Source organism: Camponotus floridanus, unplaced genomic scaffold (assembly GCF_003227725.1).
Source record: "Camponotus floridanus strain SB8 unplaced genomic scaffold, Cflo_v7.5 scaffold20, whole genome shotgun sequence".
NCBI classification, from domain to species: domain Eukaryota; kingdom Metazoa; phylum Arthropoda; class Insecta; order Hymenoptera; family Formicidae; genus Camponotus; species Camponotus floridanus.
In genome coordinates this window covers 206,511-338,766 of record NW_020229326.1, presented here as the reverse complement: position 1 = coordinate 338,766, position 132,256 = coordinate 206,511, and the positions used below count along the sequence as shown (strand labels likewise).

General features: G+C 33.5%; 13 protein-coding genes and 1 pseudogene across 24 annotated transcripts; 11 read left to right on the top strand and 3 right to left on the bottom strand.

Moving 5' to 3' along the window:
• The first annotated feature begins 1,432 nt into the window (after positions 1-1,432).
• Positions 1,433-3,204, top strand: LOC105250580 (hypothetical protein). The gene is made up of 3 exons (XM_011256745.3): positions 1,433-1,742; positions 2,536-2,850; positions 2,980-3,204. The coding sequence occupies exons 1-3, from the start codon at positions 1,455-1,457 to the stop codon at positions 3,184-3,186; spliced, it is 810 nt and encodes a 269-aa protein (XP_011255047.1). The 5' UTR covers positions 1,433-1,454; the 3' UTR covers positions 3,187-3,204.
• Positions 3,205-3,377: 173 nt separating this feature from the next.
• LOC105250581 (nuclear pore complex protein DDB_G0274915) lies at positions 3,378-9,157 on the bottom strand. Its single transcript, XM_011256746.3, has 5 exons — positions 8,903-9,157; positions 5,526-6,377; positions 4,907-5,024; positions 4,148-4,289; positions 3,378-4,041 (listed from the first exon to the last, which is right to left on the bottom strand). The coding sequence occupies exons 1-5, from the start codon at positions 9,000-9,002 to the stop codon at positions 3,853-3,855; spliced, it is 1,401 nt and encodes a 466-aa protein (XP_011255048.1). The 5' UTR covers positions 9,003-9,157; the 3' UTR covers positions 3,378-3,852.
• A 3,819-nt stretch (positions 9,158-12,976) lies between these two features.
• On the top strand, positions 12,977-16,752 carry LOC105250582 (hypothetical protein). Of its 2 annotated transcripts, none has more exons than XM_025408316.1 (7): positions 12,977-13,107; positions 14,703-14,834; positions 14,931-15,137; positions 15,237-15,458; positions 15,550-15,753; positions 15,854-16,069; positions 16,171-16,752. In XM_025408316.1, the coding sequence occupies exons 1-7, from the start codon at positions 13,050-13,052 to the stop codon at positions 16,638-16,640; spliced, it is 1,509 nt and encodes a 502-aa protein (XP_025264101.1). In that variant the 5' UTR covers positions 12,977-13,049; the 3' UTR covers positions 16,641-16,752. The 2 variants fall into 2 exon arrangements, with proteins under 2 accessions (XP_025264101.1, XP_011255049.1); XM_011256747.3 differs by having other exon boundaries at positions 14,928-15,137; positions 16,171-16,748.
• A 571-nt stretch (positions 16,753-17,323) lies between these two features.
• Positions 17,324-20,383, top strand: LOC105250583. 2 transcript variants are annotated; one of them, XM_011256748.3, is made up of 5 exons: positions 17,324-17,540; positions 18,709-18,946; positions 19,154-19,470; positions 19,710-19,924; positions 20,024-20,383. In XM_011256748.3, the coding sequence occupies exons 1-5, from the start codon at positions 17,480-17,482 to the stop codon at positions 20,132-20,134; spliced, it is 942 nt and encodes a 313-aa protein (XP_011255050.2). In that variant the 5' UTR covers positions 17,324-17,479; the 3' UTR covers positions 20,135-20,383. The 2 variants fall into 2 exon arrangements, with proteins under 2 accessions (XP_011255050.2, XP_019882898.1); XM_020027339.2 differs by having other exon boundaries at positions 17,332-17,540; positions 20,083-20,379.
• Positions 20,384-26,169: 5,786 nt separating this feature from the next.
• Positions 26,170-29,589, top strand: LOC105250584 (keratin, type II cytoskeletal 1). 4 transcript variants are annotated; one of them, XM_011256753.3, is made up of 6 exons: positions 26,170-26,336; positions 27,155-27,340; positions 27,539-27,862; positions 28,892-28,982; positions 29,178-29,252; positions 29,350-29,589. In XM_011256753.3, exons 1-6 carry the CDS (start codon positions 26,225-26,227, stop codon positions 29,357-29,359), a joined length of 798 nt encoding a protein of 265 aa, XP_011255055.2. In that variant the 5' UTR covers positions 26,170-26,224; the 3' UTR covers positions 29,360-29,589. The 4 variants fall into 4 exon arrangements, with proteins under 4 accessions (XP_011255055.2, XP_011255053.2, XP_011255054.2 ...); XM_011256751.3 differs by having other exon boundaries at positions 28,838-28,982; XM_011256752.3 differs by having other exon boundaries at positions 27,539-27,904.
• An 8,523-nt stretch (positions 29,590-38,112) lies between these two features.
• Positions 38,113-41,918, top strand: LOC105250586. Its single transcript, XM_011256754.3, has 4 exons — positions 38,113-38,284; positions 39,500-39,633; positions 39,808-40,089; positions 41,022-41,918. The coding sequence occupies exons 1-4, from the start codon at positions 38,206-38,208 to the stop codon at positions 41,688-41,690; spliced, it is 1,164 nt and encodes a 387-aa protein (XP_011255056.2). The 5' UTR covers positions 38,113-38,205; the 3' UTR covers positions 41,691-41,918.
• A 3,090-nt stretch (positions 41,919-45,008) lies between these two features.
• Positions 45,009-47,166, top strand: LOC105250588 (mediator of RNA polymerase II transcription subunit 30). Of its 2 annotated transcripts, none has more exons than XM_011256761.3 (5): positions 45,009-45,211; positions 45,474-45,599; positions 46,131-46,538; positions 46,647-46,903; positions 46,984-47,166. In XM_011256761.3, exons 2-5 carry the CDS (start codon positions 45,482-45,484, stop codon positions 47,080-47,082), a joined length of 882 nt encoding a protein of 293 aa, XP_011255063.1. In that variant the 5' UTR covers positions 45,009-45,211; positions 45,474-45,481; the 3' UTR covers positions 47,083-47,166. The 2 variants fall into 2 exon arrangements, with proteins under 2 accessions (XP_011255063.1, XP_011255061.1); XM_011256759.3 differs by having other exon boundaries at positions 45,420-45,599.
• On the bottom strand, positions 45,431-48,156 carry LOC105250587 (gem-associated protein 7). 2 transcript variants are annotated; one of them, XM_011256758.3, is made up of 3 exons: positions 47,877-48,156; positions 47,226-47,418; positions 45,431-45,616 (listed from the first exon to the last, which is right to left on the bottom strand). In XM_011256758.3, the coding sequence occupies exons 1-2, from the start codon at positions 47,998-48,000 to the stop codon at positions 47,231-47,233; spliced, it is 312 nt and encodes a 103-aa protein (XP_011255060.1). In that variant the 5' UTR covers positions 48,001-48,156; the 3' UTR covers positions 45,431-45,616; positions 47,226-47,230. The 2 variants fall into 2 exon arrangements, with proteins under 2 accessions (XP_011255060.1, XP_011255059.1); XM_011256757.3 differs by lacking the exon at positions 45,431-45,616 and having other exon boundaries at positions 47,154-47,418.
• Positions 48,157-48,901: 745 nt separating this feature from the next.
• On the top strand, positions 48,902-51,392 carry LOC105250603. The gene is made up of 3 exons (XM_011256790.3): positions 48,902-49,204; positions 49,304-49,893; positions 50,745-51,392. Exons 1-3 carry the CDS (start codon positions 49,117-49,119, stop codon positions 51,300-51,302), a joined length of 1,236 nt encoding a protein of 411 aa, XP_011255092.1. The 5' UTR covers positions 48,902-49,116; the 3' UTR covers positions 51,303-51,392.
• Positions 51,393-54,941: 3,549 nt separating this feature from the next.
• Positions 54,942-57,216, top strand: LOC112637795 (annotated as a pseudogene).
• LOC105250589 (RNA-binding protein 24) lies at positions 57,110-87,587 on the top strand. 3 transcript variants are annotated; one of them, XM_011256763.3, is made up of 6 exons: positions 57,110-57,450; positions 64,854-65,250; positions 65,496-65,622; positions 68,151-68,211; positions 84,006-84,403; positions 85,861-87,587. In XM_011256763.3, the coding sequence occupies exons 2-6, from the start codon at positions 64,981-64,983 to the stop codon at positions 86,019-86,021; spliced, it is 1,017 nt and encodes a 338-aa protein (XP_011255065.1). In that variant the 5' UTR covers positions 57,110-57,450; positions 64,854-64,980; the 3' UTR covers positions 86,022-87,587. The 3 variants fall into 3 exon arrangements, with proteins under 3 accessions (XP_011255065.1, XP_011255064.1, XP_011255066.1); XM_011256762.3 differs by having other exon boundaries at positions 57,111-57,450; positions 64,849-65,250; positions 85,861-87,586; XM_011256764.3 differs by having other exon boundaries at positions 57,117-57,450; positions 64,849-65,250; positions 84,006-84,223; positions 85,861-87,584.
• A 3,483-nt stretch (positions 87,588-91,070) lies between these two features.
• On the top strand, positions 91,071-101,718 carry LOC105250590 (solute carrier organic anion transporter family member 4C1). Its single transcript, XM_011256765.3, has 8 exons — positions 91,071-91,253; positions 94,827-95,019; positions 96,584-97,009; positions 98,729-98,964; positions 99,408-99,684; positions 100,044-100,239; positions 100,335-100,948; positions 101,137-101,718. Exons 2-8 carry the CDS (start codon positions 94,839-94,841, stop codon positions 101,325-101,327), a joined length of 2,121 nt encoding a protein of 706 aa, XP_011255067.2. The 5' UTR covers positions 91,071-91,253; positions 94,827-94,838; the 3' UTR covers positions 101,328-101,718.
• A 4,541-nt stretch (positions 101,719-106,259) lies between these two features.
• LOC105250591 (solute carrier organic anion transporter family member 2A1) lies at positions 106,260-112,341 on the top strand. 3 transcript variants are annotated; one of them, XM_011256769.3, is made up of 9 exons: positions 106,260-106,607; positions 106,734-106,788; positions 107,141-107,881; positions 108,503-108,612; positions 109,117-109,556; positions 109,668-110,349; positions 110,622-111,015; positions 111,372-111,473; positions 111,546-112,341. In XM_011256769.3, the coding sequence occupies exons 3-9, from the start codon at positions 107,548-107,550 to the stop codon at positions 111,665-111,667; spliced, it is 2,184 nt and encodes a 727-aa protein (XP_011255071.1). In that variant the 5' UTR covers positions 106,260-106,607; positions 106,734-106,788; positions 107,141-107,547; the 3' UTR covers positions 111,668-112,341. The 3 variants fall into 3 exon arrangements, with proteins under 3 accessions (XP_011255071.1, XP_025264071.1, XP_025264070.1); XM_025408286.1 differs by having other exon boundaries at positions 106,734-106,792; XM_025408285.1 differs by lacking the exon at positions 106,260-106,607 and having other exon boundaries at positions 106,617-106,788.
• Positions 112,342-112,570: 229 nt separating this feature from the next.
• On the bottom strand, positions 112,571-118,184 carry LOC105250592 (solute carrier organic anion transporter family member 2A1). Its single transcript, XM_025408303.1, has 10 exons — positions 117,979-118,184; positions 117,294-117,575; positions 116,685-116,894; positions 116,247-116,505; positions 115,904-116,063; positions 115,450-115,717; positions 114,962-115,151; positions 114,549-114,807; positions 113,977-114,415; positions 112,571-113,901 (listed from the first exon to the last, which is right to left on the bottom strand). The coding sequence occupies exons 2-10, from the start codon at positions 117,553-117,555 to the stop codon at positions 112,964-112,966; spliced, it is 2,985 nt and encodes a 994-aa protein (XP_025264088.1). The 5' UTR covers positions 117,556-117,575; positions 117,979-118,184; the 3' UTR covers positions 112,571-112,963.
• Positions 118,185-132,256: the final 14,072 nt, after the last annotated feature.

Below are 132,256 nucleotides of genomic sequence, written 5' to 3'. Positions count from 1 at the left end.
TAAATATATATGACCGAACGAGAAACGATCTATCCGAGGGGGAGAGTTTAATCGCTCGAGAGTGACGGAAGTTCGCTTAAATGCGGTTTTACGATGGGTAAAATGTTATCGGCGACCGCTCTTTTGCGAGAAAACCCGAAAAATTGGAATACGGATTAATTGCCAGTGCGTTTTCGCGAGATAATTCTCTCCTGATATTCAAAGTAGGACGTATCTTAAAGAAGATTCCGCGTCATTGTGCGACCGTGATGATCCGCACCGATCTTACGAAAAGGTTTTACGTAACGCAATATCCTGCGGTCGCTTGACAATCCGTCACTGTATAATTGCATCTTTGGCACGAATGACTTAAGTGCACTCGCAATGTTCAGCGGCACGAACGGTTAACGCCGGTTGGCGTGGGTGAATCATTATATGAGGCATATGAAGAGAAGGGTGACACTGTTAAAATCGCTCGCGCAATTTATTCATCACTGACACTCTTTACATCGTCCTTAATAAATGTTTACACGAAATGATGGAGTAATCTTTTAACGTAATAATGAAGGAAACTTTAAGAATGATCAGGAAAAGAGGATCGTCATAGTTATATAGGGCTGAAAGGGGCAACAAGCCCCTTTTAATGAATTTCAATGAAGGCCCCTTTGTTTGCGCCCGAGATTTTAGCTAAACGTCGAGGGGTGACAGAATTCGAAATTGCTTTAGCCTTGATGTGCTGGCTGCAACGGTCCACAACGGGGTGCATTTTTAGAGCGAGCACTTCGCTCATCGTAATGGACGCGAGATAACGTCATTCATGAGTATTCATCGTAGCCTGTGTAAACCATTTACAATGAGCCATTATTACAGCGAAGCTTTGTTCGGCACGAAAGTAGCTGTACTTCACTCTTGGAGAAGTAGCGATAAGTAATTTACATTTATTAGTTCCCTTTATTGATTAAATGTTATGTAAAATCGCGCACTCTTTAAAATAAACGTATATTATTAAAATTCAAAATATCAAAATAAATATTGGACAACTCATAAATGTATAACTTGCTTTCTTCTAAGGAAATATAAATATTGCCAGAATAAAAAAATGTCTATTATGCTTCAATTTTATCTGTTAATAATAATCTTCTATTTCCATTATCCTTTATTTATATCTCTTATTTATATCTTTCGCAAGCATATCCGTGCGTCTTGTGATATCGATCTCAGGAAACAATTAAAATCACTGGTTCGAGGTTCTTTGAAAAAAATATAATATATTCGTTCTCCTCTTTTCTCAACATCCATCCTTGTTACGCTTTACGAGTCGGATTTACGGAGGTCGTTCAGCAATTTTCTTCTAATGATTGTCATTACTATATGTACATCCGGCTTGAGTATTTATCCCTTCCTTCGAAATATCTTATACAGCGATAGGAATATTTTTGAAAAATCAGTATCCCCCGTGTATTCGCGAGCGAACGATGAAGATGCGAGCGAGAACAATCCTTGTCGCTTGTTTCGCGATCTTGACGTTTAATAATATTGACACGGAGAGCGTAGAAGTTTCGTCGAAGGTCGATTTTGATTCTGACGAAAATAAAGAGACTTTAAGCAACGCGACTTTCGTTACGATCGTGAAACTGAATGATTCTGCTGATCTATCGAAATCAATTTCGCGTGCGTCAGAACCGTCGAGAGCTAGCTGGCGTCATAAAAGCGGGCTCGTAAAATCAAACGAACCAAGAAAAAGAAGAATTTGTTCTTCGCAGGTGAGTAATAGATGTTGCAAAGAAAAAAAATAATTTGACAAGTTAAATTAATATTTTGTTTTACATAAAAAATGAGATTGTTTCATTGTATTAATAAAAAAGTTATATAAAAACATATAATGTATAAAAATTACATAATATAGAATTGTCATTCTAGATATATGTATATTAAGTTTATAAGACGTAATATAAAACATATTTAATTATGATTAACATTAGAATTTTAACGGATAGATATGTGGCGAATGGAATTTATGTGGAATTTATAAAGATTAATAATATAATATAAATGAATTCGTTTGTCGTAAAAACATTTTTATTCGCAAGATAATGAAAATTTAATTATAATGCCAATGACACGAACATATCAATCAATGTTGGATTATTGATTTGATGGACGACCTCATAAACAGATCGTTGAATTTATAGAAAACTTCGCGTACGTCATGTCGTATATTTATCAATAAGTCAGAATTATTGCTTTCGAAACAGTTTAACAAAAGAAAAGTAGTTAAACTATTAAATTTACAAGTAATAGATTAATGAATGAATCACTAAATAATTATGTCAATAAACGTTCTGTGCATCTTTATTTTAACATTTTTTTGACACTTAAAGAAACAAATTTCATGTTCTATTAAGGATTTTTACAGAGATTCCATCAATAATTATGGAAACTATAATAATTATTTCATACAATTTCCAACAAGGAAAAAATAACAAGGAAAAAATTAATAATCATATTGATATTTTGAAATTATTATAGTCTTTTAAAAATTTAAATATTTTATAGGATGATTCAACTAAACAACCAAAGATTATCAATAACATTCAAATCGTTATAAACAGCAATGATAGTCTACCAAACGAAAATTCCTGTAAAGATTCTGGTATATGTGATGTATCCGTTTCTTCAAAACCAGACGGAAAAGGAAATATTGTAACTGAAGTGCATCTTAGCATTATCACAAATGCAAAGCCAAACGCTAAAATCGATGATATTCCAGTAATTGACAGTTTTCAAGGTATCAAAGATCACGAGGAAAAACCAATTTTTCATCCAATAAGCCGAAATCCATTATATTCACATCGCGATAACATTCCACAGGTAACGATATTTGTTTATTTTATTGTGTAAGAGATGCCGTATTTTAATTATAACGATTAATTTGAATAATGAAAGCTTCTTTTCTTTACAACATATAACAACAAGTAAAAATTGTACTCATATTTTTAGATTCAAACTAATTATCAAGGATATGGCGAGCCCCGGTATCATCATCGAACTTTTCAACGACCGCGTACATATTGGAGTTATCACCACTTTAGAAATGGTGATAATGTAGAATTTCGAGGTCGTAAAATACGGCCGCAAGATAAACCCATAGTGGATGATAAGATTGACCCACCACTTAGCAGAACCAAACTTAGTGACGATACATAATCAGGAAATGATTTATTAAATTCTAAAATTATTTTCTTTTTTCATATAAATAAATGTAAATCATATAAATGTCGTATAAAAATGATATATAATGGTTAATATCATATAATTAAATTCGATTTCACTGCCATATAATAAAATAAATAAAATCATTATATAAAAGCGTCATGAGTTTAATTTATGCATACATATAATCCAAAAAATATAATATTTATTTCCTTTAAGCGTGTGTAAATATAAATGCAGAATATACGCATATAGTCGTTAAATGTTGTTTATAAAATCGTTAATATGATTGCTCGATATTATTCGAGTATAACATCAATGTAAGAAAATTTATTAAAACTTGCAAATATTATATTACAAGCGATTCTTACTCGTGAGCAGGTAGTCAAAATCAAGCTGTCAACGTAATTAATAATCACAGAAAAATTTATAAAGATTTTCATAGAAAGGATCTATTATTTTTAATCTATTAGTTTTAATAAACTTGAGTATTTATGTAATAATTAGGAAAATATTTGAGTCTGAATCCTCGGATTAAGACTTTAAATCATAAAAATTTATCTCTATCATGGTAACTTCGTATAACACACACAAGATAGGCGATAATAAAGTAGTAGTTAAAGGTAAGATGTGTGGAAATACAATCAAAGGTGTAGTGTGTTAATCATGCACCGTACGGAAAGAAACCTTTCCGTTATCATTGACACCGGTAATGGATGACTTATGATTGATTTGCTTGCCATCCGGACCGGTTCTGCTGGAAGAACTGGAACTAGCGAACACTCCAAAGCTATTCCCAGATGGTGCAGGAAGCTCTTCAGCGAATCTGGACTCTAGTCCTGGTACACCCTATGAAAGATAATCGATAGAGGAAAAAATAATGACGATGCCTTACACGAAAATATTTCACGAAATTTCATTTATAATTTATCCGACAGAAATGAAAGGAACTTACGGGACTGATCAGACCTGTTTGGAAACCGCCACCTGGACCTAAACCAATGCTGGCACTCGAAATCTGTGGCACGCCGCCACCGTAACTTCCGCCACCATAACTAGCGGCTTCATTGGCCAAACGATTGTGGGCTTCCATGTTACTGTGTGTATATGTCATAACACAAATCCTTATTTACATCATGTTTAAAAAATTTAAACCATGAGTCACTACTCATAAAAATAATCGAAAATCAAGCAGCTCAATCATGACATTTCATTTTCATAAAAGAATTGCTTATCATCTCGCAGTATCTTTGTTGCAACTTCTTTTCATAACTTAATTGCAAGCCCCAAGAATTGACACGTACTCAAGTATATACATTACGTGATATTTGGAAAATCCATGAAGTTTGATTATCAATACCTAAGCCATGAAACGTGAGGTGACATCTCATATTATTCATATTTGGTTGAGCATAAGAATAAATGTAATGGTAAATGTGTTTAGTGTAAATAATTTTAGTGTAAATAATTTTGTAAAAAATTATTGATTACTTCTTCAATTACCATTTATTTATAAAGAAACATGACGATTAGTCAGATAATAGATTTATTAGATGATTTCGTTAATGAATGTTAAAACATTTATATAACGATAAATATAAATAATTTCATAAAATAGAATCAATTATTCATAAGAAGAATAAATTTTCAAATTGAGAGAGGCCATTTCGTTCAGAGAGAAATAATTGCGGATTTGTTTTATAGATAGACTTACGCTTGATGTTGTGCCTCGATCTGTGCCTGAATCTGTCTGATCATGTCAAAAGTAGGATCGTTGAAGCTAGGAAATTGTCCGGGGAAGAAAAATCCGGGTCCTGCGTTATACAAGGGATCTGCGAAAAACGAGGCACACAATGAAACTCAGACAACGATGTACAGTGTAAAAAAAAAATGCAATATACATGCGATTATATACTATAAATCATAAGATTTTATACAGAACCTAAGTATACATATGTGCCTAGATAAATAAATAAATTAATTAATTAATATATAAGTATGTGTAAAACACATCAACACATATGACTAAATAACTAAATAAATAAATATATAAATGTAAGTACAAATAAATAAATAAATAAATGTCAAAAATTATTGTCACGCGACATCAGTCACTTCGTATAAAAGAAAGTTTGTCTTCGATAAAGTATCATGCATCTTTAAAGGAACGTCGGCATGATTTCGTCAAACAGACGATCAAGATATATGTCTTCTCCGCCGTTCCAATCTTTTATCGAGAAATTTCCGCATGCAATCCCAAGAAGAATTCATTCATTATTCTCCAAAATCCTGAATCCGTCTTCGCCCTTGGACTTTGAGGTTCATGCTCGTACCTATTCCGTAATTCGGTGAATTATCCTGAAATCCTCCTCGATTATCGAAAGACGGTGATTCAGTAGTCATAGGTGGTTCTGCCCTCGGATATCCCGCTCCTGGATATAGTGCATTTGGATATCCCATTGTGGGATATCTCGCTCCCGAGAATCCAGGATATCCTCCCGCAAAGCTTCCAGCTGACGCGCCCGCGGATGAGTATCCTGGTCCGTTGTTTGTACCAGTCCACGCGTAATTCGGGCCGGCACCTGGTATAGAGTTGAATCCGGGATAACCACCAAAGTAGGGGTCGAAACCTGGACCAAAACCGGGTCCGGGAATGCCTGGACCAAACGGTCCAGGAGTTGGCGTTTTGTCGCCCTTGGACGGTGATCCAGGTTTCTTAGTCGAGGCTTCGGATTCATCGAAATTCGAGCGCGATTGAACATCGTTGTCTGTCGATTTCTTCGGCTTGGAGGATGATTTCGTGCTTTCTGGAGTTGTTGTGCTGGGTGTTGTCGGACTTGTAGATGGAGTAGTAGCGGAAGTGGTCGTGGGGGTGGTAACGGAAGTGGATGCCGAAGTGGTAGGAGACGTTGCCTCTGTGGTAGTATCAGTGGGTGTGGTGGTTGGACTGGTGGATGGAGTAGTCGTAGGTGATGTTGATGGTGTGGTCGATGATTGTGTGGTCGATGATGGTGTAGTTGATGACGATGATGTAGTCGATGATGGTGTAGTCGTAGGATTTGTTGTCGAAGGAGTCGTTGTAGTCGCTTGACTGGTGGTAGTCTCACCATTCGAATCACCAATTTCTCGCTTTGACCTGGATATCCCGTCGAAATTGACCGATGTTGGCCCGCGAAGTTGTCCATCTTTGACGGGAAACAAGAACAAAAGAGTAACTCTTTATCAATTGTTGCTATCGAGATAGCTTAGTATGGTTGATGATTCTTTTGTTGCTTGAAATGCCGTTGTTAGTCTCAACATGCGGGGCTACTTCTCGGAATTCCATCACCAGAAATCCGCGGAAACGTGCCAAAAATGTTACCAATCACAATAATTACATAAATAATTACATAATCACGATGTAACGCGGGTAATAATAGAGCCTTAATTGCTCAAATATATGATTTGAATATTAAATAATGTTTAACACACACATATAACAGATAATATATAACATTTAACAAGTGTTACTAAGCCAATATGGCACAAATAATACCTTTGTATTATAATAAACATATAATTTCTAAACATCATATAGTAGTTAACAATATGTAATGGCTAATTTTTTAATAAAACACTAACACATTTAGGGAATGATATTTAAGAATCATTAATATGAGAGATGCGCATAACAATTTAAAATTCGATAAAAGTGTAGAAAAATCAAATTTTAAATTGCTTACATAATTGTAATATTAATCATTCTTTTATAAAAAATTCGCCGATAAAATTGGCAAAGAAATATTATTTATTGCTTATCTTTTTAAAACGTGAATGTACACTTACGATAGTGTAGTTATACGATATGCGTATTAATCATGCGGTATTCTGTGACAACTGAAGCAGTCACGTTAATTTGATAAAACACGTACTTACAACATTCCTTTTTTGATGATACATGTGTTTAAAATCACGTACAGTAAATAAATTAACACATATATTATAATATACGTCACCAATTATTACAATTAAATACAGATCTTAAAATGCCCTTATCTTACCTTTTTTTAATGTAATAATTTTACTACTAAAGAGAGAATATAAAAATATTATTTAATATAATATAAAAAATGCACATTTATAATAATTCAATTAATGATACATATATTTTTCAACATAATGGAAATGATCAAGTCATGCATAAGAATGAAATTATAGAAAGGAAATAAAAAGAAAGTATCTCCTTCGTAGGTCAAGGTGAGGAACAAAATGAGGTCACGGTCTGCTAACGTCAAATTATATTCATTTGGTTAGTGGCCATGTGCAGTTACGCGTATACGAGCTGCAGGAAGCGCATGCATACGCGGATATGAATCTTTGTTAATCAATTGTGATTAATATCGCTCGCGCCTTTAACAATCGACGTAATTTAACGATGATTTAACATAATGATACGAAAATTTATTGCGTTTTGAGTAGCAAGTACGTTTTCATGGAGAAACCGATGCGGATAGTTTCATCAGTAATAAAAATACGATGAATAGAAATATGTAAATACAAGATATAAATAAATATTTAATAAATTAATATTATTTAATATTATTAAAAAATAATTGTGCAAGAATAAAATGATAAGATGATTTTAGTTTTATATTATTTCCTTCAACACTAATAAAGAAATTTTATATACAATTAATTTTAGAAAAAAGCGAAAGAAAATTAACGAGTAATTTTATTGTATCATGTAAATTAATATATTTATATAAAGATTATCATAAAATTTAATTTATTATAAATTGTTATAAACTAAAGTAATTATAAATTGTTATAAACTAATAAATCACAATAACAACCTTTTATAAACGACCGAATTAACGTAAATAGGTAATTGTCCGATTTCGCGCTATTAATGTCTCAAAGAACCTTTCCTAGGTAATTGCACAGTTTCTCAAGTCCATGTGCAAGAAAAAAATGCAACATCACCAGTCTAATAAGGGAGAGAGGGAAAGAGGGCATTTTCCTCTTACCGAGAGATAAAAATTGAAAATCGTAAAATTATTTACAGCGTATTATCGAATTCGTCGTAAGATTTTGCTTCATTAGTTAGTCTCGCAATTATCCTGAAATCCCCGCGCACCGTCAGTTATTTCTACTTAAACGCACAACATTGTCATTATGTAACTTATCGTGGATTTAATTTTTATGTATGCAGCCAATGTATATTTCCTTTTGGATTATGTATGTTTATGTTCAATTAACAAACACAGAATTGTAGAATTAACTCGTATCATAAATTCATTTACATATTATGTCATATCCGCGATTGCAGAAAAATTCGATAAAAATGTAAAAGAAAAAAAATATAATCATTATCGCGCACGAAACTTATGACCATTTTTAGCACTACTATATATAGTATATTGCTTGTTGATACACAATTCGTTTATGTTATTTATGTATCTTGTAAAGGTTAACAAGCAAATGGACATTGTAAAAATGATATTTATTAAAAAAAATAGAAGAAAAAAGCTCGCGATACACACAGAAATATATGTGGTTATTATAGTAAGAGATTATTATTTAATTTTAACTTTTAATTATACATGCTAAATGATTCAGATTTAAATATATTTGATGCTTAAATATTTATTATCACATTAACAAATGAACAGAAGATTATTAAATTTGATTCCAATAATAAAAAAAATTGATTCCTTCGACCATTACTCACTTCCATAAGGATAAGGATAACCGAAGTGGGTCGCTTGGGCCTCCATAAAGGTTCCAAGGACACCGACGAAAATAATCAGCGCGAAGATTTTAGTATCCATCTTTCTGATCGTCAAAGAAGAACTCAACGCGGAAAGATCGAAAGACAATTATTATGTATGTTATTACTTGTTATGTTTATATCACCACCGTACGCGTGAAGAGCGAAATGATTCTGATGTTGTCGCAGTCCGCGGGAGAATGACTGACTCAGCTGGTAGTGCGATCATCTTATATAGCATTCGCTTGTATCGGCACTTCATTACCTCTTCGTTACGACAGTACGTTCGCGAAAACTCCGAAAGAAATTCTACGTCATATCATCGATAAGAATCGCGTACGTAATCCATCCAGGATGTGTTTCCAAAAACTTAAGTATATTTTTTGTAGAAAAATTTATATTATGCTCTACAACTATACAACTTTATTATTATATCATTTTGGTGAAAGTTATTTTAATAATGTTTTAACATTAATATTATATTAAAAACTGGGAGTTAAATCAATTAAATGATTATGAAATTGATTTTAATAAGAGGTTACATATTTGTTAGACCATTGAATTTTCGCGATAATAAGTAATGTTGTAAAGCTTAAGCTCAAATTTCAGAAAATAAAAATAAAAATATTTTTATAATTTTTGTGACGTCAACAAATTTCTTATTATCATTTTAGGCAAATTATGTAACATTAACTTGTGACGACTGTACAAATTTCTAAATTGAATAAAAAACTTCGCTGTTCTTAAAAGATAAAAATATTTCTTTCATGTCAAGATTATAAATTACAAATGTATTTAATAGAGGAAGTCATAAATTACAAATATATTTACTAGGGGAAGAGCGACACCAATTTTAGCAGCATTTATATTTTTTTCTTTTTATAATTCTGCATCCGAACGTTTTAATCGGCCTTGTTTATTGTGTGAACTCTGCCTTTCCTTAGTAGAATGGAATCGCTCAGACCTTGGCAATGATTTGTTCCAAGTTGCTCTTATACAACACAATCCCAATTCTCGTTACATTATTTTTATTTGGAAAATCTACACTACATATTAGTTTCATCTAACTTGCGCCACGAAATGATAACCCTGCGAGATAATATAGCGACGCAAGTAAACGAACGCGGAAAGATTTTTCTCTTAATTATTGATCATATGCAATCGTAGGATTTATTTAGTAATCGAAATGATAGGACAAGATCATCACAAATTTTTTCGTACGAGGGGAAAACCAGAATAATAATTAGTTTTATTCACACGAGCTCTGACAACCGCTTACATTTATAAAAATCTATTTATCGTTTTCGTTGATGTTTAGAATTACAACAAATGAACATAATAAATAATCTCTCTGCAACATTCAGTTGCAGATATACATTTGTCTTATCATTATGTAGACTATTATGTATAAAATATACATTATGGATCATTTAATAAAGAGTTTTATTATAGGTTATATAGATATTTTATAGAGATATTTTATGGATTATATATTTAATAAAAAGAATATATTTATCATTTTTAACTTATTTTTTTAATACTTTTTTAATATGTGTGAAATCCGTTTTGACGACTTAATGAATAATAAATAATAAGTAATTCGTCACGTAATAATGAAATCAATCATATCTCAAATTCCATTAACATTACGACATTGAAATATAATTAATATGTTTTCTTCAATTTATCTGTTAATATCTGTAATTGATTGTGAGAGAAGAAATATAATAGAAATGCTTAGTATACAGATCTAGATAATAAAAGATAATATTGCTTTTTATAAGATATGTGATGTATTTTAATATGCAAATGATATTTCTCTTCCGCAATCTATCGCATTTTGTGTAACGTGGTTACAAGTAACTTTAATTTTTTCTTTAAACCTAATATCGAATATATATTTATCTTGATCGAATATCATTTTCAATGGTCGATATTCGCCTAGTATTATCATTAATTAGACAACCATGCGCGTAATTGTTTATGAATAATAATGATCTGTCGCGCGCGGGAAATAATCACGACCGGTTTCCACATCCTGTTAGACTGTTGATCGATCCAGGATAATCGCGATTATTCCGACATTCTATGGTCCCTTTAAAGCCGCGGGCTCGGAGCTTAAACGCGTATTTTCCAATCAATCGATCAGGCTAATTTTACTAACGATTGATTATTGGGTAGCAGCTTTATCAAATTAATACCTTCTTAGCTATATTCACAGAATTTCTACAATGTAACCGCGTCATTTAAACGAATTATAGCGAATAAAATGTTTTAACGCGATGAGCCGTCTTTTGTGTTATTATTCGTTTAGTCATGGCGCGACGTGACTCAGGCTCGTATGTTTTCTCAATAAATGATAAAAAATATTCTGTTCAAGTGAAAAATGGTGCAACAGAAATATTAAGGGAATCGACGTTAATGTCGCTCAATGAGCCGACGTGTTGTTCACGTTGCAGATACAAAAATTTGTATTTTTGTTTATACAGTTGTAGCGAGACGTATATTACCAGACGAATTTGTAAGCAATGGATTTATTTTCGGTTTTCATGAAGACACACGCGGCGATTATACATAATTTTCTTTCGATTTCCTCTCCGAGAATGAAAATAATATAAAAGAGTAATATAATATATTTTTATTACAAGTAATTTTCGTTACTCAACAATTTCGCGACCGGTTGGTAACATTCTACTTCAAAACAGATGCAAATGTCGATCTCTCTTAAAAGATCGTCGAACATGATTTGACTAATTACGACTTCCGATATAAATTTTAATTGTAATCGAAATGTCTGAAAATCGTTCACATAGCATCGATTATACTTATGGGCGAATATTTTTCTTTTTAAATGATCGACTGACGCGGGGCTTCGGGAAATACCCATCGACAAACTTGATTACCTTCTGCGCAATAATGCGATGGTCGTTTCTTCCTAACCGCTCCATTGTATTCTCGAAAGTAAAATGCCGCGCTTCGTCTTTAAGATTCAGCAAGCTTGATCACTGGTCGAATATGCATGCATTTTGTGGATGACTTTGATCTCTATGTTCAAAATCATAATTATTTATAACATATATGATATAGTATTTAGAGTATTAATAAATTTTTGTTTGTTTATATACAAAACAAATAGCATTAATTAAATGCAAATTAAAGAGAAATTATAAAAGAGAAGATTATATACTGATTTCTAGAGATGTAAATATTAAAAAATATAATAAAATAAATATTAAAATATATAATTATTAATAAGAAATATTCCAATTATATATATTGTGCTTTTTAATTTATTAATATCGTATAACCATAATAAATGTATAAGGTGAAAAATGCGAATATATCCGCAAATATTATATTTTGCTTTATGTCTGCGCGTCAGATTCAATGTCGAGACAAAATATGTTTGACTTTATTTAATCATTTGACTCAGCATATATTTCGTATAACCATTTAAATTTTATGACTCATTCATTATTGATGATTGGACGGCGTGACAATCTTCTTCCAAAGATTATTGAACTTAGTATATTTAACCGTTTGCGTGTGTAAAACATTAAAAGATTAGCTCGAATAATTAAAGTGCATCACGATTTCCTTTGCCGGATATCCGCCGCTGGCAACAGCGAGAGTTCACCACGAAAAGTGCGAGCTTTGTTACGCGAAATATTTCGTAACAGATTGATTGTGTATTGCTTCTCAGTATTATACACATAATTCACACGAGGCGCACCTATCTGCAGCAGGAAAAATAGAAATTATCGCACATTTTTTTCTACCTTTGTTTTCAAAAATCTTTCAAATATCTCCGGAAATTTCAAAAATAGCTTGTTTTTTTTCTTTTGAATCATTAGTAGGTGACACTTTGCTCTTTTTCCTTTTTTTACAAAAAACTGGAATGCATTAACGAACAGTAGTAAGGCTTAAAGTAACGAAGAGTGGACTATGATATGTAGACTTAATGGTTGGCGATAAGTTTTTTAACGCAAGACCTATTGCTCCGTGCCTTATATAAGTTGAACGCATCTCAGGAAGGTTCAGTAAGGGTCGGGTTGTCAGGTCCTAGTTTCCAGATTCTATCTTGCGACTCAAGAAATTTTCAAAAATCATGAAGTGGATTCTATTGTTGGCAATAATCGTTATTATACAATATGGAGAGGTGGCAGGTAAGAGAGCTATCATATTCCATAAGTTATTTTTGTTTTATTAGTTTTATAAGTCTATGCTAATCTTATATATTATAATAATAAAAATTCAATAATGTATAACAAATTTTGATATGTGATGAATTTTAATGAATTAAAACAATTGCAAGTTTAATTATTTGTGCAATTTTTGGTAATAATCAAGAAATTTTCGCAGCTGTTAATTGATATACGAGCAAAATATGTTTGAGTTTATAGAATAGTAAGAATATTATTGTGCCAAATAATGTATATATTGAATGTATATGATGAATGAATATTGCGACTCACGTAAAAGACAGCAAAAGTAAAACGCAAAACGTCAAACGCATTTTGCATTTTTATGCATTTTTTATAAACCATAGATGAATAGTCGATAGATAAATGATAAATTGCGTATATTGTATATGTAATTAGTTCCATATGATTTATATGACCATGTTTATTGATTAGAATAATAAATGTATTGCTGACTAATATTCCTCGAGAAATGTTTGTTACAAGCGGGAATACGAGATTGTTTTTCTTAATTACTTTTCAATTTTCTTCTTCGTTTTAAAAAATATGAATAATGCCTATTGTATTTGTGTGATAAGGTATAAATTTATAGAACTCAACAAATTAATCCTCGTGGAATAAAAAAATGAAAATATAAGAAATAAAGAAAAAAATCTTTACATAACGACAATTGATAAAGTATTTACAATTTTTCAATGTAAATAGAGATATATTTATTATGTAAATTAATAACATTAATACACAATTAACAACTTCTCTTTAACAGTTCAAAGATTCGCGAACTGCTCGAATCACGCTGTTGTTCTGGAATATATAAGAATATTCCAGATTAGTCGTTACAATTCCTTATCTACAATATTCGAGAGACTCTTGGAATGTTCTTTCTCCTGATATTTATGTCTCGGCATATTTCTTTCGGCATGTTTCTTCTATCAATCTCTTCAGTACATACGTGTCTCTCAAAGTAAATTCTCGGATTACTCGATTATTTTAGCGGTTCTCAGTATTTAAAGAATTCTGTTCAATTTCAAAGTTAAACTTTGAATTATTCGATAAAACTCAAATTATAATAATTATTCGAAACAAGGATTATAAAAATGTATAATTTATTGCAAAGAATGCAATAGTTTCTTCAAAGTAATTAAAAAGATCAACAGAGTTCTGGAAATGTATTTCAATTCTAACTGATTACTGATTTATATACGTATTCCATATGTAAACTGAGTTGCAATATTTAACTTATTTATCTGTTCCTATATTACGTAAATCATTTATTGATTTAATAATATATTAAGTATTAATAATATAATAAATATTAATTATATAATGCATTAAATATTAATTGTAATAACAGTGATATGAAATTAATAACTGTATGTGACATTTTAGAAGTTGCTTTATTTCGATTAGAAATTTTTTATGGACTATACATTTTTTAAACATTTTCATTCAATAAATATTTAATAGAAATATTGAAATTTTCGAATAACTTAATGCATATATATATTATTATATATATATATATATATATATATATATTATTATATATTATTATATAGGTTATCCTTCGAAAATGATATCTGAAAATCATCCTATTGAGCATACTCCTGCTGACAAGAATAAGAAAACTCCGGAAAGTATCTGCGAATACTGCCATCTTAGCGAGGAAATTATAAGGGCGGCCTACGAAGGTAAATTCCTGAGACACATAATATTCTAATGTATAAAACATATATTTATTTATTATAAACAAATATGTGATAATTAAACATTTTATTTACCAGAAGCTATGAAAAAAAAACAAACAGTTGATATATTCGGGTATCACAAGTCACCATTCGAAGATATATTTCTGCCCCGTTCAGCAAGATCGCCAGGAATGGCGCAATATTTAAGCAATTCGTTCGATGATAATCTTGCTAGGATCAAAGAAAAGTTGGACGTTTTAGAAAGACAGTATCAATTCTTTAACGAATTTTCACATAATGCCGAAGGTAAATTCTTGAGATGCATATATAATATTCTAACATATAAAATATATATTTATTTACTAAGAACAAATATATAATAATTAAACATTTTATTTATCACAGCAATTGGGGAAAAAAGACAACAAATAGATCAGATATCATTAACCACAGAATTAAGAAAATATATATTTTATTTCGATTTTCTTTCGAACCCATTGCTAGCGGAATCGGTATCGGACCAGTGGACCAAGAAATTTGATGATGATATAGATTATGTCAAGAACAATTTGGGATCGTTAAAAACTAACTACGAACTCGTTATTGATCATTTAAAAGAGATCAGAGGTAAATTCTTGAGACGCAATATATTATATTCTAATATATAAAACATAAATTTACTAAGAAATATGTGATTATTAAACATTTTATTTATCAGCAACAAAAGAACAACAAACAGGTCATATGTTCGTGCATCACGGGTCATTCTGGGGTGAACCAATCAAAGATATGATTCAGTCCCGTTCAACAAGATCGGCATATTTAACCGATTCGTTCAATGATCTTTTTCATTTTATCAGAACAACGTTGGAAAACTTAGAAAAATCCTACAAAGACATTAACAAACTTTTACAGGCCGAAGGTAAATTCTTGAGATGCATATATAATATTCTAATATATAAAACATATATTTATTTGTTAAGAACATATATGTAATAATTAAACGTTTTATTTTATCACAGTAAATGAGGAAAAAGGAGAACAAACAGATCCGATACCATCAAGTGTGAAATTAGATATAATGGGAACCCCATGGACATTAGAATCCCCGGAAGTATATATGATATTGTCACGTTTGAACAGGTTGTTCGATAGTGATATAGTTAATATCGAGGAGAATTTGGAAGTGTTAAAAATTAAATTCAGATTCGTTATCAATCAATTAAAAGAGATCGCAGGTAAATTCTTGAGATGCAATATATTATATTCTAATATTGTATATAAAACATATATTTATTTACTAAGAACAAATATGTAATAATTAAACATTTTTTTTCAGCAAACAGCCCGGAAAATAAAAAGGAGTATCCGTCTCCATCAGAGAGTATCGTTTCGAATAACAACACACAAGAAACTGTGACTCAAACAACCATCATTCCTACGCCGGATGAATCGACGAATACTCAAAAGCCTGTGCCAATTAAACATGACGATAAAAAGGATAAACTTGTTGATGAAAAAGATCCATTACATACACCTGAAATCGCACCAACCAACAAAACACCAGAAAATGTAATAATCCCAATTGAATCGACAATCTTTGAAAAACTTGAATTGACAACCATTAAAAATGAAGAAAAGCCTGAACAATTTGAACAAGAAGCTGAAAATATGTTTATATCAATAACAAATAACAATGAAACGTTTGAGGCACCGATTGCCCTTGATAAGAAAATAATAATTAATCCAGACAACCCAGAAGATTCAATTACATTCGGACAATTGGTAAGACTATTGAACACTACTTGAGAAATATAAGGAGACATTGGAACGTCAAATTTACAATCATAAATAAATCTACAAAATTAAAAAAAATATTGAAATGATAGTAAAAAGTTAAGAAATCAATAATATTATACGTTTTTATATCAAAGCATTTAAATTTTTAAATATAAGCATTTTATCTTCTTTAAATTTCAAATAATTCTTGTATCTTTGTTTCTTCAAAAATAAGTTGCTCCTAGGATTCTATTCGTTTCTTTTATGTATGATTATAAATATATTATGGGGGGAATATATATTATTTTATTGCGAATACATACAAGATAAACAAAATAATATTTTTAATTGAAAATAAAGATATTTTCTTAGGTTAAGAGTTCTTATAGATTTTACATGATTTTATACACATTTATACATTACATGATTTTATAAATATTAAATTGAAATATATAAGTTACATATTGCTTATTAAATAATCGTTATACATCATTTATCCTTATAAATTTAATCAATTTTATTACAAACATTTCAGAACTCCGTAAAATCTACTATGATAAGAATTATTACGAAGGATTAACAAAATTTGCTTGTAAAAGTTGATTAAATATCTTCGAAATTATTATAATATACTCCAACTTAACGAGATATATATTAAATAATCCAAAGTTTTATTTATAGATCCTTGATATCTGTTTATCATTGAAAATCACATTTCTCTCTTATGATTCGCGTCATTGCGCAACAATTCACCTAAGGAGTATCACGTAGATAAACGCGTCCTGCATTGTAATATTCATTCTAAGGCCATGCATAGTTATTAAAAAAGGGCAGAGCGCTGCCACGATCCAGTCAGAACGTTTTCAGAGATGGCGAAGAACGTCGGTAGCATCCTCCTGCTAACACTCGTGCTATCGTTTGGACGAGCAGGTGAGGAAAATATCTCGGAAACTTAAAGAAATATAAGCGTCGCGCGCACGTCGGTATCGACGACATCGAGGAATGAATTTATATGCGAGTGTGTTATTGCGAGTGCCATATTAGCTGAAAATATTCTTTTCAAATCTGTTATACATGTGTTATAGTCGATAGTATGTCCTCGTTACAATATTGATGAATTTTATAATCTCTGACAAATATATAAATCGTTATAAAATTCTCACATTCTAAAAATAAAGAAAAATATTTATTGATATTTAGCTACTTTTTATAAGTATCTTGTGACACTTTAATATCTTAAAGATTTAATATTCGACAGATTAATATAATTTAACTTGAATAAACTAACATTATGTGAAGAATTAGCAGTATATAAGTATAAAATATGTTTCGAATTTATTCAAAATAATTGTTATTATATAATTATAAAGCATCTTTGTACTATTTTTTCCGAAAAGTGTGAAAAGAAGCAAAGTCTGTGTAAAAAAAGTAAATTATCTCTAACGCGCTATATAATTTTCTAGCTAAATTATATACAAAACTTATAATTAATCTATAACAAATGCAATTTTTGTGTGAGCGTGTTAACACAAAACATCGCTCATCCGCATATGGTTCTAGGAAAAATAACAAAGCTGCAAAACAATAGAATAGTAGAAACTGTAATTAACAAGATAATGATTCATCATGAAAAATGAGTAATCAACAATGTTTATCTGATTGCAATTTTATATGAAACGATTACATGAACAAATGTAATTCGTCTATTAAAACTATTTAACGATATATCTATCCAAGTATATGGCAATGCAACTTTTACATTCTGTTATATAATATCGTTTTCCCATTTAATTTAAATTAGCATAATCAAGATTTCGTATTATTTTAAAGAGAAAAAGAGAGATTGAGCAAGAGAGAGATAATTATTATTATCAAATTAAATCACAGGAAAACGTGCATTTATTATATTCGTGAAACTCGCAAATAAAAGTGTTACATTTTGGAGATTAAGAATGCTGTTTTTAAATTTCTCTTCATAAGTAAATTATACAAATATACAATTATGGAAACAATTTGATAAAATAGACGAAAAATAGACGAAGTTTTTCCTTTTGCTTCCTAGTTTTTAGATACTTGAAAAAACATTTTCATTGAACAGACGAACATGAGCGACGACGAAACACGCCACCGGAACTAACACCGGGGTTAGTCGTCAAAATGTCAAGTGATGAAGAACTTCAGGAGCGTTTCCTCTCCTTCATCCCTGTCACGGCAACTGTCAGTTTGAACGCGGGAGATAACAATGCGCATTCTGTCAGTCTGGGCGCAAGCCTTGACGGTATTAGCTTCTCGGAAAGCAACAGTTACAACCATCCCACAAAATACGGAATTGATGGGTAAATAATTTACTTAAAATAGTTGCTGAATATATCTCCAATTAAAATTTTTTAGTAATATTTATTATTTAATTTTATACGTGTGTGAGACGTATAATTATTTTTTTATTTCTCGATTGCAAATAATATCTTGAATTAACTTATTTTCTCTATAAAAAAAAATATAAATAATAAGAAAATATATAAAAGACAATTGTTATTTTTTAGATCTGCTGTTTCCGTAAGTAAATCTGAGACTGTTGCCGCAGGATTATCAGGAATTTCTACGGCAGGCGCGAAAGCCTACAGCGACAGTGGCAAAACCGAAAGCCATTCATACAGTTTCGGTCAAGCAACTGCAACTTCTTTCGGAATAGTCGAAAATGGACATGCGATTACCGGTGCTACATCTTCCGTTGGTGCCTCACAATCTTCTGCTGCAACTGGTGGCAATCAAGGACAATTCTTCCCACAAGCTGCCGTCAATATGCAATATCCATATCGGCCGTCATGGAACAATGTTGGTCCAAACGATGGACGTAATGGCAAGTGGAGTCGATTACATTTTTTTTCTCTTTTATTGTCTTCAATTCTTATCATATAAATTATTTATACATAAAAAATTCGGGAGAATATGCTCTGTTAAAGCCAAATAATTGTTATTTATAAAATGCTTTCTGAATATTATTATATAAATCTTAACGTTTGATTTTAACTGTTGAAATATTTGAAGATTAAAGTTCAATATTTTCTCACATTCGAGATTTAAAATTCATTATTTCAGATCGACCCACGTTGACCATCTGGAAACCACATGATGGAACACGACCGACATTGAATATCGATGCATTTGGCACGTTCAGACGAGAAGAAAAGCCGACGATTCATATCCACATGTGGCGACCTGATCATGGAATATTTTCCCGGCCAGGTTTATCAATCGAACATAAACCGCGCGACTCTTGGACTGATCAAACTCATGGATCGACGAGTCGTCAAGTAAGTTCAAACGCTTTCTCTTACGGTTTTTCGACCGATGATCCGGTCTCTTAGGCCAACGTAGGTCTTACGAATTTTATGTCCTCGTCAATCGGTCAGGAATATACCTCCGGGGACACTCAAAGTTGGGAAAGTGCGACTTCCAATCTTGTTTCTAGTGGTTCTTTCGGTGAAGACAATTCCAAGGGTACATCGACCTCGGGACGCTAAGGTGGGAATTCCGTCACGCGGGTCAATGCTCAAGCAATTGCGTCGTCAGAAGAATTCTTCCCTAAAGGTGGGAGTATACAAAGTCAGATTATACCATTGCAATACGTCGGAAGCAAAGATTCTGTGCAAAGACAACCTGGCAATGATATATTATCTAATCTCGCGCAGGCTGTTGGCGAATTGCTCGATGTTGTATAATGGAAGGGAAAAGAAATATTTATTTATTTTATATCAGTTTGAATTTTATATTATGATAGATATTTTTGTATTTATTGTATAGTCGATCTCAATAAAGCAATCGATTAAATATGCATTTTATACATTTCTCTTCTCCGTAATATCTTTTATCAATAATGAATTATAAAACTTGTGATGATATCGATATTCTTCAATAACTGATATTTTTTTAAAGTTTCAATAATTGTACGTTTCAATATTTATACTCATTTTTTTATAAACATCTTAAATAAATTTATTTTGACCATCTTCAAGTTTTATTATTATTAATAGTTATATTTTAGTAGCAAAAACGTATCCGGTAGAATGTAAAAGTGGCTACAGATGACAGCACCAATTGAGTTACGTTAGCAATTACCCCCGGTTCGTGATGTAATTTATTATTTCTCCTATCACTTTAAAATTCTGCGTGCTTTATCGCGTTTCTTGGAAAATGATTCGCGAGAAGATAAATTGTAATGAGATATGAACTTCTCTCTCTCTCTCTCTCTCTCTCTCTCTCTCTCTCTCTCTCTCTCTCTCTCTCTTTAAAAACTAGATAAAAGAAAAATATAAAAGTGAAATATTAAAGATTCTACATATCTTGCAGTCATGATATAAATAATAAAGCTCTTATATTCATTACATATTTTAAGTTTTATAAAATGCCTGTTCCATTATAACATGCGTTGAAGTCACTATTTATTAAATATATAATAATAAATAATTTATTTATTGAAAGAAATGAGCTTGACGGATCTTTAAACTTGATTTTCGTGGAATTACTAATTAGTAATACTAATTAGTATGTAGTGATTGTCATGATAAACATATAAATATTTATTTATATGTTTATCATGTTTGATATCTGAATTGACTCCAATTTGAATGTAGGTGGAGGTCAATAATATGGAGGATTCTGAAGGATTCGAGATGTAATTTTGAACTTTCCGCGACATCTTTGAAAGAGCTGATGATTTGAATATCTTATAGAGTAACTGAAGAATCTGTCGTATCCACGGTGTTAATAATTCTTAGCAATAATATCAACAGATGGTATATGAGTTAAGCTCATTGATATCACAGGTACACAGTACATTATTAATGAAAATCTAATATTGTTTAACAAAAAAATAAAATGTAACTTGTTCCAAGAATATGTAAAGTGACAATAACATATCATTAATAATGCAAAAAGATCTATAATCGACAAAGGTTTGTCTGAAATTCAAGTATAGTTTCATTTAAGAATTAAATATTTATATAAAAAATTATTTAATGTATCAGCTTTTCAATAATGATAAATATATCTCATTTAATTAAATTATTCTTCGCGCAGAAGAATCTTGAGATTAAGTTAATTTTTTATGAAATTACAATAATGAACGTGATAGCATATTTCTTTTATTTGTACATCATTAAATCAAATGATGACAGCAGTTAATCACATGTATGAATTTAAATAGCAACTATCTTTCCATGAATTTAACTTCTTAGAAGGATGTTGCGCTCATCTTTACATCTTTTGATTAGATATATAAATGGAAAAATTTGAGCTTTTTGAAAAATCGAAAACGAATAAAAGATATTCAAATGTTTATCTATAAAACGGAACGTTTCGATGTCTCTCTTAAAAAATATTATTATCTAAAAAAATTATAAGAAATACGAGATCAGAGTTATCGATGAGGAACCTAATCGAATCAACGGCGAATCTATGAGATGTATCTCTGAGATACATTATACAAGATTCAAGGTCTCGGCACTGACTCATCTCAGTTTGACTCACAAAAACCTACAGCGAGAATAATTATCGTGGAACCGGTCGGGGATTATCCGCGAGATTTGATTATTCGTACGCTGCAATTAACGTAGAACGAACGGACGTTTATTTAAGAGGCACAAGGTTGAGGCTATCACATATCAATAGATTTTTATTTCATGATATTCGCGTTAACTAATAATGTTATGATATAGAGGCAGACACTTGTAATAAGATTTAAAAATTAATGTAATAACCGATAATCAGTACTGCTTGTCTTGTTTCTTTTTTTTTTAAATTAATACAAAGTTAGCAATACCGGAATGACTAAGTTGTTGATAATAACGCAAAAAAATTCCCTGGGTATCTTAGAGAGCGTGCAGTTAATTTTCTAAGCTATAAGATAATTGTATGCTTACGAGCAAGCATACACAACATCGTCTAACTTTTACATATTTGATATGTTCTCTGAACGCTAATATTTGAGTTGAACAAAAAGGAGAATGGTCAAATTAAAACGTCTAAAATTAATGTTATAACGATAAAATTATATATATATATATATATATATATATATATATATATGTATAGTATATCATGATCTTTAAAATATAAAAAAACTTTTAACAGTCAATACTATTGACACAATAGAACTTTAAAATTAAAAAGTAAAATTGCGTTATTAATACGAGCGTATAATTATTTTGTAAAAATAAAAATAAAAGAGTAAAAATAAATATTGAATATGTAATTTCATTTAAATATATTAATCTATTTTACATAAAGTAAAGTTAGACATTCATGTTGTAAAAAATGTTTCTTGCAATGGTTTCTACCCACATATATGATATTCAATAATAATTACAAGTACTATCTACTATCTTAATAATTATCTTGCTTTTATAATTTTTTTGTACATGCTCATTTAAATTAGCATACCGATAATCTTCGCTACCAATTTGAATCGTGAGAACAATCTACAAAGAGGAATGCGTAATATTATTTTTTCATTCGGAGTAAATTTGTTTTGAAAAATTTCCGCGCATTAAACACCATAGCAATTATGTAGATTTATATACAATTAATGCTAAAAAAGTAACTACGACGAAAATTCAAAATAAAATTATTTTCATATAAATTGTATTCATAAATAAATTATAATATGTTTTATTAATCTATATTAAATATGTGGAACACATGCATCAATTATACTAAATTTAGTTAATTTTTATTATTTTAGGAGATACTTAAAATATAAGGAAATACATATTCATAAAGTAGAATATTTCGCATTATACTAGATTATTACGAAAATTTATATATGATGTGCTAATTGATTGAAGAAGGATCATTTTCGTCGAATCAATAATTTTCTTTAAAGGGATTTTCATTACGGCTCTCCATCATCAGAAAGTGATTATAAATTCTGAATTTGATATACCTTCAATCAAGGCTAAATGTATTCTTTCGCAGTCACCAGGAAGATGATATGTGACAACATATCTCGACCACTTGTTCACGGTTTTATTTATGCACAATTCAAGTAAACCAATTATACAAACCCAATTATACCAATTATACAGTTAGATATTTTCACTAACTACAGCTGTAAGTAATTATGGACCATTCTAGAAAAATCAAATCTGCATAATATTTTCTTAGTAAATCTATTCATTTCCGCCCGCAAACGCGCACAACGTGTTATTGATGACGTAAGTAAAAAATATTAAGTAGAATATTTAATTGATATATTATAGCGCACATATGACGAAATTACCGATAAGAATGACACGTAAACATGAATAATATTTTACAAAGCTATTATTTTATGTGTATATATGTGTAGAAGGGAAAGAAAAAAAAAGAAAGGGGAGAGAGAGAGAGAGAGAGAGAGAGAGAGAGAGAGAGAGAGAGAGAGAGAGAGAGAGAAGCATATGTGTGTGTGTAAATTGTTAAATATGATTATTGAATATCATCATTGATTATCATATATAAAAATATATATTAGCGTAATTTGTTGTTGTAAATTGTATCTTGAATAAAAATGTAGTTAACATTAACAAATGTAGTTATTGCATCATATATTCGCTTAAAATACTTGGAAACTCGTTTTCTGTTTTTAAAAAGCAAAATGATATGTATATGATTGATGTGATAAGATATGCGAAAATTTACACATGAGCTTGGTAATATGATCGACGGATGCAACACACACAAATGTTATTACGGCTTTGAGAAACAAGTAAAAAATATTAACTGGATTTGCATATGTAACTTGATAATTACTTCAAACTGCAACGCTAATCATAATAAAAATTAATAGCCTCGACGCAATTAGAGTGATTTCAAATTAAAAAAAAAGTACAAGTTATATTTTTTTAGAAAAAAATATTAGAATTAATAAAAATTAATAAAAATAAAGTTGTTTCGAAATTAATAAGTTAATAATTTTTTAAATAAAGGAAATTCACAGTGAGAAAAAAAGGAGAAAAAAATTAATTTTAAAATAATGTTATAAATAGACAAAGAATTGCGTTTTTTAGTATTTTTGATATATTTTGTATGTGAATCACGGATTCATTAAGCATGACGAGAAAGAATACTAAGATTTCCCAACGTTAATTAATATATACATACGCTCAAGCTAGGAAATCTTGAGCCAGCATGTTTAATGTATGAAAAGTGTTTAATTCCGGCAATATACCTCGATACCAGGATTTATTCTACTATTAGTTAAAGTATATAACGCAATAATTATTGAATAATTATACATATCGTATTAGAATATATACGCTAAAAATAACATGAAAGACCGAAAAAATGTAGATAATAAAAGTAGTTATTCAGATTAACGATGAATTGATGAACAACATGCCTGTATACTTCATTATGCATAATAACGCTATTCGGAAACCGGTATATCACCGTTTATATGATATTCTTGGTAGTCATTTATTAAAAGATTTTAGTAGTTCTTTAATGAAGATTAAATCTTCTCTCTCGCTCTCTCTCTCTCTCTTTTATTTTTTAATAATATTTCCGTCACTTCCTCATAGTCTAACAACACCTCAGATGCAATAAAGAGTGATTGATAACGTGTGATTATTAATTTTTTTATATTTTTTTTTGTCGCGCACGTGCTCGAGAGTATCAATATTTATGATTTAATAATATTATTATTAATACCAATTATTTCATTCTCTCATTAATATTTATATTATTTCTAAAATAAAGAAATGTATAATATATAAAAAGAGTTATGAGAAAAAGAATACGTTTTATACATATTCTTATTCCAATTATATGTTTCAGTAATTTCTCTTTAAAAAATATATTCATAATTTTATAAAAAATTTTATGTACATATAATAGTAAAACACACATATATTATTTTTTGGTGTATTTTTAAAAACCTATTCATTTTTTAAATTTATATTAAGGACAAATTAATACTAAATAATATTGTAATATAAACCTAATTTATATTTATAAAATATACACTATACTAATTCAAAAAATTTTTCAAAAACTATCGCAACTTTATTTTTTATACCTTTAAACTTTGCACGTATTTACGTCTTATGTATTTTAAAAATTTTTATTTAGGAGATATTTCATTTATTTTGGAGAGCAGTGTTTAAAACGCTTACTGATCTAAAATAAGTTTTGTTTATTTCAATTTTCTCTCTAAAGATGATATATTAGAAAGAAATTGAATTTTAATAAGTTCCCTTAATATTATTATAACACTTCTGAAAAATCACAAGATAAATTTAAATATAAAAATTATACACACACTGTATACATAGTGAGTTATAAAGCACAATTTTTTCTTGCTTTTGATCTTATTCAATAGTCACTTTAATTTTGTTCTCATGCGTATTGACGCGCATATTAGTCTCAAAGAGAAGTATTTCAAATCGATCGTGTATGCACTACATATATATGGCGGGAATTCCCTCGGAAAATTTAAAAAATCAACGCTATTCCGCGCGGCGCGACGTGAGATGTGCGGTAAAAAGCGATGGAGGTGGCTCACGTTACATAATTACATCAAGATCAAACGCGTATCGTATCGATGACTATAAAAGCGGCAAGATGAAAAGATTGGCATGCAGTGCATTCACCGAACGCCCCTCACGATGGTGATTCGTGCACTTGGAGTAGTGCTCCTTTTTTCACTTGTCGCGACCCTTTCAGGGTTGCCGACTATCGAACCAAAAGGTAAGAAAATTGATTATTCCATAAAAGTGAAACATACATAACATTGCAGTAGTCATATTTGATATAATTATTTTCATAATATATTATATTATATTTTGTTAAAAATATTGCAAATAGCCGTTTTTTAATATTTTTTTAACTTTTAGGCAAACTTAACAGTACATCATAGTTTGATTGCATTGTTACACACAAAATTATTTTTGTTTATAATTAATTATTTAGACATATGCCATATTTTTGTTTATAATTAATTATTTAGACATATGCCACAAATGCACTTTTATTATTAAATACTAAATTTCAACTGCAATTTAAATAAATAATTTACGATTTTTTAAAGAAATAAACAATAAAGCATACAACTGCAAAAATTAATTTGTAAATTTATTGGATACATTAATGTATCAGGAGTCAATTCATAAATTTGTAAAATTATTACTTTGCATTTCATAATTTTTTGCAGATCGCTTAAAAAGAAAAATGATACATCTCGACAATAATTTATTAAATCTTACTATTGTTTAAAATATAAAAATAAATATTTTTAAAATTTATATTGCTTAAGTAGCTGTCTATTTACGCGTTGCAATCTTAAATACCGCTTTGAAGAATCTAGGAGATAGCTGCGCGAACTCTGTAATTTATTTTGCATGCAGCAGACAAGAAGTCTTCGAAAATAACAGTGATGTCAGGATACATGAGATGGAAAACAAATCCAAATGCAATTAATTTAAAATTCTTTATGCTTCGTGTCGATCGACGTAATCTGCCTATTTCTGTTCGCATAATGATCGATTCATTTTTAACGTGATTCTTAGACGCAGCAGTGAATACATATGAAGAACACACATTGTCGACCGAGTTACAACCGCCGCCGATCGAGGAAAAGGAACGCCATGCTATAGTTTACGTAATTAACATGTACGCTGTAAAAAATAACAGCGGTAATACATCAGAAGAAATACTTGAAAATGAAATCATCGAAACTGTTCCTGAGATATTAGGTAAGTGTGAACAGTATACATAAAATTACGATTTCTCTTAATGATATAAATACAATTTGACGTCACATATTACATATTTTAATACATGATCAAATAAATAAATTAAGAAGAATAAGTAACAAAAAGAACATTATAACGATAATAAATGTCTTAAAATAATTCTTAGTAAGATCTTGAATAAAAAACGTACTTTTGCAGAGCCATTGGCCACTATTCTCTTAGTAATAGAAGATGATGATGAAGAAAAAGAAAAACACTCACCCGCCGATCTCGATGAATATGCGGCAGAATTAGAAAGTCAAGGTATCAAAGTTGACAAGATCGGTATGAATAAATCGAAAGTGCTGAAAATGAAATTGCAAAAGGCAGAGGCGGAGAAGATGATAGAATCGGCTTCGAAGCCGATTTATGAGAAAAAAGATCGACAGAAGAGAACTATCTGTAAGAAGTGCGGAGGCGGAGGATATGGCGGGGGAGGATATGGCGGGGGAGGATATGGCGGGGGTTGTCCCACTTGCGGAGGTGGGTATCCTAGTTGTCCTACTTGCGGTGGAGGTGGTGGAGGTAAGTTATAATCCTAATTGTGAATAATAATTAATTGACAAATATATCTATAAACATTAATAGAATTTATTTATATCAAAGAATATCTCTCTCAAAATTCACGCTACGAACTTCACAAATTTTTTAATTAATGTAAAATACCAAGCTCCAGAGAAAAAATAGATAATTATATTTTTGCTCTAAAGTTTATTTCAATAGAATCTCTTAATTTAAAATTTATAAAATAATTACTCAAAATCAGAAAAATATAACAAATAAAATTTTTTTTGAGTTTCATTTAAAAAACGTTGCCACATATTATATAGATGCGGTTAAAACGAAATCCGATTATTCGCTTTGCATTTCTTAGGAATTGAAATATACGTCACGCTGATTTCTTTTTAAATTTTTCAAATTTAACAGCTAGTTGATTTCTTCAATTTTTCAAATTCAACAGCTATTTAATTTCTTCAATTTTTGCATGCGTTATCTACGTTATATAAATCGCACATGTTTGCGTATTGTATCGTGAAGAAACTCATTTAAAGGTAATGATATAACGCAAGTAGAAAAATTCAAGATGTTTGATGGAATTATTAAAAATAACGGAAATTGCTTGAACAATTATTATCTCTTCTTGATTAACAAAAAACAATATTAAATAAACTGCTTACATATAAGAAAGATACTAATAAAATACTAATTAATAATAAATATTCATAATTAATAATAATTAATTAATAACTAATAATAAATTAATAATAATTAATTAATAACTAATTAATAATAATTATTAATAAAATTGCTGCTTAATTCATTTCCGCTAAAATTTGCAAATTGGGTATAACATTAATAAAAATATAACATTTGAGAAAGATCATCATAACTGTAGATATATTAACACATTGCTGTTACTAAACCCCATCGCGCATAACAAGGGCATGCTTTGTTTAGGGTACCAACCACAACCAGTAAGGGTAGTACCGGTTGTATTAGTTCCTATTACAGGAGGAGGAGGAGGAGGACGTCCATATAAAGGCGGCGGCGGCGGTGGATATTATCCTCCAAGCGGAGGAGGAGGCGGCTGTAGTACTTGCGGGTATTGATATATTAATATGATATTGTTTCCTAAATAGATTGTGTAAAAAAACCATGCAATTATTCGACAACAAAGTAAATTAATCCCATTAAAATAATCTTGACAAGATGTATATTTAAAAATCACTGTACTTTACATCCATTCTCTTTTTCTTGATTCTTTTATCAATTTTTATAAAATTTTTTGTATTTTTAGTGGCGGAGGCGGAGGCGGAGGTTCGTACTCCCAATCTTCTGCCCAAGCTTCGGCCTCTTCTTCTTCTGGAGGCTGGTGAGTATTATATCTAAAATAATTGTTTCTTATTATCAATATATTATATTATCAATATAGCTTATATTTACACCAGTTAAAACATTTTTTTTTTCAGGGGAAAATGAACAGAGTATACATAACACAAATGTGTTGCCATTAATGATTTATGCTGCCTTCATCTTCGAGATATTCGATAGAAAATTTTTTCAAATATTTCGCATCACTATATCTAAATAAACATTACTTGATAATACTCTCAAAATATTTGTAACACATTCGTTTATATGATATACATTGTATTGGCGCATGTTAGTTGTGAATAAATAAAAAACAAATTCATCTTTAATGTAAAACATATGATTTGCCGTTATTCGAATATAAACGTATTCCTAAAGATAATTATGAGACTCATGATTAATTTTTCATGAATCTTCGAAAGAATCTTCACGTGTTAATGCATTAAATTTATATTTTTCTCGTGACTTTAATAATTCATTAATTCTTATGCTTGATAGAACTTGCACTTACAAACAAGATAATAATCTATCATTCGCGCGTACATGTATACTATTATTTTTTATTAATTCCTAAATCAGCAAAGTCGGAAAGTTTTCCGACAGAAGAATCTCGAGAAACATTATTTCAATAATTACTAATCTCTCATTTATGCTATACAATATTTAAACATTGTCACGATTCAGTTTCAAATGAATCCAAATGATAATCTTTTCAATCAGAATCAAATATGTAGAATAAAAGACTCGTAAAACGCGTGAGAAAGAGATAGAAAATTCGCCAACGCGAGCGATAAAGTATCATCTTCCAACTTCGCGAGCCATAACGTGCTCCAATTCATTCCACTTTATCACGTGGAACCTGTTCCGCATTATCAGTCCGTTGTAATTCACTAGAACACCATCGCTAGCGACAGCGGCATCGGCGATGATGGTGTTGCGATCTTGCTTGTCTATTTTCCGCTCTTTTCTCGTTTCGCGAGATCGGCATCATAAGTAACTCACGCGCGTTTCTATCAGCACCGGATCTAGGCGCCACAACCTCGTATATAACTCGCCTCTCTATAAATACGACCGGTATACGAGAGCAATATCGCAGCATTCGCGCGGAATCATCTCAGCGATGCGCCGTCTCGACTGTCTGCAACAGCGAGTGGCAATAGTAATTACGGCGCGAAAACGTCGGGTGAACTTGTAACGGTAAAGTTTCGATGTTCCTCTCATCACCTTCCAAAGCTGGATAAAGGAGGAAGTACCGGCGCGAAATGGATTGTTGAGAAACGCGAAGCCGGTTTTTGATCCGGCAGCGGATTCGTCGAACGAGCCGATGCTGCGAGTCCGAATCGACGATTTTATCGGCCTTATGATTAACCGCTAAAAGTAAGAATATCGCATTCCGAGAGGTATATTCGAGGACAATTCGCTTTTCATGATTAAAGTGATTTGTTCGCTGATTTGTTACGCGCGTCAGCAACTTGTCATTTTTTCCTGTCGATTTCACGGCCGTAGCAACAACAATTACGGATTGCGTCTTATGTTCTTTAGAATTTTCTTTATCTATATCTCACCTATGATTACCCATCTCTTTTATTCTTCAAGATTCTACATTAGAAAGGATTATTATTAAAATTAAGGTCAAGATTTGCCGCGGGAAAAGTTTGATTCGGAAGAAAGTAAAAAAACAAGCAATAAAAGATAAGAGATCTAGTAAGAAAAAAAAACATTTCTAGTAAAATGTCCATGTTATTTGCAATATTGAAAATGCACTATTTTTATCATTTTATATGTCAAATGCATACAATTTTAAATACATCCGTTTGACTAAATCTATTATGTATAAACTTTTTATACAATCGCAGCTTCTATTAAAACAATAAAACTCCATCTAACAGCTGAATCGTAAAGTGGACTCTAAAAAAGATGCTGATATGCATCATATCGGTCTGAAGAAAATGTGGGTCTGCGGGTCATCGAATGCTCATCGAGTCCAATCGTAGAGGCAAGATGCTCGGTTTCTTCCTCTAATATAAAATGTTGGCACATTCGCGCGTATTTTCTGGTCAATGACCGGCGAACTCGTGGACTTTGTCGCGACTACGAGTCGCTTTATTGCTGGGAAAAACTGGGCATACCAGCGGCAGATCATAAAAACTCAGACGATTAAAGTATGCCTCGATTCCTCGATGAGCACTCTAGAAGTGTTAGAAATTCGCATGCCACTTTTAATGTGCATATTATGAGATACTGCTAAGATATTAGGGATATTACATTTAGATAATACGAAGGGCGACATGCAATTGTATTATTGATTCTAAATGTCTTGTCCCATTTATATAATAACGAGAATAAGACAAAAATATTAGTGCACCATAAGTCTTTTCGTACATGCTTTTACTGCACATTAACGATAATATTATATATAACATATATGAAATTTACTGGAAACTAATAAATAAATATTTATCAAAAATAATATATTGTATAAATTTATTGATCAGATAATAATACTGATGAGAATTTATTGATCTATATAATGACTATGAGAAATGAGGATGTAGATTCAATCGATAATTTATCTTAGCTCAAATTATCGGTTAAAACAGCATCGTTAAATTTATCAATAAGAATAATCATGACAGGTTAATAACAGTTTCTAATTATAACTCAATATGCTTGTTAATTGATCGAGATTGATAAGCAAGTCGTTCCGGCAAAAACTGGATTCGAACGGAAAAAATATATAGTAAAAATATAAATAAATTAAAATATTAAAATATAAATATAAAATATTAAAATATTTTTAAAATTAAAATATTTTTATAATTATGGAAAGTATATAACATATAAAGGTAACATATAAAGTACTATAACATATAAAGGAAAAATTATGATAATTTTATTCGATAAATATTATTATTATATTAACATATTAATAAAAGTATCGTAATTATTCAAATATTTTGAGGTACAAACAATAAAACAAAGGAATAATTTACCATTTTTAAATACTCTAATGTCGTTATATACAGCTTTATAATAAATGTTGTAAAAGCGTATATATTTTTTATATAATTTGTACTATAAAATATTTGCCGTGGACGGCTAATTAATCGGACAGATCGAGTAACAAGCTATTAAATGATAGAAAATGAAAAGATCATAAATAGATAAGATCAAGATAATTGATCTATCTCTTATAATATAAAGATATATTAATAAAATAATTGCGAAATTATATTATCGATAATTAGATCGCAATTAAGTAAAAGACTTTGCTTTGCACACAAATATTTCATGAAGATATAGTAAGTGAGAAATTTGCTGACAAGATTTATTTAGTTTTTATTGCTTTCAATGAAGCAGCGGTGCAAAACAAATATGTTCGGCCATTTAAAACATTAATCACTGTCTGTGATGGTAAGTAATCTAATCTAATATTTTGATCTTTTATTTTTGGAACGATAGAATATATTAACGCTATCGGTTAAATGATGTTACTGTAAATTATGTCGGACAAGTGAGTGGATTGCATCCTAGTTACATTCGTGCAGATAGGAAAATAAATCATGCAGATAGGAAAATAAATCTAATTTTATTCGAAATGTGAAATAAAAAATATGGTATATAATTTCCATTAACTTTTACGCTCGTCCATTGAGTCATATTCGATCCATCGTTTTATCGGTATTGATTCGAGCTAATTTTAAACTCATTTTATTATCATACATATGAATATGAAATAAAAAAATATTAAATGGCAAGATATCTTTTATTTATTAACGTGAAATAAAATTGCAAAATATATTTTTCCTAGAAAAATGTAGATATTTTATAAATTATGAAAAGTATTTTAAAATTGAGTCCATATATATATAGTATATATCAAATAAATATTTAATTATCTAATACGTTAATTCCATTTTTTACTATATTATTTTCATATATACGTATAAAATATATATTTAATTAATATTTGAACTGGGCAATCTAAACATATTAGGTATCTTTATTTTATACACAATTATTTATTGTATTTATTTTGAAAACAGATAATGAAAGAGATAATATTGAGATATTTGCGTTAATAAAATCAATGTTTTCTAATTTAATCTTATAATCTCATTTATTTACTGAGATCAAATATTGGAACTTCTTGTAATAATAGTTATACTATCTAAATTTATAATAAACAGTAGTTGGGAAAATTAATGGCGCAGTATTGAACACGGTTCTATTTTAGTAAAGGACGATGCATGTCCACATAAAATACGGAATACGTCAAGCGACGTGCTTCATTAAGAGAGCAGGCCTAGTCTCTTAAAACGAAATCACCTGTTAGAGTCCGTTCACCATCGGCAATAATCGTAATAACGATGGCAATTGGACGGGATGAAATATCACGACGCGTTTTCTACGACTCGATGCCGTGTGACTCAAGATTGCCGGCGATTAGAGAGCACACGACCAGGCTTTAATTTAATCCCCCGGGAGTCTTGGGGGATCGTAAAAGGAACCGGTTGCGTCGCGTACGACTGGAATCTGCATAGAAAAGCCCGTTGGTACCGCGGTGCAATGTACGAGCGACGATGTCGACGAGCTTTCTCCTTTTCGCTCGTTCGCGTCGCTTGACGCTTGCAGTGGAAAAACATTTCCACTGCAGCGTAACATTTGCATACGTACAAGCGATAACCGACGACTCTAAACGGGAATTCCGTGCTAACCGATCTGCATGCAATAACTGTGTACCCGACCGCGTGCTACTTTATGAACGTTACGAGAAGGATCGAGGTCATTGTCGCAGGAGGTGGACGTGTCATGAAAAACGATATTTTACGATGTTAAGGAAACAAAAGAAAAATTGACAAAAGCGTGTCAAGAAGCGTCGAGTGGAAAATGTCAGATCAGCAGATCTAGCCAGATATAGGATTGGTGACCTTCGTTGATAATCCCATTCGGTCTATGTTACAATAGAGCCATCCTGCTTGGCAGAATTGCAATTGATCTAGTCGCGCCACATTCGATGCAACACACATGAGCTGCATGAGAATTGATGAACGCGGACGCGAATGGTGTCTAACAATCATTCGCACTCGCTTCGATGATATCACGCCACGTTGAAATAAATCCTGCGAATGCAATTCCATTTTAATTCTGAACATCAATAATTTCGAAACAAATCATCTATGTTTGTGATGCTAAAAATTATATATATTTCTTTATTGTTAAATTTTTTATGATGTATTTATATACACATACTCGATGTATCCTGTGTATTCGTTTATATACGGAGAAAATCTTATATAGTAAAAGTTATAATTTAATTTTTATAATTAAAACATAAGAAAAATCACGATGTTCCTTTATTAAATATTAAATATTAAATATTATTGTATATTAATATATACAAATATATACATTTAATATATACATTTTGTAAATATAATATTTGATAATATAATTATTTTTTACAAAAAAATAAAAATATTAAATATTAAATATTATTGTATATATTATATTTTTTACAAAAAAATATATTGCAATTATTCAAATATTTTGATGCACAAATAGGTGCAAAATCGTTAAAATACAATAAATGCGTGCTTTTTATATCGTAATAAATATTCTAATTCAATATATATTCCAACTTGATTATAAATATTGTAAAAGAGATTGTGTTTTTCTTTATAAATTATACTGTAAAATATTTTCTCCGTCTATAACACGAGCACAATAACTTTATTCATAATATTATATAAAAATGTATATTCAATACGTTTTGTTCCATACTTTATATAACACAAAAAAATGTCATCAATCATTATTCACAATTATGCCATAATGTAAAAATATTGTATGTTGCAATGTATGATATTAATCTTTTTGTTCTCGAATTTTTTCTCGTGTAATGATATTTCAAACTTTGTCTCATTAAAAATGTAATTTCATATTAAAATTCCAAAATATATTGTGAATCACAGCGTGAACCAATAAATCAGAGAATACATTTAATCAACGAATAAATTTAATATACGAGATCACATTTGTATATCTGAGAATATACATATATACATCTACATGACTATATGTGTTACCCTACCTTGACTCGATCAAGCGGAAAAGGGGTGACGATCAATTATGGTATATTATGATTAAGCTATTAAACTATTACATAGAACATGACATAGAAAATGACATAGTTTCAATTTTTTCTCTCTTATTATACTACATCTTGTCTTGAAAATTTTGATTATCATAAAATATTAGACTCTCATATATTATAATAGATTATTCAATAATTATAAAATATATAATTATATAATATATAATTATATAATTATATAATATATAATTATATAATTATATAATAATCTATTATAACATATGAGAGTCAACATTTTATTGTTATTTATGTTTATTTTCTCCCTATTATTCAATCATAATATTAAATTGATAAACAATCATAATAAAAAATATCTTAAATACTACATAAAAAAATTGTTTTAATGAACTAGAAATTCCTGTTTGTGAATCAATCTATATCGATAAGCTCGATTGCTACTTATTTCGAAAAAGTGGTTAAAGTATTCATTACTGAAGAAACGACTCGTTTTGCAGTTTATCAAGGTAGATTAGTAGAAATGGCGTAAAATGGAAAGTGACGTAATTTTAAGTCTCCCTCGAATGCTATCACGCGAGCAAGCGAAGATGATAGCGCCGATTCTCACACCTGTCATCATCTGTACGAAGAAACGCTTTCCTGCAGTGAGCACGCGAGTCTGAGGGTCGAATAGTGATCCTGACCTTTCCTCCAGGATACGTCAATACTCTCAAGGCTTATGCGCGTCGCGATGAAATGATATTAAGAAGAAAGAAGAAATAAAAAGAAAGACATTCCATTTCAGCTTGCGATAATAATTCTAACAAATTGCTTTATTATTGCTATTTTCTCAAATACGAGGAACATTACTTAAACTAATAATAGTAATATGTCTGTTGCAAGCTTCTACGAAAAAGTCTTCAGAGATAGAGCATTTCTTTTGACGTGTGAAATTATCTGTTATTAAATTAAGTTATTTTACTCATTGATCCAATGATGAAATATTTTTGCTTAGCAATAAGTAATCACGCCGTTCAATATTTCCAAGAGAGATTACAATGTGAAAAAATATGCAGCTGATTCTTAACTAATAATATATATATATATATATATATATATATATATATATATATATAAATAGCGGATCGTATTTCATATTAATTTCCACGCGTATCTCTACGGTATTTATCTGAATTATGTTCTTCATGATAACGCATTTATACAGAAATAATTACATTCTTCTTCAATCTCGCCGGCAAGCACGAACAAATCTCGGATCTACGGCTATAAAATCAGAAATTACCATGCTTTACCTAGCCTAGTCATCTATTAAACGAGGTATTAACATTTTTTTCATCATAGGAAGTACCTAATCAAGTTACGCATTTTACATCAAAATATATATTGCGCGATTCGCGCACCTGCTTATCTGACAGCTCACTTGCGCCACGCTGCTTAATTAAATTACCTTGTAAGACAAGATAGGTAACCGATGCGTATGCACATACAATACAAACAGACAAATGAACCTTTGTCAGCGTAATCTTTCACCTTATGGGGGACAAAGAGGGAGAAAATATTTCAGTAATAAAAAAATACAGAAATGTAAATGCATTTCATCATCCGGGGTGTCTCGTAAAAGGAAAACGTACAGACATTATCGTCGCATTATGAAACCAATCGGCTGAACGGCACCAGCCATAATGACGGATACAACAGACACTTCGAAAGATGAAGTTTGACGGGAGGGAAAAAGCGATATGGTTAACGGTAGCTCGCTCGTTAAAAAAAAAGTGAACTTTAACAACCTGAATCTCCTGCCGAGGTGAGTGAGAATACGCGACGTTTTTATGCCAATCTCAGTTAACGTCGTTTATCGTTCGTCGTTGTTGCGTTGTCGTGCTTCAGAGAATGCTTCATTACTGCAAGACGGTTATCGACAAAATCTTGCTTGCTTCATCATTGCGGAAAGGAAAGGAAGCCTGTCACCTGTCTGGCGTGTGCCATCGTATTTGACGAATCAAAAGTTCGTTGTCACTAACGGGGGTTTGCAAACATTCTTTCTATTTATTAGAAGAGATGGTTAAATAAGACGATAGACGGTGAAATTCTCAAGTAAATTATCAAATTATGTATATTACACACATTAATTAAACATTAATTAAACATACAGAATATATAAGCATGTGATGGAAGGCACGCAAAAAATGCTTGTCCCGATGAGTTCATCGGTAGATAACTATCCATGATTCATGGGACCCCTTATTATATATTCATCGATCATGACCTTCAATCTTTTAGATGCGTTCTTAAATTGATCGCGCAATGCTAAATAGGAAGAAACAATGCAAGATATTAAATTATTTACAAGTTACGCACCAAAGCAGTATGTAAGCGATTACGTTCCACAATTTGTATCATTATATCTATGCAGAAAATTATGATGCACGAAAAATTCGTTTACGCTGCCAGACTTCAAAGTCACTTTATTAACAGACCTATATTTAAAGTTTCAAAATATTGCAGGAATGCAACATCTACCCTAAAAAAAGAAGATAGAAAGATGCGCTCGCGCATATAATGTTTGAGATAACTTTATACGGCGTATGTAAAACACGATGATCGATCGTGCGAGACCTATCATCACTATAAAAGGCAGGAATCGTGACAAGTTGCTCTCGTTCGGCTCGATTGCCGAAAGTAAAGAAGAGTTCGATTTTTTGTCCCGATATTAACGGAACAGCGTTCCTGAATCCGCTGCTAACCCCGAGGGGCCTCTCCGCAGTACCAGCCAGAGGGTAGGGGACCGTACATATAAAGGAGAGAGCCCCATGTTCTGGGGGCCCAGTACCGTTCAAAGATGCAGGTTGGTGGGACGCTGCGTGGTACCAGGGCCATCTCCCTTCTGGTATTCCTGGTACCTCTCATTGGCTATGCCTGTGAGTAAAAAAAAAAGAACGACATTCAAAATTCCCGCCCGGAGCATCGATGTGTGACACGATAATATAGAGGATCAGTGATGTGCAGTGATTGTAATTCGGGATTATTCGGAGTGCGCTGCCTTAAAGATTTTCGCCACTAAAAGACATTGCAAATAGTATAAATTTCAAAGGCATAATAAATTAAACACAAAACGTCTATAAGTCACATAAATTTCTTCATTCATAGATATAAAATCGAACTAAGGAAAATTTTAAAAAGTCAAAGCATCTGTGATTATACAAAAATTGAAGAACTTTAATCAAGAATTAAACTTCAAACAAGAAAATTTTATTTTTTATTAATTTTAAGTGGAATTTTAATCGAAATGAATTTGTTTAATCATCGAAATTCTCTTAAAATTAAACATTAATGTTAAAAGAAAGGAAAATAATGTTAAATTAAATTTTCACTGAGTTTCCCTCAGTCTATTTCTTCAAAAAATTTATAATTGAAGTTCCCCACTTTTTCAATTATAAATTTTTTGAAGAAATAGACTTTGAGAAAAACTCAGTGAAAATTTAATTTAACATTATTTTTTTTCTTCTAACATTAATTTTTAATTTTAAAAGAATTTCGATAACTAAATTCAAATTCACTTTCGATTAAAATAAATTCCACTTAAAATTAATAAAAAAAATTTTAAAATTAATTCTTGATTAAAATTCCTCAATTTTTATAGTTATTAGAATTTGTAATCATGCTAGAGAAAGAGAAAGAGAGAGAGAGAGAGAGAAATTATGTAAAAATAAATTTTTGAAAAAATATAAAAAAGAATTCGTTTTTATGGATCAAACTCAAGTTATTTCATATTATAATACAATGATATAAAGAAAGAGAATGCGCAGATTAAGAATTATTAAAAAACATTATACGTATTATTTATTCTCTTTGCTTTTAAAACAGTAAAAATAACAGGAATAAATTTCTTAAAAGGCAATAAAAAAGCGATTCCGTCAAATTAGCACTTATCACTTGCGATCTACGCAAATGGGACCTAATTGGATGCTTGGTCTAGTTAATCTTTATGCATACGATTAAATATCCGCATTGCTATCATAGCCAATAAACTCGCCTAGCCAAGTGCGTATTTCTAGTGCGATCATCCGTATCAAGCGTATCACGCCGTTTTTCTCATGGTTTATTCTCAGCTAACAATATTCGATTTCTTCTAGATTCGAGTCCTCTTCAATATTTACCCAATATACCAGGTTACGTTCCTGTTTATATAAGATATGGAGATGAACCGTTGGAGGAAATAAATGCAGATTTGGCCGAGGCTTTCGGAGAGACGTCAAATTCCGTTAAGGTATTAAAAATCTGACAATTATGCGTTTAAATAAGACAAAAATACGGATAGTTATTATTATAGTAGTACTCATAGCAATAGAAGAAACGTATTCATTTATTTAGAATATAAATACCATGTAAATTAAGAAAGAATTTACAAGGATTAATTTTAACGATTTTTAATACGATATAGAGTTTGCAAAAGATAGACCACACATTCGCTCACGAGTCTGACAGTTTTAAAGATGAAGATCTAAATGAGTTTCTGGAAGAATCAGATAAGAAACATCCTTATCCATTGCATGTTAGAGAAGCGGAAAGTCGTTCATTTGCCACTGCCAACGATGAATCGGGGAACCCTAACAAACCAAAGCTTCTAACTATCTATGAATTACATGATGATAATGAGAGCAGACCTCGTAGACGTTATCGAGGCAGAACCAGAATGAAGAGTTTGAAACCGCCCGCTTTTAAAGTATGTTTATGAAAATATTCAACAATTATTATAATTGAACGAAAATGTTTTCACATAAGTTGATTTTGAAGAAAATTTTGAAAAAGAAATTTTAGGAGAAGAGATAAGTAAATAATTTTTATTATTTTCGAAAAGCTTTGATAACATATGCTAATAATATTTATTACAATGTGCACGTAATCTTATTGATGATTCAATGAACATTCATTACCTCGTTTTTATCATTAAAAATAAAGATTACTTCATGTAAATTGTATCCGCGACAAACAGCATCTACGCATAATTTCAAGAAAAGGATAGCTAATTTGAATATATTGCATTTTTTATTTCTGCACATCTATCTCATTTGACATCCGTATATAATCTAAAAGAATAATCTCTGTGAATCACCTAACATCGTTTGTCGCTTCATCAATACCCAGAGACATATTAGAAGATTTTATCTATAAATGATTAAACTTCACAAGCCAGTTTATGATGTGTAAATAAACGAACAGTTCCAACTTCATTTTCAATGTTATATTATAAAATATGAACTCTTGAATAGAGAGAACCTGCTTCATTTAATCACTATTTTCTCTCTCTCTCTCTCTCTCTCTCTCAAAATTTTACATAAATTATAAAATATAAAATTAATTTAAAAGATATATATGCTATTATTTATTATCATTTTATAAAGTTTAAATTATTCCCATTTAATCAAATTCATAAGATAAAAAATGTAATATTTTATATTTTACTGTATGAAAAAAATAATTTCTTTTGCATTCAATATTAACAACATTCTAGACTACACATTGTATCTTATTTTATATCTTATTTTTTTAAATTTAAAGTAATAATTAATGTATAAAAACATATATAGACAATATGCTATAAAAAATTACATTATTATTTTTATATGAAATAAATAAAATCAAATATTTTTTTAGGTCAGCCCACTCTCTGATGAGGAAAAGGAAGAGTTGGAAAAATTAGCGATCGAAGTTGAAAAAGAAGAAACCAGACCGAATGAATTCTACATTCCAAATCCTAAATATTCCGATTTATTATCTGATAAGACAAACAATCCACATAGGGCAGATAATTTCGTCGCACCGATAAAAGTACAAGATCCGCTCAATGAATCTTTGACAGATCTAGGGATAATTACAGTTGAAGATACAGATCTTCCAAAACCTTCGGATAATCATGACAATGCTGTATCTGAAATTGATAAAAAAGAACCGCCTATTAAGGAGCAACGTCCAGCTACAGTCTTGTCGAATGTAGATAAAGTTTCGCCTATCGATTTGCCAGATGAAAGCGACATTAATGAAGATATAACATCGAAAGCTGAAAAAGAGAAATTGTTTATTAAGGAGGCAGATCTGCCAAAACTTCCTCAAGTCACAGAGCTTTCAAAATCTTTGGACGATCATAATATTGCTGCATCTAGAGTTGGTAAGAAAGAACCACCTATTAAGGAGCAACGTCCAGCCACAATTTTGTCGAATGTAGATAAAGTTTCACCTATCGATTTGCCAGACGAAAGCGAAATCAATGAAAATAAAACGAAAGATCCTATAGAATCAACCGATGAAATTGCAACAAGTTTATAATTTATTTGTTACAATAATAAAGTATATCAGATCTTTTTCTGAATTCTTTGAACAGTTCAAACTTCTTTCAGCAAGAAGTTTATAAGGAGAAACTTGTTGCAATTTTTAGTATTATTAAATTTATATTTCAGTGGAATTTATAGTCAAAGTATGATTTATTATAAACATCTTATATATCGCAAGCTACAATAAAGCAAGTTACGAATAGGAGTCATACTTGAAAAAAAAGCATTTCTATGATTTTAGTTTATGATTATTTCTATGATTATTTATGACGAGATGACTTGTTTTTATGCTATCATAAAAAATATCTTAATTGTATAATGGACATAGTAATCTTCTTGATGGCTTTAATCGCTTCCGAGCTTTTGCGCATTGTAAATTATATTAATTATACAATCGTCATATGTGTAAAATTATTTTAAAAATGTTTCTAATAAAATCGTTATTGTAATTATTTGCAATACGGAATAAAAATTCACATATGTATAATTTCTTGCATCGAAGTTATATACAAAATATATAATCAAATTATACGCATAAGTATATGTAAATAATATCAAATATAACATTATAAGAAACTAATATAAATATCGTCGCGAAAAGACATAAAATAAATTTAATGGAGCAAAATTTATTCTTATCATAGTAACGATTGTGTGTATTTATGTTACAATCTTATTTTTAATATTTTATGTCTTAAATATTTTATATATCTTTAAATATTTTATGTATCTTAATCTACATCATTATTTGATTAATTAGTGATTATTTAATTAATTCTATTATCTATTATAATTACAGTGATGTAAAATAAGCGATTACAATCATTCGTCCAATGTTCTTATTATCTATATTTAATCGTGATAGTTTTGTGGATTACGTATATAATAGTTTTCGTGCCAGGGTTTTAAAACTAAAACAGCCGGAATAATGTTGAACTGGCTACTTGTGGGAGTTATGGTAGAGTGATTTAATTTACGAAGCATATCGTTGTCGATGTTAATGTGCAAATTGTTCCTACGATCTTGAAAAAATCTCTTACTCGAGAGAATAAACGTATTGTGCCCATCTTCAAATGTGCACGCATACGAAGGAATCTTTTCCTTTACCTCCGGAATGTAAATATCTCGTATGGCATGACAGTGAAAGTTTCCTCGTTGGAGTTCACCGTTGAGCGTGTTGTTGAAAGTGTTCTCGGAAATTAATTTCGAAGATGATTTCGTATCAAAAGATGTCGGTCCTCCAATATTTTTTACAGAAACTCTGCTTTGCAAATACGTAGATATATTTTTCGCGTCATTGTAAACATTTGCCATTGAATGTTGTCTAGTGACAACAGGATCTTCCTGATAAGATCGAACTTTAGCGATCTTCGACAAAGCATTGATTAAATATTGATCATTCTTCTTAGATTTGGATATTTCTTCATTTTTATTACCTCGATGTTCTATCCTTTCTTGATTCAAACAAGTTGGAATTTTTCGGGTTTCTGTTGATACTTTTGAATTACTGGCTTCAGATAACAAATTAGGTCTCTCGTTTGAATAATTAATGTTGTCTGCGCTATCACCCTCTGCCATCTGCCCGTTTTTCGTACAATTTGCCGGTAATCCATTGCTGTCCATTAGAATAAAAATCGCCAATACAAAGAAAATTATTAACCAGCGTATCGACATTGTTCTACAAAGTCAATGGGATTTTTGTGAGCACGATACTCGTGTAAAATTAATTTTTGTTAGAAACCGATACGCAGTCAAGCACTCGTTTGCGACTCGCAGGAGACACTGACTCTTATGAAAAAAGTAAAGCTCGCATGAAGGCGTGTGGAGACTTGGGATGTTGGGGAATGACACATTGGACTGTGCCTTAGTTCCCTGTGCACTGACCTTATCTCCTCTTCGTGAACGTTTTATTCCCGTACCCACGAAATTTGATCTTATAATTCCCCACCAAACAACAGGAAACGTATACCCAAAGAATTGGGATTTTTTATAAAATTGGTTTTTATTAAATATTCTATATATCAAAGTCAAATATCATGAATATTAAATTCAAGTATATTTTTTAATTATATGAATACCTATCCAGCCATTAGAAAGAGAAAATTAAATAAAAATTACTTTAATCTTATAAAAATTAAAACCAAAAATCAAAAAAGTTGTTAAAAAAATAATTTAATAAACAAATATTAATATTTTTTATATTACTTATATATACATATTTTCTCTACATACATATATAGAGAAAATTAAATATGTTTATGCTCTAATTTCTGTTTTATATATCTTTTATATATCAAATATATATATATTAAATTTTAATTTATAAAATGTGATGAGTTTTCATATTTAACTTTTCAAATTTAATGTTATTATTCGTGGAATATTTTTTATTTGATTATTCTTATATTAAAGATATATATCGCGGATTTTGTTGTTATTATATCTCAGATGAGATTATATCTTTATGCACTAATTTGCAAAATTATATTTTAATTTTATTTTAATTTTATTTTTGTACTCTTTCTCTCTCTCTCTCTCTCTTTCTTTGAATATAAATATGATAATAATCTCATCTGATTATATTGTGAGATATAATAATAAAAAATTCACGATATATATCTTTAATACAAGAATAATCAAATGAAAAATATTCTACGAATAACATGAAATTTGAAAAGTTATTAGATATAATTTTATTTTTGTACTCTTTCTCTCTCTCCTTCTTTGAATATAAATATGATAATAATCCCATCTGATTATATTGTGAGATATAATAATAAAAAATTCACGATATATATCTTTAATACAAGAATAATCAAATGAAAAATATTCCACGAATAACATGAAATTTGAAAAGTTATTAAATATAAAAAAACTCACATTTTATAAATTAATATTTAATATATATATTTGATATGTAAAAGATATATAAAACAGAAATTAAACTATATATAAAGAGCAGATTTTCTCTCTCCCTCTCTCTCTCTCTCTTTCTTTAATTTATATTTGCTGATAAATGTAACATTATCGATACTAGATAAGATATATCATGTTGATGAAATATCGACGTAATCATTTATAAATATGTGTATTATATATCTTATCGAGACATATATTTATAACATTTTGTAAGTTTCCAATATATTGTGCTTATCATAATAAAAAAAAAATTATAAAAAGTTCAATGACAGGAATAATTACATTACTTGCGCCGACGTCAGAATTCCCACGCTAGCAGCACGCAGTTGTGAATGGAGAGGGTAGCGATCATATGAGTGATTCATATGTCCGTTTCCCCCTCCATTCATGGTTGCGTGCTGCTAGCGTGGGCATTCTGGCTTCATTGACTTGCGCAGTGCAAATGCGCAGAACACATCATTCAACAGCTTCGCGTGACACGCGAGAAAACATGTCTCTTTTATGGATCGATAATCCACACGTATATTAAATATATAGATTTTTATGTATCTTATTCGCGTAAATAAATGTGCCATCGCTTATAATAATAAAATTAAGGTATGATTTTAATGATGTGAGAAAGTTACGTCATTGATAATTATTTAAATAATAAGAAAGCTGTCTTTTTTATTGCAAAATATTGTTTATCTGCTCAAAATTGCAAAATGATGATTTTTCTTGGCAATAAAAATATCAGATACAAATAAAAATTGTGTTATAAGTATAAAGGGTGATATAACCTCAAAATTAACTTATAGTGTGACAGATTGTTTCAGTGGGGACAATTAATTAATTGATCGACTATATTATTATTGTAAAGTAATCGACATGGCTGGACAACAACATCCTTTTCTATCTGGGTTTCCCAATGTACAGCAATCAGCTATGCGCACTCAGTTTGGCGGTGGACAAATGGTCTCTGGTTTAATAGGTCCACAGCAAGGAAGTAAGTGTTGAAGCTTCCTAAATATAATCTCTGTATTTATTTTCATTGTTTATCATTCGTTTTACCTATATGTATTGACACATAGCGAAATGAAAGATGAAAATAAAACTTAACCTTGTCTCATGTACGACAATAATGTTTCGCAATGTTTTTTATACAAAAAATTCAATAGTCCTAGATATATTCAATATAACAAATTATATTCTTCATTTAAATATTAGCCGTTACATTGAATAAACAATTGTTTGCGAGAACCATAAGATTGTCAAATTCAACAATATTGGAATATTTTTGGATTGGAAATAATTTTGGAATAATTTTATATTATTTTTCTATTATTATATTCATATCTTTAAGTAACATAATAAATTCTCTAGGAAACTAAAAATTGCTAAAATATGTGTATAGTTTGATAGTGCAATGGATGAGGAGTCAAGTGATGGCAAATTTCGAATTTGAAAGTACAAAATTTTAAAAATAAAAGAAACTTTGAAGAAATTTTTGAGGATCAATCACGAATTGTTATTTTAGATATGGTAAGCTCTCAGCAATTTGGTATGGGAGTGGGAGTTGGAGTAGGTGTTGGTAACGTTGGCTCTAATGCCATGGGAATGCCAAATTCTCAACAAGTATTGGCACAGCAGCAACAACAACAACACTCCATTGCGATGCAACAACAAATGCAGCAGATGCAGCAGCAACAATTGCAATTGCAACAACAACAACAAGCTGCCATGGTTCAACAGAATAATCAAACTAGTAATCAAGCGACAACACCTCAAACTCCAGTCCCACCTACTCAACCACCGATGCAACAGCAACAAACTAAGGAAGTCAATACTGCCAGCTTATGTAGATGTGGACAAGAAACAGTACAAGAAATTGTCAACCGTACTTCAGAACTCTTTCAATTTCTTAAAATGCTCCAACCGCCTAATGGTATAATTTTTATGATAATTTTTATGCAATATTAATTTTTTTTATCCTTTTAAATAAATAGTTAAATATTAATAAATATTTTTTTATAAATGTATTATTTATTTGCAGGTACAGCACAAGGGGCAAATATGGCAAATGAGAAAAAGATTAAGATTTTTGAACAGTTGAAAATAATAAAAATGATGTTTAAACGTTTAAGAATAATATATGAAAAATGTAACGAGAATTGCCAATTGCAAGGCATGGAATATACACATATAGAAAGTTTAATTCCATTGAAAGAGGAATGGGATATGAAATCTGATGAAAAGAAGACTTCGGAAGCTTACAGACTCATTTGTGAAGAGAGCAAAGAAGTGATAGAGGTGAGAATATTTATATTTTTTATACATAATACATCATTGTTATAAGTCCTAATTAAAATTAAAATCTGTTTCTTTTGCAGCAAGTGGTATTAAAAAATAGGCATATTAAAGAAATAATAGATCACTTAAGACGGATTATTTCAGAAATAAATACAATGTTAAATATGCGTCGCTCATAATTCATTATTTCAAAAATTTGAATTTATGTTAATATGCGACATAATGTTTTGATTATAAAAACGTATTTAATAATAAAATGCAAGATTTTCTCATACATATCTCATAATGATATCGACAATGTTTATCTGCTCTTTGTACATACCTTACTCATTGGTCAATATTAATGTTGCCTATATCTAAATAGATAATGTCACCATTTCGCAGAATAGCTTCTGGTATTGTTCCCATTCGCGTTTCCAAATTCCTCACGAAAATCTCAGAACATTCTATATCGCAGCCTTTGAATTCACCCTGCAATCGAGTGTCTTCATGTAGATAAAACTCTGCTTGTTTACCTGTAACATTTGAACAGAAATCAAGACAAATGCTAAACCGTAATTTAAAAAATCGTTTATGTCAAATATGCTAATTACACAATTGATATCTGTTTGCTTTAATAATACTTGCAATATGCAATTACAATCTATAAAGGATCAATGAATATCACACATTAACCTCAAATTTAAATCAAATATTGCATATAATTAAATATTCTTATGTGTACTTTCTCAGCAAATAACTCCTGTATGATTAATAATAATTTTAATTTTTTATTCTGGAGCACATACATTGCACGATGGATCTTTCTCGATGGCGCCATGTTCAAACAATTTCAAGGAAATACGTCTTGCATTAAAATCTTATTATTTAGCATATTATTCCGGCGTGTTGGAAAATATGATGAAAATCGACTCGAATGTTTTAAGTTTGAAAATAAAGAGCGTATTCGCGAAGAGTGTATGAATGTTCTTACCGACAATGCCGGTTATAACGCGTAGGAAGCGTTCGCGCAAAAATGCCCGGGCTTTTTGTTTCTCCGGAGCTGCAAATCCCGAATCAGCTGTTTTCGCGCTCGAAGTGTCCGCTTCTTCAATCATTTTCTGTCAGGAAGCGATTCCGATTCCGCAAGATTCCGCAAGACTCCGCAAAATTAACACACCACGAGAATACGAGATAGACACCGCGAACTGCGAACTGCTGCGAACTGCGAAGCGAACTACGAAGTACTGGAGTCAAGATGGCGGAGTCAAGATGGCGGAGTTAATACGTCGCGACGTCTGCTCCAAGTGCTACGTCACCTGTGACGTCATCCTTTCTCAAAAATAAAAACATTCAGAAATATAGAATGCGCAGTTACAACAAACAAGTCTGTCAGGTTTGAACGGAAAGAATTAGCATCATATTTGAGTCAAATGATTTATAATATAAAATATTGATATATTTTAGATCAAATAAATAATTATTATACATCAAATAAATAAATAATTTTAATTTTATCAGTGGATCGTATTATTACATCGTATTATTATTACAATATAAGCATATTGAAAGTAATTGTGTAAAAGGATTTAAATATATCAATCATGAGAAAAAATATACTCCTGGACAATTAACGCATAATTTTTTTATTTTTTCTTTAAAATTTTTTCGTTGAAATTTAAATATCAGCTTTTAAAGAAAAAGTGAAAAAAATTATGCGTTAATTTTGTCCAGGAGTATACATATATATATATTAATAATACTTAGACATTAGATATGCAATAAAATATATAACAATCGCAATTTTATATGCATTTTTAAATCAAATAATTTAAAAAATTTTCCAGATAAGATAAAATAATTTAAATAGAATCATCATAGTTCATAGGAAAAAAATGAAAACTGTAAAGTTATACAACATATAAACTTTCGACTAATATGCATATGTATCAGCTTTTCATTTTTCTTAACAAAGCATATGCATATATTTCCAGACACAAAATTTATCATAAAAGAGAGAGAGTTTTAAAGTACAATGAGAAATATAATCTCACGTGTTCTGCATCGATAGCCCACATTTTCGACGCAAAATGTAATTGTCACGTTTAGGAAGAAAGCTTAGGAATCAATGGAGTTATCGTACTAATAACGATATCTACAAAACACACTTTCTCGAGACTAAACATGCGGGAGGACCCGCAGCTTTTTAATTTCGAAGAGTGTGTGTTTACGCGATGTCACCTCATTCTTGTTCTGATCACGACGCAGTAACGATGGGCTCCCTCATCGTTGTTTTAATAGCCGTCATCATATATTGCAGTGGTAAGCAACTTGAGCTTTTTTAAATTTCCAAACGATATTTCAATATCGATTTAACTTCCTGATTCATCTTTTCCATTTTAATGACATTTTTTTTCGCAGAAACAAAGTGTGACGCATCTCCGATAACTGTCGCCAAGTCTGAAGATACGATCGTCGAAAAAAACGATATTCTTCCGATCGAAAAGGGGATCTTCTGGAAGAATCTCGATCTGTTTAAGGGCAAACTAGTACCTATGGAAGAGTCAAAGAATCTGTACAACGAGACGAATAGGAGGAAGTCGCGACTTCTGGGTAGTTTAGCCTTTCTAGCTGGCCTCAGCTTCGGAGGATTAGCCGCAGCGTCCACCACTGCCAAGACCTTCGCCAAACTGCCACCGACATCCTTCAGCTTGAACTTAGGTTCCTCCAAAGATTCACCTTACATTGCCGCCTATTACAATCCTTATCCCTTGTTACCTTATCCGTTCTTCTTTCCCGGTCACTTTGGATTCAATCTGGCGAAAGCTCAAGCGACGCATAACGATTTGATAAATCTGTTCGGGAACAGACAACCGATCGATCTGAGGGAGGATAACGAAGAATATCTAGACGAGGACAAGTCCAAAAACAACAAGAAGATGGGCAGCGAGGATGGGGCTGACGATCGCACAGAATTGCGAGCCAAAGTCGATCGGAACGCGGAAGAGAAGGTAAGTAATTTAATAGATTGCGCCGAGATATACAAATAGAAATTAGAGCAGAAAACCACGCAACATTTTATCTCAATCTCGCATCTCAATCAGCGATGAATATCGTACTTTCTTAAAAGTCAAAAGTGCCGGCATTCAATTACTAATATGAAACGCAATTAATTATACAGAAACATCAATTTGTGGTAATAATAATAGCATATGTGATATTTTTGCTATACTGCTAATAATAATAAATATAATTTAACTATCCATTCCTGATACTTAAGTAAAATCATTTGAAGAGAGCTTTAAGAGTTTTTTCCAGTTTCTTGTAAAATGAATTGTTAAATACAACTTTGACATCAAGTATCGAATTGATGATTGGCAATCTACTAATGCTGTTTCACAAAAAAACAGAATGTAATATTAAATGTTCGTATAATGATAGTATTATACGACAGATATTCACATGACAAATGATACTCATATGACATAATGATTAAGGTTTCCTCATTAAGGTCTACCATTAAGGTCTACCATTTTTTCCATAACTTCTATATATCGATGCGTCTATAATTTGATTCACAATGATATTATGAACTATATATATATAGTTTTTATTTTTGTCATATTTCTTCAATGGTATTATTAATAAAAATATTTTTTCACGTTCTTTACTTTTGTTTTGAAGTTTATATATGATATAGTTTTGTTTAAAAAAAATCTCTTTGATCAATTAAATACTTTAATCGAGCTTTGGAATTAATTCATATTTATGAAAATATATAATAACTTCTTTAAAGAGAAGACATTTACTGCATTGATCGTAGTATTACACTTTAATGCGTATTATTGATGAAACTCATCAGATACGCGGGTGCAAAGAGAGCCAGCGAAAACAAGGCAATTTCTTGAAAGGATCGATCAGAGAGCGTGAAGATCTTCAAGTGGATGCCGATGATTCGCGAGCAACCTTGAATTTTCAAGCTGCAGACATGAATGCCGCTAATGGGAATCAGACCGTGACAGAAGATACAACTACGACTATGACAACAAGGTTCATTTTTTTTCCAACCACAACCGAAATACCGTGGGAAAACAAAACGTCACCTAATAATTCCAGTTATTACCCGCAACATTCATCTTATTACGGTGGATATCCGCAGAACATAAACCACGTGGACCTCACGACAGGTTTGAACGCTCATCGTGATTATAATCAGATTAATTACAATTTACCGTATGAACAACCAGTTAATTTTTATCAAAATGACAAGTATAATGTTTACTCTCATCTTAATCCACCCTTTCCCGAGCCATTCTCACCTGATCACGTAAACGAATATGCCGGCACAAATATTAACCGATTGTATCATTCGGAATATCAGCCACCATATTATAACGACGGTTTTAGACCTGTGACGTAAGTCGTATTTTTTATATCCGTTGATTAAATTTTGATTCGAATTGTGTAAAATAAAACACAACTGATGGCATTTTTTCTAATTTATATATAATTCCTGCAATTTTATTTTTTTGATACGTACATACATATATAATATATAATATATATTTTTATTTTCTACTAAAAAATATATTAATAAAGAGATTATAAATTTTTTAATATATTTTATATAAAATTTAATTTTGTCTATCATTGTACGGATGAGAAAAAAAATATTAGTTACGAAATATTTGTAGTATTTTAATGCACTATATAATGATATATACTGTCAATTATTAAAATACATTATATTGCCTGTTATAGTTTTATTTATATAGCTATATGTTAATTTCCTACATTTTTTTATCAATTTAAATATAATTATTATCTTAATGATTTCTGTATAATGTTTATTTAGATTTTTGATGCAAACATATAATTCTATCAATTATTAAAGTATATTATAGTATCAGTTTTATCTATATAGCTGTACGTGTTTACTACGTTCTTTTATCATTCATTTAAATATAATTAAATATATTATTATCTTAATGATTTCTATATAATATTTATTTAGACTTTTGATACAAACATTATTTGATACGAACATTAATTCTTTACAAACTAATAGTTATACATCGATCATTACTAGCAAACATTATATTATCTAACTATGTATTTAATTATTTGAAAAAATTAAAAGTTAATAAAAAGTTTTAAAAATTATACATTTTTACAAAAATATACTATACATGAAATATACTATACTATGAATATATACATTCATATAAAAAATCTACATTTAAAAAAATAATGTATATAATTGCTGAAAGAGATTGGAAAATTATATTAATCCATTTAACTTTAAATTACATTACTCACACAGTATAAAATTATGCGATCAAATTTTCTGACAATATTGTGAAAAACAACTTTGCGAAACGTATAAAAGTATTACTGGCATTACGAAAATGACCATTATGAGAAGTCCACGCCCTTGATAATACAAGTTGCGACATATGTAACTTGTTTGAACAATTGCTCGCAGAATTGCACAGTTGTTTGAAATTGATTTTGCACAACCTGATCAACAAAAATGATAATCTGATGATATTCGAAACTCGTTGAACGGTGTGAATAGCACGAAGACGATAGCGGCAATCGGAAATAAACATCGGATAATAAATAAATTATAAAATGACTGTTCCATCAGAGCCTACCAATTGGACGTCATCGCTCGCAAGGAAGAAACCTGTTTTATTTTCGGACGAGTTTGGAGGGCTGGGCTTCTCGTCTATTTCGAGAAGGCCGCCACCGCTGGTATTGTGTCTGTAAAGACGTCGGTACCTTGCAGCTTTCGCGCGTAATTTTTCAGCTGGCAGATTTTCGTAATCTAAATCATGCATCTAACATCCAATTTGCGGCAACAAATTGAGGAATCATAAAAAAGAACACATAAAGTTACCAGTTTCTCTCTAATAAAGTAACCGTTTTCTCTCTCTACAAAAGTCATGCAAATATCATTCATGTATATTAAAATATCATATATGTTTCGTGTAAAATCAACTCTAGTAATTGGAAAGAAATTTGCGAAACAGATTACTACGATATACATATTTAAAAACAAGTAAAAAGCGTTTGGAAAAAATGCGGGAAAAAATGTTGAGATATGATACGTAATTCAATGATTATGTAATTCAGAGTCCCTTCAACCTGGAAAGCGCGTGAAAGACAGTGGCTTTATTGGTGGGTGAGCCAATCGCGAAACTCTGACACATCGTGATTACAGTAATTTCCCTCGATCGTTACACTCTCGGCGCATGTATATACGATACACGGAGAGTGGCATATGATATAATGGCATATCACATATACATTTGCCGGTAATTCCATGGATTTTCGTGCGTGCACGAGCAGATATGTGGGTGAACCGATGCGAGACACGGGGCATTGCGTGCGTCATGTACGATTGTGCAATAAACACGAAAAATAGGAAATGATCGACTTTCTTCGCGGAAGCGTGAAGTTTTCTTTAAAAATGATGATGCTATCGAACGCTACGTGGCCTAATTTAATGTACATTTCACTCAGACACGTCGTAAATAATACCGTTTCAGAACACGTGTACTCGCATGTATTTTCCGTTCAGGAATATATCTAAATAAATTTTCTAATCAGTTATCTTACGAATAATTGAACAGATTGCCAATTGATATCCTTTCAACGCGTCATCCCGTGAACTTTGCAGCACAGCTTTATTCGTATCTAACGTATTTTTGTGCATAGCAAATTAAAGATCCGACATAATTCCGAATTTTGATGACATGATTTTAAAAATGTTTTTATCTGTTATCCTGCAACAATAAAAATGCAAAAATCATCAAACTACAGTAATTTTTAATTTTGAAATGATGAAAATTCTTTTTTAATATGAAATATGAATTAAAAAATTTTAGAAATTTTATAATGTGACAAGTGAAAACAGTAAAAATTACAAATAACAGTAATTATTTTCAGAAATTTGTGATTAAGAATATCATTCTTTATCCGCGTGATTAAAATTATCAGATATTTTTTCAATATTCTATCTCTTTTGCTTTTGTATTTTTTATAATCGTTTGCATATCCCAGCTTGTTAAAAAATATATTAGAATACTATTCTCTCTCTAGACTTACATGTATATATCTTCCAAACATTCTGGAATAAACGCTGATATTATTATATGAGATTCAGTGTAATTTTAAAAATTCGGACTGTCAATTAATCGCGCTATGTACATATCTACGAAATCGGGTCTCTTTAAATCTAAATATATACCGGGTGTCAGAGTTGAATGCCCTGGGATTTCCGGCCCTTGGCGTGTGCACTTCGCTTTTCCCCCTTCCCGGTCTTTTTTATTTTTCGTACGAGCACTTACATCTCCTCGTATATCCCTTTCTCCTACTTTCTGTCGCCAGCAACCTCGTTTTTTTTCCACGCGAAACCCAATAGCCCTATATCCTCTAGGATACTCTCCAGGACTATTTCCTGCGAGGCTGCGCCGGTCGAGCCGGATGGGAAACCGCAAATGTAAAGCCCCATGCGTAGTCCTGTCTTCCAGTAATATCGTATATGCAATTCAGCATATGTATTTCGCGCGGGAAAGAGCAACGCTACTGAATCCTTAAAAAGTATAATTCTTATAAAAGTATAATTCTTTATTCGCAGTATATATTTCAGATTCAAATATCATTTCTATAGTATAGGAAAAATTAAAAAGAGACTTTCGGTGATTAAAAAATTTACATTTAAATGTTGTATATGGAAAATAAATATATAATTATATTCACAACGATATAATTAAATTTAAATATAACAATGAAAATTGCACATGAGCAAAGTTACTTCATGAGTAATTAATAATAGGCGTTAATCTCACAAAGTCATTAACAATAGAAATTTTATGCGACTAAAATACTGATTCAGCGTAATGGTTCGGAGCATTTTTATAGATTTTTTTTCGCGTTCTTACATACGAAAGGGAAACTCCGCACGTCGCTCATACCAACAAAATATCGTCGAGTCGCGCGTACGCACGTGCGTCGTGCACACAGAAGCGAAACGGTTCGTTCGGTGTGGTAAATGCACCACGGTCGGGTAAGAACCCTGGCCTCGTGTATAGGGGACGACAGAGGAGAGACAGCTGTGTGGCAGCTGGCAGCGCGTGCCACGAACCTATGGGGTCTCCTTCGAACATGGACGATGCGGACAGACGATGATATCCTATATTCCGTCGCACATAACTAACGGCAGGTTTCGAACAATGCGACGTTCCCGAGCATCGTGTATCCTCAAAGGAAACTTAACTGGGCAGCTACGAATTATCGCTGCCTGGTTGCTTATCCTCGAGAGTTTGCGTAATAAAATTGTTTACGACTATTTCTATGCTCGTGATTTGCATAACGTGCATAAGAAAAATACGAAGGGACTATATCTCATATAAATTTTCATAGGAACATAATTGTAATTTATAAGTCTTTACTAGTGCAGTGATAATCTTGTCTAAGGTAGCGGACAATGTAATAAAACTCTGTTGGACTTTTTATTGGTCAAAATATTATGATTGTGTTGAAATCTAGTTGGAATCAATTTGATATTAATCAGAAATAATAAATTTATTTCCATAATAGCAAATAATACGTGGGACTATAAATATATATATATATATATATATATATATATATATATGTATGTATGGGTATAAATTATTTCCGGAAAAAAATTATCCTAAAATTTATAACAAATCATTTAGATCATTTAAATAATAAAGATAAATTAATACGTTTTCAATGCCATGAATTATCAGATAAATTAATACGTTTCCAATGCCATGAATTATCAGATAAATTAATACGTTTCCAATGCCATTATCAGATAGATTTTTTGAGATTATTATATTTATAATTATTTTAAATTTCCTTATTTCAAAGTATAAAAATATTAAATAATAAAAGATCGTGTATCTCATAACGTTAAAATTTTTGTTGATACAAATTTGAAAAGATGAGCACGATGTGCATTGCAGGATATTTTTTATTTTACAATTCAAACTGATATGTATTCGTTTCCTGCGTAGTGTTAATGTCCAAGCCGCGTGCGAGGCGTAGGAAAGGTGTATTTTTCTCGTGAGTTTTTCACCGGCTCAAAGAAAAAAAGATCAGCGAGTTTAAAGCTTTCGGGGGAGAGCGTTTCAGGCTTATGTTAGCGAACATCTGCCATCGTCTGCAACGATAATAATTCGAACAGCTGATGCTCCTTCGCGGACCATCGCCTCGCTTCGTAGTCCTACGGGATCGTTTCGCTTTGTTGTCCATTCGTAAGAGAAATTCTTGCAGGACAAAAGAGAGGGAGAAACTTATATTTATCCGATTATATAATAAAATTCTTATATAATAAAATTCTTTTAATAAGTATTTTTATAAATTTTTTTCTAGATAAATATATTTTTGCATATAATTTCTGAAAAATTATTAATATATTTTAAGTATTTTGAAGAAAGAATTGTGGCAAAAAGTAAAATTTATTTAATGTATTAAATACTTGGATAAATATAATAAATGTTTTTAGTTTTATATTGTGTGTTTTCCTCACAACATTATATAAACATAATTTTATGTATTTTAATAATTATGTATTTTAATAATTCTGATAAATTATACAATTATAATTATAAATTATTATACAATTAATTATACAATTAACGTGGCTGTCTATCAACTTCATAATTATGATTATTTGAGTATTTATTAAATAGAATAAATATAATCACATAGTTGTCTATAAAAATTTTGAATCATATTATCAATCAATATAAGAAATTTCAAAAAATATCAATCTACACATTATTATCAGTGTTTTTGCAGAAGAGAGGCCCGCGAAAAATCTATAAAAATCACAAATACTCTCGAAGGGAGTGAAACAATCGAGACAATTCACCGCGATAATACAGACTAGCGTGTGAATCTACCTGTACACATGATGTCGAGACAATCGATCATTCGTTATCCCGTTGCAGAGAAGCATCTCGCGAAAGGAGCCGTCGTCGAGCGTCGTCAGCCGTCAAAGCGATCGATTCCGCTTTTTGAATTTCAGCGCTCGTTTCTCTCCTCAGGTATACGGGATCGTTGCGCACGCACGTGACGGGGATGAGCCAATCGGAGCTCGCGGAGACGAGCCAGCTGGCAAACCGAAGCGCCGCGCAGTAGCCGCGACAACTCAAACTCGACCGCTCGACACTCGCACGTGGGCCTTCGTCGGTGTCGGTTGCGTTTTTTTTTCGCGCGCGCTCGCGGTCGCAAGAAGGGCGCCGTTCAGCGCGTGGTGATTCGCTCTAACAACACGCACTCGTCCAAGTGAAGAGGTGCCGAACGCAGGAGCCGCGTATTTATTTCCAATCCGAGTGGATCGATCGTCTCTTCCCGAGTGCGTCCGATCGCGCGGATCCCTCTTAATTTTGCTGTGTAATACTGATTGTGTATCATCATTGGGATTATCAAGGTGGCGGATTCTAGTGCGACGTACGGACGGACACGCATACATACGTACATACATATACGCTCGTACGCACGCAGCGCGACGAGAGTAAACATAGGTGAGTAAACCTTTTTTTCAACCTTGATTCTCTTCTCGTGAACCTTCTGGGAGAAATAGACCTTTGGGGAAATTATATTTTATTTTATTACGACGATAACGGGAAGATTTCGACGCAGTAGCTGTAGCAATCTTTCCATATCGATTCTCAAATTGACTCTATGGAGAAGTAATTAAGTCGCGGCACGTTCCTCTTTTATTCGATCGATCTATTTTCGATCTGCGCTCCGTTCACCGTTATTTCTTTCGAAAATAGCACACGCTTGGCCACCAGATAACTCGTGAAAAGTCATCGCTCTTGCGCGTTAGCACTCGTCATATTTAATGCATACCGTGTATAAGGCTGCTATCGCTGCGCTCGCTGTATGAATTTTGGAGTTGCGCGGCTCATTAACGTTGATAGCATCGTTCCTTAATTGCTATCATTATGGCGTATCGCTTAACGTGTTTTCACATCGCGCGGTATAATTATAAAAATGCGCGCGACGACAAGATCGATCGTGGATTAATTTATAATTCTTGAGGACGTATAAATAAAAAATATTATTTTTCACTTGGAGAATGACTAATGTCATTTTGTTTGTGATTGAGATATATTTTTATCATTTCCATTTGATTTGAATTTATGGCTTAATTTTTTACTCTAGAATTATTGATTGAGAAAAAAATAAAACGACGGAAGCTAAAAAAAGAATAGACATGCAAGTAAAAAAAAAATAAGATAGTATAACACGTTAAAAAAGTATAGAGAGATACACGCGCAGTTCAGTTATATAAGAATACAAAAAACTGCAATTCGCTATAGTTTTATCTTGCCTTTTAATTATCCCAAACATATTTCAAACACACACATTTAACATCATAATATCAGTAAGAAGTTTTAATCCATTTAATTTGCTGACGAGATAACAATAGTGTTTCCTCTTGAAAAACGATTCTCCGACTATAAAGAGAAATTACTGTCGCCAGGACAGGGGTAAAGATATTGTTCATCTCCTCTCTCCTTCTCTGATGATTGAGATGCATCGATAAAAAAATTGGATGTCTTGTGAACGATATTAACGTGCCCTTCCCTGCCCCCCCGATGCGATCTGTACGATCAATCGCACGAAACGTGGCGTTCTCGACTGAATTCGATTTATTCAGCAGATTGTATGTATGTATGTGTGTGTGTGTGTGTGTGTGTATATGTGTAGAATCGCATGGCGCGCAAATTTGTGCGCGCAGGAAATTCTGTTTATCTTCGTCGACGGAACTTCGCGTGGCCATCTTGCGCGCGTTCGTAAAACCGTCTGCTTCTTGTCTTTCTTTCTCTCTCTTCCTCTCTCTCAGCTGTCTCCTCTCAACCCCCGTTCAACGGCCCGGTGGCCGCGACAAAGGGCTGCCACGACGACCGGGCACGTGTTCCCCGATGTTTATTAATAAACCCCGACGGTTGTGCCCGGCGATTTCGTCCGAGCTAGTACGTCTGGAAACGGGCGCAGGTGATAGTACCTTTGGTCGAAAAACTGCTCGGAATAATATCCGTGAATATATTCCATCTTGTGAACTAAACGGATTAATGTTGCGATGAGAAGCCAGGTCTCAAGCATGGGAATTTTATCGAAATTGTAAAGTTTAAATTCTTTTGACTAGCTTAAGATTAATTAATCGATCATATAGTGATGTATTTCTGAAAGCGTTTCAACCAGAGGAATTTCCAGCGGTAGGGCTTACCCGCTTTTCTTTTTCGCGAAAGCCGCGCAAAAGAAACTTCGCAAGTTTGCATAGGAATGTGGAAGTTATTTGCTCGCGAAAGTTTGCTACGATTTTTATGTTTGTCTTATCTTGAGAAGTAACGGGACTAGTCTAGACCGAGTTATGCTAATGTAATACGATGTTCTTTCGGAAGTTCGCCGAGTTCTGAGGATTCTATAAAATGTAAACGATACAAAGTATTATAGGGTCTATTTTGCGCCATGTTTATATAAGCCTTTTATTCATTCTTTTATATCAATCATTGATTGTTGTAGATTATTTTTTTATAATTTTAATAATATTAATTAAATAATTATTATTTATTTAGTAATATTAATTAATTATTATTAATATTATTTAATTAATTATTTAATAATTTTTTAGTAGAGTAAAGTATTTTTTTAGTGCTCTTTTTTGATATTATATTTTAAAGAGACGTCACATTATATAATATATATGTATCGTAGCATTTGTAATTTTTTTAAATATCTAATTAATATATTAATAAAATGATTACATATAATTTACATGTATATATATATATATATAATTTAAAAAGAGAATTATGAAGACGTGCAACAGAAACTTGAAAACTCTCCAAGTTTTTTAAAATTTTCTCTAATAGCACGGAACGAAAGTGTTTCTTTCTTTCTCTAGAGATTCTAACACGCGATTTACAATGTACTATTTTCTTACATAGTCGGTATCTTCGATGCAGAAAAAGGCAAGCCACGCAATTTTCACGCTATCAACAGGCAAGTAGCGCATAACGCGCCTCGGACAACGCGTACAACGTCAATGCCGGTAGTATAAACTTTTAGCAAACACACACGCTTATTGTCAATCGTGCTTCAACAAGTGTTTCTGCACGAGATGCAAACAATTTAATAATGACGTTATCGGTTGCGTGGCGAAGCTGTGCCTCGTATAACTATAACTCGTCGTGGCAAGTTTTACGGAAAGACGCGAATAATATTAACGTGCTAATTAGTTCGCAAAAGAAACAGTTGTTTCGAAACTTAATTGACGCTACGTATGCAAATGTTATGAAAAAATTTACGTGCAGGTAAATCGAATCCGTGTATATAAAAATCAATTAATATTACTTAAATATATGGAGTAATTTATGGAGTACAAATAAGAATTTATTTTTTAATTGCAAATTCAAACTTAAATGATTAAAAAAAATTGAAAGACACAGGATGTCAAATTTAAATAATAAAAGATAACTATTTTATTTTGCCTTTTAAAATCAATACACTATCTTTCACAGTAAAAGCAATGTGTGAGAGAATTTTCGCGGTAGTGATTCTTAAAAAGTCGCAGGTGTATCTTTAGGTTAACGAACTTTTCGCGCCTACAATTAACTCTCGCATATAGTTGACATTTTTTCTCGAAGCTCGACGAAAGCCACGTGTGCTTTTCGAAAGTCTGGTTTGTCTGCGACTTTGGCCGAGAGGATATTTTCGTGGTTTTCGTGGGGCTCATGGCAATCGGCCAGTGCCGAATGCATGGCACACGCTAGATGCGATCGAAAAACGACGACGACAACGCATAGGGCTGGGAATTTGTCGCCCAAATGCAACGCGTCTTCGAGAAGTACATTCTCCCCGTGCACCACGGGGTGTCCGCACAATCCACGTGTGGGCTATTAAAAACCAGTGCCTCTCAACGGGTGTCCCATAGAACAAGAGACCGTTTTCACGAGCCTTCCCTTTTTCCTTCCTCTCTTTTTTTTTTACACAACTCCCGTATCGCGAAGTAATATTTTTCTTTATAATTTTATTTTTATTTATAATTTCTTGTTTTTTCGATGCACATAAATTTTATTTTGAGTGCGAACAAAACCGGAAGGATACTTTGTCCCGGAATATGGTGAATACAGCTGAGAATCGGTCGAAATTTTCGTGTTTTGCGATTGTGAAGGCGCGTTTGCCGTATGCTTCCGCCGGCTTACGAAGCAGCCGGCGTACGGCCATTGTTTCTACCCTCTACAAGCGGGTACTTCTTACTACCTGAAGGGTTGAAACTACTCCTGGCAATGGCAGGATTAGTCGACACTGCACAGCTAAAGAATTCGAGACAAATATATTATAAAGTTAAAAGTTTTCTTTTTAAATAGGAAAGAATTAAAAATCGTAATCTGTCAAAGAATAAGAACTTTTAAACAGATAGAAAACATGAATCTTATTTATTTCTAGAATTTTAATATCGAAATTTTTATTTCCATTTATTCTAATGATTAATAATTAATAATTATTGTGTTATTTTAGCAAGAGGATTAATTTCTTAGTTTAAAATTACTGTTCTCAGCATTTTTCACGAATTGTCGGTATCATTTTATTAGAATATCGATAGTCCACAGTTAAATAATATAAAGTTACATATCTAATTCGACAATCTGAAATTATTTTTAAATTTATCCGTTTTCGATTTTTAAATTTATCCGTTGAGAAAATGTTCCGACAAGCTTAGCGTGAACTAGAATGTCTAGGACGAGATGGCGAAGGAGGAGAGGGCGGTGATGGCAATACAACAATATGATTATACGGCGTGCTGCACCGGTTTTCTGCAGCAGCTGCCGCCGTCGTTTTGGGGGATCTCGACCGGGAACGGACGATCGCTCTGTTGAAGTACCGGTAGAAAAAGACAGGGGGAGGGGTGGGCAAGGAGAGTAGGCGGGGGTTGCGGCAGAGGGGCCCCTCTGTCCTCGCCGTAGGGCCCGGCGCGCATAATACGCGCGGACGAGGAGAAGCAAGAGCGCGTTGGGAACACGCTGCGATGAAACGAGAAAGGAGAAAGAAAAAGGAACGAGGGAGAAAAGGCCTTCTCTCTTCCTCCTTTACCATTGGCACCGTAGAACGCATTGCAGAAACTCGAAAGACGAGCCGCACGAAAAATGCCCTACTACCTGGTTCCCTCGAATCGTTCTCTAAGCGAGGAGCAAAACTGGCTCCCTTTTCAGGCGTCTTTAGAGAAGAGAAGAGAAGGACAGAACCTTGGATAGAGGTCAGGGTTCCTTTTCCCTTCCCCTGTCCTTTCTTCTTATCCCTTGGTATATAACTCTCTTCGTCGCTCGGGGTAAAGCCCTCTCTCTCGCTCCTTCTGTGTTATTCCATCGGATTTTCCCCGATACAGGGGTTCCATGCAAAAGGAGAACGGGAAGATTTATTTGTTCTCTTTGTGCCTAGAGTAGTCATCGATTCGGGTGAATCGGACAGAGAAGATAGACGAAAATAATACGTGCGTCAGACGAAACTAGAGGACGATTCTCTTTCGTCGTCCATCAATTCTCGTGCTGCAGGAAGTTGCGAGCGCAGATGTACACGCACACACATATGTGCATATGTATGTGCGTGCGTATGCCATGTTGCATCACCATATTGCTGATGGTATCTTCAAAAGATTATTTTTTTTTTTACCTTGTATACTTTCTCCGTTAAATTGATTTTTGCGTATGAATATTCCATAAATACTATGAATATTCTATAAATACTAGATATAAAATTTAAAAAATTCATAAAAGTCGATATATTTATCTAAAAAGAGTATATATTAGTACAGTTATATATTTTCGTATAAAGAGGGTTATTATGTTTTAATACAAACTGTGTTTATTTTTTTGATTGATGTTCGAGCTGGTTTTATATTCTTCGAATTTTTATAGAGGAAATTTTGAAAAGATATTATATTTAACGTGTGTGTGTGTTTCATAATAATTTACTATTTCAATAATTTTAACATTTTTAAACCTCGTTCGAGCTCTGTTATGATTGAGTCATGACATGATTTATTACGTAGGCAATGTTATTTTAGATAGCACATTACTCACGCTCATTCGGTTCTATTTTTGCAAATTTTATTTATAAGTAAAATTCTGCTATTTATATAAAAAATTTAAGACATAATATAAAATAAATCTTTCTCGCAAAATTAAAACATTTTTTTAAATCTCGGAACTGATATTATTTTCACGTTGCTTTGTGTTTATGAAAAATGTATGCTAAAGGAATTAATTTTATGCTTAAAAACAATTGTTCAGAGAGATATTTAAAGAATATTTTATTTTACTTGTTCTTGTTTTAAATTACGTTTGAAAATTATATGAATTTCTTGTTGATTACACGTTAAGCGTTAATTAATATAATTTCACATTGCTTATTATAATTGTTTTCTGAAGTTCTGCTTGGCGCCTAAGTAGTAGCGATATCTCTTTTTTGCGTAAGAATTTCCGCGTCCATTTTACTCAATTATGATTCCCCTTTCACTGAACGCGAGTGAAGCCGCGTATATATATTCTTACAAATCAGTAATATAAAATTCCTCGGGAGAAAAGTGAGAAACGCGAGAACTTCGCTTATCGACATCAGATCACAATTGTAATAACACAGCACTGTTAATACGCACCCGTTAAAACGCACGCATCGTTATAATGCACGCGTGTCAATTTGGTTGCAATATAATTGCACGAAACTCTCACACATAGACATGCACATTATGTATCGATCCTGCATGACCAAGTGCAGTAGTTCTTTCACCCTCGGAGGGATGGGAAGTGAACCTTTTCATCAAAGCTTTCTAAACCGCACGTGCGGCCTCCTTAATTGGACGCAGTTGAATTAAACAGCAACGCGGTACACAAATTAATCCTTCCGTAACAAACATACTACTTTGAGGGCCCAATGTATATCAAGCATCATTAAATGAACAAGAACGTTTGATCGTTTATATCGATTTTTGCTTCCTTAATATATTATGTGACGTGCAATTATTCTGTCTAGAACATCTAGTGTACATTAGAAATGAGAATATGTTTCAACAAATAATTGAAATCTTGTTCGATTATGTTAAACTGAATTTTTCGTTGCTTCTGTAAAGAGATAAAATAAAAAGAAATAAAGATTTTAAATATTACTATTCTATTGAAATAAGAAAATTTTGATATATATGCTATGCTGCTATTTATTTTACAGATAAGATTAAAGGAAAATAGATGTGCTGTATACAGATTCTATTTATCGTATTCTCGCGATGCAATAGATATTTAAATTTGGGGATATTTAAATCTTGTCTGTCTATTTATGATAAACGAAAATATATACGTATCGATTTGATTTAAAATATTTTTATTTTAAAACAAGTCTTTGTTACTGCATATTTTATGGAATAAAAAATTATATTTTTAAAACTGAAAAATTAGAATTTTGTTTGTTTTTAATGAGAATTAATTGTAGATTTAATTAATTTAAATTCCAATTGATTATTTGTAGTGAGTTAAAAATTATTTTTGAAGTCAATTTAAATTTAAATGAAGTTTCTTTTTCACAGAAATTATAAATAAAAGAAGTATGTGTTAATTTCATTTTATAAATTAAATTTTATTATTTCTTTATTCTCGATGAAAAATATATCTATAGTTAATTTTCGCTTTCTTTATATTTTTATTAAAGAAGGAAAGTAACAAATACAATTCCAACTATATATTTCTATTTTAAAAGAAACACATATATATTTAAGATTATCGATTTTACCAATTATTTTAAAATCAAATTACAGAACACACAGGTTTTTTCGTATCTGTGGATGTGAATTATACGTTTTATACGTTTATTTTTATTAATTTTTTTCTTCTTATTTTAACATAAATTCTTTCTGTTTGCAGAACAGAGAGCATTCCGTGTCTAAATGCTGTACGGCCTGTGGCGTGATTAACATTGACCGAGGTACCAAAGAAAGTGTCAAGATTGAGCAAGTCGTTGTTCCGTCCGGCGGCGATCTCGCCAAAATTTGGAGGATGCTGATGCCGGGTGCCGCGGGTCTCGGTGTGGGCGCCGTGGGTGCCGTGGGTGCCCCAGCGCCCGACGAATTGGTACAAGGGCTGGGAGCCCTGGCGGGTACTACGCCGCAGCAAAAGGACACAACATGGACGAAGCTGTTCGTCGGCGGCCTGCCCTATCATACCACCGATAAGAGTCTCAGGGAACATTTTAACGTTTACGGAGATATCGAAGAAGCGGTCGTCATCACGGACAGACAGACTGGCAAAAGCAGAGGCTATGGCTTTGTAAGTAATTACAAGAGAATCGATGTCACTTGTTCATTCGATTTTAACCTGATATCGGATATATATTATATACAAATTTATAATAAAAAAAATACAAATTTACAATTTTTATTATAAATATGTATTTTGTTATTACACATATTTTTTTATTGATTAATAGGAAAAAAATGATTGGCAAAATATATAAAAAAATACGTATTCATTTATTCTTGATTAATCAAAGGATAAATTTAATCTGTATGCAGGTAATTATGGGGGACAGACCGGCGGCGGAGAGAGCATGCAAAGATCCTAATCCCATCATCGATGGTCGCAAGGCAAACGTCAACTTGGCCATTCTCGGAGCTAAACCCAGGGGCAATTTGCAAACGAGTAAGTTTTATCGTTCTGACATTTTTCTAAATGTTCCTAAATTATGTGTGCTATATTAGCTATTATTAGCTATTTATTCTTTCGATCGCGATGTATCAAATTATTTCAAATTGTTATACAAACTCTATATGCAAACTCTATAGTTAAATAAATTACTTTATTTTGTCGATAAAGAACATATTTGTACTACTTTGTCTCTTATTTCTGATGCTAATAATGGCTGACCCTTAAAATATCGAGGTTTTCAGATCAATTTAATGGTCATCTTGTAATTAGTCGAAATGAATTTGTAATTGATATTGATAAGACACAGTTTTCCCGTTTAATTCTTATAATTAATCATTCGTATAGAGTTTTCAAGTATCCGAATTAATTATCCTCGCAATTAGAATTAATATATTTGCGCTCTTCTGATCAAGAATCGCGATTACGTAATTTCTGTTTAGGATCACTTCTTATTTCGCATTTGATTCTCGTTGTTTTTGATATTTCATTATTTTTAAGATGCGCGTCACAGTCACAAGTTTTCCACTTGATACATTGCCAGAATCGCTGAAACCTCATTCGTCGCAACGATACGTTGTCATGCGACGCACATCTTGGGATGCGTAAGATGATTCCGTTGCACTATTTATTTTTATTTATTAATTGTGTACGGTAAAATTTAATGAAAGACCAACAAAACATTTAATCAAAACATTAAATTTTTAATTTAATTAGGAGAAAAAATTGTGTAATATTCAAAATATAAAAATAATAGTTTGATATACTGCCGAAAAGAGTTAATGATTTTTAATAATGATTTTTCTTATCAAATATTTTCTTATACAAATTCTGGTATATACATTGTGGATGTGACAAGTCGATAGGGCTGAGGAACGGTCAGCCAAATAGTAAAGTGTTCCTTGAATCATTCTCTCGAACTTTTCTAATGGCTTTGAGCCAACATAGCTTGGCGCTTCGAGACCTAAGTCTAAAATTGCCTTAACCCAAGTACCGAATTGTCTAGTTTTTTTCCCTCCAAAATAACTATTTCCAGTTTATATTCCCGATGAAAATTATCATATTTGCAATAACTAGATCGCGTTTAAATCTGCTCTTACTTGCACATTTCCAAATCTTTTTCGCGACATTATCTGATATTTTCTTGAAAGTTATAAATAGTATTTTGATTTTACTTTGAAAAGTGTCAAAGTGTTTTGATCTTGAAATAAAAAATTGTGAAAAAAAAAATGGAAAAATTATACTCGGCATATATTTAGATTATTTTTTTCGATTTAATCAAACTTTGTGAAGAACTTTAAATTGTCTTGAAGAAGATAGATAGTTTTTATGAATTATAATTCTAAAAATAATTTCCAATTTAATTTATATTGCGCTACGATACGTCGGAAAGGGCGAGACATATTCTTGATAACAATCGTTATATATTCGGTTGCATGGCCATTTCAAGTTTATTGCGCGCCGTAATGCACTCTCAGATAGCGAGCATGCCATCGGTGCATCAGTATCTCAATTTGTGTGCACGCATCACGTATCTACATGTCCGCTTTTACGCATGTGTCCTTTCCTATCTGACGATGCTGTAATCGCGCACACTTATTAAATGATCATTAGCAAGCAGAAAATTTCGAAAACAAAAAAAAAGTAAAGAATAATGACAAAACGCACATAAATGTATTTACGAAGCGGCTATAAGTTTTCTTTTTTTATTGGATGATTTGTTTCTTTCCGATGATCGATGCAGCGAGCGCAAATTCTCGATGAATCATGCAAATTTTTAGTCGCTCAATTATTTCTTCGACAAATATCGCGTCCTCTGTTTTCGTAATACGATAATTTCATATATCATATATTGATTCGGCAAGATTCCTTTAACAGAATACTGGTTCTATATTGATCATGCTAATGAATAAAACATTACATGGAAGGTGGCACATGACACAGATTTTCAGCTAAGAATATGAATTATTTTTACTGGGAATTTTCTACTAACTTTGAACGGGTGTAATGTTACATGGTTGAGTGTGCAATGAGTTATCAATGTATTGTTCACACGTGTCATTATTTTTATTTGTGATAAAGTTTTTAAAAATAAAAGACATGCTTTTAAATTATTACATTTATTTGTTTGTGCGCAAACAAATAAATGTAATAATTTAAAAGCATGTCTTTTATTTTTAAAAACTTTATCACAAATAAAAATTCTTTGCAAATAAAACGTCTTTGATTAATTTTGATTCTTTTCTTTAAAAAAAAAGTGTCGAACTGTCAATAACAAAAAAGTAGAAATTGCTATTTTAAAGTTTGTTTCTACATCATAAAAATAACGAATTATTCCAGCAAAATTTCTCCAATGGACATCTTCTACAAAGTATTAAAACAAAGTTGTTAATAATTTTAGCATTTCTTGTTGAAAGAAAGATGTTTTAAACAAGCTCGATTATGATAAAAAAATACAAATTTGCGAATCAGTTATTAAAAATTGAAATTCACCGATTATCTATGATTATCTATGATTTTTTCAGCATTCCCGTTCGCTACAGGCATCCGGGCCGGTTATCCAGCAGTACTTCCTGGCCAATACGGGTGAGTACATTTATGTGCTTTGTCGAGGGATTAAGAACGCATATGTCGTAACTGTAGTTAGAGATCAAAGTAATCTAAGTCAAGAAGAATCGTTCGTAACGCGATCTTTCGCGTAATTATTGACTAATTTCTCTCGCTAAAATCAACGAGATTGTTTGTCCTTACAAATTTTTCGCTCTCTCGAACGGTTTTTTTTTATCGCGCATAGGTGAATAAAATAAACTGTTACTTAACTTTTATACAAATTTGTAACGTGGCAAAAAATAAGATCGATCTTTTTGCAAATATTGTCAATGAATTATCAGTTTTCGAGTCACCCTTACGCGAACACATTACGATTCGTTCATTTTCGTGAGTAGAATTTCCCGGGGATATTGGGTTGGGATGTGATGAAAATTAATCGTTGATACAACGTTTGAAAACTAAGAAGGTATTCCGCTTAACGGATTCGCACGGTCGAATAATTTTACGAGCTTTTTTTATAAAGCCATTATATATATGACGTTTCAGCATCCTGACGCACGTGCGTAAGGAGACAGGCAGAGAGTCCTCTTTTCGAGATCTTTGAGAGGGCCAAGGGCCATTCTAAGGATCCTATATTAATGCGAAAGAGAGACAAAGACGGGAAAAAGAAAAAAAAGGAGAAATATATTAGCGATCGATGAAAGAAAGAGAAAAAGAGAGAGAAAAATGGAATGAGAGAGAAAGCGGCACACGCACACGTATCAGAAACCTACACGTATGAGTACCTACAAGTTTCTTTCCATGAAGTATATAGCGAAGATCTTCCGAGGATCGGCCTGTTGTTCTTCTTCTCCTAACGTACTTTTTTTGATTGTGTTTTTTTCTTTCTTGGTGAAATTGACGTGAAGTGATGATAATGATTTGCGGTTGCTGAGAGATTTGCGATTGTTTGTTACTGGTTTTTAATATTTTTTTATTTTATTTTTATACATCTTTACTCTTTTACACTCTTTTTTCTTAATTAGCATAATATTAATGACGATAATAATCGGGATGATAATAAATCGCAGTATCGACTGTTATACCTCTTCGATTCGACACTAGCGTCGTGCAAAGCAAAGTTGAGCCATTCTAGTATTTCAAAATCTAATCTTTTATTATTATAAATACACAGAAAAGATGATGATGAGATAAAAGATAATGTATTATTGTCTAAAAAAAGATTTGTTTCAAATATTTAATAATTTGTATGAAATCACATTTAACTTTAAAACTTTTCAAAATTACTTCGTGACTTTAAAAAAACGAATTTTTTATAATATTTTTTTCCCTTATTTATTTAGATTATTTTTCTTTTACGCATTGGGAAAAATTAAACTAAAATGAAAAATCTGATATATTTTCGAGTAAACAATTTTATTTTAACTGCTCTTTGGTTAAATAATATCGTGTAATTTTTTTGTCGATCTACAATATTATTGAAATTAGCAATTTAAAATAATAAATTAATGAATAAATTTGTACTTGTCTGATGAGCGATTTTTCTTAAGCAATTGTACAAATAAAAAAATTTCTTTTTTCGTCTTAGCGTTTTTTAGCGATTCATTTATTTTCGAAAATGTATGTATTTCATCATTTATTATAATTGCTGTTGTTTTGCCTTTTTTGGTGACGGGAATGCTAAAACGAAACGAGAATAACATCTTCCAATTTTAGATGCAAATTTTAATTCGCAATGCTTCCGCGTCGAATTATTTGTCTTATAGTCGAAACGAACGAGGTACTTTATTAGACACTTTAACGAGATTCGTAGAAAAAAATGCTGATTTCCAGATGTAGCTCATCCGGTTGCATTTTTTCTTTTTTAGAATTAAAGAATTATGAACGGGAATAAGGCATAAAGAGCCACATAAATTTCGGAATAGGTTTCTTCGTTAAATTAACGCGAGCCAAGGAAGAAGCGTATCTGATCCATTCCGATCCGCCAGGGAACCGTTCGGCCATTGCTTATAAATATTTAGTCTTTCGAGATACGTAGACCATGCAGGCCTCACTCGTTTAAAGCGTCTTTCGCGATTTCGCGAGAACGAGAAACGAGTAATATACGGAGTAATATACGGAATAGCATACGGAGGAGAGCCGCGAGATGATGAGACGTTATGGAATTCGGGTGAATAAAGAGGAACGCGACCGCGATTTCGCGAGCCGCGCATGAGTCTCTTCTTCTGGGCTCCTCGCCGGAAATCGACCGGCGCCGAGAGACACGAACGGTGCGTATTAATTTTTGATCGCGCGACGATCGATCCTATCGCGGTTCACCTCGTTTGGCCCGGAGGCTTCTTCAATGCCGCACGAAAATCTCATCAAGCGCGTAAAATGGAGCCCTTATCGATAATTGAAGTAAGCTCTTTCCGAAGTGCGCTACTCGATGACTCTTAGATTATTAATTTTCAATTTATTTCACTTTCATTGTGACTATTACTCGCGATATCTCAATCGAGCGAGAAATTCGCGCGAGCTCGAGCTGTAGGGGAAAAGATCGATCTTTGTGAAATTATTTTTAAAAATTAAAATAAATTTTTTAATTATTATTTTAAAAAAAATTCACGCACAGTTCGTATGGTCGGAATGAAGGGAACGCGAAATAGATACCCTCCTTCCTTGGAATGCGATAAGGTCGATCGAAGTGTCTTCTTTCATGGAAATACATGGATGTCCGTCCCGAGACTTGTATAGGGGATCCGCTAACCACTATAATATATTAATAACCTTGTGTGTGTGGTGAAGGCTTACACTACACTTGGTGTCGCTATTGGTGTTGTATTTTTTGGTGTTGTACGTGGGTGATTTTTGGACTTTTCAAATAACACGGTATAGCTCTCTGTCGTATAATAACGAAATACGGTGCCGTGTCGATGTTTTCTGTTTTCTTTTTTCTTTTTTTTGAAATTTACTCGAGTGTTTATCGCGTAATTATTAGTTTGCAGCATGACCAACTTTAAGTTGGCGCTATTATTGCGAACAATTGCGTGACGTCTTTCCGAGATTGTCCACGGTTGTTTCCGCGACTGTGGGAAAAAGTCACAATCTTAGTGAAACGCTTCTTATAGTTCAATTTTTTATCGCTCTTTGAATGATGGCGGCGTCTTTCCCTTTTTTATCAAGTAATCTGAGAGACCCATTTTTTATCTCTTGTTCATTAATGAAAGATGCGGGAGACTTAACTTTTTCCTCGTCTCGCGGAGAAATGTGTCATAATCGTGTGAAAGACGCGTGAATATATAAGTGCATCGCACGCGAGGGGGGTTCGTTTTTTGTGCGATCCAGCGGGGGCCCCATGCAAAGGGCAATCAATTCCCGCGAAGGTCGAAGTTGCGGGTCCAAATTCCTCGTAAATTTTACAACCAGATTGATTAATTTTATTATTAGCTGCATTAATTAATTCTATTTGTTTCTAACGTAAGAAAATTGCGACAAATAGAAAAAAATCATAGCGAAAAAAGATTTTGAGTCCGTTTACCGTTAAAAAAAGGAAATAATTATTACATAAATTGTTATCGATTAAATTTCAAGATAATTCTGTAATATTGTTTTCTCAAATGACACTATCCTCATTGATGCGATCTAATTTAATCGAATTGATCGCGTCACATCTGCGGAGCGTATAATGTGGCGCAGTTCGCTAATGTACGTGGAACAATGGCGGAAATTTTTTCGTCATGGGCGAACAAGCCGTCGATTAATCCGCGAAAATTCGCGTTGGGCGAATGCGTTATCATGTTAACATCGTCGGTGTGGCGTCACGCATAGGCGTAGATGCGTAAAGCGCGATGGTGCGGGGGTGGCGTTTTGGAATTAGCTAAATGTAGGTGGAGAAGAGACGAGTGAAATTCAACACCGGTCTCGCGGACGTCGCGGTAGACGTCAGAAAGCGGTTCTGATAAATCCGTGTCGTAAGCGAGCGACAACGACGACTACGACGACGACGACGACGACGACGACGACGACGTCTCGACCGGCCATGTTGGAGCCGCGCTGGCGACGGTCCAGTCTTAATTTAGCACCACCTGTCCCTCGTGTCAGCTTCTCTCTACCCGCTACCCGCTTTCACGAGAGCTCTATCGAGAGGATTCTAACGATTTATGCCTTAGGACGATATCGCGCCGGACCGTGTTGAAGATCCGCGCTTATTTATGCTCTCATTCGGCACTTCCGCTCGCGCTGTTCGTTGTACATGTGTAGACCGAGATTAAGTTAAGGGTCCAATTTACTGAAGCAGTGTGAAAAATTGATGATTTCTAAGAATTTTTTTGAAAAATATTAGAAATTGATTTTTTTGACATTTTACTGTATGTTTTTTATTGATGTTTAATTAGTATATTGTATGTCAATATTTTTTGTTCAATATGAGTCTCTAGTACGAGTTCAATATGTTTTTTTTTATGTTTAATTAGTATATTGTATGTCAATATTTTTTGTTCAATATGAGTCTCTTCGTAACGTGTTCGATAATGCATAATATAATGTGACATGCTGACTTGTATAATTGTTCGATATAAACTTGGTCTACTTTTATTCTGTAGGATATTTTGTGAGATATTGAAATTCAATTTCATTAGAGAAAATTAAAAATAATAAAGTGATGTCATTTTAAAATTAGATGTTTTGTTGAAATTTATTCATCTCTTGAAGATCAAAAGAATATTAATTATTAATTTTTTAAATTCTATCCAGATTCAGGTATTTGTCTGAGATCAAGTATATACACCCCCAAAAAAATGTTCTCTTTTATTTAAAAAATTAAAGTTATTCGATTCAGTTTTCAAAATATTCATCACATTAATTTTAAAATTTTTAAAAATAGTGTTTTAAGAAAAATACGTTTCAAATTTTGCAGGTCTATTTCAAGATTCGCGCGTTATATTTAAAGTCTTATAATTTTGTCAATTTTACAAATTTCTCTGTAAAATTTGAAAGATATATATTATATTTGAAAGATATATTCTAAAGATATATAATTATATTTGAAAGATATATTCTAAAGATATGCATATTGATATCATATTTTTGAAAAGAATAAAAAAATCATCAAATTTTTTTTTATTCTTTAGACGGCGTTCTTAAGGGACACAATCTTTGAACTAGAATCTTTAGATTCAAACGATGTTTTTTACATCGATTCTTCTTTCTCGCCAGTAAAATTTCCATTTTATAAATAAACATTCAGAGCTATATTTCTCTTTAAATAGCACGTTACGGTCGAAATATACTGTCATATTTCGCGTTCCTTTTTCGCTCCTTTCGATTTAGTTCCTCTATAAATTGATCTATTCGCATTCGACGATCTATCACAAAAGAAACGTAAGACGCTGCCAAAGTATAAGTCGTCACGTTGCAAGCTGCATATCTTTTATGTGGTACTAAATGCTATCTTAAAAAAAGTTTACTGTTTCTGACTCATTCGTAAAAACGTTGACTCATGGCCTTTGTGAGACTGTCGGATTGAAACGTTGAGTGCCACTTCGGTAGAGAGAAGCATTTCCGTCTCGCACGTCGTTGGCGGGAATAAGATCCGCGATCATTTCTTTTCGGAGAGATGAAACGTGGGCGATGCAGCGCGCGCGTTAAAGGTCCATTTCTATTTTCATTGCCCCCGCGGCTTCTGTCCACCTGTCGTCGTCGCTCTTCTGACGCAAACTGTAACATCGTACAGCGAAGCACGAGCGTTCTGTATCGCATTTACATAAATACATTGAGGACGCATTTAAGCTCGCGTTTCGAGTTTTAGAGCGATGAGCGAGCGTAATTCCGGGATGCAATTTCCTGAAATTTTAGATCTATCGCTCCGGATGCGATACATTTTGGCAGTAATTTTAACTTCATCATCTAATTCGAGTTATATATCATTTTTAATTTGAAAAAAAACATATGAACCAATTTATACGAAGTATCAATCAATTAAATATTACGCGCCGCATATTACTGCTTTATCAATCTATGATTCTCAATCAGGGTGCGTTTCCGGATTCTTAAGTTGTAGAGAAAAGAGATCTTTCTCGTCTCCTCCCTCGAGCGTGTATCTCGACTCTAAAATTCGCCGTGTGTCCGCCGAATTGTATTTTTAGCATATTTGAGAGAAACAACATGCGTACTGAGAACAATTAAGTCGTCGCGGCACCACCCTTCGCAGTTACCATTGGTCCGGTCTGCTTTCCAAGGATTGGCAGATCATCCCATTGGATTATCTACGGCGCCGGCGCCCGCACAATCCGTGCACTGCGCATAGTTGCGTCGTGCGATACATATATATGTATATATATATATGTATATATGTACGATATCCGCGCTCGCGCACACATGCGCGTGCAAGGTGCCTCGCCAGGTGACACAGATAATGTGTATCGGCGCACGCACATACACACACGCAATACACGCATACACGCAAGTGTGCAAGAGTCCAGTCCGCGATGCGGAAACGCACAACCGCCTCGATGATCGCCGGGCATCACGTGCCACCGCCGCACACACGTGTGAAAACTGACCGCGTCGCATTCCGTGACACACTTACGCGAATATACGGAAGAAGATGACGGCGAGATTATGTCGGGTTAACTGATGCACGTACGATAGTTGGACGCGTGTATGAATGCCAAAAAAAATGGTAAATATCGTTAATTTTCGAGCAATGTCCTCTTCTTATGTTATTTAATCTATAGAGAAAGAAAGGATTCTTCGTGCGAAAATAAAATAAACTCTGAAAGTGGCATATTTTAATTTAAAGAAAATGGTTCGAATGTTTGGAACGAATTGTCCGAAAAAATTGTCTAACACTTATTATTTGAAAAAGAAGATAGAACAAAAGAATTTAGCGGGGCTAATGTAATATAAGAGTTACACATACATTGCATATCATTTTTTTAATCAATTATATTTATTATAATTTTTCAATTTTCATTTTCTTTTTTTTTTAAACAAAGTCTCATATACATAAAGAAATTTCATTATACATCTTCAAATCATTCCTTCATATTTTACAACGATATTTCGAAACCATCCAGTATCTTTCTACAATTTTATCAATAATAGAATTAACAAAATTTATATTCGCGTTTATGCAGATTTAAATATTTCCAAAAGTGCTCGATATTATAGGACACAATCTAATAATCAACATTCCTGTAAAAAAGGGAATAAAGTATCGGTTATCAGATCTTCCTAGGATCTTTCGTGCCGTAACGTGTCGCGCGAGGTGTTTCGGTGGCTTCCGGTCCGCTAACACGCGCTTCCGCTTCATCGTTAATGATCGCCCCATAGTTGTAGGGGTTGTAGAAGCCCCGCACGCACGAATTAATGGGGTTGATTGAACAATCCCCGTCGGTGCGATTCATTCCCCCCCGGGATATACTACGTCATTATGTATGTCGTGGTACAACTTAGGGAAAAGTCGGGAGATCCTAATCGCGGCGTGCGGCCACTTTGCGTCGGAAATCGAGGGTGGTCACTTAGATCCGTCACGAGGAGAGACAACAGGGGGGTCCCTTCGTGACTATAGAACGGTTATAATGTCCCTTACCTGGCCGGTCTTTCTCGTTAGCGTCTCACGGCATTTTACCGCGCAGTTTTTTTTATCACCGGTCAAAACTGTTAGAAAAAAAATAACCATACAGTTTCATGACAACAATTGTGGAAACAATTGAGATATTAATTTTAAATATAACGAATTAATCTTAATTTTATAGTGTGGAAACTATCCTGATATGTTCATTTTATTGTAATATAAAGAATTCGTTACCTCGCTCAATTCATGATGCTCATTCGATGATGCATTTTTAATCCGGATAAAACTTTTTACAAATGGCCATTATTTTTATTGATTCGGATGCTTCTTAAAATTTTTATTGATTCGGATGCTTCTTAAAATATTTCTTTTTTTCTTGTTTTTTTAAATTGCTACGATGCGACAGTAGCACGCGCATTTGTTCTCACGGGAATCGCCGTAATGTACATTTTTTTCGTCCGCTCGTATGTTACATGTTACATCGATCGTGTAAAAGGTCGCGTCGCGACATGTCGTCAACGTGGTTCTTCATTGTGAAAATTATGCGTCCATTAAAACCGCCCCGTTTCCGCACGAAGGTCTCAAGGACGAAAGGTACAGGCCGAAGGATGACATTCCACGGATATTGTTTTGCATATTTTATGTGAGAAGATCTAGAATCCCACAAATTCTTTAGCGAAATTAAAATCAAATTTTTTTAACAAAAGTTATAATAGGACTTTACGTCATTTATTGCAGCAATTTAATTTTTAATATCAAATATGTATATTTCATATTTTAAGTCCCATAAATTTTTTTTTAAGAAAAAGGTATTAATTTATCCTATATTTAAAAAAAATATATTATTTTTTGTTGACTTTACATTTTTTGATTTGATAGAAGTTTTTAGATTTTTATATAGGTAATTTTATAATTATTGGAGTTAAGCATTAGAACAAGTAGTTATTTTTTCTAATTTAACCTTCAACAGCTGTAGCACCGATGATATGAATACAATTAGCATACCTCTATAATTTTTTTATTATTAATGTAAGGAAATCGATAATTTTTTTATTGTTAAGGTAAGAAAATCGATGTATGTTTCTCGCAATTGGCTATCAGTTTATATTTTATTACTATACATTATTTGCAGAATATGATAAAATTGATCAGATAGCCGATTTGTTAGTATCACGATAAAATCTGTTTAGTCACGTACCTCTGCGTGTTACATTAGCGATAATTTTGTAATTCATGTATATTTTGTGTCTTAGAAGAATTCCAAGACATTTAACTATCGTTAATGATTTATCTATAACGATGGGTAACAAAAATTGATGATTTTTCTCATGACAAATTTTCATGATTTGTGATAATGACTCTTATAATATATTTTGCGCTGATTTCAAATATGTTTGCCAAATTTATGTGAAGAGCAATATTTTTTAGTAATATATATTTAAAATTCTTTAAAATTAATTAATTAATTAATTAATTAAAAATTTATTACTAATGGGAAATTTCTAGAGAGATTAATTAAAGTGTACTATTTAAAATTTCTATGTACGATATGATTCTTTTTTAAATTACAATATTTATTAGTTCTAAAAAAGTAGAATCTTGAAATAAATTTTGATCTCCTTTTTGAAATTAGCAAAAATAACATAAAAATAAGCTAAAATTACACATTTTATAAAATTATAGTTGACCAGTATAAAACGACAAAGTTGAAATTTATTGTTACCTTTGCACTTTGTGGATTATGATATGACAATACAAAATAAGAGAGAGAGAAAAACAAGTATATTTATATTAAAATATTGCCGCGTGAAAAAATATTTCTGGACGTTGCTATAGGACACCGCATATCTCTTTCCGCGTCATTCATAATTTTCGATCGAAATCGGAAACATTATATATGATTTCCATCAATTATACCGATTCCCGCGAGATATGTGCGATATGCGAGACCGTGTGGAGGACACTTTTTTCGCCCACACATAGGCATCAACAATTTATGAATATTCCCTTGACACCGCATATTTAAAGATATTACTGTCATTAGCATCACTAATGCTCAATGTATGTTTTTTTCAATTTATTATGGAAAGGACACCAGAATACGAAAAAAAATTTCTGCGATAAAAAGACAATTTAATTTTTTTCATTGCATTCTTTCGCGATAATTTCTCGGCGAAGCCGATTTCAGCGTTGGATGAGATTTTCTCGTGCACGCTTGTCTGTCACTCGGTACGAAGGGAACGAGGGGGGGCAATTGGGATTGGAAATCACCACCTGGTCGGGGACGAACGCGCCGGTCTGGAAACACACATGGAACGAGGAGACAGAATGGAACGCGCAGAAACAAGAAAAGTGGGGTTGAGGACACGCGAGCTATCCATAATGCACGTACCTCGACCAAGATGCGACCGACAGATAAATACGATGGAAAATGGAGGAACAAAAAAGAACGATGGAAAAGCGAGACTATATGAAGGAGGGATTGTGTATACGTCATGCTCTACCACTGCGCGTTCTTCGTGTCCAGGGTTCTTTGTTTCTTGACTGCAAAATAAATACCGAACATTACAAATTGATATTTCTTCTGGAAAAAATAGCAAAATCTTTTTAAAACGCGCTAAAATATGAATGTCTACTGTCTTCAGGAACTGCCGTCTTTAAAACTGATAATATAATATTATTATTATATTATATTATTTAAGATTTATTACTTTATTACGATTAATTACGATTTTATTACTTTGTAGAGTTATTTTATTATTTTGTAGAGTTATTTTATTACTTTGTAGAATTTGTCTAAGATGCTCTTTAAATATTCAATACTTTCATTTTAAAGAAATAATGATCCACTGATCATTTTTTAACAAATTTTCGAATGTGCTTTATGAAGTAGAAAGAAATATATACCGTTTCGCAAATATCTTCGAATTCGATCAACATGTGTATGTCATGTTTTTGGAGCAAGAAAATGTAAATTTAAAGTCGATTGTTCTTGGACAGTGAGTGAAAAGTTTATCCGAATTACACACAGTTTACATACATTCTTATTCTTTTCCCCTACAAATAAATCTCATTGCATAAGAACCAGTTAGTTCAGACTTTACGTCTAAATACAAGTATTCACTTATTCTTGGACATGTTTCTGCCAACATTTATCGAGCAAAAAGATCAATTTTGCTCGTGAACTTTTATCCAGGTTAATAAGAATTAAATTTAAGATTAATGAAAATCTGGAATAAATGAGGGCATGAGAAATATTTTTACAATACTCGTTTATCAACTAATCTTTATTTGTCCGTCTCCGACATTGAAAATTCCAGCAGGTGGCTGACAGTCTTCAATGTCAAATGTAAAATGTAAAATTGACAACACTCTTATTAGTTTTCATGCGTTCGTTTGTATAGATAGATCGATTGTCGTGCAACATGTCGCGTTTTATTTATCACACACATGACGCGCTTTTGTTCATTTTTATTTTTATTCTGTTTCGTGAATCTCTTTGTCTCGGTTTTGAAACGATGTCGAGACGTTTCGACGACGCTGCGAATAATTCGCAAAAATTTAAATTTGACCGAACCGAAATAATTTGCGACGAGAAAAAATAAAAAACCAGCGTTGCATACATTTTTTTCTCTTTACGCTTCTCAAGTCTTTCGCTGCACTTCGCTGAGTCGATTTTATCTTCGTTTCCCAAACGCATCTCTATCGAGTTACTCGTGGGTTATCTTAAAAAATCTCGTATAAATAAAAATATTTAATCGTGAGGAAACTATATAATTAATGTTACATTTTCCATCCAACAAGGTTCACATCTGGAACAATTATCGTTACACGCCCTAATATTTTCGGACGCGGATAATTCACGTCGCAATTTTCTCATGCAAATCGAGTAAGAGAACCGGATTCCCGCTCGTTCGAAATGGCACGGATGAAAGTCCGTCCATCCGCAATGCGACGTCGTTATAGCGCGATATGGACACGCGTACATATGTGTGTGTCATTCTTTTCTACCTTTATCAATTTCGCCCTTCCGTCATGTAATGTTCATCGATCGCGCGCTCATCCATCCTGGATGACAGCTCCAATTCAAGGTCGTCGATTCTACGTCCATTGTGACTCTCCTTCCTCCCCCGTTGCAGCACGAGACTTAAATTAAGCGCGACACGCGTGTCGAAGCGCTCTCGATTGTTGCGATTGTTGCGATAATAGTCAGCGGGCACCAATCCGACGTAGCGGAGGAGCTTTGTGTCGTTCGAAGCCGCAGGACGACATATTGATTTCCTTCGTAGACTGGACACTGGCTATTATCGATCCGCTAAAAAGTTCAGGGCTGTCTCCGGGAAAGAGGCCGGGTTCCTTCAGCGTCTCTCGAAATGCTTCGGAATCGCCCGTTACCTTTTAATCGGTCATTGAATATCCGTTAGCTCTCGATTCATAATTTACCGCACACGCTATGCGTTCCGTAGGTATACCTTATTGAGATTGCGTGTCGAGAGAGGTTTACTTAATACGTCGATTATTAAATTAGACGGTATTGAATGAAATTAAGATTAAGACGGAGTGTGTATACGTATGACAAAATATGATTCTTCAAAACAATCTGTTTGTCAAAACATTCTTATTACTTTTATATAAATACTTACACATATATTCATCCTTATAATACATAAATATTTTAATTTTATATCTCCCATTGCACATTTGATTTTCTGTGGAAATTCGCTACTTGAAGAAACTAAATTTTTTTAAAATTTTGGAATCATAAGTTATAAGCGTTTTTAACAAAAACATGAAATATATACAATTGAGATGTTTAAAAATAATAATAATAAATTCAATTTCGAATGAATTTGAACAACTACCTGTATTTTTATGTATTCACAGAGTACACATCGATCGATAAGAAACAATTGCGAATCCGTGAACAAATTTTGCGGGTGATTGAAGAACGCTTGCCAGGTCGGGATCTTCCGCGCGTGTTATTATTTAAGAAGAAATAACGAAAAGCAAAGAGAGTAAAAGAGAAAAAGTGTAAGAGAGACAGAGGCACTGCCGTGAGAGACATGTATCATCTTTTTTCTTCCTTTCTTGCAAGGATGCGTTTGGAGACGTCTCGCGTTGATTTTCCTGAAACTTTGACATATTTTCGAGTAGTTTAAAATAAACGACATTCTGTATTCTTTGCCCTTTGTCGCAGATTTAGGGAATGCGACAATCTCTTGACATTATTTCATATTTAATCGTATTTCAAAATCGAATATTATCGATTGAAAGTAATATTATATATGATGCACACATGCATGAATGCATGCAGTCAACAATGCTTGTCTTCATCGTGCGAATAAATTTATCGAACAGTATGGTGCGCGTAAACGCACATCTATTTTATTAAAAAAAAGTAAAACTAGTAGTAAAACTGGTAGTGACTACTTTTACATTTTTCTATTTGAGTAAAATTCCAAACTTTAATTTTTACCTTATATTTTTATTGCATTCTTATTAAATATTATGGACGTGACTATAAATATTTGGTTTTTTATCTTTGCATATATTTTAATTTTTTTTTAATTTAATGTGATAATTGATACAAATTATTTTATTGAATTTGTTTGTAGATTTTCGAGTTTGTCGCCTAAATCTGCAATAAAGTACTTATAAAAATATATACATATATTCTTTACTTTAAGCTACTCTACGGTATATCCAAAGATTGCAAAAATCGGAGAGAGCGAACTCGAGACGTTTCTTTAGATCTGTGAATTTTAGGTACTAACGTTGATGTTAGATAATCGTGTGCCGTGTGCCGAGAAGTATTTATATTTCGTGCAGTCACCTACATACACGTTTGTCGTTGGTTTGTTGTTGTTTTGCCAACACGTGAAAGATTTCTTTTTTTCTTGGATTGTTGCGTACGTTTTTCGCCTTATTATTGATACCACAGTGAGAGCAATTACCGTTTTCACACAACTTATTTCCCTTTCATCTCTTATCCCGTCTTGCCTTCCTTCTCCGATATAATATCCGACACACACGCGCACATACATATACTTACCTATTCATTGTGCATACTGATACAAGTCGAAGAAAAATATCTCTTCTTATTTGATGCGCGAGATTCACAAAAGATTGTTCATTCTAAAGTAGCCTCTATTATTTCAGTTTTGGATTTAGTCATTTTTAAATTTTATTAGACTATACTTTAATAGTGAAGAGAAAGATGGAAGAAATGTTCACAACTATATCAGTAGTGATGATCAGTGATATAACCTGCAACTTTTTTTTATTGTGAGTTTTAATTATCTTTCTGTGTAATTATTATGATACATAATCAGAATGCACATTATTGTTTACATACATGTACAGCATATCAGAAGACGCGATTCTCGTAGTAAATAGATTCGGCAATAAATACGAAGTCGATTTTTTTCTTATGAAAATTTAATGGAAAACGCCCAATTATACAAAATTTTGTATTGTCAAAAATTAATGGATTTTCGACAAATTAGACCTTTGAGACCAAAAAGAAGAAATCTAATGTTAAACGAACAAATTAATAAGAAATTCAATTTCTTAATTAATTTAAAGTGAAATCTACGTAAAACGGAATTTTAATTCTTAATTATACAGACATTTAATTTTAAAAATTAGAGAGCTGCTTCTAATCAAATCACATTAAGGCAAAATTAATTCAATTTGACAAAAATTTACATTTTAAGCTTACAGAAAGCGCGATACACTCGTGCAAAATGATTTACCACATGAGTTTCGAGATCGCGCATTTTGAATTTTTTTATTTTATATATATAAAGAGGACAACTATTATATATATTATACAAGAAAATGTATATTTTTTTTACGTTCGCGTGAAGACTTTGAAAGATGCGGGACTTCGGAACTCGAAATGTAAACATCTTATATACTTATTAGTTATTCTCCCTGGTACATTTATCGAAATACAGAGAAGCGCATCTTCCGGTATGATTGTCCGTATATTACGTATGCGCGAAGATCGATTGAAGAGAGCTCGGTCCCTCGCTCAACTCTGCCGTTTGGTGTTGCGTGCTTTTGGTGTTGGTAGAGAGCTGTTCGAGAGCGAAAGACCGTCGAGTTGGGAATTTTCTTGTAACGCGACACGCATTAAGGAAAGTTTGTTTTTCGTCAAGCGTTTCCGACAGACTTCTGGCATACTCTGCGAGCCGAGGAATCGGGCAATGTAAGAACGATGCATGTGCACACGAATACGAGCTCGTTTCTCCGCGATTCTCAGGATACTTAATGATCATCATCTATCCTTATTTTTTTTTTAATCTACGCGCGATCGAGAAACGCACGAGTTTTTTCAAAAATATTTATCCCGAATGACAATCCCCATGATCGATATCGCGACTCTCTCCACATCGATATACACATTATACGAAGAGAATTTTCACGCATACATGTACACGCACAATCATGATACGAGTAACAATGCTGCGTCACTATTCATCCTTCCCGATTCCATTATGTTCCATTATAAAATGAGAGAAGTATATTGGATCGAACGAGACCTGTCAGATCTATTTCGCTGCGCCTTCTTCGAAAGTTTGCGGTATTCATTCGATTGGTTCTCGATCGGTCCAAGCTAGGTGTATTTGTTTGTAAATTATTGCTTCGCGGACTAGACGGCGTCTTGATCTACGCACCCATATCATGGTAAAATTTATTAAAATATGTACAGCTGATGGTGCTTTCATACTTGACGTGCGAAGTATAGATACGATCATTTATACAAATCAGGTGAATATATTAAAAGCAGATTTCGCGTGTAATGGAGCACTTAACGGCAGTGATGAGCACATTTTAAATGCTATCAAGAGTAATCATTTAATTATTTTATTATTTCTGTAACGAGAATGCATGTATATGTCTGAAATATTTATCTCCAAAGATTTTAAAATTAATTCTAATTATTTCTAAAATTTGCTAAATATTTCAAATAAGATTTTAATGAACATATGAATAAAGTATTATCTCATAATCATAGAAATAATTAAATATCTTTATATCCTATTTGGATTAATTTCTTATCGTGCTCACCTCTGGATATAACTACGCAATCTATTATAGTTTCGCTCCTCCTTCAAAAGAACAAGAATATCTCGCCGTCATCGTCAGAGTACGCGTGTTGCGATAAATTCACAAACACATTCGCCGCAATTAGATCTACGAGTGTCGCTGCGTTCGAGCCGCAATCATCAGCATCCATAACCGACCGACCGTTCTCGTTTTGCAGGGTACCACCAGGCTACGTGTACCAGTCACCCTACCTGGCCGCCGCGGCGCCAGGTGGTTTGGTACCACTTCCGGCGACGCAGTTGAGCCACGCAGCCGCTGTTGCCGCGGCATCGCAGTTCTACGAGTACCAGAATGCGGCGGCGGCCGCCGCGACCTACCCGGGCACCTCGTACAACTTCGCCGAGGCGTACCCGTACACGACCGCGGCCGCGGCTGGTACGTGTTTGAATAGTGTCCAGAGTAAGGGTAGCAACTACCCGTTACACCATCACCATCAACACCACCAACAGCAGCAACAGCAGCAGCAAAACGGTCCCGCGACAGCGTTGGCGCATCAGCAACGGCTGGAGAAAGCTCTCCTACCGCAATTTCTGCCGTCCGTGCTGCGTGATTACGGTAGAAAATCTCCAGAGATAGGGGGAGAGAGGAGAGGGCTGGGAAAGAGGGAGGGTTGCGCTGCACCTATCTCGGGGCTGCCTGTAGTGCTTGATAAATATTTCGCGGGGTTCTCACAGGATCTGGTTCTTTTCTCGTGTTTCACAGGGGGTACGCGCGGATAATGCGAAAGGGGGGGTTGAATCGGGGAAACGTGCAACTTCCGACGTACAGTTTCTCTTCAGATTATGCGCGCGGTTAGGGGGAATAATAATTCCGACGTCGGATGTGTGCCGGCATTTAAAGGCGGGGATGCAAGCAATGGAGCGTCGTTTATCCTGTCCAAGAGCCTTGGGCATTTCCTGACGGATCCTTCGTGGGAACCCTGTTACACATCTCTCTCTTGCGTTGATACACATCTCGCTTTCTCTCAACTTCGATCATTGAATATCTTGCAGCCCTCTCGTATCGATATCAATATTTTTCTCATCAAAAATTCTCAGCCTTTTATGAAACAGAAATTCTTCTTATTAATAGTTTTGTATTTTTTGTTATTTTTTTTTATTCATATTCTTTGCTTTAACTGCGTACATTATCGTATGTTACGTTGTAGTTGTACGTTCGCGCGCTTCACTGTTCGATAGTGAATGAACAATGAATAGGACAAAGTCTTGCATGCGCTTCATGAACTAGACACATATTGATGCATTATATACATATTGTCAGTCTGTCTGCGCTGTCTGTGGTGATGGTGACGGTGTCCTCGCGATGAGTGATGGTGGTCAACGAGCGCCATCCGCTTTACGTCTTGCGAGTAAACAGCACTCCAAAAAAAAGCTAAGGCACAAAATAAGAAGGTTTACAATGCGCACAAATCGCTTGCATACGCTTCTCTTGTGATTCATTATTTATTAGTATCTTCGTATAAAGTCTAATTATTCTAAAATTATCAGATATTTTTTTAATGACGAATTCTTTGGGCAGTTTAGAATTTCCTCGGAGAAAATTATCGTTAATGATTTTCGAATTATAAACGATTGAAAAAAAGACCTTTTGCGAATTAAATTTTGGAGAGTCAAATACGTGAATAAAATTATATTTCCCAATTATTAATTTTCGATAAAGCTTAATAAAATTTTAATTTCAAATTTAATTACGAAAACATGTGATATAGAAAATTTAAAAGTTGCAAATTTTCTCAATATTTTTATTAACAATAAACAGGGAAAAATTTATTCTAAATCTCGATCAAAGAATCTATCATTAAAAAATAATTTCAAGACATCTTTTATATATATACTATGTAATTTTAACTTGCACTTGTTTAAATTCTTTTAAACAAATTTTTTGGCGATTTTGCAGATTTAAAATCTTTTTAATAAATGTTTTATTTTAAGTATTACAATTAAATATATATTATATTATAAATATACACATATTATTTGTCAGAAACAAAGAAATCTTGTCTCTCGTTCCAGCTAACGCAGCGGCGGCGGGTTACGTAGCACCATACACCTATGCCACATTACCAGGTGCCGCGGGTTTGCCGGCAGCGGCTGCAGCGGCGGCAACAGCAGCTGGAGCGGCTTTCCCAGGCCTGCCGTATCAGACGACACCTCAGGAGGCCAGATTGCAATAAAGCACTTTCGACATTAGATCATCACGAGACAGTTGTAGCCGAGCCTTCTTACGTGACAGAAATGAAGCGAGGGATGCGGAGGGGAGCTGCGCTAAACGTACTCGATCTCGCCATCTTTGGGTGATCGGCTCGTTAGCTTCCTCCGTTTCAGTTATTTTTTCCACGAGACTTTTGCGTTCCCGCTCGTGTCTCGCAAATTAATCCAAGTACCTCTACGAGAACCGTGAAGAGAATGAGATCTGACGAAGCGCCAGCTCCCTCAGAATCGACGATCCGCTGCTTCTTCTCTCGCTAAGTCTGTATAATCTGTATTCTTCCTTTCTCGCTTCCCTGATTTTTAATTTTCCTCTTCTTAATTTCTTTCCTGAAACCGATATCGGCCCGCTCTCGGTCAATATTTTGTGAAATTTTAGAAAAGATTCTACGATTTTTGAGAGAGCCTACGATTACGACGATTATTTATAGCGAACTCGAGTAAGTTTGTTCGAGAAAATTATCCTCGATCAAGTCGGAATTTGAGAGCCGAAAAGGACTTGATTGAATGCGCTTATGACCTGCATTCAAGAGTTATATGCGCGAAAAAACGCCCGCTAGGTTTTTGGGCACAATGCTGTTTTGTAAGATTTCTATTTCGAAATATTACAACGAGATGAGGCGATGTATCGAATGTGATCGCGTGTTCTGATTTTTGAAATCTAACTTTCTTAAAATTCAAGCTCATCGAGATTATAATCATACTAGTTCCTTGCTCCTATCAATTTCCATCGGTGGTTCCTAAATCGGACGCATTGCTCACGCGACTTCTTTGACAGCCAATCTTAACAGAGTGTCAGTCAAACGATGTATTCGTGAATTTTCTCTCTCATAGCTGCGACACAATCTGTCTTCAACAAAGATTAGACACGAATGCGTTAAATTAAAAATATTAATAAAATTAATGTGAGAGGTCTAGTAGCATAATTTCGGAATTATTTATATTCAGGATTAGAGATGCATAGAGAAAGCAATGTGTTTTAATTTTTAGGTAAATTTTCAATAGATCTTAAAAACTCTACGCGGTAAACAAGATTTCTAGTATTATAAGCTATTAGGTTATATTTTCAGGCGTTTTCCGAAGCGATAAATAAACAAGAAATTATGAAATTGCGTTTAATCTATAATAGGTCGATTTTTAGGATAATGTTTAGGATGGTATTCATAATCGTTCGGCGCACAATTGCTTATACCAGATTAATAACATAGAAATAATAGGCAAAATAATAAAAAATTTACAGTGAAATGGAACTAACATCAGTTTCTTCGTCATTGTTATCGTCTTAAATGATGTTTGATTTACTTTTGATTGAAAAACTATCGAGAAAATTAGCCGTTAAATGCCTGCAATTTCTCCGCTGATTTCAAGGACGAGTTTCATTTTTATTTTTTTTTCATCCAGCACAATCAAGAATTCTTCGAGATTGCTAAGAATTCGCTGATTTTTTTTAGAGTTCTTTCTGAATACAAATTTCTCATCAATACAAGCATATATATGTCGATACATGCATATAATTAAATGCTGATTAAATAATTATAATTTAATTATTGAAATTTTATAATTCCTTATAATAATTATAATATAACTATAATATAATTATAATTATATTCTTTATAATAATTGTAATTATAATTCTTTATTCTCAAGGAACACGACTATGAATACTATCTATAAGATATATCTATACATAGAGAGAATGCGTCATAGTAACAAAGTATACGTATCTTCCAAAGTACTTGTTTACCGGTATTTTATTTCTAATGCGCACTGCTTGTTTCGGCTCTCTGTTGATTAGCAGACTACGTTTATACGTATATATATATATGCGTCGATATTTATTACAAGCTATATACTATGCATATTATTAGTTAAGATGTTAATTGATTTATCAGGAGGTAAAATCACAAAAATGTGATTTAAAAAGAGAAAGGTCGAAACTATATATATATATATATATATATATATATATATATATATTTATATATATGGTTAACGAAGACGACTAATTTAGCCACGGTGGCCTTAAATTCGCATATTAGAGCGAAACGATCAAGTGTCTTATTTCGAGGCCTTGTCATGTTAATAAACTTATATAAATGTATTAGACAAAAATGTAACACCGACCAACCTTTATGGCAACGCGAACACGCCGAGAAGCGAATGAATCGATTTGATTTGTAAATCGTTTTAATTATGAGAACCTAACGCTTTTTATCTCTGTTCGAATAACACATTAATTTTTTTTAACGATTAATTATTTCGATGAAAGCGTCGCTTTGTGTACGTCTTAAGTATTGCATTGCCTCTGATTATATTGAATTGCGATAATTCTCTGACACCTGATCGACTTTTCTTAAATTCATACGTTCGTCTACTCTTAGTGATCCAGTGCCTTAATTAGCACAGTCGAGTAGCCGTAATGATTAGAAACTAGTCAGCGATTTGTTAGTGCAACGCTCGACGCACTAACTCGTACAGGAGTGAGGCTCAATGAAAGGGTGAGGAGCTAAAGGAATATCAAAACATAATCAACTAGGATCGGGTTGAGGAACGTGGTTGTCTAGTCCCAAACCCTTTCAAACCTTAAATGAGGTTAACTCGGTTTGTTAGATTTGTAAGTAGAAGTTAATGCGCAGGGTGGAAACCAAAAGCGGAATTCTTTGTAAAAAGTTATAAAGAGAAGATGTTAGGACGGATTAGTTTAAGTATTACATAACGTAATAGGAAAATAAATTATTATTATTCTTTTACTATTATTCTATTATTATTATTATATTATTATTATATTATTATTATTATTATTATTATTAATATTATTATTATTATTATATTATTATTATTATTATTATACATTATTACACTATTATTGACATTATCACGTTTTATTATTATTATTATTATTATTATTATTATTATTATTATTATCGATATTAATTATAAGATATTAATTGTTCATGTGCTTAACGAAGAGACCGAATGTACACGTAACGTCATTGAATTTGTTATAAAATACACTAAAGCTTCCGTTGCGAATGAAGAGAGGATGATAATAGAGAAAGTTTAGGATGAAGATGCAAGGTATGTGCTCTTATCACGGGTACGATCGTCTTTTTGAATATCCTATATTCCTAGTATTAATTGTATATAAGCTTAATTATACATAGGTTGTAATATATATATTGCCTGTTATATCCTCAATAATATTAAAAATATTATTATCGCTCTATTAATAGATACACAAAAACCGAAAACAAATATATTATCATTAAGAGAAAGACGCGTATTTTTACTAATCAATTATATATATATTCCTTCGTGTATTAATTCGAATACACACGGAGCGACAGGATAGAAGAATTGTTGATGTAAAAATCAAACATTTTTCTCACATTACATTTTTAATACCACATTAGATCTCATATATCATTACAGATATCAAATATTATATATTAATCATTGTCTTTTCTTTAATTTTTTAATATTAATTTGGAGATTGCGATTTTATATTTTACAATAATTACAAAATCTGTTAATTATGTTAAATAGTGAAATCTATATATGCTCCCAAGTTGTTCTACACTTGCTTCGTCACCCGAGACAGTGGAGACTTCGTAACTTCGGTATCGTTGTTTTTGGCTGCTAAAGATAAATCTAATGGCCTTGCGAGAGATCGGATGCGAAAGAGCGTCGCGACAATTCGCAAAAACAAGCAAAAAGGAGAACCGCCCTCGTCGCGGCACCGTAACTATGCAAAAATAACTGAGCTAACACGACCAATGACACGGCACGATGATTTGGCATTCCTCTATCCAAAGTATCCAGCAACCGTATAATACTTTAACAATGTATTTTAAAGATTAATTATATAGCATCAAAAGACTTAATATATCAAAATTAATTTCAATTACTTGAAGATTACTGTGATTCCTACATTTTTAAATTAGATTTCTTATTAATTAATCTTTAAAATATATATAATTTTGAAATCCTTTGTATGTGTAAATTTTAAGAATAGAAATAATAACAAGAGGAGATACTTTAAATGACAGTGTGTCTTAAAAAATGCTTATTTATCATCGTGTATTATGTTCTTGCGAATATCACGATGTGATGTATCATGATAAAGTAAAATGATAATTATGCAATATAATTATAATAAATAAATTATATTAAAGAAGATTTAGAGACAAAGATCTATGAAATTATAAAACTGAAAAACATAAAGTCTATACGCAGTTATAAAAACAAATCTGTTAAAAATTTTTATTCTCCAAGATTTATCTATTAGATGCATTTGAAAATTGCATAAAAAAATGAACGGATAGTAATTCAGTAAATTTTATCTCATAATATTTTTAAATTTATAATTAATAATCCACACTTTTATAATAACAGATTTTAATAACAGATTTTCAATTTTTATTTATGGATGGATATATTTAAATTGTTGAATTGACATGAACGAATGATTTACAGAAGCTTGAATATATTAATAAAATAATGAAGAATATCAGAAAAAATTTAAGATGTATACAATTATATATAAATTATAAATTTTTAATAAGATCTAAGAAATACATATTTTAAAAAAATTTTTAAACTCTACGTTACACTTTGATGATTAAAGACATTTTCATTAGCCAAATTTCGCAGGAAAAATTCTATTCTACTTGTAATCCATGAATTTTCAGATAGAATTTCGAAATGTCGATTTCAATTGATATAATACTAATAATATCCTTTTTCATAAAGCGATGTAATTTTTTACTAAATTTTTATTGCGAGTACTGTTGCGTCAAGACAAACAATACATCAGCCGAGTACTGATTTAGCACAGATTCCAACCGTTTGGAATTCGTTCGCTACCTTACGGTTACAGGCGCGTAAGATCACTTGGAATGCAGATAATAAGATGTCAGCACTGGTGTCTGATTGGCGGTGCCCTTTGAATAACGTTCCGCTTATCATTCGTTTTGATAGAGAAATAGTAGGGGAGCATTGCCATTGACATACACCGAATAGGCTCAGTTATCTGGCGTTTATCCGCGCAAACTAGAGCGGCCGCGGTGTGTGGTGGTGATTTCTGAGTTACCCGGTAGACAGGAGCCGTCTCGGCGAGCGAGAAAAGACTCGAGGATCGCGATCCAGTGGAAATCGCGGTCCGGAAGTCCCTCCTGCATCCACGGTCCAAGGTCAAGGTGAGAGTGTTTCCTTGACGCGCTTTCTTTCCTTTTAATATTAAACAGGCATTTTTGCACATTATAAATATTTTTTTACAATGTTTTATGCAGGGCTTGAAAGAAACATTCTCGAAAGATACTTTTAGAATATAAAATTTAACTTTCTCCTTTTTTTATTCTTAGAAATAATAAATAACGTCGAAATATATCAGTAATTTCTATTTGTTTTCAAAATTTCGAATGAGAACCGGAATTATTTTCCACTGTAAACAATGATAATGTATATTCGCATAAATTATTAAGTTAATACATATGTTAAATGTATACCGGTATTTAATTTCATAAAAATTTCAATGATTTTATGCACTATGATTATTTTTGATAGTAAAATATCAATCATTATCTTTTGCAAATAAGTAAATCATTTCGTTGTTCTATATCAATAAAATCATTTTGTTAAATCAATAAAATTGCAATTATGTATTTCTTTCTTCTCTTTATAGTTGTTATTATACAATATCAACTGACAATTACCATATATGCATGATTATATTTAAGAAAAAAGAAATAAAGTATTACAATAAAAACATTCTTGTATGCAATGATTTAAATAATCTCGTTTCTCTTACGAGACAAAATAATCATAGAATTTTACATAACTGTGTAATTGACTTTTTTTACGAGCAATCTTACGAAAAACGGAAATAATAATTGGCAAAACTTTACATTAATGTTCATGCGTGCGCGCATGTCTGATTCTATGAGATGCTTGAGATAACTTACAATTACATAAGTAATTGCATTTAGATACATAGAGAATGAAGATAATTGCGGAAAAGTGAATAGCGTTTCCACTGATGTATAAGACAGAATAAAAGATTTTTTAAATCTGCACTCACAAAATAACATTCACAAAGTAACTATAAGTAGCTCTATTGATTAACAATATATTATATAATAACATAATATATCATTAATTATTATTATAATAGCATATTTTTAAAAATATTTGTAAGATGTTTAACCAAATATTGAGAATATATTGTGTGATTATTATGATTATTTATATGAGATATTCATAATGTTTTATAATTAACAAATATATTTTAATTTTTTTATAAAAGAGTGCATAAAAATATTGAATAAAATAATTTTATGATTGTTCTTACTATTTAAATAAAAAGAACAATGCAAAAACAATTAGAAATGTTTGATGCTATCAATGTTTTATTAAGAAGTACTTTATTTTGCTTGACAAAACTACGTAAAATATATTTGAACTCTTTATTATTTGATAACTTTAAGATGTAGATTAGATTGCTCACCATAAATGTTACTTAATCACGTATACATATTATTATAGTATGAAAGAATTCTTCTTAATATTAATTTTTTTAATTTCTCTTTCCAGATCTTTTCAGAAAATAAATTAATTATATATTATATATATACAGGGTCTACCAAAAGTGTGGAAACCCCTAAATATCTCGGAAAATATACGTTTTACAGAAAAGTGTTTCCAACAAAAGTTGTAGGGTTTAAGAAGATCTATATACTGATTCTATCAGTTTGACCTTGGATGGCGTCGTCAAGGTCAGGTCAAGGTCACATTGACTTTTTTAAATGACACCCCCTACATTTGATTGCATATTCTTATAGCTTAATTCAAGAGCTTTCCAAAACACTATAATAATGTTCATTTTTATTAAGTACTTTGCGAGTTATGAGGGTTGAAATAATTTCTTAATTTTACATAAACCATAAAATATCTAGTAAACCATTCATTTTTCGATTATCTTACCTTCATACTTTTATGTACAAATTAATGAGAGGAATCAATTGGTGTAAAGAAAACACATAGTTGTTTCTAAGAAAAAATATGTAATTTGCAATTAACAATTCCATATTTTTTCTTAAAAACAACTGTATGTTTTCTTTACACCAATTGATTCCTTTCATTATTTTGTACATAAAAGTATGAAGGTAAGATAATCGAAAAATGAATGGTTTACTAGATATTTTATGGTTTATGTAAAATTAAGAAATTATTTTAACCCTCATAACTCGCAAAGTACTTAATAAAAATGAACATTATTATAGTGTTTTGGAAAGCTCTTGAATTAAGCTATAAGAATATGCAATCAAATGTAGGGGGTGTCATTTAAAAAAGTCAATGTGACCTTGACCTGACCTTGACGACGCCATCCAAGGTCAAACTGATAGAATCAGTATATAGATCTTCTTAAACCCTACAACTTTTGTTGGAAACACTTTTCTGTAAAACGTATATTTTCCGAGATATTTAGGGGTTTCCACACTTTTGGTAGACCCTGTATATATATATATATATATATTATATATATAGATCTAAATTGTAATTTATAGTAAAGACAAATTGATTAAAATTTTCATATTTTTTATAGAATCACAGTATAAATATTCAATAAAGAGGTAAATACTATATAATTATGCAGAATATAAAAAATATTTGTGATCTTATCAGATGATAATATTATCAGATGATATAAAATCAGATGATAATATATGTATTCTTTCGTTTAATATACAAAATTACAATCGAAAGATTGAATAAATTAAATTGAATTGAAATTATGCAAGAAATTGAAAAATATTTAATATATGCATTTCATAATTTATCATTTTATTTATATTCTGTTTGCGGATGCTCGCATTGTAAACATCAGTCGGATTAGGTCGGTGTCTTCTGGTTAAAAGGAAGAAGAAAAGTTATGTAACGTTACACATGTTCGCATACATTCAAAAGACGTCATTGTTACTACTGATATATCTACGAATATCTATTGTCGTTACTGATATATCTACGGATCAACGAAATTTATTACATTATATTAATAATTATGTGACTTATATACGATAAAAGATAATGGGTCTTATCGCGACACGTATTGCGCGCACGTGTCCCATGTTTTTTAAACTTTTGCGAATGTACGTGTTGCAAATTGTACGCACGCTGGAAACTGAATGCACGCGAGCGGCAGTCGTCGACTACAAACGATTCGAAAACAATCGCGAACGACTACGATCTTCCAATCTTTTCTTTCTCCTTCTTACGTACTGTCCGATACATACTTGTCTAGACGAGCTGTGATCAACGCAAGTCATCATCGACTTCCGTTATCACTGCAACAATACATTCTTTCTTTCATTTATGCTTTATATAGCGCATTGACTTTATTAATGATATCGCGACGCTTTTATCGCGAATCTTAATTTCTCGGAATTTTCTTGTCAAAGCTGCTGATACAAAATATGGTTGATCTAGCAAAAAACGTTTGAAACAAAAATCAAGAAAGTGATATATTTGATAGCATTTGATTAACATGATTAGATATATGTAAAGATGTATAGATAAATTAGACATATTCATTACATGTTCCTATAAAAATAGAAAATAAGATGTATATATATGATTCTGTATGGGATATAAATTATCTCTTTAAAAATAAATTAATATATACTAAAAAAATATTAATAAATATAATAATTAAATATACACAAATTAAATAATTTTGAAAATAAAATAAAACTTTTCAATCAATTTTCTTTAAGGCTATCAACAATATGAGTAAAGATTGTGGAATATGCGGGATTTATCCCAAGTGGTTGCGAAATCGAGCCACCCCGAGAACCTTCATTGCCGTCTATGGTCTACTGGGCACCGTCCAGGCGATGGCCTTCATTTACATCATCGTCACCTTGACGACTCTGGAGAAGAGATTCAAGATTCCCAGTCGTACGACAGGTGAGCTTCATTCCCCTATAACCGACGTACAATAAAACCTCATCGAGACGCGACGACTGTGTTTTATTTGACAGTTTATGAAGATACACATATCACACATTTACGAGTTTACGCGATTAGAACTCTAATAGGACATTAATTAAACGTCGTGTTAGACAATCGTTTGAAGAAAGAAACTCGAATGCGAAGTTTCAATTATTCATGCTCGAAAGATCGCTTTTTATCTCGATACAATAGAACTTCATCTTTGAACATCATCTCTCGTCTTATAATCGCCTTCAGCCTCGGATTCCATTGCCAGTGAAGTCGAGTAGCCGAGCGTTCGTGGGTTATGCTCGTGTATTCGCACACACATGCGAATCGCGTTCCTGTGTGGGTTTATCTAGTAGGTAAGTAGTGTGTCGCAATCATAGAAGTGACAAATCTGTCATACAACGAGCACTGTACGAGCAAAGGCGCGTATTACACATGCGAATTCGGAGCGAGATGTCAACGCGTTTATGTAGAAAAACTGTACATAATTTCTCGAGAGAAAAAACAAATTAATTAATTGTTAACAAGTTCATTAAATAACGTATATACATGTAACGATATAAAAATCTATCTTTTTCTCCTTAAAATATGATATACAAGATATTAATAATTCTTTTCACATGTAAATAATATATATAATATGAAAAGAAAATTTACTGACAAATACATATACATACGTGCGCACAAATTTTTAATACGGTGCTGTAAAGAATTTAAAGGATTAAAATTGAAAGATCGGAAGACTGTGTTTAATTAATAATGAACGTTTACGCACTGCAGCGAGATGATAAGGTAATCCTTTGTTTACTCATATTGCATATAATGAACAGAAACGAGCAAGTCATTTGTATTCGCGAGATTAAGCATCACTTTCGACACGATTCATATTAATGAGAAATATTTTTATTTATTTTAATTAAGTATCTTCTGAGATTTGAACTTTTATTGATAGGCATTCAATAAGGTCAAAACGCATGCGATATAATTTGATTATTTGAATACACTTGTACATAAATTATTTATATCAGTATGCTGTTGATTCTCCAAACAAAACTGTTCCAAATAAATGAGCACAAATTGCAATTATACCTCAACGCTGCAATGTTGCATTTTTAATGTACGAAGCGAACAATCATTTTATTAGGTAGAAGCGACTAGTATATATATATAAATATGTCTATTGCGCAAATATAAACATCATATCAAAATTGCATTGATTATAAATATTTTAAATTGTATCTAAAAAAATTAATGGGAATTTTATTATTTTATATTACAGAAATAAAAAACTTTACTTTAATCTTTAAAATTAACATATATTTAATGATTTTGTGAATTATTTTATTATATATATATAATAATTATTATATATAATAATGTTATTATATATAATATATTATATATTGTGCTCTTTAAAATTACATCAACTTTTTATCTCGATAAAATAGAAAAAAAATAACTGTTAAAGAAATTTCGAAAATTTCATATTAATTTGTAAATATAATAATATGGTATAATTGTTTTCATTTAGGGTTGATTCTTTCGGGTAACGAAATCTCGCAGATCTTGTCTTTGATCTTGACCTACTACGGAGGATCTAGTCATCGGCCGAGATGGATCGCGGTTGGAGTGGGCTGCAGCGCATTGTCCTGTCTCGTATTGGCCCTTCCGCACTTCATATATGGCCCCGGGAAGGACGCCTTGGCATTGACGAAAGAATATCTGGATCAGACCCTGCTGAACAAAACGACCGTCTCAAGCGACCTTACAATTTGTTTGCGCGCGGATCAACCCGAACAATGCGACGCCGAAACTATGTTGAGCGTCAGCCTTCTCCCGCGACTGCTGGTTTTTATATCTCAATTTATTCTCGGTATCGGAACTACTCTTTATTACGGTCTGGGACAGACGTATCTGGATGACAACACGAAAAAGAAAAATACACCTATGCTCTTGGGTGAGTAATGATTGATAAATTTATCATTATTGATAATCTTTAAATTAATAAAAAATATATCTTGTTTAACATCTAAATTTATCTGTAGATGTATAGAAAAATGGTTTTGTTAAAACATCGTAATAATCTTATTAAACGGATAAGAAATAGAAGTAAAGTTTACATTAACTTACACAGCACGGGTCGCTTTTATTTTGGTATATATTGTACCCAGATAGCAAGCACATGCTACTTTGATGTCCCAACTAGTCATTTTTGGTCATATGTCAAAATGACTGATTTGTTATATGACTTTATATTGACGTCTAAATGTAACATTATTTTGACGTCATATTTCAATCATGAACTAACGATTATTAATGTGATTAGTTAGTACATCGATAAAAAAATCTTTAAAAATTTTTTATATAACATGACTTTCGCGATCAGATTTTAACAATTTTTCTTTTAACGCATGCGTTTGTCTGTGTACGATTCATGTTGTTTAACCACTCAAGTGTTCATTAAATTAGTGTACAGTAAAAATATTTTATAATTATATCAATTGAGTATAATTAAAGTGCCAAAAAATGTACACATTTTTTTATAATATAATTGATTGGCAAAATATATTTTTATAAAACGCAGGCAACGGAAGACATTATTTGTTGAAATTTTATATGATATTAGAAATAAATTTTTATTTATGTTTAAATAAAATAATAATAACAAATATAAAACGTGTGACCTATTTTCTTATCATATTTGCGTTTTCCAGCGTTCGAATAAAGCAGTTTAATCGATTCGAGATTCCTCTGAAGAATAGAATGACTGCAATTGTTCAGTGATGTTCTCGAATCGATTAATCTGCTTTATTCGACAATGCTATTAAACACATTATTATGTTAAGAAAAAGACGTTAAAATATAGTACATTTTATGACATCAAGAATTTGTGACATTAGATCGTCACTTTTACACCATAAAAACATCAACTTGTGACGTCAAGAGTAGTCAGTGAATGATCAATTTGAAACGTCAAAATGACTGTGCTTGCTACCTGGATAGAGAGTATATTTTTAAATAATACACGTTTTGAATTTGTGGCTCCCGCCCACACATTTGTTTAAATATTTATTTTTTATTTTTAAATAATAATACTTTTTAATAATACTTTTAATAATACTTTTTAAAAATACTTAATAAAATATTTAAGAGATTCGCAATAACAGGTAGAAATTCGTAAAAAGCTGTATTGCTACATTTATTTTGAAATTTTTAGAGAAACTAAACAATAATTCAGAAGCGTTGATAGTAACACAATAACAAGCAAATGTAAAAAAAATATATAAACACAAGTAGGATATAAAGAAATGATACAAATAAGAGAGAATTATGATACTTCAAAATAATTTCAAAACCACGTATCTCAGGAACCAAAAGAGAACATCACAAAATTCAAAACATATATAATATTATTTAAAAGAATGTACTCCAATATATGACCAATACAAAAACGTAACAAACAAATTCCAAATAAATTTGTTTTGTTAAACGTGTAATTTTATTTAAAACGTTTCTGAATTTTTTACAAATTATTTTTTTATATGAGCATTTATTATTATTACATATTTAAATTATGTATTTTTCTCAAGAATCTTGAACGATACGATCGTTGTCATTGAAAATTTAAAAATAAAATTTAATATTACTAATTCCTAATTTTATATTAATTTTTAAGCCTTTACATTTGCTTTACGCACGGTGGGTCCGGCGGTTGGATTTCTATTGGGTTATGCTTGTTTGAGTTTATACATAGACCCAAAACTTCATCCCGTTATTACGCAAAAAGATCCGCGATGGTTAGGCGCGTGGTGGCTTGGATGGATCATTCTCAGTATTACATTGGGCATATTCGCCGTTTTGATCGCTATGTTTCCACGCGATCTTCCCAAATCGAAAAATATCCCAAAACAGGTAATTACTCACTATTATAATGTTGTTGAAATAAATATTTAATAAATAAATATTTCGTTATTAATGATATAAAAAATATTAAGAGCCATTTCTCATCGAAAAATTAATTTAATAAAAATATATGATATAAAATATATATATAATATTCTGATCGATATTTTAATTTCCTATAATCTTAAAAAATTATGTATTACATATATGACAATTTCATCTGTTATAAAAATATATTTTTTTGCATCAACATGTAATAAATGAATAATCTATATTAAAGAAATAAAGGAAACAGTTTCTTATTAAAAAAATGTAATTAATTTACCGCGATTTCTAAAAATATTAGGGATTAATTTATAAATTGGAAATATAAATAGAAATAATTTATGTGCGCAAAGATTTTTAAGAAATAAGTAACAACAAGTCAAATTAACGACGATTTTTTGCTTCAGGATGGCGAAATACCTTTGAAGCAGGATATAATACTTCAACAGAAATTGCCGATACAGATGGAACCTATGAAGCCGATTCCTCTAGAGGCTGAATACGTACCGACTATCCGTGAATTTCCAAAGGCTATGAAACGAGTGTTAACTAACTGGCTGTTAACTTGCAATAACTTAAGCGCCGTATTTTACATACTCGGCGCTTCGGCCTATATCACGTTCTTGGCGAAGTATCTTGAAGTACAATACGGTACGTCTGCGGCTGGTGGTACTGTGATAGCAGGTATGAACGTTGATCTACATGCGTTTGTATTAATTTATTTTACTTTAGTTATCATTTTCAAATATATCTTTAATAATCTTTTTGTGCGATAACGTTAAGACACATTATCAGAAAAAAAAACTTCGACATTTGTTATGAAACAAGTTAAATTTTAATATGAAATAATTTTCTCCCATAATGCTTTTGCTAGAAAATAATGATTTTATTAATTTTAATAATTGATATTAATAATTGATTTTAAATTTTAAATTGATTTTAAATTTTGAATTGATTTTAATAATTGATTTTAAATTTTGTGATGAAAAATGTAATATTTGATTTATCAGACTCGCCATAATTGTTTCTTTGTTATTTCTTAGGTCCCATATCACTAGTTGGGATGGTATTAGGATTCTTATTATCAGGATTAGTAATCAGCAAGTTCAAACCGGGTCCCAGACTGCTCCTCGGGTGGAACGTACTTGTCGGCATTTGCTTCGTCGCAGGACAAGTGTCCTTTATATTTTTCGAATGCACGGACGCTGGAATTCGCGGCATAGATTTAAATACCATGCAGTGAGTATATCTTTACAATTCGATTTTCTAAAGAGTCGCAATCCAAATAGCTATCTAATCGCTAACATTACATATTTTTCTCTTTCTATTTGTAGAATGAACTTAACCGCTGGTTGCAACGCCGATTGCAACTGCGCGAATGTGAAATATTCGCCGGTTTGTCACGAACCATCCAAGACGACTTTCTTCTCCGCTTGCCACGCGGGCTGTCGAACGATCCTGGACGACAAGCTGTTCGGCAACTGCAGTTGCCTGCCATTAGGCGAACCGGAGCAAGTCGGAGGCTACTTCGAGTATCTTAGCTCTAGTAAATCATCCTTCATTCCAGACCAACAGATGCACGTGTTGGATTCGCAGGCGTTCCCCATGATTTTTGACAAGGTCAAAGCCGGACCATGCATCAGTGACTGCAAAAAGTCGTATCTGTTGTTCGTAATACTTTCTTGCGTGATCCAAACGCTGGCTTGTTCCGGCAAGATCGGTAATGTCCTGGTGAACTACAGGAGCGTTGAAAAGAGGGATAAAAGTTTCGCTACAGGCGTCGCGCTCATGATCGTTTCGTTGTTTGCTCTGATTCCGGGACCGATTATCTACGGAGCCATCATCGATTCGACTTGCCTAATATGGGAGGAATCCTGCGGAACTAGAGGAAACTGTTGGTTCCATCATCGGGAGAACTTTCGATACTTGGTGAACATCTCGTCGGCCGGTGAGTATCACAGGTGAACGGCCCATTTTGCTGACGAGTCGTATTTGTTCTGCAATCGATTAGATAAAAAAAAATAACGCAAATAAATATAACAAGTAGCGCCTATTATCAAAGTTATCTTATCGGATCAGTTATGCGTTCGAATATTGTTTCTTTGCTTTCCATCATAAAAAATACTCATATTGCAGGATTTTCCATGATTGGAGTACTATTTGATGCTGGGGTTTGTTATCTCGGCAAGAATGTGGACTTATATGGCGCCGCGGAAAATGACAAGAGACGCGAATTGGTGAAGGAAGATGTCACGATTGATAACGCGAAGAAGAAAAAAGAAGCCAATGGGAATTTGAATCAGAGGATAGAACATGTTCATTTATAACGCTTGCTGCGGTCAAATAGGGTTTTATGTATTTTTATAGGTACCTGAAATTTATGTATTCCGGGTTTTCTGACTCCGACGCTGAACATTCCAACGATTTTTAGATAAAACAATGATTCCATTAGACAGCTAATCGTGTAAATAATTACATGTGCATCTTAAGAGCTGCATTCTAGAAGATCGAAAAAGGGAAGCTAGGTATACAGCTAGGTATACTGTTGTTGCAACTCTATTGAAACTCTGTCTTTTATTTGAAAATCATGCTTGTTCCTACTTCTTTGTAAATAAATTATGAATATTTTTATTATATGTCATACTTTTCATGTTTTATCATGATCTATCATCAGATATTGTCATTCTTTTTTACACAATATTTAATTCTGACCTTTTAATTTTCAAAATAAAAGACAAGTTTAGTAAAGAAGAAGGAAATAAATTTAAAAATTTTATATAAAGTAATTCTACATATCAATATATTGATACATGTCAATATATTGATGATGATGCTTATATTAATTATTATTTTTATTTCTGCAATTTTTCAAGCTAATTCGAACGGATTCGTTACTCCGATAAAGTATTCACCCTTCATTGCTTTATCATTCGCCAAATCTCCCGCAAGCAGAATGTAATGATAGTCGCGAGAAGGAAGGGTTCGTTCGAAAAAATACATCGGTAAATCGACCGTGCTAGTTCCTCGGTGTAGAAGGGAAAAGAATGAACCAAGACGAGATGGAAGAGGTAAAGTCTTAGGGGCTTGTTTTCAACCACCATCGAAATTCGAGGGGGTCAGCGGGGCACCACTGGGCGAAGGGATTACATCCCACGAGGCTGAAAGTAAAAAGGGAGTTTTTGTTTGAGAGCCTTTTAATTTTTAAGCCCACCCAGCTAAAGCAGGCGGCTCGACCCGTGTAATGAATTCCGCGACGTTCTCGTGACGTCAGGTCGTCTCTATCGATCGCATCCTTCGGAACACCATTAGAGGATGCGCTTCGGCATTACGATTAAGCGTTCTATCTTATTCCGTCGCAAATAAAGAAAAATGAGGTCTACGAGATGGTTAACTCTGACGAGGAATTCGCTGATGATGTTAAAAAACAACGCTGCGATTTTCTCAGAATTCGAAATCTTTTATCGATTTTATTTTATATTATTGAAATAATTTAATGCGACAAAGTGCACGTAAAAAAAGTTTTAAAGAAGAAATTGTTGATTGTATTTTTTGATACAGTAGTTATAATTTTGTTTTATATTTTTAATTGTGATGTTATAATACTATTTTATTGTAATATTCTAATCTTAAGAATCGGATTTGTTTGTATAAATTGTTATTTTGTTATCACTGGTTTTACCTTTAATGTAATAATATTTTGTAATGATATTTCCGAAATATTTAATGAGATATGAAAAAATATACATATATGATAAGGATAAATTTTGATTGGTTATAAGAAAATGAAAGAGAAGTGAAAACTGTTGCTTGTTTGCGCCTCGATCTGGCATTATAAAATTTTGCTGTTGTGTGTACACGTTGCATTGTGCATGACCCTGACCCATCTTTCATATAGACCTTATCAACGTCTTCTAAGTCGAGGTACAGTCCGATCTGTACTAGCTGCGAGACTGCCCGATAAAGAAGGACAGAGGCATGTGATATAGGCGACCGGAAGCAATCGGTTTACTCACCTTCCACCACTTTCAAGCTCGAGGATCGCATCGTTTTTATTATCGATCGTGCTCTCTCGTCGTATTCTTTTTCTTTGAATCGTAGAAGGAAGAGAATCATGATATGGACATGTATTATATTTTTTATATGTAGCATTTTATATGTTTTTGTTTTCAAATAATATGCTTCTTTTGCCGCATGATGGAATGCAACGACACAAACTTGGGCAAGTAAGACCAAGTAAAGGAGTAAATGCGAGTATAGGTTCTACAGTGTCGAGAAAAATGTTTGCAAACCGTTTGAAAAAATACCGCTTAGTTCTACTGCAATAATAACGATTCTAATATAGCTCGTCCGGCATTCTTGTTACGAATACTGCGTAATTTACAAACGCAAGTGGGTTGTGCCGCTTGAAGCGCCTAACGAAATTTGTCAATGTACTAGTGCAGTAACCTTGTATTTTACAAGTTAACTTGTCAGATAATTCAGGCCGGACATCGCGTAACTGGAGAGAAATTGCGACAGAATTAATTCATGGTATCGTGTGAAATACACGTGTCTCGCGCACGTGCGTGCTGTAGAAATATATTATTCCAAAGATTATTGGGATACTAAAAAAAAAGAAATGTCTAAACAATTTAATCGATCTCAAATCTGGTTGCATGTCTACCTATAAGTCTCGTGAGATGACATTTTAATATAAAAATTGTTTCACTATCTTATATGGTTTTATATTGAATTTAATTTTTATTTCATTCGGTAATATGTATATATATTTTATTATTTTTTTATACAAAATCTTAAAAGCAGGTTTCTAAATTTATATGTTATTAATTTATGATACCATTTATCTTTAGCAATTTACATTTTAAAATGATTTGTATTTATCAATATTTTTTATATATGTTAATAATCTGAAACGTTTTACAGGTTATGCAATTTCGAAAAAGTATAAGTGATGATTATATATTAAAGTAGCTGATTTGAGTATTTCTAGTTGAAAGTTAACGTAGAGAAGAATTCAACTTCAAGTCGCGACCAAAAACATAGCAACCTTCGAGTGATATATATACGTTTGAAACTGCGTAAACATGGCGCCATGAATCGTGCAAATACAAAGTTTATAAATCATAGTGAATTTACAATTTTTTCTCGATAATAAGAGATGTCTCGTCAACATTAAATCTGCCCAACGTCATGTACGTCGCGGTTCTCGATAATAAAAGATGTCTCGTCAACATTAAATCTGAAATTTACGCACTGCAACGAAAGTAAATGTAGATTCTTTGTAGTTCTTAATTTTTACTCAATTAAACAAATAGCTGCATTAATAAGAATATCTTATGAAAGACGGAAATTTCCACGAAATGTGATCAATTATTATAAGATGCAAAATTCGTTATAATCATTAAATGTTATTATTATATTATTATATTACATGCGCGAAGGTACAGATGCAGATTTAAGAAATAATGTATGTGTTCGATATAACAAATTCACGCATGAATAACTACAAGCTATTTAGACAAGACTCGAATATAGAATAGTTCTTTTGCTCAACAATGATTTTTAATATGATAGCTGATTGATATCAGGTATTCTTGTGAAATTTTATTTGCATGCATCAAACGACAGAAATCGAAGATTTCAAGAAATTTATATATACATGGTACATTCTGCGATGCATTTATGATGTTCTTATCGTAGATGTAAATTTTTCATTTGTCTCGGCAGGTTTGCGAGCAAGTAAATACTGTCACAGAAAAACGTCTCTTGCAAATCATGATATAAATGCCGGTTGTCGCGATATTGCAAAATCACGACAGAATAAGTATCATTTAACTGATTTCGCATATAAGGGATTTTTATGCCTTTTTCACTTCTTCGGAGATCCTTTAATACTTAAAAAAATGTATCCTTTCTCTCGTGTCATATTTGGAGATCTAATTAAGACAGCCACACAATAGACATTTGATTAGTCATTTATGCATACAGATCATACCGTCGTGATAAGAAAATTGATATCAAATATCATTTCTTACTATCGCTGCTCTTTTTCAAGATGAGATAGCCAGTTATTTATTTAAGATTATTTTGAATAACAAGTGTGATTGTCAATTCTTTTTCCTTTTATTCCTTTTTTTTTTGTAAATTCATATGATAACGGTATTTTATTTGCAATTAGAAACGAAAGAATATATCATTGAGGAGACGAGAAAGACGGTATTAATATTCAAATTACATATTATTAATTAATATTCAATGCAATATTTTATTTAATATTTTGCATTCTCGCGCAATGATCTCGATCATTTTCCGGAAAATGCTGGGAACAGCTGATACAATCGTGAATTTAATGATCGTGAACTTAACGCGGCTCTTGGCGGAGACTCATCTCCATTACACCGTAGAATAAAAATTAAGCTCGAGCAATTACTCGTCAGCTATTAGCGACATAGCTGTTTGATGTGTACCATTAGCAATAGACGGAAGACTTTAGACCGCGAGTGCCATTGTGTGCGCGCGCGCGCGCGCGCGCATGTATACATCACGTCGGCTCTATTAAATCATAATGGGTCCACAATGTGAGCCTCTGCTCCCGGAGGTTGACTAGAAACGAGCTTAGGCAACGCCGTAACCGAAAGCCGAGACCTCGCCGCGGTCTCCGTACGTCGCGAATAGTCCCGAGTACGGATGTCCCGTTTCTTCAAACGGACGTCGGGCGTCCGTTCCAAGGTGGAAACGGCGCTCTTGGAAAATTGTGCTTTCGCGTCAACGTCGTGTTTCCTGCCTCCCCGGGAGCCAGGCGTTGCAAGAACAGCACAATAAAAAGTGTTGATCGAAAGCCGCGGCAGCGGAAAAGAAAAAAATGACGATGCAACACGAGTTCGATAACTAATGTATATCATCGCGTTGTCGAAGAGAAAGGCTTCCCCCGCGAGTACACTTAATTTAGCGACAATTAATCCATCAGCTTCCAACCGCAGAGTGCTAAATGTATGTAAATATCGTGACTTGATAGTGTAATCCTCTGAACGCAAAGTTTGCTCCAGATCCGAAGAAATTAAACTGTCTCGTCACGGTAGCGGTCATTTACGTCACAGTAGATTATAAAAGTAGCGCTTTCATCCCAACGGCTTTGCTCTGATATTCATGCATCCGTTTCGCAATAGCCAGGGGCGCCGAGCGCTTACCCCATTAATTACTCTTTTTCCGCGTCAACCAATATCATCCCTACTCCTGTCATTCGTGCAGGTGCGGGTCATTAGATAGAGTCAAGCGGGCGATGTTCGCGGATGGAGTTCCTAGTCGTAGAAGGAGGAACGACAGAATCGTGATCAAGCGGGAAAAGAAGAGCCAGCCAGAGAAAGAGAGAGAGAGACCGAGAACAAAGGGGGTGGGGGAATAGGTTGATTGCGAGAGATAGAATTTACCCGCTTGATAACGACACGGTGGATTCATATAGATGAGGCGACCATAGCGGTATGTGTAAGAAGATCTTTTACCATCGTGGATCTCTTTCTCTCTCTTTCTTACACGATCGGTTTCTCGAGGGCGCAAAGTGGGGATCCTCCAACGAGCATAGAATATGGCATGTTCTCTGTTGCGCTTAGGTATCTCAGTTGCGGAAAAATATCGCTCGTTTTCGGACGCGAATCTATATTTCGCGAGGAATCACATCGACTCGCGGCCGCGAAGCGATCGGTAATCGGTGGTCCATAATTTTTTTTTTTTTTAAGGACCTTCGCCGCCTACTACCTAATACTTGGACTTGATCGGTGCCTGTCTCAATTAGTAGGTGAATTTTTCACACAAATCATGTAGCATCGTATGATTTTAAAATTATAGCATTATGCACTCATAAAATTTTAATATGTATATTAAAATATATTATACAGATATATAGCAGATACATATATAATTGTAATCATTGGGGAAAATTAATGGTTCAAGTTAAAAATACAATATTGTGTTTATAAAGTTCCTTTATACTTATAATAAAGTTAATCATATACAAATATAATTCCAAATATAATTAATCATAGAAATATAATAAGGTAATATTGTTCCAATATTAACAATCAGATAATACCGTGTAATCAATTTAAAATTGTTTGTGCAAACGTATATAATGTATTGTCTTTAGTCCGATTCAAGGTTTAACTTCTTCCATCGCCATCGTCGTTGATTGAGCATCCTCAGGATAAATTAACGAGCCGCACGCGCCACAGCTGCAGTCAACTCCCGGATCTCACGGCGTAGGTGTTGCCCGGATGCCTCCGAAACATGGAGAACACGTGATCGTGATAGAGTGAACAGGGATTAGTGCGAGAGAAAAAGATTAGATTTCATGCGCGAGGAAGCAACCCGAAACGAATTTGTGCGGCACGCGAGAAGCGATGCCAAGGGTCGCGAGGACGACAAAGTCATATCGAAATTACCGTGCAACTTGTGATTGAGGTCAACTGAGTACCGAGACTCGGAGCCGCTGGGTGCTGCTAGGTGCTTTGCCAGTTGCGGGCGGTCACGACGACGACGACGACTAGGTCGAAGATGAAGAACAACTCGAGTAACTCGAATCACGAGAAGAACGGGCCGGAGAACCTGAAGCTGTTACGGGTACCGACAACGCCGTCCACTGCGCCGTCGTCGCCCACGACGCCGACCAGGGGCCTCGAGGACGTCTTCAGGGAGCTGCCCATTACCGATGATACCTCGTGCGGTTTTTGGTGTTTCAAGGGCCCGATCCTGCAGAAATTCGCCAACAAGAAAGCGTATGTATTTCTCTACGGTGTCCTCGGCTGCATATTCTCCGCCAGTTATGCCTACTTCAATGGCACCATCACCACTATCGAAAAGAGATTTAAAATACCTTCCAAAACGACAGGTACGTATTATATGCTCCTTAAGATATAAATATGATACGATTGATAAATATGATTTGATTTTGATGGATAAATTGATATTGTAGATATTTATAGATATTATAGATATTATGTTTATAGATATTTATAAATATTTATAGATATTATAGATATTATGTGTATAGATATTTTTGCAAAATTGATAAATTATTCGATAAGCATTATTCCTAAATATTGTATATTACAATAATAAATTTGATAATATTGGAAAAATTGATTAATTTATAAATATTTTACGAGCATGAAAAATTGCAATAGGACGCTCTAGAAAGAATAGCATTGCCTAAATTTTTTATTATTCGTTAACAATAAATTCACTACGAATAAAAGTATACATGTATAGCATATTACATTTATTTTTTATTTACATTTTCCGATTAAAGCATGATGTTTCTTTACTGAGATCAAATTTAAAATTCTCCAAAAGTAGTATAGAATAGATTTGATCGTACATGTGGTATCACGCGGATGCTGTTGAACGAATCGCTATGCAATTTTTCATTAAATTGCGAGACCGAAAGGGTCTAAAATTTAATATATATATGATCATCTGCTAAACACACGCGCTTCTTCTCATCATACAGGTCTCATCACAGTGGGTAACGACATCTCGCAGCTTTTCGTATCCGTCGTTCTGTCGTATTACGCAGGAAGGGGTCACAGGCCTCGATGGATCGCTTTCGGTATTTTCACCGTAAGTTTTACCACACTCCTCGATGTTTGCGATTAATCTGTGATGTACCGCGTAACATTTGCGCGCGTCATGCATTCCGATCGCATGTCGGCAAGAAATAAAAGTCAGCTGTCGGCACACGCCCCGAGGAACGGAGCCGGTATAGACGTCATAACTCACCGATTGGTCGGTTCTTAATTAAATTAGGAAGTTAGTTAGAATCGTAGCTACGCTCATTCATGCCTCTTGCCATCGTACTCTCGTCGTCGTATGCTTAGCTAAGCGCTCCATTCTTCGGATAGCAAAAAAGGCCCTTGCGCGCGCGGATCTTTATACGTCGAGCTGACGTATCGCGCTCTGCGATATTTAAAGTATGATAAATGATAAAAAAATGAGGGGGATAATTTTCCAGATTAATAAATACGTTTATGTGTAATGTAAATTGAAATAATTTTATCAAGAGTTTAGCGACTCAGAATCATTCCTTTAAATAACTAAGTGCTAAAATCATTATTATTTCGTTAGGTTGTACTTTTCTGTTGTCTAACGATGCTGCCGCACTTTCTCTACGGACCTGGCGAGGACGCCCTGATGCTGACCAAAGAATACAGGACGAAACAAAGTTCAGAAAACTCGAGCGCGTATTCCGGCAAACACCGGAAATTTCTCTGTCTGGGAAAGGAGAATCGCGAAATGGAATGCGAAGTCGAAGACGGGAACTTTGCGCCGCAGGTGCTCCTCTTCATAGCCCAGCTGGTGTCCGGAGTGGGTGGCAGCCTTTATTACACTCTCGGAGTGTCCTACATGGACGATAACATACAGAAATCGAAGACGCCGGCGCTGATCAGTTTCTCGTACTTCCTGAGAATGCTGGGGCCCGCCATCGGTTATGGGCTGGCCTCGTTCTCTCTAAAGTTCTACATCAGTCCGACTTTAACTCCCACTATCTCGATGCAAGATCCGAGGTTATTAGAGAATTGATTGATATAATTTAATCATAAATCACTTGTTTTATATCAAAACACTCTCGTTTATTTAAAAAGGGTTACTTTTTTCACGTAATTAACATATTCAAGGTGGCTAGGCGCCTGGTGGCTGGGATGGATCATTTTGGCGATCTTGCTCTTCCTTTTCGCGAGCATAATCGCTCTCTTTCCGAAGACCCTGCCGCGAGCGGCCGCTCGAAAGGTCCTCGCTCTGCAACGCAACAAATCGGGCAGTAGCATTAAGCACGAAGGCGAGCAAGAGTCGGAGATACGACCGTCAATCTCGGATATGATGAGCACATTTAAACGACTGTTGACGAACACGACGTTGATGTGCAACAATCTGGCGACAGTCTTCTACTTTATGGGCTACATGCCCTACTGGATTTTTATGCCCAAGTACATCGAGACCCAGTACAAACAGTCGGCGTCCGTCTCGTCCTTGATCACCGGTACAGTCGGCCTGGTGTTCAGTGCCTTCGGAATTCTGTTATCTGGCCTAATTATTTCCAAGTACAAGCCGAAGGCTCGATATCTGGCGGCGTGGAATGTCATGATCGGCGTTATATCGATATTGGGGATGATCTCGTATGCCTTCCTCGGTTGCTCGGCGAACGACAACCAGATTGCCATTCAACCGAACGGCGTCCTGAAAACGCAGCTACCCTGCAATGAACAATGCCATTGCGACTACGTCACCTATAATCCCGTGTGCTCCGAATATGGACAAACGTTTATATCCGCGTGTCATGCCGGCTGCCGCGAGGTCAAGGTTCGATATCATTTTATGGTAAATGTATAGAAAACCTCGTCTTTAGAGAATTCGCTAGTAATTTAAAGATTGAGAAATCACACAAAAATTGCAAAAAGCTTCTATTTTTTTTTCATAACCCCAGTTTCTTTCCTAAAGCGAGATTATCCTATGCAATCCTATTGTGATTTCTCAATCTTTAAATTACTAGCGAATTCTCTAAAGACGAAGTTTCCTATACCTATGATATGAATTGATTTTTTGGATATTAAATTTGCATGCATCTTCCTTAGCTTTACAGTAACGGCAGCAAGGTTTATAAGGACTGCAGCTGCGTGAAACCGAAGTTGACACGCTCGCTAACGCATCCGTTTGCCAATGCCACCTTCCAATTGCCCATGTCCCTTTCCACTGAGCTTCCATTGGATACGACTAAACCTACCGTGGAAACTCTGGGAACGGCAATTCCGGGTTCGTGTCCGGTCGACTGCATGCAAAAGTTCTACATCTTTTTGGCGGTGGTGTGTCTTTTGAAATTCAGCGGCGCAACCGGAAGAGCGTCGAATTTTCTAGTTTCCGTAAGATGCGTCGACGAGAAGGACAAGACGGTTGCCATGGGCTTCGGGTTGACAATAATGAGCCTCTTCGCCTTCATTCCATCGCCGATTTTGTTTGGATTTATATTAGGTTAGTGATAAAAACTTCATATACACATTCGCGATAATAACTGACATCGACGGAGACAGATTCTATAGCATGTTATCGAATAACAAACACGAAGATAAAACCGTTTATTCTTTTTTAGTAGCGCACTATGAGATCTTTATCAATTAAGGATACGTTCCAAAACGTACTCTCCGAGAAAAATTTTACTCGATAGCCGTTCCGAAACTCTTTTAAGCGTTTCCGATTGGTTCGAATCGGCCATCGAGTAAAATTTTCCTCGGTTACATGCGTTTTGAAACGTAATCTAAAATTACTGAAATATTGTCCATGTTTCTTGTTTTCTGTTTACAAGTCGATTAATATTTTATCTTTTACAGACAAGACCTGTCTCGTATGGGGTAAAACGTGTTCAGGGACGGGCAATTGCTGGCTGTATAATGGCGAGGCGTTGAGGTACTTGTTAAACTTCACCGCAGCCAGTGAGTATCTCATCATCATAGAACGATCAAGAAATACAATGATTTTATTCGTAACAATCTCCCCTTTTCCAGGTTTTGTGACGATCGGCACGTTATTCGACATAGGTGTCTGGTATTTCGTCAAAGGCGTGAAGATCTTTGACGAGGAGATCGAATTGGAAGATATAGCCGAAGAGCCGGGTGAGACACTTTGAGAAACGGTTATTGATAATCAAGTTCGCCCCTTTCGGGGTGTGCGTTCACGCGAAGGAAAGCTTCGATCGGAGATCTCCCAGAGAATCGGAGAATGCGAAGCAAGCGAGAACCGACAAATAAAGACTCTACAAGTACCTTAAGCACCTCCTTAGATATTTAAAGCTCATAGATCTAGATAGAACCGATCATTCATGGTGTTCGCTAGAGAGAAGCGATCACTGATCTTTTTAACAAATTCAATATCGCGGTTGATTTTATCGTAAACGTAAACGGGTGAATCCACAATTTGTAAGATATGAATTTTTAAGATTTTCTAGATTTTCGGATTCGTATGTATTTTTAATGGCAAATGAATGACGATTTTGGATGCCAATCGATACATTTGATATATACAGCTTGCGCTGACAATGATAAAAATAACGATTCGATATTAGTTCAATATGAATCATTGATAAAGAAATAATTGTACATATAACGGTTATATTCTGAACTAGTAAATTAGTAAAAAACAATTGTAATTTATCTGTACTCACCATAAAAAGATACGTATCTATCCGCTTCAGGTCACGTGTGTATGTGCGTACATGTATGTGATACCTCCGTGTGAAATATAAATTTCTCGGAGCATAATTTCATAAGGAATCTATGTGTAAAATGTTACAATAAAACAACAGAAAGTTATTATTAACTGGTAAACGAAATAATTCATACAATTTAGAAATACGATAAATTTTAATAAACATTTGAAGAAACAATTTTATTCTAATAGATATAATTATATAAATCTATATAATTTTTTTTACAAAAAATGTATAGAAATATGCCATGAAACGAAGCAAAAATTTTATCACCTGACTATTTTTATTCTTTATTAAATATTTAGACTTACAAATGAAAATGAAAGTTTATCAATTGCAAAATGTCAATTCTACATACATATGATAATTACAATGGCTTACAATTAATATTCAATAATTAAAGAAAGAACACATTTGTTTATGCTATATTTTACCTATTTAAGTATTAAGTAGAATCAAGTGTTTTCTATATTTTAAATATGATAAATGCCAAAGACAATATTATATATGTCTTTGTTGTTCCCCGAATCGTTAGAATGTTCTCATTTTGCTCACATATATATAAACTTATATCTATATATCGCATAGTAATATATTAATCTTCTGTTATCTATTCTTCTATTAATAGATTATTCATGTTTGTTCACAAATATTCGCAGAATTGCACGTCAGTGTCATGTGTGTCACGCATTATCCTGGCGTAAGTCACGCGTAATTTCACAGGTCGGTCTGAAATATTGGTTTGCTTCCCTTGGTGGAACTTTTCGGGCTGGGAGTCGCGCGTCTCTCCATACGCTGGTCGGAATTCTTGTCCAGCACATCCGGCAAACTGCTGAAGACCGAAGAAGATTGTCCTCGAGAGGAAGACGACCTGCTGGGAACCATAGCTACTAACGGTATGCCCATCTTGTTCTCCGGTCGACTCCTCGCGTCCTCCGACTTCACCGATAACCGATCTTCATTCAGAGTTTCCTGACTCACGTTCTGCTCATATCGGTCGATCAACGACTTGACGTCCTTCGAGTGCATCGTGTCGCCCGAGTTGCCCTTTCCTTCCGGAAATGGATCCGCTATCGGTATGCCAACTTCGTTGAAGTCGCCCTGTTTGGACACGTTGCTCTCTTGACCCTTCTTCGAGAACTCGAAGCTACCTGTTTTCGAGGAGCCGTCCTGATAACTGCTCGACTTTCTGAATTTGGAATTCCTGGCCCGTAACGGATCCTCGTAATGATCGGGATTCGGGAACCAGCGTCTTATGGACGAATTTTTGGACGAATGTTGATCGTTCTCGTCGTAATCCTTGCTCGAAATGCGTCTCCTCGATCTCGGTCCGATGCTGCTGAGATCGCTCTCGACGTCGGAATCGAGTACCAGCGGAGCGTAAGCGACCCGCGGACTCGATGGTTTCTTACTTTCGTCGCTCGAACTGTCCAGCTCGTCCTCGGAATCGAGATTACGAATCGTCGAATTGCGAGTCGTTGAAGGATTCGAGCCCGTTGATCGGCGATCGCCTGGGCCCAAGGGACCATACTTTAGAGGTACGTTCCTTTGTATTTTCTCTTCCTTCTTCGGCGAATTATCTTCCGGCACGTTTGTTTCTGGTGGTATCCTTGATTCGGGCTCGATAACCACATCCACTTGTCTTGTTGCATTATCTGCGAATATTATTTTAATTTTAAAAGATAAATAGTACCTTTAAAATTATTTTATTTCTATAAAAAACATCTTACTATTATTTCTTGTTTCTTGTATTGTTTCCTGTTGTTCAGTTGTTGGTGATTGCTCGATTAATTCTTGCAGCACCGTATTTTCTTGGTTCTCTTTCTTTTCAACTTCCTCGTAGAGCTGTAAATTTTTACAAAGGAACCAAAGGATAATCTTAGACAAAAAACAGAGAGACAAGAATAGGATCGTCAAGTAGCACAAATAGTCGCCGAGTTTCTCGCCATATAAATGACAGATTGCTCTTTGATTGCCCCAATATTGGCAGGCCTCACGTGAAACGAATTCATAGAGAATCTTTCCGGGAACATAAACGAAAATCGCGATCCACGTCATCGAAAAACCTATGCTGATGGCTTTGTCTTGCTTGTAGACGGATCTCATATTGATCAATAAATCTCCTACCAAAGTGGAAGCGACTAGCGCATACGCCAACAAAGTTCCAAACTGAAAGAAAGAAATGAAAGGAAAAGCTTTGAATCGCGATTGATTCGGATATTTTTATTGCTTGCAACAAAAAACTTCAGCAAAATATATAATATATTAAATATTAATTTTCAATAAATACAAGTGCAATTACTTCGAAAAGCATCCAACCAGCCTGGCATTTAATCGACTCGCACGGACCTTCTTTCGCTTGATCATTACCCCATCCTGTCATTTCTTCCACACATTTACAACCACTGTAAATCTTGACGTCGTCGACATAAATAATTGTGGTGCAGCCAGCATAACAAGGACTATAATACGTAAATTTTCCCAAGCTGTCGCAAATCGGTCGAAAATCGGAATCTTTTGAGCAACGACAATTCTTGTTGCAATATTTCAACAATCCATTGCTACGAAAATATAAGTCAATAAAATTAAGCGTCTGTAATCTATTTATATCAATTAATATATTGAAATGTCACAGAATGAGATATAACACGTTGCTTTTTTTAGCGTTATATCGCTGATATTTAATTGTAAATGTTAATTTTAAGCTACACTTACGATCCTTTGTCCAAACCGACGATGGATGGTCTGTCGCAAGTGACGAAGATCAGCGAGACGATAATCGCTATTGTTAAAAGTATGATGACAAGACTGTAACTAATAATAAACTTTGGCCGTGGCTTCGCTTTGGCTAACACTAAACCACTGATGATTATGATCAAGCCAATAAGAACAGGTTTCATAATACCTAAAATCAAACGTGAAATGTTATATTTGTCTTATCTGATTTGCAGCACATACATAAGAGGAATTATCCTAAAGTTCCTACATCTTAAATATTTAAATATTTCTTGTAAAACAGACTTTAATTTTTTATTTCTATCAAAAATTTGTATCAAAAATTAATTATTAATTATTGTTTTATTTTCAAGAGAGTTTTGTAACGATATTCAAGCTGATATCATTATAATTCATTGCGTTAAAAGATTCCAGATTGTTTTATCATTTTTATCATACATATTAAGAAATACATCGATTAATCTTACTCATGACTAATCTAGATCGTAGAGGATCGTTAAATCCAAGAAGCATTCCTGTCGGCCTTGGCATATGAAATCTGGATTCCAAGAAAATATCTTCGTGCATTATAAAATTGATTACCGCTATCGCACAGAATATCATCGCCAAGATGTTGCACATTAGAATTTTATTAGTAACTAATCTGCAGAATGACGGCCAAAATTCAGGACTACCCACTTTCTGAGTGCTCGTTCGGTGAGGTGCTCGATTACTTGCTCGACAACCTAAAATAGAGTAAATAATAATTATAAAATAAGCTGGAAAATAATTTTTATAAGAAGATATAATAAATACGTAATTGTAATATTATATATATGCATATGTGACATATACGTTATATGTACGTATGTACATATATAAGTATACGTATAACAAACTTATATTATAAAGTCTTAATTTTTGTATCATATAATTTTTTATATAATGCCAATTAATTACCACTGAGGGTAATCTTCGAGGAAACCATGAGAGCATCAAACCAGGAATCACCAATAATGTAGATAAAATCGGAAATCCAAGCCACCATGCTCCGATTTGATCCTGATATGATTTTATCATCTCAAAATTTTCCGCATCTACCCTAAATAAAAATTGATAAGTCAAAATATAAATATATATTTTTTCTGTACATTATAGTTTATAATTAATGCACACATATTTTTAATTTTGAAGAATTTTATGGCATATACATTACAATAATAATTATGTATTTATTTAAAAATATGTTATTTACTTAAACATACAACATGATGAAAGTACTCACCGAAGACATCCCCAGCCCAAAAAGTATCCGAAAACTATTCCGAAGATTTTTACAGCGATAATTATACCTTTAAAAGCAGTCACGTGCTTCATTTTTGTATTATCGTCCAAATAGGAAATTCCCAAGGCATAATATGATATATTTGCTGCACCAGTTATAATCGACACCGTAATCAGGATGACTATAACAAGATAGCAAGGTTCATCTTCTTCTATGATGACCCGGGATAATCCGGAAGTACATAATTCTGGGCTATCATCTATAAAAAATTTCAAGATATACTTTCGAGGCGAAGAAAATTATTTTTTATTTGTTTATAAATCAAATGTTAAGTAATTTAAATACGAGATAATTTAGATATAAGAAATATTAAAAGAAAAGTAGGAAAATTAATTAATAATATTCTGTTTTAAAGTTTTATAATCTAGGCACGCTAACCGGCATATAATGACATGTGAGTGACATTTTGCGTTTCTTCAATCACACGAACGCGATGTGTGAAATGAGGTATCATCAAAATAAAGTACGAGGCGCTCTGTAAAAGGGTTAAACCTCCTATCCATGAAGCTCTGTGTATTCTATCTCCCCAATACGCTACTAGTAATCCAAGGATGAAAGGCGTTAATTCTGCTATAACAAGAATCCAATCTGAAAAAGATAAGAATTATTTGAAAAATTAGAAATGTTAGATTTTTGCAGTATCAAAAATTTATTCAAGTAACGAATACCAAGCAAATTTAGAAATATTTCCATACTCGGAACAATCCTAGAAAAATTGCTAACGCAAAATTTATAGCTTCTGAAAAAATAACTTGACATAAATAAAAATAGAGAATACATAACAATTAAATAGTTTATTAAACTCGATGGTTCGCATAAAAATATATTATAAAATTTAATATTTTATGCTTTTGTTTAAATGAATAATATCTTTACAATTTTGCGATTTTATGATAAAGATTGAAAGAAGTAGCACTTGCAATGTTTCTTCAGAAATTAGTTTAAATAAATATGGTTTTGAATTAAATATTCCTTTGTAATACGGACCCATTAAATAAGGATCGATTTGAAATCTTCTAGCTATCGTCGATCCTGTCACACGGAAGTAAACGTACAATGTGGTTTGCACTATGCCAATCCAGCAAATCAATCCCACGAAGAGTTTTCGCGTCGCAAATTTTGCCAACTTTGGACATTGCATCTGACCACAACCGCAATCGATTGACTGGCTAGGTATTGGATTGGCTGGTCCTGACAAACTACCCTCCACTTCCGATCCACTTCTTATCACTTCCGAAATACGGACCATTTTTTTCCAAAGTGACGCACCTATTAATTAACGTAAGCCATATTAAAGTCTTGTATCATCCACGTGGATCATTCAGTTAAGTATTTTAAAAATAATATGATTTTTCATAAAGATAATGTTCTCTTATCCTTATTAAATGCTATATGTTTTATTACTCTTATTAAATTTTACATTGTGATTTTTGCAATCATTTATTATATAAAGTCGTAAAAAAAAAATCTATGAATAACATGTGTCTGATATCGACTTATGTGTCATCATGAGTCACATAATTGCAATCGTCAAGTTGGAGTCATCAAGCTTCAATATATCGAACTTTTAAGAAAAATAAAATAATAACAAATCTACGTATTTGATGATTATTTAAAGAATGAATAAGAGATGTGAAGTATCGCATAAGTCGCACTATAGAGATATACTTGCTTTTATTCAGATTTACTCCGCCCTGGTGTACTTTCCGGCGATGAGAATCCAATTCATCGATCTCGTGTTAATGTTTCACTCACGAGGCACATTCACATGATGACAACGTTTCGCGTAAAATTCCATTCTTCGGGAAAGGCTTGTTTTCCGCCTTTTCGCCTCTCTCCTTGCGGAGTTAGAAATGTTAGCGGTACAACGTACAGGCGCGGCACTACTCGACAACGAATATGAGCGTTATCTTCTTAACAGATATGCCGCCGAGATATCTTCCGATAAAATTACAGTATGCAATACACACGTACACCGGGATGTCGGGATAATATTACTGACACCAATATATCACGGTGTGTGATTTGACGCTATTCCCATAGAATATCAAAGGATAATCACAAGCTTTTATTCTTTATCACGTTGATATCCAGATTCCAAACGAGTGAACTTATCTTGTTCAATGATCAATTTAACAACGATTCTTTTAATCTGAAGATGTGATTTCTCAAAAAATGCGTATGCTATTATTATTGACACAACTTAATGTTCAATAACGTATTTTAGATTAAATCTTCTTCTCTTCAATTTATATAAGAATTCCGTATATTTATTTTTCCTCGAAGAGAGAAGAATATACAATTCTGTGATGCTTTTTATCAAACGCGCACGCAATCTTTTTATACTAGATATTCCTAATTTTAGTCGAATATAATTAAGTTTGATAAGATGTTTGAGAATTAATCAAAGTAAAAAGATTCTGCGTACGTAACTCTAAATTTTAGAATAAAATACAAGACAAATAATAATATACACAAGCCAAGGGAAGAATGATATGAAACCCCATCTTGAAACTCGATCGAATCATTTCCGCCAAACTGGGGCTCTCGAATGCTTCTAGCAATGACGAATTTCGTATTCGCATGTGAGCGCCGATCGAATCTTGCGAGAGGTCCAATTACGGGTACTCCGGCGAGGCCTAGCCGGCTTTTCTAACGCCAAGGAAGGAGTTAGCAGCCTTAAGCACACTTAAGTCGGCGCCATAAGAAAATGACGAATGCCAATTAGCATATGAAAAGCTCTCCCTCCCCGTAACCGTCGAGCTAGCTGCGCTAGTTCCTCGGCACGCTTGGCAGGGCGATCACGTTTTTGAATATTAAGGGCGGGATTACGCCGAGGGCTTAACGCGCGAAATTTAGTCCGGCGAGGCCAAGAAACGAGAAAAAATCACCCTTAAGACCCTCCGTATCGGACACCCGCTGGAAGTGGAGCCGGTCCTAGAGATGAGACGGAGAGGTGAAAGAGGGAAAAAAGAAATGGCATGCGCGCGAATCTTTCAGCTTTCTGTCGGGAGACGTGGGAGATATCATCCCCTAAATGTCGACAATCTTTGGGATTATGACTTAGTGACGATCATTAATACGTTCATTCGTCAACGACGATAGTTAGAGCGCGATTTTGAGGCAAGCTTGCGATTATTTAGTATTCTAAGAGAGTAGAAACGCTCATCGGAGATTTGATTGATTCAAACCAACTGATATATATTTTTGAAACATTCAAATAAAATAAAAAAATATTTGAAACATTCAAATAAAATACAATTAAAGATTTAAATAAAAAAATAAAAAATCTTTAAGATTCTTTAATTGTTTTATAAATTATTGCGTTTTAAACTTTTAAATTTATAAATTTTTTAAATACATGTTTTTATTTACATGTATATTTATATGTATTTAGTATTAGATTAGTATATATTATAAGCATTAAAAATCCATGCCTCAATCCAATTAATGTAGAATGATGTCACAATAATTTGTCGATAAAACAATGAAAATCTAATAATTGATTAATGAGAACAAAAAGGAAAATCTAATGTGAAAATATAAAATCTAATGATATATATCTTATACATTATATATATATATATATATATATATATATATATATATATGCATGTGTCTGTATGTATATCTGTAAATATCTAGACATGAAACATATATATGTATATCTCGCGCACATAGGAAGATGCAACCTTTCCATTAGCAGAGTAAGTGACCAGTGCTCGCATTTTCTTTGATGTCAGTTAATTTACTAATAACATCGTTTCACGACCACCGCGTGCTCGCCCTCTAAATATTTGTACCGCCAACATATCGACTTGGCTTCATGTAATTAAGCTCCATTATTATTTGAGCGCGACCGGCTGGGAAAAAGTCCTTTTGCAACGTCATCCTATACTAGTCGCGCGAAACTTTATTTCCTCCTGTTTCGCTAAGAGAGAATGATTCGGTATTACTTACTTATCGAATCAGAGACAAAGTGAGACTCCCTTCGCGATTTCCTTCTAACCTCCAGTCATTCAACTCACCGTAGTAAGGATAATACCCTTACGTTCTCCTCGAGAAATCCTTTCGTTTTCTTGAACAAGCATAATCCCGCACGATTAGCGAGGGGATAGAAAACGTATCCTTACATGGGAGAAGATGAAAATCTCGATCGACCTTTGCTGGTGCAGAATGGCATGGAAAGATGACGAGACAAGAGGTAAAAAGAGAGAGCGAGAGAGAGAGGAAGGGAGGGGGAGGAGGAGAGAAAGGTTCGGCGATCTTAGCAGAGGATTACGTAGAATTAAGTCCAGGACAGGGGCGTGCCCCCGTAACACTTAATTTTTCCCTCGATTTTTTAATCTCCCGGTAAATATCGTCCGCCCCCTCTACCCCCTTTCCCCTCCTTTCTCTCGCTCTGCCCCCGTTGTCGTAGCTACCCCTATTCGCCTTTCGCGTTCTCTTACCGTCGTCAAAGGAGAACCCATTTAAAAACCTCATCAATGCTTAAGCTCCCGCGCTACCATAGGAACTAATCCCTCCTATTTTAACGCAGGACGAAGAAGAAGAAAGAGAAAAAGAGAGATGGACGGAAAGAAGAAAAGAGAGAGAGAGGGCGAAGTGCGCGCTTTTAAAAGTAAGACTCCGCCTTTATTAGTAGATACAACAGTTTTATTTCCACCGAAAAAGGTAAAGGGAGAAGGAAGAGGAAGATTTCGCTTCGTATTTTTTCCTTGTCTTTCGATACCTCGATCTCCGTTTACTCTGCCCCTCTCTCTTTCTCCTTGTCTACCCTCCGTCTGTCTTGATTCTGGTTTGTTCTATTAACGCGGAACGTACACGCGAAGCTCCCAACCCTTCAGACACGCTTAATTGGCTACCTCCATCCGATAGCTAGTAACGTGCCGTTTTTTTGAAAACATCATTCAAATCATCGTTCGATTTTTCATCAATGCACTCTGTGATTTTATTGTTCCAGTCAAAATTTCTTTCAAATTTATTCTCCGCTTTTTTATTAAATTAAAATCAAATGTTGACATCGATCGATAAATTTCATTGAGTTTAGATGTTAAAACAATCCAATTATTTATCTGTTATAATAGCAATAAAATATTTTTTATTTGTGTCGCTTAAAAATTAAATTTGCCAAAATTATATTGATGCTAATTAAGCTTTAAACAATCAAACGGATCAACATGGAAGCGCGAGTGTCTCCATATTATAAATTTTCTTTGTCCGCAGGTAAAGCTATTATTTACGAGCGAATCATGATTCGTTGATGTTGATCGTGCGTTGACGAAGCGCGGCTCAACGACGCGACTGTAATACGCTTTAAACTGTTAATAGAGCGCGTTGAAGGGTGTTTGCTCGCGGTTGGATCTCGAGTGTTGGGCTAACATTCATGATGAAATTAATCTGGACCGGACGGACGAACGGGGTGACATCGATTAAAAAGCCCGGTGGCTTTCGCATGAACAGTCCATCGTATAGGGTTTGTATCCTCTACTTTGACCTTCGCGACCCGTTCACCTATGCTCTTCTCGAGATTGGATAAGTGATTAATGTCGATATAATATTTTATCTGAAGTTATTCAAATGGAAGATTTGAAATCGAAAGAATTCTTTATTAAAAGTTTCATAAATTGATATGTTCTCCTATTATTATTTCCCCATTTTTTTATATATTATTTTATATTTCTGCCATTTTTCATATATTATTTTGTTTTAATTTATTTTAATTTTTAAAGTAGTTTAATATTTTTTTAAATTAATGTGCGTTAGATATTATTATCTGTTGTCTTATTAACAGTTAAATGAAAATGTTGCATCGAAACTTATTATTTTGCAATTTTTAGGAAATGATTTAACATCTTATATGATGTACCATTCGAATCGTAACAATCACATTTTGCAATTGCATGCCCGATTATTTTCCAATAGGATTATTACTAATTACGGCTACTGTTCCAAGAGAATGCTACTAAGTAACGGCCGCACGAAACGCGGCAATAACCTCCGACCTTAATAGACGATAATGGTTTTGCGCGAATTATTCATTAGCTAATAACCGCAATAACAATAGCGCGATCTTTACGTTTCTTCGTCATTGTTTTAGTCTCTCGTTCGTGGAAAATGAGGAGAACGGCTGAGGTTTCCGCTGTGAAAGCGCCGTCGAGATAACAGACTTGGTCGGAAGAAGAGTGTGGGTGGCATGGGGTGAGAAGATGGGGTGGGATGGCAAGAGGGGATGGACGCTTAACATTACAATGGCCACTCGAAGTTGCCGCGACCCCAACTCTACCCATCGATGCAAAGCGCCGTCGCGATTCGGGATTAGAAGTCTTTTATGAATCGCAGATCTTGATGAATCGTTCCTTTCGCCTTCCGTCGCGATCGTCTTTAGGACTTCTAAGATTTCTACGCGCGAGTTCACTTTGAGACATTTATTAATAAAAGTCGCGTTTCTTTTAGATAAAATCCTCGACAAAGAATATTATTTGCATTGATCATCTTTTCGTTGATTGCAAAGTTACTCCGAAATCATTTTCCATATTTTTATCTATCGGAAAATTTTTTATGTAAAAATATATTATACACATGTTGTTTACAAGAGAGAGAGTCGCAAAAGAATTAATTATATCTTTTTTTATTTATTGTGAAAACAATTTTGATATACGATATTTTATATATAGTAATGTTTTTTTTAATAATATCGTGATTAATTAATCCTTTCTTTATATAAAGAATAATTATAAATCTTGCGTTTGTAAAAATACCCATTCGAAATATTCGACGTATGATATGATGGTGAATTTACAAGAGTAAAAAAATATTTTCTCTTCTCTTTCATGTGTTTTAAAAATATTTTAAATAAATAGATAAATACAAGAGGACTTTTTTTCGGAGGATCTTACGTACTCTAAAATCTTCTCTTCGTTCTAAAAATAACCGCCCTTTGGCAAAATATCCACCGCGAATCGGAACCGCGATGATGGGTAGGTAGAAAGGGATTGCACAGGTAGGAGTAGGCAGTGGGAGTTTTCTTCTCTCTGCGGGTTTTTCAAATAGAAATAAGAGTTTTAAGAATCAACATACGCGTCGCGACGGTGTACGCAGATCAAAAGACGCGCCGTCGATAATTGGAAATCTTTTCGCCCACCTCCACCTCTCCTTCCCCCCCTCCCCCGAAGATTCCTTCGGTCTTCCATCCGCCCCTCCTGCGCCTTCGTTTGAGGATTATGCACATTTCACGGTGGCCGCGACGGGGAAACATGGATGGCATATTTATTTTGTCTCCTTGAAGCTCAACGCGATTCTCGAAGACGAGCGGAAGGGATGAACGGGGACGACGCGACCGTTAGCAATGAGATTGAGGGTGGTTTCCACCCGTGCGGTCTCACGCAGCGAGGGGGTGGCGGTGCCGGATGTCTTTGCCTTACGCTACAATTTTATTTATTTATCTTGAAAGGCGAAACTCGCGGAACGATACAGAAGTCAGTCAGTGGAAGAAGAAAACTTTTTTTCCCAGCTTTAATTGACATCTCTGAAAATTGTTGGAACGGGTTTATTTATGGAGTCTGTTTATTTTTAGAAATTTGGACGAGGTATAATTCATCCCTCGTCAATTTATCAATTTATACAATTTTATAATTGGATTGTATAAACATGTACGAATATTATCATTTAACGCTTTTCAAGAAATCAGACGCGCAATTTTAATCTAATAAAATATTTTTATATTGTTTCCAGGGATGGTACTCTGGAGATTAAGTTCCAAAACTAGGAAAAGGACTACTGAATCTCATTAATAATATACGGCTCTTCTCGGTGTTCGCGTAAAGTTTGCTTCATACAACTTAGCATATTACTGCCCCGAACCGTTCGTGTAAAGTTCGTATAAAACTTCGTATTATATGTGTGTGTGTTTCAAAAGTCCTTTCATTATACTACCTATGTATTTCAGATTGATACAGAAAAAATACGTACGCGCTAACAATACATCAATCGAGAATTATCGAAGGAGCGTAAGCTTTCGTGAATAAAAATGCCTCCTGTGAGGGGTTAAAAAAAAATCTCCTTAATTTTGGGACGTAGATTCGCAAGAAAAGAATGGGACGGACGCAGGAAGGGGTTAACTTCTAATTGTTTTGTTAAATGACGCGCGAGTAAGAATCCCTCCGAGGACTTAAGCCCCAAAGCGAGCCCCGGAGCAGTGGTTTCAGTTCATTTCGCGTTCTCTCTTTTACTTCCGCGTCCGTTCTCCGCGTCCCGTCCTGTCCTTCTTATTCTCCGTCGTTCCTCCTACTCACCTCTCCTCCGTGGCCTCTCCGCCGCCTTAATTCTTAGCTTTATTCTCTCCTAAGACTCTCTCTTAATTTCTTATTTCTCCCTCCACCGATCCCTCCCCCGTTCTATATCCTACCTTTCGCAATTTATATCCGAGGAGGAAAAGAGACAGGTCGCGCGGCAGAGAGAGAGAGAAAGGTCACTGAATGCCAGGCTTAAGCAGACAATGCTTCGCTTTCAAACGGCGGCTTCGAAGATCTTTCTTTCGCATTAGATACTTTAATTCTTTAAACGTGTCCTGCCGCGAGGCGAGCGATACCCTTCCTCGTTACAGACGTCCTTTTAAAACTCTGCTCCGATGAGCTCGCGGTATTAATTTTGTTCCGCAATGTTTTTCCGCGGTTTCGTAATTGAAGTGGCAGGCGAATGAAGAAACTGCGTTGTATCTCTCTTTTTTTCTCTTTCTTAAAAGGTAATTTGCATATAATATAATTGTGATATGATCATAAACATTTATTATTTAACGCAAACTTTAATTGCAGAAATTGACACGTCTGTCTCTCTCTCTTTTTTTTATTCCACTTGTTAAATTATATTAAATTATTTTAAAAATATTTTTTATATTTTTAAAAATGCGAAATGATATTGTCAGATGATCGTCAGATTTTTCATAATTTATGAAATATTCCAAAGCATAAAGTGACATTGAGTTGTATAAACAAACAGACGGCGGCATAATTCCGCGACATCAATTTTACAATAGTACCAAAACTCTGACAACAATGACAGAGCTGGGCGACTACAACATTATTACTGCGACGACTACGAAGCAACTGTAACATCCGAGGCTTACCGGGAGGACGTTAGCAGGCGGGAACTATCGAGTAACTGTCAAATGTTCGCATATACGTAGGTAGGTAACAGGTCAATTATCAAGCCCTTCGCGTATGTTAACGAAGTTTTGACCTTGTAGACCCCATGTGACGAGATGTGACACGTTGTCCATTCAACATCTCGCATCGCGAAACTGTCATCGAATGGATCGTGAAAGACTGTGAGTCAACCAGCCCTCGTTTTTCAAAAGTACAACGACGATCGAGAGCGTCGGCTCGAAATTCGAGTGAGTAATATATAAAATAAATAATTAATTTTAAATAAATAATTTTTGCGTAAATTCACTCGAATCCTTGATACGTCGAATTACATACCCTTCAGAATCTCGTCCGAAAACCGAGAAAATAGACAGTTTCTGGAATATCACTCGAGCACCGTAGAGTATGCGGCCGCCACCGTAAACCGCCATAATTATTCGATACCCCTTGACACACCTAATTGGACAAGTTCGATGGGAAATGCTAACCGGAAGTGAGTAAGAGCGCGGAACGAGGACGGTGAAGTTAGGGGAAGAGCGTGGAAGAGCTAGCCGTCGATTTTACTGACCATCTACGAGCCAACCATCGGCTGGTAATGGCCACTTTGAGGGCCCGTCATAAGCTTTCCCAAAGAGACGAACCCTTGCTCTAAGTGGTCTTACGCCGACGTTTCGATGAGGTAGATACTTACTTTGCCTATCCGCAATATGACCTGACCTTTTACCCTCCCTCTTCCACATCTGTCTGTTCTCCACTCTACGTAATCGAGCGGATATCAATCGTTCGCCTCACCCAGGGAAACCATCAAAGTGGAAAATTTCTCGATTTGAAAACTGCAAATTTTGAAGAATAGCGACTGATAGCGTGAGAAGACGGATTTGGATATACGAGAACAATTCGCGTGTATTTTTGTTTCCCTGCAGCAAAAAGATATCGAATTATTAGAGAAACTAACTAATATTTTATTAAAGAAATTATCAGGTTGTGTACAAATATTTTATTGTGTATAAATATTTAAATGTGTAATAATATCAATGATAACGTAAATTAATCGTTATGATTTAAATAATTAATAATTGCAAAGAGACATAGAAAATCACCCTTTCTTATTTTTACATAAAATACTTTTACGTGTACAAATTTCCAAGTTTGCTTTTGATTTACCGAATTATATTTTTATATTTAAATTCCTGATTGCTGCAAAACACGGTGGCTTTTTCCGCAACGAGACGCGACGTGCCTCTCGCGTTCGCGTTGCACCTGTGTAAGGGGTGTTCAAAGTATACGTGCGTTCTCCTCGATAATTTTAATATCGTCCGACTCACGATGGAAGACGCGGGCAGGGGGTTGGAAGGGGGAAGCAGGTTGGGAGTACCACCGGAACAGCGGGTTTCAGAGGCTAAATGGAGGCATGGCAGCAGCAAGGGTTAACTCAATAGAGGTCTAAGTGAATTACTTATCGCGTACACCCAGTATACAGACTAGATGCGTTTAGCTATAGGTGAGGTGGATACTCAGGGCCGATCCTACGCTCAGCGCCCTTTTCCTCTCTCATTTCCCTACCCCTTTTTCGTCCTTTCGTATCTTGCGTACACGCGCCTCGAACAATTGTGTTACAGTCTTTTGATGTCGCATCGCTGAGAAGAGCGATGCTGAAAACGTTGTATAAACGTCGCCGTCAGTACTTGCGGTAGATTGACGTGTTTCTTTTTTTTACTATTAATAATAGGAAAAAATATTTAGACTGCGTATCGATTTGCGGACGTTGCGCTTTTTTTTGATTCGTGATTGGTATTCCACGAAGAATCGATTACGGCCCTGTCTAATTGTCGCGGGAAGGATGCACAAGCGGGTTACCCTTGGAAGGCCCTTACGAGGGCCCTTCCATCGCCGGGATCTTTGATGGACGCCTGTGACTGCTCAAGAAAATTCAGTTAGTCCACAGCTTTGTGCGCTATCGCGAACGACAGAGAGCGATATAGAACGACACGTAGACAGATAGAGGGACAAAGGGGTGAAGGGTTACAGGAGGATGGGAGTTAGTGCTGCTCGGACCGAGCCGTCTCCGTCTTCCGAACTTAATTAGCCGTCGCAGCCTTAATTGCCGACTGATATTACCTCGGGACAATTAACGCAATTAATCGGAGAAAGTGTTACGCGGAGAGTCTTTTCTTCCGGAGAGCCCTCGCGTCTTATATCTACTCTTTCTCGAACGCGCCCTTGCGATGACGCGCCCTGCATTATCGGAAACTGTCCAGCAATTCGATTAACTGCGCGCTTCGATCGAATAAATTTTTCTCCTCTTCGTGGCCTTCTTCGTCATTAATATTATAATTAGATTATACACTCTGATAGAGAGTGATAGGCCAGACCAGTCTTTCGTTCCTGGCACGATAAGCGGCTAATAATGTATCATGTTAAGCATGCTTTTGCTTATTTTCACTTGTTTATTATTTATTTAAATATCTATTTAAATGTTTATTATTTATTTAAATATCTATTTTATTTTATCTATTTTATCTATTATATCAATTTTATTATTATTTATCTATTATTATTTTATTATTATTTATCTATTTTATTATTTATTTATTTAAATCTATTATATTAAATTTATAATAGATATATAATAGATATATAGCTAGTTTTCTGTTCTAGATTAAATTTAAATCTATTAAATTTAATCTATAATAGAAAACTAGCTATAATAAAAAAGCGCTACAATGATCGCATAAAGTAATTATTATACGATTCCATTACATGAGAGACAACCTTGTTTTGTGTCAATTACGTACACAATTTAATAATTATTATATATATTTATATATATAATAATTTATACAATTATTATACATATTTATAAATTAAATCTTTTATTTACGAGATATTTTTCCTCGATTAATGATATTTTCTTTCGAAATTGACTTCGCGCGGGTATAATAAAGCGCAAAGACGCGTTCGCCAACTTCCGGCTCGAAGTTTGTCGGTTTCCTCTCCTCTTTCCTTCCTCCTCCCATTCTCCTCCCTTATTCCGGCGCACGTGCGGTATCGGAGATTAATTGCAAAGTGCAATTGGCGAGGATAGGCGGGCGGGGGTAGATAACTGCAGCAACGTCTCTTCGTCGCGAGCCGGCGCGAGACAGGGTGAAATGAGACGGGGTGAGAGAGGACGGAATTGGGGGAGAGAGGGGGGAGGGGGAGGATAGGAGAGAGGCGACGCGACGGAGGGCGCGCGGTAGCTCGCATAATGTACTCGGCGCGGCATAATAATTCAGAAATTTGCATGTACGCGGGCTAACTCCTCAAGTAGGTTATCTATGCTGGAAGTTTTCTCCCGTGATATATAACGCATCGCACTGTCGAGTGGTGTACAGGGGCGCCCGCGAAGCCCACGTCTCTACGCTGCCTTACGTCCACGCGGACAGAAAGGGGTAAGAAGGGCCGGGAAGGACGGCTGCGCCTCAACTTACGTAACTACGGTGTGGGAAGGAAGGTATATAGTGCCGACACATTATCTTCTCGAATTTGAATCACTCGCTGGTGGAGATAAGCGATCGTCACGTCTCCCGGAAGCGTTCTCGGAGCAGAATTTATTCGACCCTTTACACCTTACATCTCGCGAGCTCAATTCTTCCCGATGCATCTCAAAGGACAATATATACGCGAAATTCCCTCGTTATTCATGGATCGAATTTTTCTTTTTTTTTTTTGGAGGTAGAAAATATAGTATAGTTGTAGAAATATATATATAGTTGTAGAAATAGAATATAGTTTTATTAAGATTTTTAATCTGTTCTTGCGTCTATCAGATTTCGTTGTATATTTAGTTATAAATTATATCAAGTATCGCTTTTTTAGAAGTGAAGCAAACAGTGAATAATTCATTAGAGGATATTATATGCGACCATGCTCTTCCATTATCATAACATTATAAATTTTACAAGTTACAATTGTGGTAGGAGATAATTTCAAGAGTTATAATTCAGATTTCTCGTGATAAAAGTAGAGAAATACTATTCACATGTTCGTCCTTCTATTCTGTGTTGATAATCTCTATCTAGAATTGATTTATTTAGAAACCTATTTAGAATCATAATCAAAATTTTCATCAATAACGAGCCAGAATTATAATATTAAAATCGATAATTAAAATTTAAATCCTAAAAATAATTTCTTCGCGTATAACTTAATCATCTATAGTTTAATTTTTTCTCTTTCAAAATAATTACCTAAAGTTTATTACAAATGCATTTGTCTCGCGAGCAATTTACAGTTGGATGGTCCATAAAATACATGATCTAGACAATCCTCGAGTTAATTCGAGCCTCGATCGTCGTCTAAGCAGCTTGATGTCGGTCTCACATGGAAAAGCCTCAACTCGCAACACCCACACATGATTACTCCCTTCCACCTCTCTCCTCGCGAGGATTCTAAAAGGGACATCGACGGACCATCCCCTACCTCCGTGTCCCTTCGGTATACGAGAGAAAGTCCTAATCCAAATTTCCAAACTTCATATTTGCCTTTGAGTCGCTCGTCTATCCTCTCGAAGTCCTCTTCTCGTATATATATATATGTCCTCGTTGCAGATAATACCTCCCTCGCCCCCTGCTGTCCCATGTTCACCCTCTCCCCGCCTTATACCGACTGAAATCTCCTCTTTCCTATTACGTCGTATTATATGTACAGATTTCCCGCAAACTACTACCGTGCCTCGATAGCCTTCTTCTTCGTCTCGCTCGCGCGCGCGCGGCCGGCCCTCCCTTGCTCTCCCGGTAACGTTTCCACCCTCAAAGGACTCGCGTCGAGGCAGTAACACGGGGGATTACGGCGTACAACTCTCCTACGATGAGTTAGAATTTAGCGTGACACGAGACGCGCGACGTGTATGTACAGCGCACACGTGCGCGACCACAGCCGGAGTTTATTGAACGTAGAAGCTGTATTAAATTCTGTATCGTTCCGCAGCCCGGAACCGGAGGGAGATAAAAGCAGCCGGCTGGCCGGAAAGCTGATTGCGAGCCGATCGACTTTTCCGGAGAGAGCGTAGCATTTGCGTAAATTTCGTCTACCGTCCGAGTAACAATTCAGCTCCTTTGCATCATACATAGCGCAATTTGCTTTAAAGAATATAACAAACGTGCTTATTGTATTATTATTGTGTTTCTATACGAGTGATAAACGAATAGAAACAAGTACGACTTTTCTGAAAAAAATATAGAGCTAATCTAGCATTTCTTTTTTATAATATTCGTTGATGTAATTGCGACTATTTTATGACACTCAAAATTTTTCAATAGAAAATATAATATTACATCTGTCATATCACGTATATAATATTCACTTGCGCTTATCACAATTCTCCCCATCTCACGGAATCGATTGGTGGGAAGGGCATAAATATAACGTAACGTATAAAACACGTCTATCCTTGCTCCGAAATTTTACCTCTCCACCGTGCCTTTATTAACGTTCCTGCGCGCGCACGTTACCTTCGGTTCAGCAAATTGCACGACCGTATATTCCGCACGCGAGTTTCCGCTCGATCGAGCGATAAAAAGATCCGTTTCGTTACTTGGGAATATTCCGCGGGGATCCCGTACGTATAGAGGAATCGTAGATACGCGCGGCCGCCTTTTATGCAAGTTAAAGCGCCGCGCTTCTCGGCGCGCGCGCACGGATCCATAACACGTAACCCTCCGACCCTCGTAAACCTGAATTTATTAACACTTGGAACGACGGGGAGATTTGCTAAATGGTTTTCAATTTGTATCTTAACGCCGCCAGACCACATGCTCGGCGCAGATTCGACGCGACAGATATCGCGAGGCGAGGCACCTCTCTGGTGGCGAGAGTACATATCTCGTACCCTCGTAGTTTTCCGCGTACAAAGTGTCTCTTTATTATTAAGCATCGAACGACACTGAGAAGAGGCCACGCCATGAAATTCAAATTCAGGGTAGAAGGTCTGTTTTATTGCGGATATATCGCTAATCGATCACGAAACAAGTGAGTTGAGTAAATTGAAAAATAAATAATAACATTGCAAATCAATTATGTTTATACTCGATCGAATATTTTTTTTATATTCTTTTACATTATTTATATAATTTATGTTCGTAAAATTTTTTATAATATATGTATCTGTAAAATTTTATTGAGAGTTAAAATATTTTAAAAGAACGAGACTTATGTATATACACAAAGTATTTTAAAAAAAGAAAATATGTGTGTATATTATTTTGATAATTTTATTTCAGACTATCTTTTCATAAAACTTATTTCCGGACACAAATTATAAAATGTACACTTGATTCTATTTATAATAATGTTATTGTCTCTTACAATTAATACTTTAATTGATTTAATATATTACATGTATTAATATATAAAGAGGGAGAGAGAAAAAGAGAAAGAGAGAGAGAATGATTAATATATTGAAATATATCTTTTTCTGAAATCAATATGTTTAGAAGAAATATCTCATCTATATATGCATCACATTTCAACTTATCGAATTCATAATTTGCATAAATGAGAGAGGGAGAAAGAGAAAGATAATCCTTCGTCAAACAGTACAATCGATTTTTTTCGTAACCGATAATAATGCGACAAGTCTAACACACACAAATCTCCATCGCTGATAATAAATCTAATTTATTTTACTGATTCTTGCATAATCATGATATAATGATTATAATCTGTGATGATCGATATAACGCGATTTTTAAGTTTTCGATAATTTTATATATATAATGTTTCTATATATATTTTACAATAAAATATATGAAGAGATATTCTTAATGT

What these genes read in the sequence shown, in the direction of transcription:
- LOC105250581 (XM_011256746.3), bottom strand. Translation starts at nt 9,002, where the DNA reads ATGGATACTAAAATCTTCGCGCTGATTATTTTCGTCGGTGTCCTTGGA. An exon ending in ATCGAGGCACAACATCAAGC is followed by an intron (nt 4,290 to 4,906) that starts GTAAGTCTATCT and finishes ATATACACACAG; the next exon opens with TAACATGGAAGCCCACAATC. An exon ending in AAACAGGTCTGATCAGTCCC is followed by an intron (nt 4,042 to 4,147) that starts GTAAGTTCCTTT and finishes TATCTTTCATAG; the next exon opens with GGTGTACCAGGACTAGAGTC.
- LOC105250584 (XM_011256749.3), top strand. Translation starts at nt 26,225, where the DNA reads ATGCAGTGCATTCACCGAACGCCCCTCACGATGGTGATTCGTGCACTT. An exon ending in AACTGTTCCTGAGATATTAG is followed by an intron (nt 27,341 to 27,538) that starts GTAAGTGTGAAC and finishes GTACTTTTGCAG; the next exon opens with AGCCATTGGCCACTATTCTC. An exon ending in GGCGGCTGTAGTACTTGCGG is followed by an intron (nt 28,983 to 29,177) that starts GTATTGATATAT and finishes TTGTATTTTTAG; the next exon opens with TGGCGGAGGCGGAGGCGGAG.
- LOC105250583 (XM_011256748.3), top strand. Translation starts at nt 17,480, where the DNA reads ATGGCGAAGAACGTCGGTAGCATCCTCCTGCTAACACTCGTGCTATCG. An exon ending in GCTATCGTTTGGACGAGCAG is followed by an intron (nt 17,541 to 18,708) that starts GTGAGGAAAATA and finishes TTCATTGAACAG; the next exon opens with ACGAACATGAGCGACGACGA. An exon ending in TCCAAACGATGGACGTAATG is followed by an intron (nt 19,471 to 19,709) that starts GCAAGTGGAGTC and finishes TCATTATTTCAG; the next exon opens with ATCGACCCACGTTGACCATC.
- LOC105250582 (XM_011256747.3), top strand. Translation starts at nt 13,050, where the DNA reads ATGAAGTGGATTCTATTGTTGGCAATAATCGTTATTATACAATATGGA. An exon ending in ATTTTCACATAATGCCGAAG is followed by an intron (nt 15,138 to 15,236) that starts GTAAATTCTTGA and finishes TATTTATCACAG; the next exon opens with CAATTGGGGAAAAAAGACAA. An exon ending in CAAACTTTTACAGGCCGAAG is followed by an intron (nt 15,754 to 15,853) that starts GTAAATTCTTGA and finishes ATTTTATCACAG; the next exon opens with TAAATGAGGAAAAAGGAGAA.
- LOC105250580 (XM_011256745.3), top strand. Translation starts at nt 1,455, where the DNA reads ATGAAGATGCGAGCGAGAACAATCCTTGTCGCTTGTTTCGCGATCTTG. An exon ending in GAAGAATTTGTTCTTCGCAG is followed by an intron (nt 1,743 to 2,535) that starts GTGAGTAATAGA and finishes AATATTTTATAG; the next exon opens with GATGATTCAACTAAACAACC. An exon ending in ATCGCGATAACATTCCACAG is followed by an intron (nt 2,851 to 2,979) that starts GTAACGATATTT and finishes TCATATTTTTAG; the next exon opens with ATTCAAACTAATTATCAAGG.
- LOC105250588 (XM_011256761.3), top strand. Translation starts at nt 45,482, where the DNA reads ATGGCTGGACAACAACATCCTTTTCTATCTGGGTTTCCCAATGTACAG. An exon ending in AATAGGTCCACAGCAAGGAA is followed by an intron (nt 45,600 to 46,130) that starts GTAAGTGTTGAA and finishes TTGTTATTTTAG; the next exon opens with ATATGGTAAGCTCTCAGCAA. An exon ending in AATGCTCCAACCGCCTAATG is followed by an intron (nt 46,539 to 46,646) that starts GTATAATTTTTA and finishes ATTTATTTGCAG; the next exon opens with GTACAGCACAAGGGGCAAAT.
- LOC105250586 (XM_011256754.3), top strand. Translation starts at nt 38,206, where the DNA reads ATGCAGGTTGGTGGGACGCTGCGTGGTACCAGGGCCATCTCCCTTCTG. An exon ending in ACCTCTCATTGGCTATGCCT is followed by an intron (nt 38,285 to 39,499) that starts GTGAGTAAAAAA and finishes GATTTCTTCTAG; the next exon opens with ATTCGAGTCCTCTTCAATAT. An exon ending in TGAAACCGCCCGCTTTTAAA is followed by an intron (nt 40,090 to 41,021) that starts GTATGTTTATGA and finishes ATATTTTTTTAG; the next exon opens with GTCAGCCCACTCTCTGATGA.
- LOC105250589 (XM_011256763.3), top strand. Translation starts at nt 64,981, where the DNA reads ATGCTGATGCCGGGTGCCGCGGGTCTCGGTGTGGGCGCCGTGGGTGCC. An exon ending in GTACTTCCTGGCCAATACGG is followed by an intron (nt 68,212 to 84,005) that starts GTGAGTACATTT and finishes CTCGTTTTGCAG; the next exon opens with GGTACCACCAGGCTACGTGT. An exon ending in GTCCGTGCTGCGTGATTACG is followed by an intron (nt 84,404 to 85,860) that starts GTAGAAAATCTC and finishes CTCTCGTTCCAG; the next exon opens with CTAACGCAGCGGCGGCGGGT.
- LOC105250591 (XM_011256769.3), top strand. Translation starts at nt 107,548, where the DNA reads ATGAAGAACAACTCGAGTAACTCGAATCACGAGAAGAACGGGCCGGAG. An exon ending in AATACCTTCCAAAACGACAG is followed by an intron (nt 107,882 to 108,502) that starts GTACGTATTATA and finishes CTCATCATACAG; the next exon opens with GTCTCATCACAGTGGGTAAC. An exon ending in CCGGCTGCCGCGAGGTCAAG is followed by an intron (nt 110,350 to 110,621) that starts GTTCGATATCAT and finishes CATCTTCCTTAG; the next exon opens with CTTTACAGTAACGGCAGCAA.
- LOC105250592 (XM_025408303.1), bottom strand. Translation starts at nt 117,555, where the DNA reads ATGGTCCGTATTTCGGAAGTGATAAGAAGTGGATCGGAAGTGGAGGGT. An exon ending in TTGGGCTGGGGATGTCTTCG is followed by an intron (nt 116,064 to 116,246) that starts GTGAGTACTTTC and finishes ATTTTTATTTAG; the next exon opens with GGTAGATGCGGAAAATTTTG. An exon ending in ACGATCTAGATTAGTCATGA is followed by an intron (nt 115,152 to 115,449) that starts GTAAGATTAATC and finishes GTTTGATTTTAG; the next exon opens with GTATTATGAAACCTGTTCTT.
- LOC105250590 (XM_011256765.3), top strand. Translation starts at nt 94,839, where the DNA reads ATGAGTAAAGATTGTGGAATATGCGGGATTTATCCCAAGTGGTTGCGA. An exon ending in CGAAAAATATCCCAAAACAG is followed by an intron (nt 98,965 to 99,407) that starts GTAATTACTCAC and finishes TTTTTGCTTCAG; the next exon opens with GATGGCGAAATACCTTTGAA. An exon ending in GGTGAACATCTCGTCGGCCG is followed by an intron (nt 100,949 to 101,136) that starts GTGAGTATCACA and finishes CTCATATTGCAG; the next exon opens with GATTTTCCATGATTGGAGTA.
- LOC105250603 (XM_011256790.3), top strand. Translation starts at nt 49,117, where the DNA reads ATGTCACCTCATTCTTGTTCTGATCACGACGCAGTAACGATGGGCTCC. An exon ending in CGTCATCATATATTGCAGTG is followed by an intron (nt 49,205 to 49,303) that starts GTAAGCAACTTG and finishes TTTTTTTCGCAG; the next exon opens with AAACAAAGTGTGACGCATCT. An exon ending in ATCGGAACGCGGAAGAGAAG is followed by an intron (nt 49,894 to 50,744) that starts GTAAGTAATTTA and finishes GAAACTCATCAG; the next exon opens with ATACGCGGGTGCAAAGAGAG.
- LOC105250587 (XM_011256758.3), bottom strand. Translation starts at nt 48,000, where the DNA reads ATGATTGAAGAAGCGGACACTTCGAGCGCGAAAACAGCTGATTCGGGA. An exon ending in CGTTATAACCGGCATTGTCG is followed by an intron (nt 47,419 to 47,876) that starts GTAAGAACATTC and finishes CAAATGTTACAG; the next exon opens with GTAAACAAGCAGAGTTTTAT.